The 108971-nt window shown below is 33.3% G+C and overlaps 1 protein-coding gene across 1 annotated transcript; it reads right to left on the bottom strand.

The window, feature by feature from the left end:
* Positions 1-32023: 32023 nt before the first annotated feature.
* On the bottom strand, positions 32024-85739 carry sema3ab (sema domain, immunoglobulin domain (Ig), short basic domain, secreted, (semaphorin) 3Ab). The gene is made up of 17 exons (XM_051135174.1): positions 85051-85739; positions 68289-68449; positions 63149-63211; positions 57103-57222; positions 56793-56886; positions 54784-54903; positions 51243-51385; positions 46983-47097; positions 46832-46901; positions 46533-46677; positions 45312-45531; positions 45130-45221; positions 44876-44917; positions 42421-42578; positions 40075-40142; positions 36707-36852; positions 32024-35248 (listed from the first exon to the last, which is right to left on the bottom strand). The coding sequence occupies exons 1-17, from the start codon at positions 85151-85153 to the stop codon at positions 34778-34780; spliced, it is 2331 nt and encodes a 776-aa protein (XP_050991131.1). The 5' UTR covers positions 85154-85739; the 3' UTR covers positions 32024-34777.
* Between the last annotated feature and the right edge of the window lie 23232 nt (positions 85740-108971).

The raw sequence follows: 108971 nt of genomic DNA, 5'->3' as shown, positions 1-108971 counted from the left end.
GTCGAACTAGTGCAGGATGAGCATTTGTGGTTGAGTATATAATTTATTTTTTTAAGAAAATGACTGATTGTTTCACCAGACAAGACCCTTATTTCTCAGCTGGGATCGTGTTGAGCCCTTTGAAGCTGTACTGAAACTTCAATTTGGGCCTTCAACTCATTGATCCCCATAGAAGTCCACTATATGGTGAAAAATCCTGGAATGTTTTCCTCAAAAACCTTAATTTCTTTCAACTAAAGAAAAAAAGACATGAACATCTTCGATGACATGGGGGTGAGAAAACTGTCAGGAAATTTTTATACTGGAAGTGAAGTAATCCTTTAACACTTTCGCACAAGTCAAAAACCCCAAGCGTGCAAGCTTAAAAACTTTGTGAATTATGTCCAAAATTCAGCATTTCCATTACTTGTTTCTAAAGCAGTACTTCAAAATGTGCATAAAAACAGGGCGATGGAAACATAGCTATAATTGGAAATCAGTGGGCTTCAAAATTTCCACAGAATAAAGTCATACAGCTTTAGGACAACATAAATTCTTTGTCATTCCAAAGCTGAATGACTTTGCTCTATGGAAAAGATGATGTTTTGAATGATGACAGAATTTTTTTTTTTCTTTTTTTTTTTTTCTGAAATATTCCATCTTTTTAAATAAGTTACATCCCCTTTCGGAAAAATAAAAAATGTTAATTGTTTTACCAGAATGAGAGGGATCATACAAAACGCATGTTATTTAGTACTGACCTGAATAAGATATTCCATATTAAATGTTTACATACAGTCTATAAGAGAAAAACATAGTTGAATTTATAAAAATGACCCTATTCAAGTTTACATACGCTTGATTCTTAATACTGTGTCGTTACCGGAATGATCCACAGCTGTTTTTTTGTTTAGTGATACTTGTTCATGAGTCCGTTGTTTGTGGTGAACAGTTAAACTGCCTGCTGTTCTTCAGAGAAATCCTTTAGGTCCCACAAATTTTTTGGTTTTCTGCATTTTTGTGTATTGAACCCTTTCCAACAATGACTGTATGATTTTGAGATCCATCTTTTCACACTGAGGACAACTGAGGGACTCATATGCAACTATTACAGAAGGTTCAAACATTCACTGACGCTCCAGAAGGAAAAATTATGCATTATGAGCCAGGGGGTGAAAACTTTTGAACAGAATGGAGATGGGTAATTTTTTCTTATTTTGCCTAAATATATTTTCTCATTTAGAGCTGCCCTTCAGAGGCTACAGAAAATAGTCACATGTTCCCAAAAGACAAAATAATTTAAATTTACCTGGATCTGCAAATTCAAAAAGTTTTCACCCCCCGGCTCTTAATGCATTGTGTTTCCTTCTGGAGCATCACTGAGTGATTGAACCTTCTGTAATAGTTGCATATGAGTCCCTCAGTTGGAAAGAAGAACAGCAGGCAGTTTAACTGTTCAGGACAAACAAGGGACTCATGAACAACTATCATTAAACAAAAAACACAGCTGTGGATCATTCACGTAACAACACAGTATTAAGAATCAAGCGTATGTAAACTTTTAAACCGGGTCATTTTTATAAATTCCACTATTATTTTCTTGTGGACTACATGTAAACATCTTATTCAGGTCAGTACTATACAACAATAACATGCATTTTGTATGATCCCTCTTATTTTTGGTAAAATTTGGTAATGATTCTGAAGGGGGGATGTGAACTTTTGACCTCAATTGTAATTTAATTGAATAGAACTAAAAATTACTCAAATCAATACAAGTATCTTCTGTTTTTCCTCCAAAGGACCGTTGGGAAAACCCCTCACATACTGATTATATATATATTTTTTGTAAATAAAAATCCTGGATTTCAATAAATAAATTCCTGCTGCTCTATTAAATTTCTTGCCCACAATACACACAAACACAAAGCAGGGGACCCAGTTACTTTCCCTTGAAAACCAAATTCAACAATGCAAAGCAACAGTGCATTTATTTTTTACAGCAGCTGTTCTTCATCAAATGTATCTATAATTTTCCAGTTAAAAAGAAAAAACAAACATGTTCTTTCCTTACAATAAGAATGAGGCTTTACAAGTGATGTAATTAAACCAGCCCATTGCACACAATCCAAATGGTGTTTGGAAAACGTGTTCCAACATTGGGGAAACAAAGATTGCAGCTGTTAGCGAAAAACAATAATGCCACAAATTCTGTTCTGTGTCAGTCCTGAACGAGACAAATTAATGCTGACAAGAAACCTAAAGTGTATTTGATAGATGGGAAAGTGCTGATTGAGCTCACATTTGATATACTGTCTATACACACCTGACAATAGTGCATTTTGATTAAAATTATCTGTAGCCAACATGTTAAGGTGCAATGATATTTAGTATCATTATTCAAAATCTAGTCTTTTAATTAGGAATCTCCACACTAGAGGAAAAAAAGATTTCCATCATCTATTTATAAGTGTAGTGATGAATCCAGAATCTGCTAATTATTTTTTTCACACACTGTTTGTATGAAGATGTCATCTGAAGCAGGCATGATGGTGACAAAAAGATCTTTCTGGAACTTAAATACAGTGCATGATACCACTTCCTCTTACAGTTTACAGTGCATCTTGTTGTCTTTCAACATTACACACATTAGTATGCCAAAAGATGGAATTGAAGGACAGAAGTCAGCACAGATGTGCACTCATTCATGCAAACCACCAGTGACAAATGAGAGGGAGCACTCATGCTCTGATCGTGACCAAACAATCAATTCACTGCGCAGATCTTGAGCTGCGGTGGATTGTGAGCAATCACTTTCATCTGCGCTTGCGGTTGCACAGCCCAACGCTGGATTCATTACAGCAGCTGCGTTCACCAATGGTTATTTTTACGAGCGCCATTAAATTGCACTTAACTTTTCTCTTTCATGCCCCTTTTCTTTGTCATCCTCACATCTACACATCCTTCTTAGTTTGCGAAGTTTGAGTTCCTCCACCCTGTGACTGATGATCAGTCCCTGAGGATCAGACTAGTTACTACAGCACTTGAGCAGCACTTGCATCCATCAAAAATGATTATCAATATCATTCACCTGTCAGCTAGGAAGAAAAGAGGTCGCCCTGTTCCTCCTGATAGCAGCGTTATGCCGTGTTATTTCGTAAACCAATGGCAGCTGATCCTTGTTAAATTCTGAGATGATCTCATTCTACGTTCACATGTGGCATGCTGGTTACGCTTGCTGAAACGGGTGACATCATATTGCTTGGTTATTAGTCTACTGGACCTCTAATTTTTTCCCCCTCATCAAAAAGTTATTAAAAAAACTCCCATTTAAACAATACCACATAGTTAGTTCTCATTAAAAATCAGTTTATTCCCATCTGTGGGAAGGAAGTACTTGGCCACAAAACTCTAAAATAAAATAAAATAAAATAATACTCAAAACGTGTTACTTGTCTTGTTATTCTTATATTATAATAGCAGAACTGGAATACAAATAAAATAAATAAAATAAAAATTTTCTCAAAACTTGTTACTTGTCTTGTTATTCTTATATTAAAATAAAATAAGATAAAAGTTACTCAAACCTTGTTACTTGTCATTCTTATAATACCAAACCTGGAATAAAATACAATAAAATACAATACAATAAAATAAAATAAAATAAAATAAAATAAAATAAAAGTTACTCAAAACATGTTTTTTGTCTTGTTTTTCTTATATTATAATACCAAACCTAAAATAAAATAAAATAAAATAAAAGCTACTTGATACTTGTAGCCTGAATAAAAATAAAAAATAAAAAAAAACTAAAAACCTGTTACTTGTCTTGTTATTCTTACATTACAATAGCAAACCTGGAATAAAATAAAATAAAATAAAATAAAATAAAATAAAATAGTTACTCAAAACTTGTTACTTGACTTGTTATTTTTATATTATAATAGCAAACCTGGAATAAAATGAAATAAAATAATAAAATAAAATAAAATAAAATAAAAGTTACTCAAAACTTGTTATTTGACTTGTTATTTTGAGATTATAATAGCAAACCTGGAATAAAATAAAATAGAATAATAAAAGGTTTCTCAAAACTTGTAACTCAAACTGTACAACTTAATTACTGTGGCTAAATAGACATTTAATTAAATTTTAAAACATATGGAAACAAGATAATGTCAAGTGGAATGTATTAATTTGTTATTTTATTAAACAAATTAAAATTATTTTGTTATTTTTTAAATTGTTATAAAATTATTGTTATTAAAACAAATTGCGATCTCTCTCATAGGTGTTAACATCAACAGTTTCTTAACTTAAAAAAATATGGTCCATGAAAAATATAATTTTTCCTATATTTTTCTATTCTGTAGATTTTCTATAGACCATAAACTTTCTATGTACCATTGAGTGAAAACAGAAAAAGAAATGGCAAGTTACGCATCAAATTACACTAAAAATTAGACCGAAACAATTTTTTAATGTCATCCAAAAATCTGTATCAATATATATGCGTGTGTGTGTGTGCAAAGGCAGTCCCCTCTTGCTTTTCCAAGGGTGACTGTACCAGAATAAAAATGGCAAGACTAGTGGAACAATGACTAATCGGTCCCTTTTAAATAGAATCTGCATAAAACCCCAGCGTGAGCGAGTGTGTCATATGCATAGAATTGCAGTCCGCCGTTTGAACTGCATTGGCTGCGTTTCAGTCTTGTGAATGAGTTGATACATGCCAGTCACCATCTGCCTGCTGCCCATTGCCCTAACCTTTCATTATCCCTTCTTTCACTCTTTCTTTTATAATAACAGCTATCTGACATACTGACAGTCACCCTACAATCTCCAGCTGAATGCGAGACAGAGAGAGAAATAGAGAAATGGAGTGAAGGCTTTTGGCAGCTGCGCCAGTGCAAAGGAAGTCATCAGAAATCACACTGCCGCTGCCAGTATGTTTGACAAACGCATTATACTGACTGGAATGTTTAATGGACTATTCCTTTAAGCAAAAGTTTCCTTTCGTTCTCCATTCAATCTCATTGCTTTCTCGAGCTATTTTAAGACTCTTTAGTATCTGTACCTCATAAACTTGACCTCTTCATCTGTAAAGATCTTCCCCTCTATGTAACCCTGGACTGTTTGTTTCACAGACGCCTTATAACCCCCCTTCCACATCTCCTGTCAGCCCAGACGGCTTGCTGTGTGAAAAAAGACAGTTTAATTCGGTGTTAATATCGGAGATTAGTTTCCCGTTGGCCTTGTCTGGAGCTGCCGCTTTCATGATTCACACAGCAGTGAAAATATTTTCTCTCATGTAAATGCTATGAAAACATCCTCCGCCAGCAGACAGCCATACCACAGGGGTGGGAGGAGCGCGCTGTCAGGGTGAAACACGCACCCCGTGATGAAAACTCGTGGACGAGAAACTGCCAGCTCAATGGGGTGTGAGTCTGCGGCCTGCAACAAAAGCACTGTTCATCTTCAGACTGAAATTTGCACTGCATCTAGTTTACACAGGTGTGCATCACATGTCCGTCTAAGCTGCATGCATTCACAAAATACCACAAAACATCATGCATACATAAATTACATGCATTTTGGGTGCAAAAGAATGATAGGTTTTAGGTAAATTTCACAAAATGTGTCATATTTTTGTCAGTTTGTCAAGAAATGTCATATTTCACCCAAATTAACTAATTTATTATTAATAATAAATTATTATTAAAATGTAAACTAAATTATAACTTTAAATTTAAAGTGAAGCCCACACTGCCCAAAAAATAAAACAAAAACAACAACAACAACAACCACAACCACATTTCATCTCACCAACTTTATATTATGGTGTGAATGTGAAGACAAGAAGCTTTTTTCTTTTTCAATAAATTAACAGAAATTTGATAACTCCTGAAAGTAATGTCACAATGCAAATAATAATAATAATAAGTCTTTTAAATAAATAAATAAATAAAATATATAAATACATACATACATACATACATATAAATAGTAAGTTATGTATTGTGTTTAACTGTTTTAAGTTTGGTATACTTAATTTTCAAAGATGATTATTTAACTGTAAACGTACATACAATTTTAATACAGAATTAAAAACAAAATTACGTGTAAATAATTATTTACATATGGACCTAAAAAGGGACTATTACTATTTTTTTTTTGGCAAACAAAATGCAACCTAGACATTTTCTTGACAGGTTTTGTGAAAATCACCCTATATAATCAATGGACCATTGAAATATTGACAATGTAATGCACACCATAACATGCAGCTCTGACATGAAGCATCTATCGTCAGCTATTCCTAACATTATCAACATGGCAGTCTGCATAAAGAAAACACTGATCAAAGCCAATCCCTCAATGCACGCCTTTGATTCAAGCCCTTTCAAAAGTCCAGAGTGGCGAAAAATCACTTGTTTGAGAGAAGTATGGAAATTCACACAAGGAGAGCCCTAGAGAAATGGATCAGCCATGACCAAGTAGGCCATTCCCTTTAAAGTTTCGAGCGTGTATCCATCACAATGCCATGGTCGAGCAGGCAGAGCGATTTAAGGGCCTCAAGAGAAAGGCCTCTCCGCTACACTTAACACAGAATGAAGTGCAACTTTCCAGCCAGTACCACAACAAAGCCTCAGTCTGTAGCACCGTGGCGGAGCAGAGGATTACCGGCAACAACGTTCTCCATAAAACCCATTTCAGCTGAGGTGATTTCTCAGATGTCAGCAGCTGTAGGTCCATTTTCAATAGAAAGCCTGTTAGTTGCTTCCAACGCAGATGCCTGCAAGATTCAAACAGTTGATCAGGTATCACTGTTTTTAATAGAACCCTCAGCACTTTTTCATTAAGGAGATGTTGTTGTTGTTTTAATATCTGCCCACAGCTCCGTGACAGAGATTAGATGACCATCGCAAGATACAACCTCTCTAAAAAAAGCACTGCCATCTTGCCAACGAGGTCTAAGATGTTGGATCTCTGCCTCTCTGAACTAGAGTGCAATGCAATAAGACAGGATTAAAGTTGTATTAAGGTGAATGCTGGAGCCTGATAACACAATTTAGAAGGTAACAAAGTTAACCGTTCTGTAGTCTCATGCTCTGTAGGTCAATCTCAAGCTGCCTTACGGTATAAGAAAATACACTTACAGCATATATTTGTTTTACTTGCATTGAGTTATTTACCTATCTTCATCAAATACTCACTATTTGATGTACAACACCGGCTAAGCCACGCTCTTATATGAATAGTTCACACAAAAATAGAAATTCTGTCATTATTTACTTTCCATGCTATTCCAAACTCATATGCCTTTATTTTATTTTCTTTGAAACACAAAAGAAGAACTTATGCTTTATGTGTTTTAGTCATTTCAGGGATCCGTGTAAATAGGGATCATTTTGACAACACGGTCGTCTACCCTACGAACTGTCAAGCATAAAACCTGTCAAGAAACCTGGATCATATTTCATCTAAAATCATAATTTAAAAAAAAAGAAAAAGAAAAAAAAGTTTGTATAAGGGTCAAAGACGTTAAGATGTCTACATGAAAAGAAATTTACAAAAGTGATTTTATGTCCATAGAAGACGCATCAAATGTAAGAAAAGTGTTGGTTGTCATTCAGTGTAACACAATATTTATATAATATTTATGTAAAAATTCAAACAACATGGTTATTCTGACTTGTACATATTAAAATATAAAAAAAAAAATACGGGAGCATATTAAAATTGTGTTTTAAATGAGTAAATATTCTTACTGACCTAGGACAGTGGCAAATTTTTAAAAATGTAGAATTACAACTAATTAGCATTTGGGGTGAATGTAATTCGTCTTTTAATGTCATAAATTGATTTTTGATGGAAATCTGCCTGACAAGATTGTTAGACTGAATGACATTTTAGTGGGTGTCTTCTGTAAATTAGGGAAAAATGTATGATATTTATTTTTTGCTCCGAAAAACTAAAAAGGAAACTTTTTTTTTTGGAAAAACAACAACAATTTAAAGCAGCATTACATTTATTGTTTTTATGCTTAAACCCTTTTTCGCCTTTGACCCATTTTATTATTTACCTCAAAATTCTTATTACTATAATAGATCTTGATGTTTTCCTTCTACTATTTCCACTATTTTAGAAGATGATTTTTAGTATCATAATTTAGGGTAAAATAAAACACAATTATTAATTAAATTACAAATATTACAGACAGATTTTATTTTATTTTTTCTGTAAAGCAACATTGTTTTATGTAGGGCTTTAACGATTCTTTTGGTAATCATTCAATTTGGTAATCGAGTAATCAGATTTTTTTTTTTTTCTGTGGTTATACAAATAGACCTTAGCAAACAATAGACACGAAAATGACTTAAAATACATATATAATAGAAATGAGGCAATAATAATTGGTTCAGATTAAATATCTAAAGCAAGTAATCATAAGATTTTATTGAACTAAATGTAATAAAACAACAATCATAACATATGTACATTATGTATTATATCAAAATTCCTACAGAGGGCACCTTATAAATCTGATGAAATGGCGCACGTTGCATTCCCAGATGAACATTATGATAAACCCAAACTCGCAGCGATATGCAGAGATGGAGTTTGAGGCGCTTCACATATGTAAATAACAGTTCGTGTGGAGCTGCATTTACTGTGAATGATGCACGTACGTAACACACACATGTAAATATTAAAAGCGCATATAGGCATATTACACCTTTTTTATACTACAATGCTTTATTATAATTTTTAATTAGGTTTAATATATCATGCAGCCTTTGAAAACGGTCTAATAATGCATTTTATGGATTCTCGTCAGTGGAATGTGCCACTTCCGGTTTTTTGCCGGTTACTCGACACGGGTGAAAATCAATCGAGAATATAATATAGTTATTACAGAAAAATTAAATAAAACTTGTACAGTCATTAAAATACTTATGATTTGCTTGCTATAATCTCTTTGTGAGGAACTGATAAAAATTTAGCCCATTACTCAACTCTTTCTCTTTGGATAAAAGTAAACAATGACATTTTTGGGTGAACTATTTCTTCAGAAGCTCCATTCAAAGCCAAACAAAATAGGTTACTGAGCAGGGACTGTCGTGACAAGACAAGATTTACTTCACTGCCAGACGTTCTTCGAGAAAAGGTTTTTGGGACATCGCATGCCATGCTGGATTTTATAGCTGCATTAGCACACTGTTTCAGCCGTGATTGCTCTCAACTGTCTTAACGCATTACTGTTTTGGCAGACATAATGTCTGCCCGAGTCAGATAAAGCTTTTAGCTTCATAAAGTGAGGTGAGATACGTCTCCTTTCCTGACACAGCTTCAACTCATATCTCAAAGCATTGATAAAAATCTAATCTAAAAAATCCAATATAAATAATATTTTGCCACCAACCCTTGAAATCGAAAGGAATGTTATCTTAAAAGTTTAAAAGCTGGAGATATGACCATGTCTGCAGATAGCTTAAGTGAAACCACATGTCTATTTTCGTCCGTGTGCACACGTAGATGCGCTCACCTAAATAACACCGCGCACTATGGATAGGGTAAGGGTTAAGTAATTCAAAATTAAATTACAAGACAACTCCAGATTTATTTGTCTATGTTCCCAGTGACTAAAAACAGAGGAAGACCTGGATGTCTGTGGTCTGAAAGCTGGTATGATCAGTTCTCTGTCTCTGACGGTGAATCCAGGTGTGTTTTCACTGGCTCACGCATCACTGCACACACAAACATCGGGCTCTATGACCGAGGGAGTTTTTCTCTGGACCCTGAGGGGCTACAAGAATGTCCAACATACAAACACATACACAGAAAGACAGGCTTGTATAAAAGAACCACCTGACCCGTCCAGCGTGTGTCAGAGAGCATCTGGAGAGAAAAGAGGGGAATCTTTCTTAGCATTCTTTAACAATGTTTTGAAAGTATAGTTCAACTTACAACAGCATACATAACGTGACATCTCAATGCTGAAGACCTGCTACTGTTTACAGAAAGACAGTAGTAGATGATTTTCCACCTTTTACTGCTACATAAAAGGTTTAACACAAATGACTTCATATATGTAGGTCTGTAAAATACTAGGGCTGGGTTTTGACAAATTTCATGATTTGATTTGATTTAAATTATTTTGAATATATATCAGATACAGTACAAGCCAAATTTTCTGATTTGTACACAAACACTTAAATCACAGTCAATTAAGTTTTTATATAATAAAGTTACAATTACATAATTACAGCCTATTTCTAGTCCAATTAGTTTTTTGCAATATAATTATTTAAATAGTGGCGGTCATAAAAACTTTCATAAACAATGAAAAACAGTACAAATTATAATGAATATGTTACATGAGGCATATATTTACCAAAATGCTCTACTTTAGAATTAATTTTTCTAACTGACTAACAAGTTTATGGTCACCGAATATGTTTTTCTGAGGTAAATGTGATGTTTACAAGCTGTTATATTGACATCTTTGTACGACTGAAACACTGATTGAGCGATTACATGAGACAAAACCAGATTTCAGCAAGTTGTACTCTTTTTAACATACCTTTAGATGTTCATTGATGTTTATTTCATGTTGAAACTGGTATTAAAGCTGAGGAGATGATCAGCTCACATTTGCCGCTTCAGCTACAGCGATCTGTAACTCCACATTACACGGCGCAAAAACTTCTTTAACTGTTTGAATGCTGTAATAAAATGGACTGAATTTGAAATCTGAGAAGTTGTTTCATATCAAAAGTAACAAAGCACAAAGCTTATTGCGATTGACTTGCTGAGAGATGTGCTGCAATGATCTGTTCATTAACAAATCAGGCTTGACTAATGGATTCTTGGCATTTAAGAATCGACTGTAAAAATGAGAATCAGTATTTTTTTTACCCAACCCTAAAAAAAAAAAACCTAATTTGTTTGTCAAAAGTGGGAGCAGCTGCTGCCATTGTGACAAATTAATGCAGACTAAAATTTACAATCCCTGCGGTTGAAACCACTTGGAATGAAAGCATTGACCACTTCCATGGATGATACCCGCTTTCCCACAGAAACCAAAGCTAAGAAACCGTTCAGGCTGGAGGTTTTATGTTGTCTTGCTACAAAAAGATGACTCATTTGAGTGAGTGGAAGTGGGCAAGAATGCTGCTGCTTGAGATAATTAGATAGGAATTTTAATTTGGCCACTATTGTTTTGTGTAAACTACACTGACGATGACCCCTCTCAATATACTGTATCCTAATGTGACAGAATAATTTTGGATTTTGTCAATGCCGCAACACTAATTTTCTTAACCGTATATTTGTTTTCCAGTAGAAACATCTAAACATTCTTAAGAAAAATGTGCATGGTTGTGCACAATTGATTAAAACCATATCCGCTGAAATTAAAGCTTATCCGACACAGATGCCCATTTTCCACAAGTTGATATGATTCTTTAGGGTCTTAATGAAAACTCTATAATATACTTTGGTTAAAAATTCTCAATGGTAGTGTAAAACAACACCCTTTTTACCTTGCCAAAATCAGCTCTGCAAAAACCATCCCATTCTGGTCGAGGTTGCTTTAAATGCAAATGAGCTCTGCTCGCCCTACCCCTCTCTTCTCTCTGTGGATTGATGAGCCTGTTTACTTTAGCCGCATTTAATGCGTTTAGTTGCTAAACTTGCTAACTAGCACATTATTAGGGAAGGCGATAGTAAAGATTCATAAAAAACCCTTATACTCACTTCTGCTGTAAGTGAAGCTGGATCAAGAATGATTCGAGCAGACATAGACTGATATATGTAGATCGGGAGGTGCATTCCCTTCACAAACAAACTGCATCTTCAGCAGCTCAGATGTCGGGAGTACATGATGACCACTATGTTCATTATTACATCCAGCAACACAACACCTCAATCGCTCAATTCTTGTCTAACTTACATCCCTGCTTCGGCATCAAAACGTGGAGGTTGGACTGTTACAACTGATCTGAGGCAAGACGCTTATGTCAATCAACTATCGTGGGAGCGGCCTCTGTGGGTGTGACGCAACAACGACAGGCATCTGAGAATGGCTCGATTTGAAAAAGGGGATATTATTTTTACAGATTAATTAAAAACCACTGCATGGATTTTTAGCATTCCAGGGTAGATTTATACATACACTGCCAACACACAATGTTCAAACAGCATGTAAAAGTGAACTTAGCGTCCAATGACCCCTTTAAAACTAGCTGTTGCATTGCATTGTTGTAATTCACGAAGGTTTTACCCGCAAACTGGCGACTGACACGGTTACATATACTGGCCAACACCGATTTTTACTCACATTTGGTGCTTGGCGAGTGCTAATTTTAGGCCCTGCATACAAGTCTTAACACCCAGGGCTCCCTTTAAGGGCCATAATTGTCAATTTACAACACAGTTGGTCAAAACCACACTTGATGATAAAAGCAATGTAGATACTTTCAGAATTTCAGCCACTTCCTTCACAACTAATTGATTTTTGGGAAAAGAAATAAAGTACAAGTTTGGTATTGCCTTTATGCGTGTAATGAATTATGTATTTATGTATTTATATAAAAAAAGGATACACTGCCTACATAAGATTATTTTAGCATAATTATATTGTTACAAATAACATGGCATATCATGCATGCCTAATACAAACGTATTACAACTATAACTTGCTGTCTAAAATGAGAATGTCTGCAAGTAGCATTTAAGACTAATATATGGGCAAAAGTACAAGATGAGACATTAATAATTTGGTTTTCCCAAAAGAGAAAGACTATTAATTTTAAATGTGATTAGGCTTACCTGCTAAAAGATAAATGTCAACTTTTAGGAGTACACTAATATATAGTTGTATTCAAAGCTGACACGCACTGACTAAAAGCCACAAAACTACAATTCCGACGTCACAGGGTCTTAAACAAGTCTGTTAATCTGCCACAAATGCAATGGTGAAACAGCAACTAGTGACATTTTGTGCATTAAGAACATATGCTTTTGAAATATGTGAGACGCCGTCTTAACCTGTGCTTATCTGCAATACGGGCTGTTTCGGAAATAAGCTTTGATATTACTTCATCCGGAAAGGAAATGTCCAACGCTTTGGCATGTATTCAAGTCTGTGGGTGTGTCTGAATCAATTTGAGTGTAAAATATATATGAGAAACATGATGACGAGAACAGATGAGGTTTAGCAGATGGCTGGGTGGTTTAGATGGACTTACATGCGTGTATCTGACCATAATATCTCAAGAGTCAAGTACTTGTTATCTGAATGGAAGTTATGTAGACCGTTGAAAAACACTCAGTCCCTAAAGTAATATACAGTTACTTGTCCTGGCTGCCATATTGTGCTGAAAAAAAGAAGTGTATCACAAAACACAAAGACATCTTTAATAAAACTGCCATTTTGTTGTTGTATGAATCTGGAAGTTCTCCAGCTTGCCTCTGAAAGACTCATTAGCAGCATGATTGTGCTGTAATGACTTCTCATTCCACCTGGTTGTCAGTTTGCGTCCTGTTTTTGTTTTAAGACCCTCTTTGAACGATTTCGCACCCTGTCTCTTGAGTATTTCCTCATCGTTTTTCCCATAGCTCCATTATTAGTGCCCATTCTAAAGTTCTTTGCTCACCTGGTTCAAAACCACTTAATTTCCAAAGCATGATGTATTTGTGTGTCATGCTTTGTACAGTATGTCATAGTGCAGAAAAAAAGATCTTACAAGCAGCCCATTGTTCCAATAAACCAAAATTTACAGCGGTTTGCTCCAAACCTTTTCGACAAATCAAAAATGAAAAGCCGCAGACGTGCCAGAGGATGGAAACTGTCGGCCATCAATGTTTCGATGTTTAACCAGACGTGCTTGTATAACTTGTATGCATGTCAAGAAAATCAAAGCCTGGAGCTTTTACCTAATTTTCACTGTATAAAGCCAAAACCAAAGTGGGGCAGCAGTGTTTGAGAACGGCGCTGCACAGTATCTGTAAATTCTAAATGACAGGATCTTACATGTACAAAATGAGTAGCTATAAAGTGCAATGACTTTAAAACCGCTTTACATTTTGCAAAACATTCCATACCATGTAAAAGTCTTAGGCATGTCAGATTCTTCCCCAAAACATTTACACATTTTCAAAAAACAAAATCACTGGATTACTACAATAGTTACAAAAGAAAAGTTTGAAAAATACATCTATTTGCTACTAAAGCAAAAGTGAGGGTGCACAGACAGGCCTGATGCTTCTGATTTCTTGTGAAGAAGTGCAACATTAGAAATTTCATGGAGAAAGCATATGTATCCGAGTGAACCCTAACGTTTGGAGGCCTGTTTCCTCCACTGAATAAAAAAAAAAAAAAAAAAAAAAAAAAAAAGATTTTTTTTTTGTTTAAATCTCACAATTCTGAATTTCTTGCAATTGCAAGTTTACATATCACAATTTTGACTTTTATTCTGAGATATAAACTCACATTTGTGAGTTATAAAGTCATAATTGCAAGATATAAACTTGTAATTCTGAGAAAAAGATGATTGCGAGATATAAACTCAATTCTGACTTCTCAAAGTCAGAACTGCAAACAGGGTTGCCAGGTTTTTTTTACAACAAAACCTGCCAAATTGCTACTCAAAACTAGCCCAATCGCATTTCGAGGAAGGGTCCCCCATTAAAAATCATGTTCCAGGGGATAAAATACACTTTTTTTTGTCAGGGCTCCCCGGTAAATTCGTATTTCAGGGGCTAAATATGATGTTATTGGGGTCGCTTCAACCTGCGGACATAAAAAAAACAACCCGCAGCAAGAGTATTAAAGTGACCCAATTTCACAGGAAAACCACAGACTTGGTAACACTGATTACAAGAAAAACAATTCTGACTTTTTTTTCTTGCAAATGTGAGTTTGTATCTTGCAATTCTGACTTTTATTCTCAGAGATGCAAGATATAAATTCACAATTGGGAGTTATAAAGTAACAATCGCAAGACATAAACTTGCAATTCTGAGAAATAATCTTGATTGTGAGAAATAAAGTTAGAATTGCAAGACATAAACTCGCAATTCTGAGAAAAAGGCACAATTGAGAGTTTCTCACAATTCTGACCTTATAACATGCAATTGAAAAATTGGACAATATAACTTCAATTGCAATCTCCATTCTGAGGGGGAAAAAAAGTCAAGATACAAACTTGCATTTGCAAGAAAAACATCTGACTTTATTGCTCGCAACTGCAAGTTTATATCACCCAATTCTGAGAAAAGAGTCATAATTGCAAGATAAGGCTGCAATTACCTTTTTTAAAACAAATATTTTATTCAGTGGTGGAAATGAGTTTCCATACTAAAGCTCTTGGAAACAACAAGATACAATTAAAAGACAATACAAATCTGCAGAAAGAAAGAGAAAGTGTTTGAGAGGGAGGAAAGGAGAAAAAAAAAAGTGTAACTTGATCCTTCTCAGCTGGCTTGAGGAAACTGAAGAATTAAAGCAGAACCCTCTTGGAGGGTTTCCTTTGTACTGGTATGACTGGTGCTATTTAAGCCAAACTGAATTGCTCTTATTCCATAATCCAACAAGACCACCCTGGATCCACAAACACTAGGGCAAATGTTCAGAGCCCATGTTTTTTACCCTCTGCGTTTTAATCTGCAAGCAAAATTCCTAAAACTAACTAGAACATGCTCAAATTCTGAATAAATGTAACTTCTGTTAAATGTCACTAAAGACTGGGCTTTAACTGTAATTGCATAATAATTAGTCTGCAAAATTATTATTTTTTCAACTGGGATATGCTTTGAAATTGCACAGTGTGTATTCAAGGATGAAGGGAGTGTTTAGAAATACTTATTTGTATTTTCTAATTTAGTTGTCTCTTTACAACATTTAGCTCAAGGACAGAAGATTTTAATGTGGTACAATGTTGTTTTGTTTTTGCTTTTTTGAAGTATTAAATATTTTAAGCCATGGCTGCCTCTGAACAAAATAGATTCATATTCAAGAAAAGATGAAAGAAAACAAAGAATGAAAAACTGAAACATATGAGAACCTTCAGGCATTTAAATTTCTTTTCTGAGAACATTAATCGTCGGGGCTATTTGAAATATGCAAAGTGAATTGAACAGAATCTAATCAAGTTGTACTGAAACAGCGTTCCTACGTTAAAGGGTTAATTCTTCAGAAATACACAATCTATCTTCATTTACTAACACTCATGGTTACAAAACTGAACAGCTTTTGGTCTTTCAAGGAACATGTGTTTGAAGATATCCAAAATGTCTATAAATGTTGGGGCTGATGAATAAATGATGACTAAAATTTACATTTTACATTTTCTACACCAACTGGTTTTGGTTATCCTCCAGTGTTGACTTCTGAATTAATGAGTTAGTTAACTGTCCTGTCCCTGTCAGGCTGCTGTTAGTGTGTTCAGGAAGATCATGTGGTGAAAAGAAAAAACACATTTCCCAGACTTTTCCTGTTCTGTGAAAGAGTATTTTGTGTTTAACAAGAGCCACTGTGATAACCTTTAGTACCCTTCAGCTCTTCAGTGCCTGGTACAAGTATGATGAGCAATAAATGTCGAGATGGTACTGAGCAGCCTCAGATGGAACCTATTACCAATACAGACAACTTTTGTAACATTACTGTAATATTTCATTTGAAGCATCCTTGCTGAATAAAAGTATTTAGGAACGTAAAGATTCACAGTGTTCACTCAACTCATGATGTGCTGTGATTTGTGATTCGATTTTTTTTACCAAATTAATTTGAATACAAATTATAAATTAAAATGTACCCTTGTATTATTTCTTTGTGAAACTGAAATATTTATGTCAAATAAAATATGACTGGTTTTGTGGTCCAGGGTCACAAGTAGGACGGATTTATATTGTAGCAATAGCCAAAAATACATTGTATGGGTCAAAATGATCAATTTTTCTTTTATGCCAAAAATCATTAAGAAATTAAGTAAAGATCATGTTTTATGAAGATATTTTGTAAATGTCTTACTGTTAATATATCAAAACTTAATTTTTGATTAGTAATTGCATCGCTAAGAACTTCATTTGGACAACTTTAAAGACAATTTTCTTAATATTTAGATTTTTTGCACCCTCAGATTCCAGACATTCAGATAGTTGCATCTCAGCCAAATATTGTCATATCCTAACAATAATATTTATTCAGCTTTCAGATGATGTATAAATCTCAATTTCAAAAAATTGACCCTTGAGACTGGCTTTGTGGTCCAGGGTCACAAATGAATAATGCAAATACAAGAAATATCTTCATAAACAAACTGGTCTTTGCCTGTGCTTTTTCTTAGCTTACATTTTTTACTTTGCTTACTTTTTTTTTTTTTTTTTTTTTTTTTTTTTAAGAAATATCAGATCCAGCTACATTTTTCCAGCAGAAAATTCACCTTGTGCCAAAAAAAAAAAAAAAAAAAAAAAGCACTTGGTGGTGACTTTAGCTTTGTGAAATTATGCTACATAAAACTACACAAAACACACACATTTTATATTAGGGGTCAACCGATTATCAGCCTGGACAATTATCAGCACCGACATTAAGCATTTTTATGGTTATCGGTCATTTTCAAAACAGATTTGACAAAATAATTTAAAAGCATTTAAATGAAAGCTTTTGTCAAAGCCCTTCTTATTCTTAATTTTAATATTGATTTTAAATTTCTACACCAGGCGTATATATCGGTTAAAAATATTGGTTACCTGTCTACTTGAGCTGTAATAATCGATATCAGCCCTGAAAAACACACAACAGCCAACCCTTAATATTCACCTATTTTCAATCTCGATGCACGATGCTGGATTTTTGCAGATATGCTGATATTTTTCAACTAATTTTGGTCGATACCGATATATTTCCTTTTGTTTGTAAACAACATCAAGTCTGTCTTGTGTGGAAATTACATTTAGACATTTAGCAGATGCTTTTATCCAAAGCAACTTACAAAAGAAGACAATGGAAGCAATCAAAATCAACAAAAGAGTAATAACATGTAAGTGCTATCACAAGTCTCAATTAGCCTAACGCAGTACACACAGTTTTTTTTTATTATAATAAATAAAAAGAAAACAGATAGAACAGAAAAACAAAAAAGCAAGCTAGTGTTAGAGGCCTTTTTTTTTTTTTTAAGAAAACAAGCAGTAGTTAAATGAATAGAGTAAAAAAGGGCTAAGGACTTTTTTTTTTTTTTTTAGAATAGCAAATTATTTTTAATTTTGGCTAAAGAACTTATTTGTTAGAATTAAACAATAATGAAGTTATTTTATAATAACAGTACACTGAAGCTTATACTCATTGTACACCACACATATACTGTATATCGGTTCAAAATATCTGTTAACGGTCTTGATTTGTAATAATCGGTATCGGCCCTGAAAAACACAACAGTCAACCCCTATTTTTCATCTTTTTTTTTTTTTCCCCAATCGGCTCATGGTGCATCATTACATCCCTAAAAGGATTAATTTTTTTTTTTTTTTTTTAATCTTACCTCAAACTTTCAAATGTCAGTGTATCACATTTTTCACAAAAAAATAAGCACACTAATTAGTTTCTCTTATGGCAAGGTTAAATTTTAGCTTTGGCAAAGAAATAAATTAGATTTTAAAACAGAAAACAGCTCTTTAGACTGTAACAATATTTCACATTTTTGTTTAAATCATTCAGTATTACATACTGCTTGTTTTCATACCATTTTAAAAATAGGTCGACGTAAGCAGTATGCTATTCCATTCCAAACACAGTCTGAGTCACCTCAGAGAGAGAAGGGTGTTCAAGAGTGGATTAAGTCTGCACTCAGCGGTCAGCGTCACTCTCTGACCTGTCATTGCTCCAGGGCTCCACAAAGTCAGAAGAAAGTGTGCTGACATAAGGATTAGCTGATGTCAAGAGGTCAGATAAAAATTGTGTCATGTTATGTTTGAACGACCTTGAGTCGCAGCAGATTTGAGTCATATGTAACACTAACACTGCAACTGTGAACACCATTTCACTAGCATGTGACATGCTTCTGTCAACACTTGAAGAAAGCTTACATTCTTATATAAGAGTCTTAATATGCATAATATGCCGATAACCATGGGGTAAATTTAAAAGCAGTTCAAGAAAATGTAGTGGTATGTTTACAAAAGCAAACTCATAGGCATATCATTTTACTAGGCTAATCGAAAACTTTTTAACTTAATTGAATTACCCTTGAATTCCACTTAGCGTTGTATCTTTCACATCTCATTGGCCTGATTTCTGATAGCCACAGTAAACTCTTTAAGTGGTAGCCAATGGGGATAAAGCTTCAATAATTAGTGCCACATTACTAGACAGGGCACGGTGCCACGAAACAGGACCACAATCCTCTCGTTCACCTCATTCCAGTGAAACAATCCGTCCGTCTTTGTTGGTATTTAAGCTCCGGTGCGTCTGAGGAGGAGAAACACAGAGTTACTGTCTTGAACTTCTGGAAGCTATTATAGATGCCTCCTCCAATATCTCGCTCATGCCAAACTACACACCTAAAGTCTGTCCCATCACCCCCACTGCTTCTACATCACCTTCCTCATCTGTAAATGATGAGGTCCTACAGCAAAAACTGGTGATGTATAGTGAGATCAAGGAAAAGAGAAACAGGTATAGTGTGTTTAAACAACACAGTGCTGAATATTGATTCATGCTAAATTGATAAATAAAATAATTATAATAATAAAAAGCTCACTGGCCAATATTAATCATGCATTTGATCAAGGACAAAAGAAAAACCTGCCCCATTCAATACGACTATACAATAAAAAAAAACTATATAAATAATAATAAATAATAATAATAATAATAATATAGTAGATCAATACAGAAATATTACTATTGTAATAAAACTAAAGTACTGTAAAAAGCATTCAATAACAGTAACAATATTTTAAACAGAAATCAAAAATATATTACTATTTCTACAGTACTGTGTGTATTATTATAAATAATAATAAATTATATTAATCAAATCAATACAGAAATATTACTATTGTAATAAAACTATAGTACCCCATAAAAAGAGCATTTAACAACAATATTTTAGATAAAAATCAATAAAATACATTATTTTAACAGTATTACAGTACTGTAAATATTAGCATTTAATAATAAAATAATAATAAATAAAAATAAATAAATAATATTAAACTAAAATCAACAGAAATATTACTATTGTAATAAAACTATGGGACTGAAAAAAATTTAAAAAAAGTAACAATAATATTTCAAATAAAAATCAATACAATTATTTCAACAGGGCTACAGTATAGTAAAGAGTATTTAATAATAATAATAATAATAATAATAATAAATCAATAGAAATATATTACTGTTGCAATAAATTTCATTTCTACATTTCTTCAAATTTACACAATTCACATGGGTCATATATTTCAATAAAATACTGATATTTGTATATGTACAGGGGGAAAAAAGCTCAACTAATTACCTGAAAATTTCATGTTATTGCCCAAAACAAATAAATGGCCCATACTAAAATTGTGAAAGTTTTTAGTGAATAACTTTAAAAGATTGTCAGACGATGGTTTAGGCTGCACAAGTCATGTAGCTTATTACAGTACTTTTATTGATTAATTTACTTATTTATGAAAAATGAGGGTGAGTAAATAATGAAGTTTCAATTTCGGTGAATTATTACTTTAAGAGTGAGACTCGTTAAGTGAGATTAAAAACAACAACAACAACAATATTAATGCAATGGGTGGTGGTGAAATGTGAAAGTCAGCAAAACCTGATGTGACATGGTGATGGCAGTGCGCTACTAAACAAACACCCTGCAGGCGTTCTGCAGAGAGACGTGCTGGTAAACTGACTCACTGAATAAACAAACACTTAAGTCCTAATGCCAAAGCAAACATTATCGTCCCCCTCTCTCATGAGCCTACAGCCTCCACCTTCATACTAACACCATTTTATTTTAAGAATTATGGTCATGAGTTTGTCGCACAAAACAGAGCCAACCACCACAGCAGGAAAAACTGTGGACTGCATGCGTAGTGTTTTGCGGACTGAATTATTGAAGGTGATTGTAATGGATGCTGTACAAACACACAGGGCCGCTTTGATCCTGCACTGAGGGTTTGGCGCTCGTCCTCAGCCTGCCAAACCCAGAAATCGTGACAGAATAATGCACATACACAGCACTAACCAGTGGCCTGTAGCATGAAGCCGGTTTTGGTTTTTACCCAGTTGAGTTTGCGGTTAGTTTGAAGCAACTGAGTTTTCTGCTCAAGAAGGTGGGCTTGTTTTGAGCAGGTTTCGTTGCCATGGTAACTTGTGCTACACAGCTGGGTTGGAACTTGCAAACCCAAACTAGACCAATCAGCAGTAAGCAAAGTGATGTAAATCTGACGCATCACAGTTAACCATTTGCTGTTCGTAGGAATGGCTTCACCGTTTTTGGAGAACCCCGTGGAAATCGGTGCGCAGATTTTAAGGGCACTTCGATGGGAAATAATTTTTAGGGACAGACAAAATCCAGATGACTGTCTGTACGAAAAGTATCATTTTTCAGCAGATGGTATAGTTTATCTGTGCCGGTTTCTTGAGCTGCAAATTAACAATAATACATGACGAAGCCATGCGCTGACTGTACCACAAATTGTATGCACTGCTCTGCGGTTCTTTGCAAGTGGTACATATTTGCATGAGGTGGGCGTTTACAAAATAGCTGGTGAGATGATTTCAAATGCAGCATACCCATTAAAAACAGTCCTATGATAAAAATCATAAAGTTAAAGGGGTCATCGGATGCAAACTTCACTTTTACATGTTGTTTGAACATTAATGTGTGTTGGCAGTGTATGTACAAATCTACCCTATAATGATAAAATCCATGCAGTGGTTTTTAATTAATCTGTAAAAAATAATATCCCCTTTTTTTCAAATCGAGCCATTCTCATAATTTGAAATAATGAAATAATGCATTAATTTAAAGCCATAACTTCACATACCATCCTCTGGTTTTCCAACTCCTCAATCTGTAGCTTCAGTTTCTTCTTTTTGAGTAGTTTAATTTCATAATCCAGATTTATTTTGTACAGTCTGTTTCCAACTAAAAAAAAAAAAAAAAAAAAACAGACTGGTTACAATTTGTGGCACACAGACGTAACTCCTTTATGAAAATAAAAGTTGCATTACTCTTTTTCTCTGGCCTGGGAGCCTGTGGAATGTGGAGGGTTCGTCATGTGTAGAATGCAGTTCTGAGTAATCCTCTAACACAGTACATAAGTAAAAAAGACATAACAAAAAACAAATAAATATAGACATTTAAGAAAAAAAAAACATCTTCACAGGTGTATATGAGTCCCTCAGTTGTCCTCAGTGTGAAAAGATGGATCTCAAAATCAAAGCTGATAAGCAGCATCATGAGACCGATTAACCCAAATTAACCCAGGTTGGCTTTATCAGGTTTTGTCAACTCACTTACTCTGAAACTCAGAGTTTGTTCATCTGGCTTTGTGCTACAGGCCACTGGAGATAAGCCAATACAAATTCAAAACAAATAGCTGGAGAGCCTCACCTGGGTGGGTTTCGTCATCTCTATATGTACATGCCAGTTTAAACACGGGGAAATAGAAAGATCTGAGCGAAATGTATAAATGAGGCATTATGCTAGAATAACATTTCATTATACACTTACAATGCTTGCAACAACTCTGAAGGGAATGTTACTTCAACCACTAGTCATCAGAGAGCATTGTGGGATTTGTTTGAGTTTCTTGTGGGGTTTGTAACACTCAGTAAAAATTAAATGAAAGTGACTGAAGTATAAAGAACATGCAAACAAAGGTTCATTACATGCTTTTTAGCATTTTGTAAGGACAATAACAGTATTTAAGGAAAAAAAATGTGGCAATTCTTTTAGTTTTTGCAGGTGTCTAGCTTCTGTCACCCATGACACTAAAGCAATCAGTCTTGTTCACATTGGCGTTGAACAGACACACACTCAAACAGCGTCTGGTGTTTCACCGTGGTCCTGGTTCCCCTCTGCTGGCTGTCTATCTGCCTCATTGAACATCTCCACATGTGTGATAAGACCAGAGCAGGAGGGCTTGATCTCTGACCTGTGATCTAAATCTAAGAGAATAAATCACTAAATATAGGTACGTGTGAGCATGTGCATATTTTAGATTTAATTTAGAGCTTTTATTGACAAATAAACCCACACACAAAACCCATTTCTTCTAAAATGTTACATGACCTTGTTTTAATTAAAGCAAATATGTGCTATTTTGTCTAAATCGATTTAATTAGACACATTTAAAACTAAAATCTATTATTTTGAAATGCTACACATAAATTTAGACATTGCAAAATAGCACTGTTCAGAATGAAAAACAGATATTCATTTCGAGATTTGCTAAAGATTACATTTAACATGTTATTCAACTACTGTTGTTTTAAAGATTATCTTAATTGAGCTATAGATGTCGACAAATGTCAAAACAGGGAAAATGTATGAAAGCCTGTTTCCGCCACTGAATAAAAATGTAAATGTAATTTATCTCAATTCAGACTTTTTTCTGTCAGAACTGCATAATACAAACTTGCAAATCTGACTTTTTTTCTCTTAGAATTGAGATATAAACTTTCAGTTCTGACTTTTTTTTGTCAGAAATTCTGAGATATAAATTAAATTCTGAGAAGTCTTTTTTCCCCCAAAAATTGGACTTCATAACACACAAATGTGAGTTTATATCTTCTTTTCAAGAATAAAAGTCAGAATTGTGTTAAAAAAAAAAAAAAAAAAAAAAAAAAAAAAAAAAGGTATAATAAGAGATATAAACTCACAATTGTAGACGTTTTTTCTCAGAACTGCAGTTCATATCTCAAAATTGTTTATACCTTGCAGTTCTGACTTTATAACATACAATTGCGAGTTAAGTCAAAATTGTTAAATATATACACTCGCAATTCTAAGAAAAAAAGTAAAAATTGTGAGATATAAACTCAATTCTGAGAACAATATTTTTTCCCCCAAAATTAGACGTCATAACTCACATTTGCAAGTTTCTTTCTTTTTTCAAGAAAAAAGTCGGAATTACGGGAAAAAAAGTAAAAATTGTGAGATATAAACTCACAATTCACTTTTTCTCAAAATTGCAAGTTTATATTTTACAATTGTAAAATATAAACCTGAAATTCAGAGAAAAGTCATAATTGTGAGATATAAACTCAATTCTGAGAAGTCTTTTTTCCTTTTTTTGTGTCAAAACTGTAGGATAAGGCACAATAACCTCTTAACTTATTAAGTGAAGGAAATTGGCTTCCATAGAAATGAGCATAGCATAACATAACTAAAACATTAAACTTGCAGATGTATATAGATATATATATATATTTTTTTCAATATTTCAAAAAAACAAAAACAAAAAAAAAACAACACAACACAACAACACTGGCTGATAACTAATGGCATCAGTATATTGTGCTTCCCTAATAAATGGCACAAATGAAATCTTATAAAACCACGTATTAATATAACTATATATTATACTTAAACACAGCAAACCAATGCATTTTGGCACAGTAAAACACAAACACATAACTTCTTTGCACAATTGATGACATTTGAGCATGCAACTGTACTTCCAAGAATCCCTCAAGAGAGCAGCATAGAGTAATTAGGCAACACAATATTGCATTCAGTTGAACTCTTGGTAAATAAATGGCCAGAATACCTACAATAACAATAATATCATGACATACAGTAGTATAAAATGCCTTCTTAGCATAAAGGAAATAAATAATAAAAAAAACAGACACTTAACCACCTATCTAAATAGAAAATATATACTTACAGCCAGCATGTGTTAGGAAGGTGACGACGCAGAGGGCATCCAGCTGGTAAACATTTTGGCATCCTGTTTTTCTGAGCTTAATAAAGTTAACCAAATTAATAAGACAGTATTAATAGTTTGTTTTGTTTATAGTGATAGTACAGACAGGTACTTTAGTTCTATACTATAAACCTACTAGGGCTTCTATAATACTACACATCTGTCTAAAGCTGTATGGCCTTCTCGATTAAGTGTCTCACACACACACACACACATTTCACAGTGCACGCAAAACACATGCCTCAACACATCATGGAACACAGGCTCATTTGGTTTGAAGCACTCCCAAAGGTGAAAACTTCAAATGACTGCGCTCTGGGCATATATTCTGCAGTGTCAATGGTCTGCACCATGGAATCCTGCCCAGTTCATTCATCACACGACCACTAATGCACTCGTTCATAGACATGGACATTTACGACGCACATCTGTGCCCACAGAGCAGTCTGTGGGGTAATCAGGACGACCTCTGACCTCTAGACACTATGCATGACCAGCCGTCACCTTAAAGCGTGAGGGAGTTCAAAAGTCCATACGTAAAAACAATAGAAACACTACGTTTTGATAACGTTCATTTTTTTTCCCTCACCTACAAACATGAATCGTATCCTCACATTTCTAACAGCTGAGCTGAGTATAACCAGATTTACAGAATGCTATAAATGTGTTTATAGAGTCATTTAGCTGTGATGGCCTTGTGGTAAATCAACTTCGTGGCAAGCTCTGGATTTTTAAACCTGTAAGTACAGTAACTACCACTAGATGGCAGCCATGTCTTTTGTTTGATTTATAAGAACCAAAACTAGATCCTCACAGTTTGAAAAAATGTGAGTGGTGCTTCACCAGTGTCCAAGCAAAAACCTGATACTAAGCCATAGGGTGTTGCTGCAAGGTTGCCAAAGCATTCTGATTTGTTTTTTAATGCGGTAGCTTAATAGCAAAGGATATCCCCAAGTTTAGTTTATCAGAATGGCCATAAAAGATTTTTTTTTATCCTAATAACTGCTATAGCACACCCTTAGCTATATTAATTGTACTCTGACATGTTTCATAACACACTGATGCTTACAGTCAAGATGGCATAGCTAACCTGTATTCAAGCATGCTTTGGAGCTTCAGCTATACATTACACTTTTTGCTATGGAAGGAAACTGCAAAGGCTGTTGTGTATATATAAAACTGAAGAAAACACTATTTCAGTTATGCATTCCCATCTATCGAATGAAATTTTATTGCAACGTGGTATGACAGAAGCATCTTTTGTCCGGTCAGAATTCCAGGCAGGTGAATACTGCTGTACTTACAGAAATACAATTTACTGTATTCACACTGGATCTCAAATGGAACCGATGTCAAAGCAGATCTTAAACATTCATATCAAAGCAATGTGTTGTGGTAATGGATGAGCCTTAACATCAACTTCCCAAAGATGAAACAAAGTAATCTGCAAACATGAAACAAGTACTTTTATATAATGGGCCATAATTGTGAGATATGAACTTAACTCTCAAGTCTTTTCCCCCCTCAAAATTGGACTTCATAACTTGCAATTGTGAGTTTATATCTTCTTTAAAAAAATAAAAAATAAAAAAGGCAAATTATGCAAAAAAAAGAGAAAAAACTGCAAGATAAAAACTCTCTAAAAATTGCCAGTTTATATCTTACAATTATAACTTTTTCCCAGAATTACAAGTTTATTTCTTTCAATTCTGACTTTATAACAGACAATCAGGAGTTAAGTCAAAATTATTAAATATAAACTTGCAATTTTGAGGAAAAAAAGTCACCGCCCCTCCCCCTTTTCTCCCAAGAAATTAATACTTTTACTCAGCAAGGATGTGTTAAATGGATAAAAAGTGATAGTAGAGATAGATATATATATAGGATAATAAAGGGATGCACCGATATGGAAATTTTGGCCAATATGGTAACTCTTCATATTTGGAAGCTAATAGCCGATATATAGGTGAATAAGAAGAAGTAAATTTAAATTTCTATAATATGAGGGGAAAAAATAATGTACCTGCTGTCCTGGAGATGTTTGGTGCTCTGGTGTTCTTTGTTCTGTGCCATTTATTAGGGAAGCACAATATACTGATGCCATTAGTTATCAGCCAGTGTTGTTGTGTTGTGTTGTTTTTTTTTTTGTTTTTGTTTTTTTGAAATATTGAAAAAAATATATATATATATATCTATATACATCTGCAAGTTTAATGTTTTAGTTATGTTATGCTATGCTCATTTCTATGGAAGCCAATTTCCTTCACTTAATAAGTTAAGAGGTTATTGTGCCTTATCCTACAGTTTTGACACAAAAAAAGGAAAAAAGACTTCTCAGAATTGAGTTTATATCTCACAATTATGACTTTTCTCTTTTTTTTTGTACTAATATTCTTCTGTTTCTTCTTCTATTTTCTGTGGTGTTCAGTTCTATCAAAAATGGATCATTTTTTGTACCCTGACTGGTAGTCGTCGCATCGCTTAGCTGCTTCTTTGCAAATATATTCTTATTATTTTTGTAGTCAACAATCTCATGAGTAGCCGTCTTTGACACCATCCGTCACCCACCGAGCGATGCCTCACTATCGATTCGCACTGTCAGTGCAAGAATTTAAAGCAGCGTCTCGCTATGGTAAGAGTGCTTCAGGTGAAAGACGGGTCAGTGAGCGTGTCACACCACCTGACGCCGTGGGTCATTCCCATAGATATGGTGTGATGGGACAGCACTCACCACCCAACTTTATCCACCGCCATTCAAGACAGCCATCCCGCAGGAAGTTGACTACAAAGGCCAATGCATCACCCAGTGAGGTAGTTCATCAAGCTCTGTGATAAGAGAAGCTGCAATACTAGCATTTTTAGTATTTTTTATTTTCTATATTCATATATATTCTATTGTTCTTTTTTTGTGTTAATTTATATTGTTATTATTGCATATTATCAATATAGTTATTTTCATGTTATATGAATAATATTATTATAATCTATTATTATTAGCTACTCTACATTGTATTATTGGTATTATTTTAAAGATCATCTTAACTATTTTTTTATATATATATTTAATATTATTAATTGTATTATTAATATTATTTTAAATTCATATCCTAATTATTTATCTATATTATTGTTGCTGTGTACTTTAAATTCATTTTTTATAATAAATATCTATTATTGTTATCATTTGCTACTCTATCGCCCGGTTTCACAGACAAGGCATAAGATAAAAATACATGTCTAGGCTGTTTTTAACTGAAAGAACCTTGCACTGGCATTTCTTTAAGTATGTCAGTGCAATTTTTTGTAGTCAACAATCTCGCGAGAAGCTGTCTGATACCATCCGTCACCCACCGAGCGATGCCTCACTATTATTCCGCACTGTCAGCGCAAGAATCTAAAGCAGCGTCTCGCTATGGTAAGAGTGCTTCAGGTGAAAGAGTCAAGACAGCAGTCCCGCAAGAAGTTGACTACAGAGGCCAATCCATCACCCACTGAGGTGCTTCATCAAGCTCTGTGATAAGAGAAGCTGCGATGCGACGACATTGTTGGCCAGTAGGCAATTTATTTTTATTTTTTTTGTAACTAGCTTTTTTATTTTCTATATTCATACATATTCTATCATGGGTTTATTATTATCCTTACTTTGTGTTAATTTATATTGTATTTATTGTATAATATAATAATTATAGTTATTTTCATGCTATTATATATTCTATTATTATTATTATGTTATTTTATATTACATTATTGTTATTTAACGGATCATCTTAACTAATTATTTGATTGTGTATTCCATTGTATTATTTTAAACTCACATCTTAATTATTTTTCTGTTTTGTTATTGTTGCTGTGTTATTTTAAATTAATTCATTTCTAGCGTAAATAATCTATTATTTGCTACTCTGTCCCTAGGATTCACAGACAAGGCATAAAACATAAAAAAGCATGTGTAGGCTGTTTTAACTGAAAGAAACTTGCACTGGCATCTCTTAAAAAATATCAGTGGCATTGTTTGGTATCAAGACGCCCACCAGTAACGTTTTTTCTAAGGCACGTTTATAAAAAATACTTAAACGTCCTATTTGAGGTATGACTTAATCCTGGCTTAACCTTAACCATTACTGCGGCTGTTGTTGTTTCCAGTTTTTCACGTACCACACGACAGGAGCGGTTGGCCTTCTTCCATCTTATCCGCGAATCCGAATCCGTGAGTTGCTGGGCACTCACACTCGGTCGCGGTATCAAACCATATCGCGGCACATCGCTTTCTGTAACGTTACTCATGGTAGCAGCCGCATCGCTTAATCGCTCGTTTGCAGCGAGTCTGGCGTCTTTCTTTCTTGTCTTCTTCACAATCTTCCATTCACAAAACAAGCACGTGAGGTTTGGCGTTTCGCCGCGTTCCCGAAGTTCAAGTTTGGCGAACTCTGACCTTAGGATTCGCATCACGTGAAAATGTGTGACCAACAGCAGGTCGATACGTCACAGCGTGACGTAGCTGAATTAAAAAAAAAAAATAATAAATAAATAAAGGGGCTAATAGCCCCAGTTTTTTTAAAATGCCGCCATAATTTATTTAAAATACATTTATTTCATGTTAAGTTACGATGGCATTGTAGTTAATAAACATCATATTCTTGATATTAAGCTGTTTCCGCGATCCTTAAAATTGACTGTTCCTCATCTCAGTAAGATGATGCGTCAGCTCGGACGGAAATAAATATTAAATATTAATAAATCCCGGTTGACTGGCAACTTCTCCCTGTGCTCTCAAATCCAGGCCATTTGCATGCGCAATACAGACTCTCAAAACATTATAACTTTAATTCTGGAAACATTTCGACTTTGTTCTCGAAATATTTCGACTTTATTCTTGTAATATTCCGATTTTATTCTCGAAATATTTTGACTTTATTCTTGTAATAAATATTTTGGCTTTATTCTCGTAATATTTCGACTTTATTCTCGTAGTATTTCGACTTTATTCTTGTAATATTTCGATTTTATTCTCGAAATATTTTTACTTTATTCTCGAAATATTTCGACTTTATTCTCGTAGTATTTCGACTTTATTTTTGTAATATTTCGATTTTATTCTCGAAATATTTTGACTTTATTCTCGAAATATTTCGACTTTATTCTCGTAATATTTCGACTTTGTTCTTGTAATATTCCGATTTTATTCTCGAAATATTTTGACTTTATTCATGTAATAAATATTTTGACTTTATTCTTGTAATATTTCGACTTTATTCTCGTAATATTTCGACTTTGTTCTTGTAATATTCCGATTTTATTCTCGAAATATTTTGACTTTATTCTTGTAATATTTCGATTTTATTCTCGAAATATTTTGACTTTATTCTTGTAATAAATATTTTGACTTTATTCTCGTAATATTTCGACTTTATTCTCGTAATATTTCGACTTTATTCTTGTAAAATTCCGATTTTATTCTCGAAATATTTTGACTTTATTCTTGAAATATTTAGATTTTATTCTTGTAATATTTTGACTTTATTCTCGTAATATTTCGACTTTATTCTTGTAATATTTAGATTTTATTCTCGAAATATTTCGACTTTATTCTCGTAATATTTCGACTTTATTCTTGTAATAAATATTTTGACTTTATTCTCGTAATATTTCGACTTTATTCTCGTAATATTTCGACTTTATTCTTGTAATATTTCGACTTTATTCTTGTAATAAATATTTTGACTTTATTCTCGTAATATTTTGACTTTATTCTCGTAATATTTCGACTTTATTCTTGTAAAATTTCCGATTTTATTCTTGTAATATTTCGACTTTATTCTTGTAATAAATATTTTGACTTTATTCTTGTAAAATTTCGATTTTATTCTCGAAATATTTTGACTTTATTCTTGTAATATTTAGATTTTATTCTTGTAATATTTTGACTTTATTCTCGTAATATTTCGACTTTATTCTTGTAATATTTAGATTTTATTCTCGAAATATTTCGACTTTATTCTCGTAATATTTCGACTTTATTCTTGTAATATTTCGATTTTATTCTTGAAATATTTTGGCTTTATTCTTGTAATAATTCGACTTTATTCTTGTAATATTTCGATTTTATTCTCGAAGTAGTTTGATTTTATTCTCGTAATATTTCGACTTATTCGCGTAGTATTTCGACTTTATTTTCATAATATTTATTTTCCATAATATTTCGACTTTATTCTCGTAATATTTCTATCTTTATATCTTGTAATATTATGACTTTAATCTCGTACTCTTAAATATTTTTTTGTTAACGTGGCACTAAAACGTCGTCGTCATTTTACGCAGGGATTTGTAAAACATTTTAGGCTGCTCAATACAACAACGCTCGTCAATGTCAAAACGACTGAGGTGGCCAATCAAATCAGAGTAGGCGGGGTTTACCGTTCACAGAGCAACTGCCAGCGGGCAGCCTCAGGTTTAGCGTCGATAAAGAGCGGGGTAAGATAATAGTATCAGAACATTTAATAATAGTTTTACCATACAAATGTTAGTATAATTGTTAATATCCAATATAATATATAGCAAAACAAACTACTGAACTTTTTTACTCAATTTTTGCCGTCGAAAATATGGCATCATGTAACGTTAATTCCTAACTGAATGTGAGGTGACATGAAACGTGTTGCGACATACTTGTGAATGTCTGTATATTTTAAAATATTTACAAACAGTTCAAAACGAGTACTTCCCAGCTAGAATTAGACCTAGAATTTCCTTCAGTTATAGTTCTTTATACTTTATAAAGGGGTAGACAGATAGATAGATGTATGATAGATAGATAGATAAAATCGTTGCTCAGCTTCACCATATATCATTAGATGACACTGTTCTGTTCTACATGAATTAGTGTGTCAGTAATTTCACCCTGAACATTAAGCTTTTGCTTTTCTCAGCAGTATCATGAGTTTCATGCTTGAGAACCCACTGAACTCCAGCACGAGAGGAAAGCCTAATAAGAGAAGACAGGGAGAATTTTTCCCTGGACCCATGCAGCTGCAGCGGCCAGAGGACCTAAAACACGACGGCACTGCCAAGGCAATCAGAAACAAGAACGCAGCCAGCGGTCCAGCCCTCTGAAACAGGTTCTTTAGAAGAGACATTTATTTGAACAGCAGAATGCATGCCAAAAATGAATAATTTACAGCAGCATTTTCATGTCTTTGTCCCTCGTTTCCAGTCCCTGTGAAAAGTCAAAGCAAGGCAGGTGTCCTTTTCTGCCCAAAGTCCATTCCAAGTTCATACTGTTGAGTTTTGCATTCGAAATCCTTTCATTTACAGCGGTTGCCTGTTGGTTATACATTTAGCTACAAAGGGAGAGAATTCATCAGGCAGAAATTATGCCCGTTGATAACACCATCTGTTATTATTAGCAGAATATTTTTAAGCACCACCTGGAATCCAACGCCAGACAAATCACTCATTAACAAGAGCAGCTACTGTAAACGAGTATAGAAATGAGTGGTGCTGTAAATTCACATGCAGTTTGTACACAGTGGCATATATTTTGGACCATTTTTTCATAAATAGTCTATATGTTCACAGCTACATTCAGATATATGTGTGCTGTTGGTGTGAGCGTGTGTGGCCTCAAAAAGATGGGACAAAAATAACATATTCAGACAACTAATTCAACGAGAGGGGTGAAAGTAAGACTTCTCAAGGAGTCTGTAAGTGCAGTCTCAGCTGTGTTCTGTCCCTGATCCTAGCAGTTCCAGTCACAGCTGTCCTTTCCTCAGCCAAGGGACAAGCTTGGTATATTATATAACAGTTGTAAATTTGTCCTCCCTTGCCCTCTCATATTTAAAGTCAACAAAAAATCAATCCCATTTACTTTCTTAATAAGTTTTGGTCTTATTGTGCATGATTCATGATTGAGCATGATCAAGTCTGTTATTTCAAGGAAAAGAAATGTCTTGTTTTCATAAACTCTCATCGAAATTCTCTGAGACACACATATAATGTATATAAATGTGACCCTTAAAAACCGGTCTTAAGAAGCACGGGCATATTTGTAGCAATAACAACAGTACATTGCATGTGTCAAAAGTATCGATTTTTCTTTTGTGCCAAAAATCATATATAAGACCATGTTCCATGAAGATTTTTTGTAAATTTCCTAAATTTTCTCAATATTAATTTCCTCAATTTTCTCAATATTAATATTATAAATTTTCTCAATATTTTGATTTTTTTGCACCCTCACATTCCAGATTTTCAAATAGTTGTATTTCAGCAAAGTATTGTCCAATACTAACAAACCATACATCAGTGTTAAGCATATTTATTGTATAAATATTGTATTATTAAGTATAAATCTAAATTTTAAATCTCTCTCTCTCTCTCTCTCTCTCTCTCTATATATATATGACATTTATGCAGCTTTTGTGACATGGAAATTTTATCTGAGAGATGAAGCCACATTTTGTTATTAAATTTGAGAGAATGAGAGATTATGAAAACAAACATTTTTCTTTCAAATAACTTTTGAAGTACAGAATGAATATTTGATTTTTTTTTTTTTTTTTTCTAGTCTGTGTATTCAGTTTTCAAAATCCAATCAGTTCCTAATGGAATAAAATGTACACAATTATTAATTCTTAGAATTATTAATTATAATCACTTAGAAGTCACTTTATAGTAGCAAAATGGGATCCAAACATTCTATAATTCCATGTTGACTTCAAATATGGGCTTGAATGTTACATAAAAAGTGGGGCTTTTAAAAACCACAAATTAAAATCTAAACTCCTTTTTTAGCAGTTAGATAGCAGGCCATCAATAATAATAATGTTATGCCATAAACATAAGCTGAAAACACTCATATACTCTCCATAGTGGTAGTGTGAATTGGTTTTTCATAAATTCTGTTTTTGTACATGTAGTGAAAGCCAGTATTTCCCCAAGTATGTGTGACAAAATGACAAAAATGAACATATGGCAATAAATGCCACCATATTTCATATACTCAACCACAATGCTTTTATATAAACGTGAATGTGAACGGATGAAATCATGTCAACAAATAACTTAACTGAGGAGGAAAAAGTTAGTGAAGAGGGCTTGTTTACCCTCACGGTGCAGTGGTTTACAATGAGGACAACTAATAATAAAATAAATCTATTATGTAATATTTTAGATATACTCTGGCACAGTACAAAATTAAATATTAATCTAAAAAAAATAGCAGAAAAGTTTTTACTTATTTTTTTCTTGTCAGGAAGAGCTTATTCAGAGGAACAACACAGTTCCATTAATGGATTTGCTGAGGCGCTGCTTTTGCAGCGGATGAAAATAGAAAACACAAAGAGGAAGATAGAACAAGGGGGTAAAGAAAGAAAATAAATCCCTAAACAACAATACCTAATCAATGGATACGTACATAAACAAAAGGGCCTACCATTCTGATACAAAGATATACAGTATATGTTAAGGTCAACACACTCTATACACATAATATTACTGACAAGTTCATTACCCAGAACGCACTGGGATTGTGCTTCAGCTAAATGGAGGATAAACAGTTGTCTTTAAGCATCCATGTTTTGTCCCTCATAAAATGAAACAAGGTTTTTATACAGACTGAAACCTGTCTCACAGTATAATTTTGTATTTATGTCATATTTACAGGTATTTCAGTATCTGTGTGTCCTGTTACGTTCTCTCAGAGTTACGAGTCTCAATACGTGTGAATGAAGATGTGCTCTGGTTCATAAGTAAATCTCTTGCTCTCTTGCACACTACAGGAAGTGCATTTTCCGCTCTTCCCATCTCTAGTCTCAGTAGAAGTCTGTTGGATTTTCTTATCCGTTTGTATTTGGTGTCCATATCACACGCTGCGGGGCGCCCGCTGCATCTCGTGGGTCCTGCGATTGCGTCCTTTCTTGTTTTCCTGTAGCAGCTTCCACTTGCTGGTGTGTGATTGGCTGGAGTGGATGAGCTGGCTGCCGTGCGATTGGCTGGCATGCAGCAGATTGGCTTTCTGTCTACGCTGTTTCCGTTCTCTTTTCCAAACCTGCTCGCAGAGCTGGTCAACGCTGTTTGGGCTCGGCGGGTTGATGAGGGACAGGAAGTCGCGGTACCACATCTTGCCGTTGGCCGGGTCGTTGCTGTCGGGCGTGTCTCGGTGCAGGAGGTCATCCAGGTTTTCGGTGGGAATGATGTTGAGCGTTAGGCGGAGGAGGGTCTGGATGAAGCCGTGTTCGACAGCGTGGCAGTAATAGACACCCGAGTCTTTCTGATGGAGGGTTCTGATCAACAGACCCTGTTCTGTGCCTAATACCCGCTCATCTGACTTTATCTAAAAAACAGGTAGACATGCAGATAAAATCACATGCTATAGTGCTATAAACATCGACAGCATAAATTTCAGCATTTCCATTTTCCAATTTTCAAATTTACACTGCCGTTCAAAAGTTTGAGATTTGTAATGTTTTTTAAAGATGTTAATGTTTTTCTTATGCTCATCAAGGCTGCATTTATTTGATCAAAAATACAGAAAAAAATAATTTTATGAAATATTCTTGCAATTTAAAATAACAGTTTTCTATTTTAATATACTTTAAAATATAATTTATTCCCGTGTAGCAAAGGTGAATTTTCAGCATCATTACTCCAGTATTTAATGTCACAAGATCGAGAAATTATTTTAATATGCTGATTTATAATCAGTGTTGAAACAGTTGTGTTGCCTAATATTTTTTAGGACATGTGATACTTTTTTCAGGATTCTAAGATAAATAATAAGTGTAAAAGATGATTTCTGAACGATCATGTGACACTGAAGACTGGAGTAATGATGCTGAAAATTCAGCGCTGCATCACAGAAATAAATTATATTTTAAAGTATATTTAAATAGGAAACCAATATTAGAAATTGCAATAATATTTCACAATATTACTGTTTTTTTCTGTATTTTTGATCAAATAAATACAGCTTTGATGAGCATAAGAGACTTAGTAAAAATCTTACTGATCCCAACCTTTTGAACGGTAGTGTGTTTTTTAGAGTTTTTTTTTTTTGTGATCCATACCAGACACTGATTTAAAAAGTCAACATTTGTGACAGCATGTTAATCAACAAATTTCATAATTTAATTCAATATCATATTTTACTATTACAACATATGAATCTGGAAAAAACTTCTGGACTTTTTTTCAAAACTTCACAACATTTGACACATAATGTATATTTATGTATATTTAAATAAATTTATTTAGCATGTTTTGTGTGATCCTTTAAATACAATTATGAATTTATATAATGCAATTCATTAATTATTTTATAGTATCAGGGTGAATCAAATAAACCAAAAAATTAATAAAAAATATCTAAATTTAAATAAATGAATGAAAAAAAAATAAATAAATAAATAAATGCCTTAACATTAGTTAGAAAATATTTAAGATACTATTTCTAAGTCAATCAAATAAAAACATAAGTAACACTGGTCATCTGAGCCCCTGTAGGAGGTCAGATGTTTGTTTTTTTTTCACCATTATTTTATTATTTTTTTTTTTAGCACATCAGTGCTTTTTGGATCATTATCGAATCATGCTGGACATCATAATCATCAGATCGGAGCAGCCTGAGGTTCAAGCAACTCAAATCAGTGCTGTCATTTCAGTAAAACAGGGATAAACAAATACAAAAAAATGTAAAATCATGTTATTTTTTCAATTGACTTTTGAACTTTTTACTTGTTCTGCTGATAACCAGTGGTCTTTTGGCCTCCACTGTATACATAACAGAACGTACCTCTTGTTTGCGGTCCTCTCCATGTCTTTGAAACTGCCAATAAGTAAGGGCACGCTGGGATTTAGGACTGCACTCCAGAAAAGAGCTGCTGTTTTCAACCCCGTACACTGTCTTATCCAGCAAACCTCTTTCTCCGTCTGCCTCATCTGCTCAAATAGACAGAGAAACAAAGAAACAAGTGAGAAATCTTGATTCTGATACAGACAGACAGGACATCCAGCAGTGAGAATACAAACTGATAGTTCAGACCATATGCTGTCACACTAGTAAAGTCACACCCAGCATGTCTATATCACAGCTGTGTGTCTCTCAGCATGTTTCAGGCCTATAGGGATCCAAGGCCAAAAGAGACGAAAAAAGAAATCACTTGTTGTGTTAAGCGCCATCTATTTCTCAGTCTTTCATTTTCCTCTGCTGTCCTTTTAAGTCTGAGCTATGAAACGTCAGAGCGTAGTGCTGTGGGTTAGCGGTGCCCCTGTAATGAGGTGTGTCCGACACAGGAAAGCTGTGTGTGGTCCCAATGAATATGATCATATGATGTACACTATCATTTTAAAAGTTTGTGGTCAGTTAGATTTTTTAAATAGATACTTTTCAACATTGATAATAAATATTTAAGCACCAAATCAGAATATTAGAATGATTTCTGAAGGATCATGGGACACTAGAGCCTGGAGTAATTATGCTGAAAATTCAGCTTTGCATCACAGGAATAAATTAAACACTAAAATATATTCAAATAGAAACCAGTTATTTAAAACTGTAATAATATTTTACAATATTACTGTTTTTATGATCAAATAACATGGATGTGGGTAAGTGCGTGTTCTGGAGCCTGTATTTTTGCAACAGCTGTGAAACAGTTTCTCAGCAGTTAAATATGTCATTAACATAGCGGAATGACCTTTTTAGGCTGTGTTTCATTTCAAAAGCTTTAATTTAACACTAACCTGTCATGTACTTTAGTTTCCCCGCACATCCTGAATTTTATTTTATGAAGAGACATTGAGGAAAGTGTGACGCCGTCACTGCTTTCCTGCTAGCGTGTTATCATGAAGTCAAAAAAATTAACAAGTAGTAACAAGAGTCAAGTAGTAAGATCTACAAGTTTGATCAACAACATTCTTGGTCTTGGAGCAACCATTTCTATTAATAAATCAAATTCTCTTTCATTTTTAGTGCTAAGTTAGGTTACAAATTTTAGAATAAAGACTGCTTGATAGAAATGCTCTTCAAAAACCAATAAAATATGTGAAATATATCAACTTAATTTTTGATTAGTAGTATGCATTCCTAAGAGCTTCATTTGGACAACTTTAAAGGCGATTTTCTCAATATTGTGATTTTTTTGCACCCTCAGACTCCAGATTTTCAAATAGTTGCATCTCAGCCAAATATTATCATATCCTAGCAAACCAAAGATCAATGGAAAGCTTATTTATTTTTTTATGATTTATAATTCTTTCAAAAAACTGACCCTTATGACTGGTTTTGTGGTCCATGGTCACATATGTTAGAGAGGTGTTATCAGGGTTTTAGCGGGTCTTAAAAAAGTCTTAAAAAGTCTTAAATTGCTATTCCATGAATTAAATCAGAGCAGCAAGTCTTAAATTCATATGATTATGGCATTCATTTACTTGAGGGATTGTTTCCTCATGTGTTTCATTTTAAAGTGAAGCGGAAGCATAATTTCTGTGCTACGTGGATTAGGCCGCTCAATATTCATCAAACAATATGCAGTAGATGGCGGTATGTGCTGCTTCATCTGTCAGTCACCCAAAGAAAAACTTGTCATTTTGATTTTTTAATAGTAATAAAAATCATTCAGTTCAGTTAGAGAACAGACAATACAATTAAAACTGAATGTGGCTGCTCAATGCAGTGTGCCGAACAACAGTTGCATTACAGATCAGATTTCATTTATCAGGTGAAGTGAGTCGAGCAGACTGACAAGAAGAGAGAGGTGAGAAAGACAAGACTATGGCGGAAGAGATTCAAAATGAAATGCAAAAGCACCTATTTCAAAAATATTTTGGATTTTGAAAAGCCTGTTGACTTCTGCCATTTATCTAAAGTGATAGTGGAAGTTTTATATTTATTTGGTTCCACAGTGTTTGCTGATTTTTATTTATTTAAAATGTTTTTTTTTTTTTTTTTTTTTATATTAGGCATGCAAGGTGTATGCTGTGCTTCAAGCTTTCTTATTCGTTTTGCTAGTAAACATTCTAAGTTTCTTATTTATTTGGTTACATAGTGTTTACTGATTTTCAGTTTTGTATACCTATTTAAACGGTGGAAGTTATTATTTTATATTAGGCATATAACATGGTGTATTATTATTTGTTTTGTTAATAAAAGTTTGTTACGTTAATACCGCTAATTTAAAAGTGGAAGTAAAATGCACAGGACACTTTTACAAGCTACTTAAAACCGAAGGAAAGTGCAGAAAAGAGGGAAAACTAAAAACAAACAACTGCTTGACACCGAATTGCCACTAATTTGAAAGTGAAAGTAAAATGTGCACGGCACTTTTACAGAAGGAAAGCGAGGAAAAGAGGGAAAACTCAAACTAACCAAAAACAAACAAATGCTAGATGCCGAATTGCTGCTAATTTGAAAGTGAAAGTAAAACTCGAACTATACTTGGGGAACATACTGCTGTATTGTTTTCCCTTTGAATTTTTTTTTCCTTAAATTTTCTTTAGTTGGTCTTAAAAAGGTCTTAGAAATGTCTTAAATTTACCCTCATAAAACCTGCAGAAACCATGGTTATGTATCGCTGGCAACCAGAAGTAGGATTGTTCCTGTTATAGGTGTTTTGGCACTTTCGATTAAGACTTTTTGTAAAAATTACTATATAGTTAACTAGTATACTTCAATTCAAAAGTTTGGGATCAGTGCGATTTTTTTCATGTTTTTGAAAGAAGTCTTTTATGCTTACCAAGGCTGCATTTATTGCTGAATTTTCAGCATCACTACTCCAGTCTTGTGTCACGTGATCCTTCAGAAATCATTCTAATATGCTGATTTGCTGCTCAAATAACATTTCCTAATATTATCAAATTAGGAACTGAAACTGAAAACAGTTGTGCAACTTAATATTTTTGTGGAAAACATGATACTTTTTATTTGAAATATTAATCTTTTGTAACATTATAAATGTCTTCACTGTTGCATTTGCTAAATTAAATGCATCCTTGTTGAAAACAATCTCCAAACTTTTGAACGTTAGTATGCATCAGTCCAGTTATCTAGTATAGACCTGGCAGAAAGATATGGACTGTATAGATACAGATTTGTTATCATTAACCCACAGTAACAGTGTGTTTCTGTATATAGTAAATGTTTTTGTGATTGCACGGTATTACCGTGATGCTGTAGATCTGAACATTGAGTCAGAGGGTCTCCGTTCCTTATATCCTGACGCCTCGTTCTCCTGCGAACATACAGCACATATAGCAGAAAATTAGAAAGGGCAGGTGAGCACACTGAACTTCACATATCCACTCCTACACACATCTGTCTCGCAGAAAAGCTCTCACTATATTATGTTTAAAGTAAATCTAACACAGCTCCACATGAGCATATGTGTGTCTGAAATGGAGTCTGTTTCAGCTTTGGGCTGTTTAGTCTTTTACCTTTATGAAAAGACATATCATGCAACATATGTCTTGAGACATCTTGTCCTGAATGTACCTTTGAGGTAACTCCATAATGCTGGCAATATGTGAGGCCTTTTCAGCACCAGTAGCGCACAAAGAACCTCTCTGAGAACCATATTACTTGCTACTGGAACATGACATGGATTGTAAAAGTGAGACCTGTCCTGTTCTTGTTTTTGAAATTGAAGATGAAGTATTAAGTAGGGGTATGTTTGCTTTTGACAGCCCAAAGGAGATGAGTTTAAACAGTGAAAATGATAGTGGTGTTTCTAAGTGCTACAATGGACAGCTGGGAAATCTAATAAGGTTATGATGGACATCTCAGATGAGGTCAAGAACTCAAAAAATGAAACGACAGCATTGTGAAAAGTGCTTTCAAAGTTTTGAATAGTGGTGTATATGACTGTGAAACTGACGTTAAAGGGATAGTTCACCCAAAAATTTCAATCTTTTTCAATCATGCTGTTCCAAAACTGACTTTCTTCCATTTAAGAAGACTTGGACTGTAATGCAGAAGTCATAAAAATATTTTTTTGGTACTTCTTATATACGTTTTTGTATTTTGAGAGTCTTAGGAAACATATTTTTCATTATGTATAGAAAAGAGCAGCTTAGACATCATATTAAAAATCTCTTTTTTTGATCCATGGAAGAATCATACAGGGTTGTAATAATATGTGAGGGAGTAAATGATGAATTTTTTGAGCTTTGTTATTGATAAATAATTAACTAAAACTAACAACAACAACAAAAAAGTTTTTTTTATGTAAATTTAAAGCTGAAATTAAATTAATTAATTAAATTAACTAAAATTATATTTAAAAAATCTCAATTTAAAGCTGAGATCTAATTAAATTAAATAATTATATTAAATGTAAACAAAACTTGCTTACAAAAGAAGATGTAAAAATGTGAACAAAAATTAGAAATGTTGTCTAAAATTAAAACTAGAAGTTAAATATACAAATAAAAATACAAGACAAAATCACATAATTGAATTGAATTGAACAGAATTTAAACTTGCAAAAAATGTAGAAAAAAAATTTAAATGTTGCCTTGGCAGCTAACTGAAATAAAATAAGTTGAAGTACTAAAATTGGAATTGAAAATAAATTAATTAATTAAAGCTAAACTTAAAAATAAAAATCAGACAAAGCAAATTAAATAAAAATAATAGAATTGAAATTAAATTAAATTAATGTAAACAAAACTTGCAAAAAAAGATGTAAAAATGTGAACAAAAATAAGAAATGTTAACTGAAAGTTGAAGCTAAACCTAAAAATAAAAACTAGACAAAAGCACAACAATAAATTAAATTAAATTAAATTAAATTAAATTAAATTAAAACTTACAAAAAAAATGTAAAAGTGTGAACAAAAATTACAAATGTTGTCTTGGAACTGAAATACTAAAATTAAAACTAAAGAATAAATAAATAAATAAATAAATAAATAAATAAATAGAAGCTAAACTTAAAAATAAAAATCAGACAAAAGCACATTAAATTAAATTAAATATTAATTAACTTTTTATTTTATTTGAATTTATTTAAACAAAACTTGCAAAAAAAGATGTAAGAATGTGAACAAAAATTAGAAATGTTGCCTTGGCAACTAACTTCAAATAAGCTGAAGTACTAAAATTAAAACTAAAATAAATTAATAAATTAATCAGACACAAGCACACAAAATTGTTTGTGTCAGTGAAAACTGAACATATAAAAATAAAAACTCATTCAAAATCTTAATAAATATTATAACAGTAAATAATTACTTCTAAAATAACACTGTCAACTACTCATTTAAGGTTACATTAGTGCGCATTAGATGCAGCCTAAAAATTGCAATGCTCTTACAAAGCGCTCATTGAAATTACTATTCCACTGATCCAACTAAAAACTCTAAATCCATCAACTTATCTAGTTCAAGTACAAAAAAATCTGTCAACCCAAAGGAATTCACAAGCCTATTTTGAAAAAAACACATGGAGTTCATGGAGCATCTCCTTCATCTTAGTTCAGCTTTGCAGTGTTTCTGCATTCCTCATCGTACCTCTTAGCAGTTGGAAAGTATCGGGAACATTGTGAGCCGTCCCAGGCGCAGTAAGGATCTCGTGCCAGACAGCACTCAGCGCAGGCCTTCCCGTACACGTCACAGCGATGCAGCGGCATCTGAGAAACCCCAATGGCGGATCCGAGATAGAGCTGTTGCTGTAAAGATAAAGCAGAAAGATTGAGACTTCCTTAAAAACAATGATAGCAAAGTTTTGATGGTGTGATAGCTTAGTTAATGACTGTTTCACTGAGGATACGGGAACTTTCTCAGGGCTTGTATGCAGCTGTTTAATTATATATCCCTTTAGATAACCTCTCAGTGTCTGCTTGATTATTCACACCATCTAACGGAGAGCTCACGCTGCAGTCCTGAGTGTAAAACCAGCTGTTGTGTGTGTGACAGTGTGCGTGTATGTGTGGCCTCTAATGGCAGTACCTCATGTTGCCGTGTTGCGTGAGTGACTGTGACAGCAGCCCCTGATCTGCGTAATGTAGCTTGAGGCCAAGCAACGTGTGTGTGTAACCCAGTCTGAGTGTGAGAACTGTGTTGGGTTTTCTGGTACATGATAAATCTGGCTGGACTATATCACTTCTGTCAACAAAATGCAGTGCGGCATGACAATTTCCCCACAAAATGCCCAGTGCTAACTTGGCTGACCAGTTCACTCTTTTTCACTGTGGAGATGACCTCTTAGACTTACTGGGTGTTATTGAGTGAAAGGTGATTCATTAAGGAAATATCCTGATTTATTAATAAGCTAGCATTTAAATTTAGGATTTCAGGACTTCTGGTTAAAATAATTCAGCTTAAAATATTCTAAAATGCTTTAGCCTTAAAATGTGTTAAGCTAAATTATTGTGTTTAAATTTTATTTATATTAACATTTAAACTTTTTAAAAATACAGTAAAAAAAGCAACATTGTGAAATATTAAAATTGAAAATAGCTGTTTCTATTGTAATATATTTTAAAATGTTATTCATTCTTGTGATGGCAAAGCTGAAACTTTAGCAGGCATTACTTTAGTCTACAGTGTCACATGATCCTTCATTAATCATATTCAATATAAATAATAAATTTTAATATGCTGATTTGATGCTCAAAAATATTTCTTATCATTATCAATGTTGAAAACAGTTATGCTGCTTGATATTTTTGTGGAAACAGTGATGCATTTTTCAAGATTATTTAAAATAAAAAAGTATACATTTTAAATTTCCAAATACTTATCATTTTTAATTATTAATAAATATTTTTTTATTTATTTATTTTATTTTTTTTTTATTATTATTATTATTATTATTTATGTTTTTAATCATTTTAATGTATTCTTGCTGAATATTTAAAAAAACTTTGGGAAAAAAATCTTTGCGACCCCAAAGTTTGAGGTCAAAAGTTTACACCCCCCTTTTAGAATCTGCAAAATGGTAATTATTTTACCAAAATAAGAGGGATCACACAAAATACATGTTAATGTTTATTTAGTACTGACCTGAATAAGATATTTCACATAAAATATGTTTACATATACGGGGGGTGAAAACTTTTTGAATTTGAAGATAAGGGTGAATTTAACTTATTTTGTTTTCTGGAAAACATGTAAGTAGCTTCTGTAGCTTCTGAAGGGCAGTACTACATGAAAAAAATATGATATTTAGGCAAAATAAGAAAAATGTACACATTTTCATTCTGTTCAAAAGTTTTCACCCCCCGCCCCTATTGCATCGTGTTTCCTTCTGAAGCATCAGTGAGCGTTTGAACCTTCTGTAATAGTTCCATATGAGTCCCTCAGTTGTCCTCACTGTAAAAAGATGGACTTCAAAATCATACAGTCATTGTTGGAAAGGGTTTGAATACATAAAAATGTTGAAAAACCAAAGAATTTGTGGGACCTAAACGACTTTTCTGAAGAACAGCAGGCAGTTTAACTGTTCAGAACAAACAAGGGAGTCATGAACAACTATCACTAAACAAAAAAAATACAGCTGTCGATCATTCAGGTAACAACACAGTATTTAAAATCAAAGGGATGTAATCTTTCAAACGGGGTCATTTTTATACATTCAACTATTATTTTCTTTCGTGGACTATATGTAAACATCTTTTATGTGAAATATCTTATTCAGGTCAGTACTCAATAAACAATTACATGCATTTTGTATGATCCCTCTTATTTTGGTAAAATAATTAACATTTTGCAGATTTTGAAAGGGGGGTGTAAACTTTTGACCTCAACTGTATATATATATATACAAGTATTAGAGTGACACCATTGTGATCTATAAAGTATTAGGTCTATTTTGCTCTTTTCCCTGCCCTTCTCCTAACAAACCAATTATGTTCCTCAGACTTGCCTAATGGAATCATGTTCAATGCTGCCACTTATAAAGAGCTGCTTTCACCACCTTTATTGCATTAGGAGATCAGTTTTTTCAAGTTCTAATAATACCAACCTGCTTTGTAGAGAGTTCCATCGCAGTAATAGCTGTTGGTTCCTGTAAAAAAATAAGTGTTTTTAATACTTTATATTACAAAGTATTTCTCAGAATGAAAAAGGGGAAAAATAATAAAACCTAAAAAATATGCCTTTGGGTTTTAGTGGGAAAATGTGCAGTAAATAGAATGTACAGTAAATCGTTTTCTTGTTAACAATCCAAATAATGAACCTATTAGGAATAAATCAGTATAATAAGCTCTATAAACCCACTCTGAACACAGTCATCTCTTCCAACAGGACTTCTTCAAGATCATGCCATGTTCCTCTGGGGATGGAAACTACCTTAAGAACTGTGCCCATGTCTATGGTAGAAAAATAACAGAGTTTTACATTAAGCATAAGCTTAAATATATCATAGAAATCACATTATTTAAAAACTTTATTCTATTCACCGGTGCCGATAAACATGACATCATACTGTCCATCCTCTGCCTCCACCTTGTCCACCACTATCTGAGTGAACTGATAGTCAACATCAGTTTTGATTATGATTGGACGGTTGTTGATAGGGAACACTGGGTTGTACATGGCCGGATGGCTTCTGGCAAATGTGATAACGTCATCAGGAAAGTCCTTTGTTGACTCAAAACCATCAAACGTTTTGCTGGGGCACTGTCAACATTCAGGAGAACATGTTAAAATCCTAGCAAGCAATTGAAAAGTAAAATTTACAAAGGCATCTACACCAGGGCTCTACAGTGTGAACAAAACTACTGCGTGCGACTATGAAAAAATATTTCGGAGCACCAGCACGACTGACCCGATCAGCATATTTGTGTTTGCGCTGAGGAGAGCTTCAAAGGTTTCTACGTGTTTTTGCAGCATTGAGTAATGTATCACAGACATATTTGATGAATCCTTTCATAAACAAAGTGTAGAGTGTAAATAAGAGAGAGCTTCGTTGATTATAATGGAACTTTGTGAGATTGCGATGAACTAAGATGAGTGACAGCTTTTAATGATTTTTGAGGGAGTTTGTAAATGAGATATTGATTTAATACAACAGTTAAGTAAACAAGAAGTTGACTATAACACTATTGCCTGATTTTGGTCTATTTCGTCATCAAAAATAATTTGACACAAGTCACAACTGAGCCGCTGCGCATCTCAATTCAAACACAGCAGTGTTTTGTTTATGAATGAACATGCATTTTTAAACAAATCTAGTGAGTCATTGATTCAATTTCCCGTTCCCACGAATCAGCTGTTTGAACAAATCAAATGAACGATGATTCAGTAATTAAATCAGTAACTTGCCACCACCTACTAGCAGTTTTACTTTAATTTTTAAAGTATCTTTTTAGTTATTTAATATTTCTATATTTAAAATTTTGTATTTAAAACATTAATGTCAACATGAATTTATAATGCACTCATGCCACCTCTGAGCTTCATTAAACATATGAAAATACACCTACAAGCCACTTCTGTCCCCTGTAAATTACTTTAAGAAGTCAAATATCACCTCACAATGGGAAATCAAATTTTTTATCAGATTTTTTGATTATTGATTAGAAGGTGCTCCTAAAATTTTGACTTGAATTTAGGGGCACAAGTGCTTCTAAAAAAGAAAAGTAAGTGTAGAGCCCTGCAACACTGATTGGCCGTCTTACCGTGCCAGGTCTTGGGTACGGCACTCTACCCAAAAATGGTACCCATTGGTAGTTGGGTCCATCTCGGTGGGCATAGGGGCCCAGAAACACCCTCCTGATATCTGCCATACTGTACATGCATACCGCTGAGCCCTTAAAGATGTTACTGCAAACCCGAGAAACAGCAATTATGAGTTTTTTGACAGGTTCACCTTTAGGGACTTGAGACACAATTATCAAGGTCTGAATACAAAAAGACAGAATAAGCATTCAGGCTTGGTGAGAAATGGGAATTTGGTGTAAATTGGATGGTTTAATACCTGGATGTTGTAAATACAGCATAGATAATAGGGTTTTTGGGATCCTTGGAGCTCATGAGAAACACATCCTCTGGAAACCATCAAAAACAATTTTAGTGAATGGTCAAACAGATATACCAAAACAGATATTGTCACAGCGTCGGTAACTTACGTAGTTCATCAAAGTGTGTGTCGATGCCATTCAGGCCAGGAACGGAGCAGATTAAACGGGCCTTAAGGAAGGTGGTCCATTTGTTGACCAAACTCCTGTGGCCTCCAAAATCATTCTGTAAGACACAAATTAAAACATATTTTAATTTAAAAGAATGTAATTTGCACCAAATTTTTACTTTTTCTGAAGAAGACGTGATGCTATAGGCAAGGCTGTGAGCCGTTCAGAATCGAACAAAGACTTTTTTATAAATTCTATTTGAATTGATGTATAAAATAGGAACTAGATTTGAAATTTAAATTTGAATTTAAACTACTTTTTTCTTTTCTAAACGTTTTCAAAGTTTGTATTGGCGAACCTTCTGTTGTTAAAACTTACTGGGTTTATATGAATTTCTTTAAATTTCCTAAGTTAACTTAAATATTTATGGACTAGTGTGGATGAACATTTCATTTCCGAGAATACTATCTGTATGGTATTTTGTGGAATATATCGGTCAAATTTATTTGGACAAAATCCAGTATGTTTCTGTGGGGCATGGCCAATTCAAATTGAATTGAATTGAGAGACAGTTAATTTAAAGTAGGGTACAATGAGGTTAAAGGCGGCTTTGATATTATTTTCCCCTAAACCACTAGATGTCACAAAATGTGGCGTAGCACTTTCTAAAGCGTTCCCTTTTCAAGATGTACGTGCAAATTTGTCTGATCCTTGACGCAATCAGGGGCTGCATCGCAAAGTTGATTCTGTGCTTACTTGATATAATATTTGATGTTTTTTAAAATGTTGTAGATGTAAGTACCAAATGAGAATCGCTAAAATGGATGCATATATATTGAGACAAATGTCTGATTAATGATTTTCAAGATAATTAAAGCAACAGTTTTTTGTATTTTTTTCAGCAGTTTATTTTGTGATTGTATAATTTATCGTCACACAAAATCTGTTGCACCTTAAATGTTCAATACAAATGTCTATATTTTTTCAGCAATGAAACATTTTACACTATAAAAAAATTTGTTGAGTCAACTTAAAATAATTTGTTACCTGTCTGCCTTAAAATTTTAAGTTCAGTTAACTCAAAAAAAGTTTATTCAACTTGAAATGTTAAGTTATACTAAGTGATAACTTAGATATTTGAGTTGATTCAGCTTAAAATTTTAAGGCAGCTGGGTTACTTACCCAGCCTTTAAATTTAACAAACACAAATATCTAAGTTGTTACTTAGTACAACTTAACATTTCAGGTTGACTAAACTTATTTGAGTTGACTGAACTTAAAAATTTAGAGCAGCAGGGTAACAAGTTATTTTAAGCTGACTCAACAAATTGTGGTATTTGTTTTTTATAGTGTAGACGCAGTGAACAGCGCATTTTTTCTTAAGGTGTGCCTTTAGCCCCGTTGTACCCTATTATTCATTACCAGAGCACAAACCAAATCTTCATTCCTATTAAAATGATTGAAGGGGTCATGAATTGAACTTTTTATTTTATAATATAAAGATTTTCACTTAAAAAAACGCATAATTTAGGAACAAAAGGCTACCCTGCCTCTTTTAAGACAGTTTTTAAAACTTTTACAACATTTATACAATTACAGCTGCCAAGATTAACTAATCGTGAAAAGAATCATGAAAAGAATTCGACTGAGAAATTCACATTTCTACTACGTAATAAAGTAAAATAAATCATTTTGGCAGCATGGCTTCAGTAAATAGTTTTTAGACTAACAAGGAAGTTTTGAGTCCGTGTTTTGATAGTACAGAGACCTCTAACATGTCAAAAGAGCTTCATGGAAATCAAGGAAAATTGGATTTCTTTTAAAGTAGATGCACTACAACATGAAAGTCCCAAAAACAATAACTCCAGTGATCCTTAGCACAGACATAATTTATTTATAGAAGTATTATTGATGATTCATTTTAAAGAGGTGTGTGCATGTGTATACACACACACGTGTCTACAATCTTGTTTTACGTAAAAAAACCTAGGAGTGGCCATGCGAGACACATGAGCAATATAAACAGTCTCCTTCACTGTGGATTTATCGGCTCTAATTAGCAGGGCTGGGAAATGCGTTGCATAAACTAAACAAACACTCTTCATAATAAGAAAATTGTCTGCGTCGGTGAAGAGAAGATTCCAGTCATACCAGAATACCGAGCGAGCTGTAATTGAGAACACCTTTCTACCTCTTCAAGCTGTAGACTTGCACTTGTGCTGAGCGAGTCTGCCAAAGTCTCACATTTTCTCCACAGAGAAGCCTTTGTTCTCTCGATTGATGGCTCCTGTGACATTTTAGGCATCTCTTAAATTTCACGGTGGGGGGTGAGAGCAAGGCCACAAAACAGAGGTGAAGCCAAAGGTAAAAACACTTTCCGGGCCATTATGCTACCTGTATCGCCACCATGAGGAGGAGAGGAATATAGTAATGGTGCTTGTATGCATTTCGGTAGACAAGAAACACAAATGAGATGTAGTTGATATCTCAATTGTTTCTTCTAGACGACAAGATTAAATAGAAGCAGCCTGCTGTTTCTTAAAGTATTTTTCTGAGAAAACTCTGTTCAATTTTGCCAAGATATCAACAAAGTCAGTGGTATTGTCAGATTAGAAAAATGTTGTATTGTAGCAACATTTTTGCTAAATTATACTGCATTGTTTCTTACAGGTTTTGCAACACTTTTAAAGTGAAATGTCCAGTGTTGAGTTGCGTGTTTGGTTTTATCCAAAACAGACCGAAGTGGATCTGGCAAGTATTTATTTATTTATTTTTTTACATTGGCTGCTGTACGTATCATGGCAGTTTGTAGGGCCCTATAAAATCTGTTTTATTTTCTCCCAAATTCTGTTTTTTTTTTCTGTTTTAACTCTTCTAGACTGTTTTTAATGAATTAATTAACCAAAATCATTAAACGTACACAATTTAACAGCGATTAATTAAAAATGTAACAAAAATGACATTGTTAAGGTGCTATGAAATCTGTTTTATTGTTTTTCCAAATTCCGTTTTATTTTTTTTTCCCAAATTCCTTTTTTTTCTTTTCATTTTAATTTTTTTAGATTGCGTTTTTTTCCCATTTTGATTTTTATGGACTTTGTTTTTTAATTGGTTAAATTAAAAAAAAATTATCAAAAAGCATGTGTGATTAATTGAAATCATGAAACTTACACAATTTAACAGCAATTTATTAACATTTTTACAAAAATTACATTTACAAAATTTTTGTTTTTTTTTTGTTTTTTTTTTACTAAATTCTGTTTTCCATTAATTTCCTAAATTTCATTTTAATGGTTTCATTAAATTTGAATAATCAAAGGTATGTCTAAAAAATTAAAATCATAAAATGTACACAATTTAACAGCAATTTATTAAAAATTTAACAAAAATTAAATTTTTTCATTAACTTTTAATAATCAAAAGCATGTCTAATTACTTGATTTTATAAATAATTAATTTATTATTATTTTATTTATTTATTTTTTAGAAATACTGTGTTGTGTATTTACATTTTTCTGGTACATAAATTCTAGTAAATAATTTTTCTGGTAAATATTATTTTACAAAATAATGTTTTAATAATGATTTTTATTATTATTAGGAGTAGTAGTAGTAATATCATTACATTAAGTAATATATTTCTGTCACAGTTTCTTCAAGTTAAACTGAACTTTTATTTTGACAGGTTGCTGTGAAGACTTTCAAGTTTCTGTTTGTATATGATATGATGATTTTTCTCAGAAGGAATAGTAGCCTACAGTAGCAAGTAATAGCAAAGGCTAAAAAAACATAGGGCCCTAAGTTTGTAAATGAAATGTCTGATGAGTGGTGCTCAACATTTGAAAAGAATGTACCACCTACACTAAACCTAAACCTAACCAATAGTGTTAACAAAAGCAAATGTGAGATAAAAATGCATTTACTAAAGCAACCATTTCATTTTTTCATTTCCTTTGCTTCTACAAGTCTAATATCTCCATTGTCATGATTTGTGTTTCACAAGCCGAGCGCTTTGCAGCACAAGTGCAATGCTATACCAGGTGTGCTTCCGAGCAAGTTTACTACATCAGAAAGCCTTACACATGGAGCTGGTTTTGTGATGCAAACTTCAAAATATAGACAGAGGCACATTTTTCCAATAATCTTAGGTTGCATCTGGGGCAAAGCTGAAATATAACTGACAGCTCCAGTCTTTGAGCTATAAAATGAGTCATGTATTTGGGTTCCTTCGGTGTATTTATGTGTGAAGAGTAACTATACCTTGCACAGCTGTCCGATTCTGGCGTGTGTGGCTTTGCTGATTTGCTCTCCATCAATAGCATTCTCTCTGAAGAACAAATAGATCTTGTCATCTTCAGGGTTGTCGCTCTCTGGGATGAGATGCACGCTGACGAATCTGGGATCTGGAAGGACAACAAACAACACATTAACACAAAAGAATACAAATACATAACAGCCAAAACTAGTGTGGACCAATAACTTTAATAGCAAGAGCACTGCATCAGGCTACATTGTTCTTTTAGCTGAATGGGTCTGACTCTCAAATTTACATGTGTGTGCGTCCTAGTGACATTTTAAGTGTGTATAGGTGGTGTTGTGGGCCCCAGCCCTTCATAGCCAGTCTTTCATGGTTATTTAGGGTTATTGCTGTATTCTCAGAGGACCAACTCACATTGACCTCACCACATCTAAACACACACACACACAATCGTATGATGCAAGCATGTTCACTGGAGCCAAAGGCATTCATTTACTCTTTAATTGTTACTTTGGTTAACAAAAAAAGAAGTATGAGGAAATTACGCTTTTTGGTGTTTCTATAATCCTAATTCCAGGAGATGTGTACAGATACACATTAGCACACAAGATGTGAGGTAATGACATTTGATAACGTTTCTGATAGAGATTAAAAATCCAGTTCTTCTGGTTGAGTTCTCTGTTTCTCTCTCGCATAAATAACTTCCTGTTTCCACAGAATAAAAAGTAATTAAAGGGGTGATGACATGAGAAACCAAATTACCCTTGATCTTTTGATACAGAAGAGGTCTTTGTATGCTTAATACATCCTGCAAGTTTCATAACTTAAAATGTCCTCATGAATAAAAAAGCATTTATGTATTAACCCTCAGAAAACGGCTCGTTTTGGATCCTACAGAGACAGAGCGACACGCATCGTAATCTGACGATGCAATCGCAATCCGACGCTCTCCATTGACTTTATATTGCGGGAAGCTGCTTCCTTGTCTTTTCTGATTTATAACAAAAAACAGAACAATGTCTAAAGGCTCCTATGTGACAAGGTGTACAGTAAACAAGTTAAAAAACCCAAAACTAAGCTTTAATAAGCTGTCGACCCAAAAAATGAGCGTTTAAGGATAAAAGTTAAGTGCAAACTGTCTTATTACTCTGAGAACTTCATCCATTTAATCGCGACAGGAAACAATCATTATTTTTAACCATGTCAAAGGATTATTTCACCACCCAATGTAAACCTGAGAGGTGAAGATATATTGAAAAACTAAATTTTGTTGGTCTATGTCAGTGCTCCTTTTCATTACCATCCTTTCGCTAGAGAAATGATCCAACTGAATGGCTCAACGTGAAATTCCCTGACATTCACAACTATTTGTGTCCTTAAATGCTTGTTTTTTGGGTCGATTTAAAAAAAATCGGTCAGTTTATAAAAAAAGCAGTTCTGGGTTTTTTAGCTTGTTTATTGTACACATAGTAACATAGCAGCTTTTAGACATTGTTCTGTTTTTTGTTGTAAGTCAGAAATGACAAGGAGGAAGCTTTGCGCAATACAAAGTCAATGGAGAGCGCTGGATTGCCCCTCCCCCATGTGGGCGTGGCCTAATCTACCTATGTCTCTATAGGACAAGATGATTTCAGCTGGGCACAGTCATTTGCATAAACCCCGCCCCCCAGAGCAACATAGGCTGACACTTGTTTACATTAACTGCGAGTGTCGCTTTGCGTCTAAAGCAAATAGAAATTACAATCACTGCCACTTTCTTGTCTACACTGGATACAGTATACAGATGCTCGAGTCTGTTCTCCTCAGTAGGACAGATGGAGTGGTTTTGTTTAAACAGCTCGTTTGCGTCTTTGTACAGATATCAGACGGATCTCAGCGTAAGGAACAAGTGGATAGTTTATTGTTAATGGCATGCCGGATCGTGTCAGAGGATTGTTTGGATTTCGGAGCATGTTGTTTTGTAAACGATAGTTCACAAAGAAACATTTGTTGAAAGATGAAGCAGTACTAAATCTGACTGCAGCTGTAAACCTGGAAATTATTGTTTTATTTTGATTATGCTTTCAAAACACTGAAAACATGCAATAGCGAGGGAGCATCGATACTGTTTCCAATGCACTGCCGTTAGCCAATCATAACAGTGGCTGATTACTGACTGAAGTCTTAAAGGGGTCATCAGATGCAAAACTCACTTTTATGTTTGAACATAAATTTGTGTTGGAAGCGTGTGTATACAACCATCCTATAATGATAAAAATCCACCAAGTGCTATTTTTTTAACCTTTATAAGTAATATCCCCTTTTTCAAATCGAGCCATTCTCAGCTACTTGTCGGTGTGACAAAGGCCACTCCCACGATAGTTGATTGACAAGGCTGTCTTACCTTAGACCCGCCCTGACTGAGCTGTAACAGTCCGACTGCCATTGTGTTGACTCGGGTGTAGAGGTTCGAAATAATCATTTCCCCACATTTTTATTTTATTTTATTTATTTCTTTATTTATTTTGCAAAAAAACTTTATTAACATTATAAGCAAACCTCGAGGAACATATTAAAAAATCCATATCATGACCCCTTTAAAATCAAACTATTAAATTTGAGAATAAGAACTGAAAGTTGGATATAAAACATAACATCATGTTGTGGTATCTTTCGTTTTCAAGTGTGGTCTTATTCTTGGACTGTACTGGACAAACTAAACACATTTTCTTAAAAAAATCTATAAAAATAAATAAATAAATAAAATACAGAAAAATAAAATAAAAAATAAAATGAAATAAAATACAAGAAAATAAAATAATAAAGCACAAAAAAATTAAATAATAAAATATAATACCAAAATAATAAAATAAAATAAAATAAAATAAATAAAACATTTTTGCACCACAGGAGTAAATTACACTGAAATATATTCAAACAAAAAACTTATTGAAACTAATACTGTTGCACAATATTACTGTTTTACTGTATTTTTCAAATAATTGCAGTGATGGTGAATATAGGAAATGTAAAAAATCTTACCAGCACTTTTGAACGGTAGTGTATGTGTAACATATTTATTTGTTTGCATTCATTTAAAGTATGTGACTCAGGACCACAAAACCAGTCTTAAGCAGCACAGGTATATTTGTAGCAATAGACAAAAATACATTGTATGGGTCAAAATGATTGATTTTTCTTTTATGCCAAAAATCATTAGGATATTAAATAAAGATTGTTCCATGTTCCATGAAGATATTTTGTAAATTTCCTACCATAAATATATCAAAACTTAATTTTTGATTAGTAATATGCATTGCTAAGAACTTCATTTGGACAACTTTAATGGTGATTTTCTCCATTAAAATTTTCAGATTTCAGATTTTCAAACAGCAATATCTTGGCCAGATATTGCCTATCCTAACAAACCATGCATCAATGGAATGCTTGTTTTTTTATAAATGTTAATTCAAAAAATGACCCTTATGACTGGGTTTGTGGTCCATTTTCACATGTATATATAAAGTCATGAGTAATGTGTGTAAGTGTGTGTTCGTTTCTCACCATTGAGCCATCTGGAGTCATGCTGCTCCGTTCTGATTGGATGATGTTTGCCTAACGTTCGAAAAATGGCAAAGTCCCGGCCCATGAAGTCAGCTGACGTCCCAGCATAAAGTTCTCCATCTGATGATAAAAAACACTAATTAAATCTCATATTTAGGATGTTTAATGTGAGTTCAATATGGATGGTGAGAATGAAATGTCAGGAGACAGGAGGAACTAGTTCAGTCTGGGTTTTGTAAACTTTAATAACGGCTCAGGTGAGGATTCAAAGAGGTGCGACAGTCAACACTCGCAGGCAATTTCACGCTCAGGTATGGCGTGAGAGAACGGGGCTGTGTGTGTGTGTCATAAGTGACCTTTAATCTGAGATGAGAGATTTAACAGTAGAACGCTCTGCAGGTAGAGCACAAAACCAGAGGAACGGTTTGCACTGGTCATCCTCAAAGAGAGACCATTAATCAAGGGTGTTGAGTTTCCATTCAGAACACATGAACCAGAGCAAAACACACTCCGGATTATGCACTGCCACACACCAAACACACAGACACAGACCTGTATTCGTTTTCACTAACTAACCAAAATTGCTTTATGTTCTGTTTATACTGTAGTTTAATTAATTTATCAGAATGACAAAGCAGCTCAGTGAAGTGGAACAACTGCTATTGAGAAGACAAACATATGCACTCTCTGTGTGTAATTATATTATCAGCACAACAATTTGAGTCAAAAGTTGAAATGAAAATGTGACATGAAAGTCATAGTACTTGATACATGTTTATGTACGTATTTAAATTATATTTTGAATCCTTTAAAGTGTGGTCAATAAAATACAAACAATATTATAATAAAATAAATTCTTAAAAATAAATAAAATGAAGAAATAAATTGAAATAAAATACAACAATAAAATGAAATAAAATAAAAAATGTAATAATCAAATTAAATATAAAAAATATAATGATAAAATAATTAATAAAATTAATGAACATGAAAAAATACATTGAAATAAAATAAAATACAATAAAATGTAAAATACTAAAACAGTGAAATAAAATACAAAAAAATATTAAATACTTAAAACTTACTAATCAATTAAAATAAAATGAAGTAAAATACAAAAATGTAATAATTAAATTAGATACAAAAAATATGATAAAACAATTAATGAAATTAAATACAATAAAAAATAACAAGAAACAAAATACAATAAAATGAAATCAAATGCAAAACATTAAATAATAAAATAAAATGAAAAAACAAAATACAATAAAATAAAATAATATACAAAAAATAAAAAAATAAAATGAAAAATAAAATAAAATACAATGAAATTAAATTAAATTAAATAAAATAAAATACACAAAATAAAATTAAATAATACAGTTAATTAAAATAAAAATACAGTGAAATAAAATAAAATACAAAAAATAAAATTAAATGAAAAGTTTTTAATTTATTACTTTTTTAAAAATGTAAATTATTGTTGTTATTATTATTAGAAAAATGTTGAAAACAAGTAATATTCAATTATAATAAATCTAGAATAAATACATTTATTAACATAAATAATTATATTTTTTAATCAGTCAGATTTAAAAAAAAATTCGACTCATCATAAAATTGATCTCTGATATGTTTATGTCTTCTCTGTGCATTTAATTTGTATTATAGTACCATTGACCTATTACTTATTTTTATAGATTTTGGAGACAAACATCATTCACATACCATTTCACTTGGGCATCTTCTTTAAATACTGTTAATTATTTGCGCGGACTGTTCTTACCATCTGCATCTTAAAGTTGAATCTAATCTAATTCAAATAAAAAATCGAATCAAACTGTCAATATCAATAAATAAAACCCGTGCATTTAATTATTTTGTTTATATAAAATGCATCTACCCGCACAAACTTTTTAAGACCCTTAAAATTTAATTTTGACAGGTAGGAGTAAAATGAACTTAAATATTACCCAGAAAATCAGTCGTTCATATTCAGCATCACTCACCGATCAACATGGAAGCAGTCTGCAGTTTGGGGTCATAGGGACTCTTTCCACGGCCGTTCTCAAAGCTGGACGAACCTATGCGAAAGATGTTGTCCTGAACAGAAACGGGCACAAAATCAATTTCTGTGCAAATGACAATCCACAATGAAACATTTATCAAATTTCAGACACATTGCAAGTGATTTGATTTGATAATTTTGAGGTCTTATATGAGTGACCAGAGCCTCTAAATAATCAAAAGTGACAGTAATGTGATAAAATAGAATCACAGATAAACCGTGAAAGAATAAATGATGTGGGATGGATTTACCTCTGGGCGTTTGCCCACTTCCACAAAAGCACAGACGGGATGGAAAGCTCCTGTTCCACACACATACAAGTGTGTCTGATTAAACGGCTGCAGAACCTTTATGTAGTTCGAGCACTCCTTCTGCACAGAGAGAGAACAGAACAACATCCATTTATAATTAGAAAACAGCATTTATATTGATGCAGCTAATATTTCACCAACAAACTTCCAAAACAACACCGTGAACATGACAGAGAGAAAAGCAAACTAAATCGGTGGTGTATCAGTGTTTCTTGATTCACAGTGGTCACTGCATTCTTAGATAAATAAACACACCCCATCTGTGTCAACAAAAGCTGACAGACACAGCTTATCACCTACACACACACACACACACACACATGCATACATGCAGCCCCAGAAAGTATTTGGATACTTAGGACACTTAATGTGGAATGCATTAAAAAAAAAATTGTAATATAAAATAAAATATTTATTTCTCTATATTTATATTTATATATATATATATATATATATATATATTTAATATATATATATATATATATATTTATTATTAAAATAAGATAAAATATTTTACTTTTATTATTTTACTTTTATAGCAAGGATCCATTAAATTTATTAAACATGATATGTGTGTTTTTTTTTTTTTTTTGTGGTAATTTATGTATTTTTTTAAGAGGTGCAAATCTTATCTGTAAAATAAAATAAAATATTTTTTATATTTATATATATTTACTTTTTTTAAAAATTAAAATAAAAATATTTTACTTTTATTTAGCAAGGGTGCATTAAATGTTTCACTATATTTATGTTTTACTGTATTTATGATCAAATGAAAAATAAAATAAAATACAATAAAATGAAATAAAACAAAAAAAAATTTAAATAAAATAATTTTAGAAAATGAAATAATTTTAATGAAATTAAATACAATTTATGAAATAAAATATAATATAATAAAATACAGTGATTTGAAATAAAATACAACAAATAAAATAATTAAATTAAATGAAATAAAAAAATAAATTAAATACAAAAAACAATTTAAAAAATACAATTTAATAAAATAAAAATGAAATGAAAAAATAAAATACAATAAAATGAAAAAAAAATACAAAAATAAAATAAAATAAAATAATAAATTAAAAAACTAAAGTAAAATAAAATAAAATACAAAAAATAATAAAATAAAATAATACATTTTAATAAAATAAAAATAAATTTTAAAATAAAATGAAATAAAATAAAATACAAAAAATAAAATAATAACATTAAATGAACTAAAAATAAAATGAAATAAAATACAAAAAAGAATTAAATAAAATAATAAAATTACAAAATAAAAATTAAGTTAAATATTAAATACAAATATAACTGACCCTAAACCTTTAAACAGCAGTGGATGGGGTATTTGTTTACTTTCCGGTTTTCAACAGTTAGTGAAACATAGTTGATGCAATGACCTAAACCTGTGATTATGACACCTGTGTGAACTTGAGGGAACTGAATTCATACGTTCACTAATAATTACCTTCACATTATCACCTTCAATATTATAGGGCCTCACTCATGAGTTTATGTTGCATAATGATATGTGTTTTGATGTCGTCAGATTGTTGACTGACCCAATCATTTCTTGCTTTTACTGTGGCAAATGTATTTCTGTGTGCATCAAACTCCTGCAGCAGAATTCCACACGCAGCGGCACAGCTGACCAACACACGCCCAGAAAGTGCTTTATTAAAAGGAAAATATTACAACAGCTGGAGTTGTTTTTCAGCAGGGTGTTTAGTGCATTAACAGGGAAATCCTGTTATGAGCGTCCATAGCTCCCCAGTGGCCTGTACTCTCAGGGTTACTGTGTGTGTCTGTGTGTGTGTTTGTGTTTGTCAGCTCCACTGTACTGGGATTTTGTCTATGGAAATGTGCGAGCGTGTGTTCAGAAGCTACTCAGTTGTGTTAAAGCCACGTGTCTGAGCAAGTCTCGTCTGGAACGGACTAAAGTGACTCATCTGATGTGGAAAAGATTTACAGAAAATTATGACAACCTGTAATATGTGACTCAAAGCTTTGGCTTCTTCTACTCCATCAATATTGACTGACTGACACTTTAGTTTAGATACATTTCTCCAACTTCCTATGCCAGCTTAATATACCTTGATAATTATACGCAACTCATTTGTATGGTGATTTCTCCCAGCAACCAGCAAACATTTGTTAATTGGAAAACTCAAACTTAACTGAAACTGACATGCTTCTACACACACTTTCATCAGGATAAAGACGTATGGTTTTAATTAAAGTTTAAGATCTTGACTCAAAGTGTTGCAGTTTTACCTTCTCAATAGTGGAAATAAAATAAAATAAAATAAAATAAAATAAAATAAAAAAATTTATGCTGAAGTTATTTTGAATTGTGGATGAAATAAATTAATAAACTAAACTAAACTGAACTAAAAATAAATTAAATTGAATTTTAAAATTACATTAAAAACATTTTATTTTTTATTTTATATAGCTATTTATTTCAGAGTCTACAGATGCATTTAAAACACTTGTCTAATTAGATCAAATCTAATTTTTGTGAAGATTTGTGTCAAACGCAATTCATTGTGGATTAAATTAAATATCTAAAATTAAATTAAATTAAACTAAATTAAATATTACATTTTAAATGAAATCAAATAATTGAATTAAATTAAAAACATTTTATTTTTTATTTTAAAATTATTTATTTCAGAGTCTACAGGTGCATTTAAAACGCTTGTCTAACCAAATCTAATTTTTGTAAATACAAATTGCAGATAAAATAAAATAAAATAAAATAAAATAAAATAAAATAAAATAAAATAAAATAAAATAATAAAATAAAATATTTTTATGCTTAAGTTTTTTTGAATTGTGGATGAAATAAAATAAATAAACTAAACTAAACTGAACTAAAAATAAATTAAATTAAATTTTAAAATACATTAAATTAAAAATATTTTATTTTTTTATTTTATATAGTTATTTATTTCAGAGTCTACAGGTGCATTTAAAACTCTTGTCTAATTTGACCAAATCTAATTTTTGTAAATACAAACTATATAAATGAAATTATTTTTTATGCTGAATTATTTTATTTTATTTTATTATTTTTTTTGAATTGTGGATGAAATAAAATAAAAAAACTAAACTAAACTGAACTAAAAATAAATTAAATTAAGTTGTTTATTACAAACTGTGGATCAAATAAAATAAAATATTTAAATTAAATTAAAAACAATTTATCTATTATGTTAAAGTTATTTATTTCTACAGATGCATTTAAAGCACTTAAAAAAAGTCAAATTAAATTAAATTAAATTAAATATTAAATTTAATTAAGTTAAATAGTTAAATTAAATACATTTTCTGTCTATGATGAAGTTATTTATTTCAGAGTCTACAGATGAATTTAAAACACTAAACACTTTGATTTAACACTAATTTGACACTAATCTAATTTTTGTGACGACGCAAAAGCATTGATCTCAAATTGTGAATTATACTAAATTTAATTTAATTTAATTTAATTTTTTTATGTTAAAGTTATTTATTTCAAAGTTTGCAGATACATTTTAATACACTTCTAATCTAATCTAGTCTAATCTGACCTAACATGCAGCACCGCCACCAACATAAATGGATGTTTTTGTGAAGACTTGTGCTTTATAAGCATTGATCTCACTCTGTTTTTGTTTCTTACAAATTGGGGCTGAGATCCTTCAACAGGCCCAGCAGTTTTCTGCCTTCATTGGCCCTCAAAAGGGCCCTAAATTGACATAGTCCCACTTACTTCAAACAAGCTTGAGTCAACCTCTCTTTGAGCAGAACAAGCCTCAGTCAATCTGTCTCTTTTCACCAGCACCCCTCTCTTCACATAAAAGCCATCTTTCAGTGAGCACCCCGCCATTCATCCAAACCATGTTTACATCAAAATGCATGTTATTGCAATTCAAATAAGCGCTATTGAAACCCACCCAACCTTATAGTTTCTTTATGATGCTAACATCGCCGAGGGCCGCTTTCTATGGCTCTATATGTTCAAGGCAGCGCCTCGGGCAGGATCTGCGATGGAATTTATGAGAGCAAATGGCAGACCAGCCTGGAAAGTGTTTACACACCGGCGTCCCACAATTCAGTGATTTGGTTTTGATTCATTCTTCCATTGACATCTGCTGAGCTGATCTTGTGGGGGAAACCTTCAACTATGTTTGCGAAAGCAAAAGACAGATGACAGACAAGCTCAGCTTTACCTCCTCAGAACGAGCGGTTCTTGTCAGACGTCTTGATTTTGGATCCATCTCAAATATTACATTTACTTTCAATAAAAGCCACATATAATGGAAAAAAGTATTTTTATTGCTCTTTTGAAAGCTGACATACTGTGTAAACATTCACTGCTGCTCAACAGTTTAAATAAAATAAAATAAAATAATTTTTATGCTGTTATTTCAAATTCTGGATGAAATAAAATAAATAAACTAAACCGATCTAAAAATAAATTAAATTAAAACCTTCAACTTAAATTAAATTATTTTTTTTTATTTTATATAGTTATTTATTGCAGAGATGCATTTAAAACACTTGTCTAATTAGATCAAATCTAGTTTTTGTGAAGACTTGTGTCTCAAACACATTCATCTCACTCTCTTTTTGTTTATTACAAATTGTGGATGAAATTAAATATCTAAAAAAATTAAATTAAATATTACATTTTAAATTAAATAAAATGATTGAATTAAATTTAATGAAATGAAAAACATTTTTTTTTTTTTTTTTTTAAAAAAGAGCGGTTTGTCAAACGTCTTGATTTTGGATCCATCTCAAATATTACATTTACTTTCAATAAAATTCATATATAATGGAAAAAAGTATTTTTATTGCTCTTTTGAAAGCTGACATACTGTGTAAACATTCACTGCTGCTCAACAGTTAAAATAAAATGAAATGAAATGAAATGAAATGAAATAAAATAATTTTTATGGTGAAGTTATTTCGAATTGTGGATGAAATAAAATAAATAAACTAAACTAAACTGAACTAAAAATAAATTAAATTAAATTTTAAAATAAAATAAATTAAATTAAAAACATTTTATTTTATATAATTATTTATTTCAGAGATGCATTTAAAACACTTGTCTAATTAGATCAAAACCAGTTTTTGTGAAGACTTGTCTCTCAAACGCATTCATCTCACTCTCTTTTTGTTTATTACAAATTGTGGATGAAATTAAATAATTAAAATTAAATTAAATTAAATTAAATAATATTACATTTTAAATTAAATAAAATATTTGAATTAAATTTAATGAAATTAAAAACATTTTATTTTTTATTTTTAAAAAAAAGAGCGGTTTGTCAAACGTCTTGATTTTGGATCCATCTCAAATATTACGTTTACTTTCAATAAAAGCCATATATAATGGAAAAAAGTATTTTTATTGCTCTTTTGAAAGCTGACATACTGTGTAAACATTCACTGCTGCTCAACAGTTTGTGGTCAGTAAGATTTTTTTTACTGTTTTTGTCTCTCATGCCCACCAACACTGCATTTATTTGATTTAAAACACAGTAAAATATTGTAAAATATTATTACAATTTAAAATAACTGTTTTTTATTTTAAATCGTTTTAAAAAGTAATTTATTCCTGTGATGCAAAGCTGAATTTTCAGCATCATTACTCCAGTCTTCAGTGTCACTTGATCCTTCAGAAATCATTTTAATGAGCTAATTCGCTGCTCAAGAAACATTAGGTCAGATAATCGCCCTGTTCACAGCTACAGATTTCTGTGTAATCATTTATGTAGTTTCATCTTGCTGATCTAATTATAAAGATATATAACGCGTATGTGTACTACAAAGCGAGACATATGTGAGATGAAGCAGAGAGAAGTGGAACAGTGCAAAAAAAACAAGCAGTTCAGTGCATCAGTGTCTATCTGACAGATCTCAGGGTTGTGGAGAGGACAGAAGAGAGAGGATGGAAAAAAATTCAAAGTGAAAGAGAAGCACTTACCTGGACGTCCTTCCCGGCCCACTTGCATTCATCTCGTCGAGAAGGTGAAGGAGGCCAGGATATCTATCGGTCAGAGAGAGAGAGAGAAAGTTAAAGGAGAAAGAAAACTGGGAAATATTCTGTTGAAAGCTTCTTGTTGGATTAGTTCACTTCCAGAATAAAAATGTCCTGATAATTTACTCATCCAAAATGTTCAGGTCTTTGTTTCTACAGTCAAAACAAAATTACGTTTTTAGGGGAAAATATAGTGGACTTTTTGATTTTATGAACGTTTTGCAGAATAAGACGCTTATTCTTCAGCTGGGATTGTGTAGGTCCTTTTGAAGCTGCTTTGAAACTGCAATTTGGAACTTCAACCCATTGGCTCCCATTGAAGTCCACTATATGGCAAAAAAAACATGGAATGTTTTCCTCAAAAACCTTCATTTCTTTTTGACTGAAGAAAGAAAGACATCAACATCTTGGATGACATGAGGGTGAGTATGTTCTCAGAATAAGGAAGTGAACTAATCCTTTAAGTTTAACAGGACAATATTACAGTTTTAATCTCCCAGCATGCAATGCACAAACATCACACTCTTAAAAATAAAGGTGCTTCACAATGCCATAGAAGAACCTTTTTTGTCTAAATGGTTCTATAAAGAACCTTTAACATCTGAGGAACCTTTCTGTTTCACACAAGGTTCTTTGTTGTGAAAGAAGGTTCTTCAGATTATAAAAAGGAAAAAAAAAGAGATGGTTCTTCAAAGAACCTTCGACTGAATGGTTTTTTGTGGAACCAAAAATGGTTCTTCTATGGCATCGCTGTGAAGAACCTTTTGAAGCACCTTTATTTTTAAGAGTGCAAGATCACATGCCATTGATGACCATTTTAGATCAAATTTAGCAATCTACAAAAAGTATTTGAGTTGTAATATTATTATATCACATATCATTGATTATATAATTCATTTCACAACCTATTCAAACATGTTTGCTATTAAAACCAAAAATATTGCAAAAATGCAGTTTTTCACAAAAGAGAGTCATTGAGTATAATAACAACAAATATTTCTTATTATTACCAATGTTGAAAACAGTTGCTTAATATTTTTTGGAAATGACTTTTTTTTTTCTTCAGGATGAATAGAAAGTTTAAAAGAATTGAATTTACTTGAAGTAGAAATCTTCTGTAATACTGTAAATATCTTATTGTCACGCCTAAACGATTTAATGTATCTTTGCTGAATTAAAGTATTAATTTAAATTATAAATAAATCATTGAAAATCTAATTAACACAAAATGGTCAGAACAGTTGTGAATGCAAATTTTAGTCTTCTAGCTTGTTAAACCATGTACTTGTACATGTAAAACAAAATGTCACCCCAAAATGGTATGCGTAAACATATTTTTTTATAACCACTGACTTCCTAAAAAGCATGCCTGTCTCAAAGCTCCAACATATACTCCAATCTTTAACACAAATCTGTACACATTAAAATTAGCTCTTGCATTATTGAAATACATTTATTTCATGCTAAGTATACTACAAATGCATTTACATATTTATCTACTTAAAAATACCCTGCAGTTGTATATTTTGAATACTAAACTACTAAACTAAAAGTTGACATTGGATGCAAAATTCATATTTACATCGTGTTTGTAACCACCCTACAATGCTAAAAATCCATTCACTCTTTTGTAATCCCCCCAAAAAACTAAACAGCATCAATTATCAAGACATTTGATTTTCTGAGCAATATGATGTCATACTGCTCAGGCCCCGTCCATGAATGTTTATGAACTGTCCCTTATTAGCAAAACCAATCATAAGGGTCAATTTATTGAAATTAAGATTTATACATTATCTGAAAGCTGATAAATAAGCTTTCCACTGATGTATGGTTTGTTAGGACAGGACAATATTTGGCCGAGATACAACTGTTTGCAAATCTGGAATCTAAGGGTGCAAAAAAAAAAAACTTGCCCTTAAAGTTGTCCAAATGACATATATATGCATATATATTTGATATATTTATGGTAGAAAAATTACAAAATATCTTCATGGAACATACTTAATATCCTAATGATTTTTGACAAAAAAGAAAAATCGATAATTTTGACACATACAGTGTATTTTTGGCTATTGCTACAAATATACCCGCGCTACTTATGACTGGTTTTGTGGTCCAGGGTCACATATATTACTTTTTTCACTAGAGTAGCCAGGGTCTAGACACAACTTTCCAAATGTGTTGTGTAAATCTTTGGAAACGTGCGTAAAGTCTTCAGCGGAAAGAGTAATGGAATTGTATTAGTGGTAAGAACGAGGTTTCTGTGGGACTGCTGTCACAGCGAGTTCGTTCTGCCTGTGTTTGGAGAGAGTTCAGTGTGCTGTAATGGAGCTCCTGTCTGATGGCTGTGAACGTGTGAAACTGCATCCTGATCTGATAAGCGCTGAGTGAAATTGTGTTTCTGTGTTTCCAAGGAAGAGAAAGAGACAGAGTACGAAGTTGGTATGGAGGACGTAAGTTTTCTTTGGTAGCAGTGCAAGTTGCCCTCATTAGACCTCTGTTATAAAAGTGGCATAGTATATACTTTGCTATTCCTGACAATAACTGAATTAGTTGACCCAGTTTTTTTATTTAGAATGGGATGAAATGACCAATGGAAACATCTCTATAAACCTCATGCAGGTATATATAGAGAACATGCTCTGTGTGAATAGTTTCTAACATTATAACCAAGATAGCTGACTAAAGTAAATTCTTCAGGATATATAATGCTGTGTTTCCTCATACGGTAACATTTATGTTACTTTTGTTCTGTGAAGGTTATGTTTCTGAAGTTGTATATAGGCTAAAGTGGGCTGTGGTTTTGCCCGGCGCCGCTTGTCTGTACATTGCTACGTTTATTTTGTTCATTATTTATCCAGGTGAACGGATAGCAGCACTCAGCCAGACTCTATGTGATCAGTATGACAGCTTTGCTCTGAAATATTCATACTCTTTTCGCTGGAAACAGATCCCCCTGTGTGCTGATGTGTTCGTGTTTGTGTGTATAAGACCAAGAGAGAGAACAAGAGAATGGCAGAGAGAAAGAGACCATGTATGTTTAAATAGCAAGTATAGCTATTTTATATAACTTTTATGTACATCCCTGTTTTGCTCCAGTCATTTTGACCCAGAGAGGATTTTTTTTCCCCCACAAAAATACTAGTTAATGTTATTGCATTAGACTAAAACCTACTGACTTTGCATCCCCTTTCAGAATCATTAAAATGTTAATTATTTGACCAAAATAAGATGGATCATACAAAATGCATGCTATTGTTATTTGATTCTTACTTAATTCTTAATACTGTTTTGTTACCTGAATGATCCACAGCTGTGTTTTTTGATTAGTGATGGTTGTTCATGAGTCCCTTGTTTGTCCTGAACAGTCAAACTGCCTGCTGTTCTTCAGAAAAATACTTCAGGTCCCACAAATTCTTTGTTTTTTTCAGCATTTCTGTGTATTTAAACTCTTTCCAACAATGACTGTATGATTTTGAGATCCATCTTTTCACACTGAAGACAACTGAGGGACTCATATGCAACCATTACAGAAGGTTTGAACACTCACTGATGCTTCAGAAGGACAAACGATGCATGAAGACCCGGGGGGTGAAAACTTTTGAATTTGAAGATCAGGGTAAATTTAACTTATTTTGTCTTCTGGGAAACATGTAACTATCTTCTGTAGCCTTTGAAAGACAGTACTAAATGAAAAAAAAAATGTAGGCGAAAAATAAGAAAAATGTACAAATCTCCATTCTGTTCAAAAGTTTTTACCCCCGCCTCTTAATGCATGTTTTTTTTCATCTGGAGCTTCAGTGGGAAGCTAAACAATAACATAACAATTACTAAATAAACAATAACATGCATTTTGTATTATCAGCTCTTATTTTGGTAAAATAATTAACATTTTTAATGATTCTGAAAGGGGGATGCAAACCTTTTGACCTCAACTGTACTTGTGGTATTCCCACAAAAAATTGCTCATAAATTTATCATTATGCTGTGTTATCAAATATTGCATTCAATTTTTTATCTTTCAGTTACGACAGGTTTTGTATCACTTTTTGGAACTGACTGATTGTAGGCCTCATTGATCTGAGAATATACACCTCAAATTGGCAAAAATATCCACAAATAATGCTTTTTTTACTTAAAAGAAACTGATGTGCATAACCTCAGATCAATGAGGCCTAAGATCACTCTCAAAACAAAACACAAAACCTGTGCTAATTGAAAGAAAACAAGCTGACAAAAAGATTGAATTCAAGATTTGGTGATAATATCGCATAATGAGAGATGTACAGGTGATTTTAAAACCATTTTTGACCGGGAAAACCAAATTGGGTAAAGGATTTTAAGCACAGTATATGTGACCCTGTACCACAAAACCAGTGATAAGTAGCATGGGTATATTTGCAGCAATAGCCAAAAATACATTGTATGGGTCAAAATTATTATTTTTTTTTTAAGCCAAAAATTATTAGGATATTAAGTAAAGATATTTTGTAAATTACCTATGGTAAATACATCAAGACTTAATTTTTGATTAGTAATATGCATTACTAAGAACTTCATTTGGACAACTTTAAAGGCGATTTTCTCAATATTTTACCCTTATGGTTTTGTGGTCCAGGGTCACATATTAAGTATTTTAGTTTTCATTTGTTAGCCGTGGTGTTTAAAACTGATGAATGTGACACAACGTCCCTGAGAGGGTTGTTAGCATGCTGACAGTTTAACATGCTAACTGTTAGACTATCAGCAACTTGTGAGAAATTGTGTGAACAATCATGATAGCTATCAAAACATCCTTTCCAAGACAATTACTGTCAGACTTCTTCCGATTCTGTGAGAAACATTCCAGTTCTCTGTTTGTTTAGTGTCTGATAGATTTACCTTAATCTAAACTATGCAGGGATTCCCTAAAACTAAGTAGTCCACTAGTCATTCAGACAACTTACCAAACAGTCAAGTTTGAAATGTATCGCACACCCCTACAACTAGCAACTCTACATCATTTTCATTTGAATGATGTGCGATTCTGGCCATCCAAATTGGTTAATGTTATCCTGATTGGTTTAACAGTTGTTCGTCTTACCAGTTGCATGTCCAGATTGATGTCCACCAAGTTGAAGGAAAGCACATGGTCTTTTGCCCCCACAAAGAGCCGACCTCTCTCTTCGTCCAGTAAAAAGGTGTGATAGGCAGAGCTGTTGGCCAATCCATTGAAAGTGAGCAGGTTGTTGGACTCCAGCATTTCTGAGGGGAAAAAGTGAATAGAGTATACAGGATTTATTAGGCCTCCTACAAACTTCAAAAGCAAAAGCTGACAGAAAAATTAACACCCATATGCTGAGCTTTCAAATATGGTGCATAATACGTAAAACTTGATGTTTTCCAACCTCATCTTCATTTTTTAGAGTTATATGGTTGAGAAGGAGACAGATAGATGGACTTTGGCTCTGACAGCGAACAGCTCAGCAGGGACGGCAGCTCTGCTCTAGTGTGTGTGAGACGTGTGACTGTGGTTTTGGCTAAAAAGCAGCTGGGAAAGCTGGCGGTGCTCATGGATACACAGATATTTGCTAATGGATTTTGCTTTTGTTCCTTATGTAGTTTATTTTCTGTAGAGCAAAGACTGAAGCAAACAAAAGTAGAGATGTAACCACCAAAATCTCACAATACCATAATATCAGGATAAGAAGTCCACTATACGATATTTATTGCAATATTTAAAAAAAAAAAAAAGAAGAATGCTTGAGATTTCTTATTTTATTTGTTTATAGGAATATCTTGACAGTTCTGAATGACAGTTCTGTCTTCATTTACTCACGCTCAGACTCATCTTACAATGTCTAACCGCAAGAAAGCACAAAAAAAGTTTCATGTCCTTAGAAAACACGCAAAGATAATATCTGAGGACTACAGTGTATTTCCAGTGAATAATAACTGACAATTTTGGTTTGTTCCTCAAACAAACCTGTCAAGTTGCCTCAGAAGACTAAGAATAAAGTGCATGAGTTGTATGGAACAAATTTATTGTGCTTTTAAGTCCTTTTGGAAAGAAGGTACAAAACCTGTCATTACACTTTTGTACCTTATTTTCTCCTAAAAAGTGCATTGTCTGATAGTGTACATCTTTTAAGATACATTCCCCACAAGAAAGTAAGTCATATAGGTCTGGAACAACATGAGGTTGGGTAAAAGATGACGGAATTTCTATTTGTGGGTGAACTATTCCTTTAAGACACTAAGACTAAACAATCACTTACACCATGACAATCACAAATCTGAAGATTAATTGCTAAAAACCGCACTGTTCTCTGAAAAAAATACTAAAAATGTCAGAATCAAAGTTTGTTCTGTAAGTTGGTGGGTGGTGTAAAGCTACAAAAACAGAAAATGTGTGACCAGCAAGCTGTAATTACACCATTTGTCCTTAAGGGAAGTAAGATTTTCCCTGCCGTCACACTTAAATTGTTCTCCAGAGGGACATTAATAACAGCTGAGAAGTGTTTGGACAATTATTGTAACCTATGATTGTGTGACTAAGTGCGTGTGTGTGTGTGATGTTGTATTAGTTTAAGTCAGAAAGAGCAGTAGATGAAGTACACGCAGTGTGGAATAGAATAGCCAGCAAAATCGTCCATATCACTTTATGGATCCAAAAATGTTTACTAAGCCTGCAGTTTTACATTTTGTATTTATCATACAAAAATAAATATAAAATATAGCTGCAAGCAGCAATTGCGGGGCCAAGCACAACAGAGGCAGAATGAGGAGCTGAGCACGGCAAGGAGCAACAGACCGACCTCAACAATCAGTAATTAAAGCCATTTTAGGATGATATCAGTTGAAATGGCTGAAAAATCATAAATACAAGCAATAATAATATAATTTAATGGCTTATCACTTTTGCCCAATAGGTGGTGCTGTTTTCAAATTGATGTGATGTGTTCTGTGTGAGATGACAATGACACACACAAAGATTGGTGTCATTATGTCAAATATTTCTGGAGATACAGCCTTAGAGTCATTTTGCCATTATGCCTCAAATGTGTAGTGACGCTGTACGAAAACGGTTTTGTCTATCAACACAAAATCTATAACTTTGACTCAGCACCTTCTGAAGATGATTTGAGCCAAATTTAGTGAAAATTGGACAAGCGGTCTAGAAGGAGTTCGAAAAAGTAGGCTTTGTACATTAATCAAAATGGCAGAAAAGAAAGTTCAGCGAAGTGTGGTATATTTGGTATGCATGTTGTCGGCTTGACCCAAGGAATATTTTGACGCCAGTTTTATTGCAATAGGCTAATGCAATCACAAGTTATTAGCATTTTTGGAAATTTCATTATTAATGTTTAATGAATGGTGTATTACTTCTGACCAATAGGTGGCACTGTTACCAAATTGATGTGGCGTGGTTAGTGTGAGATGACGATGGCACATATAAAATTTGGTGTCAATATGTAAAAGCTTTGCAGAGATACAGCCTCAGGTGTAGTTTGGCATCTTTCCAGCAAATTCGGTGATGCACTAAACGGACACCGTTTTGTATATCGACACAAAATCCATAACTTTTTGTCAGCAAGGTCTGAAGATGATCTGAGTCAAATTTGGTGAAGATTGGACTAACGGTCTAGGAGAAGTTCAAAAAAGTAGGTTTTGTACATTGAACAAAATGGTGCACAGGATGTTTGGCCAATATCGTCATAATGGATATCAATGTTCTCACATTGACCCAAGGAATCTATTGAGATCAAACATTCATTACAATAGGCTAATGTAAGCAGAAGTTATTAGCATTTTTGTACATTTCTTTATAACTTTTGACCACAAGGTGGCGCTGCCCCCAAACTTTTTGAGTACTGTCAGGGCATGGTGCCGAAGACACATACTGAGTTTCGTGATGATACGTCAATGCGTTCATGAAATATAGCATTTTTGGACAAAATTCAATATGGCCGACACCCAAAAAGGCTGACATGGGAAAATTAGGTATGGTTCGACTCAGCATCATACACCGAATCTAAAGAGACCAGTTTCATGATTTTTGGCCAAACTATTCAGAAGTTATAAGCAAAAATAGCCATTTTTCGTATCTCCTGACCACTAGGTGGCACTGCGCCGAAACACTGCAGGTAGCCTCAAGTCATGCTTGTTATTACACTCACCAAGTTTGGCCTCAATACGCCAAACTGTTGCAGAGATATAGCCTTACAACCATTTTTATGTACTTTTCGTAGAATTAATTTGAGCGTTTTTCGAAAACGGTTTGACTGATCAACTTGAATTCCATAACTTTTTGCCAGCATGGTCTGAAGTTGATCTGAGCCAATTTTGGTGAAAATCAGACACACCGCCTAGGACGAGTTCGAAAAAGTACGTTTTACGAACAAAAATTTATAGAAAAAAAACTAAACCTTACGATTTTTTAATTTTGGACTTCATTCGACTCGGCATGAGCCAAGGATTCCGAGAAAAAAAGAATTTTGATTCTGTGCCTTATGGTTCAAAAGTTATTAGCATAAAATTATTGAAATTTTGGACAGGTGGTGGCGCTAGAGAGTTTGAGTTAGAGACTCCAAATTTGCTATGGTCAATGATGGGACTGTCCTCTATCAGTGTGCCAAATTTTACAACTTTCCCGCAAGCGGTTCTATGGGCTGCCATAGACTCGAGCGGAAGAAACGGAAGAAGCAGCAGAATAATAAGAACGGCAACGGATACAATAGGTGCCTTCGCACCTTCGGTGCTTGGCCCCTAAATATAGCTGTAAGCAGCGATTACCGGGGTTCAATCGCTTTAAGGGATTTAAGCACGTATGAAAAAAGAGAAATTTAGCAAGTCTGTAACCACCTAGATCAGTGATTCAAAAAAGCATTTTGACAAATCCAGGTAATTTACCATAAAAATATTATGGATTTTAACGTTTATGGCTGTTATAGCACCAGCTGTAGTCCAATCTCCTTAAAACTTGCTTGCATGCTTGTGTAGAATCACCTGTCGCACTTGCTCACCAAGTTTTGTTAAGTTTTGAGTTTTTCTTTAGGCTTTTTGGGTAAATTTTGACAGGCCCCTTTTCTAAACGACCCTGTTCTAGCTTCCCATATGGTAAATTTCAACATTTTGTTTAAAAAAATTATTGACCTAGAGAGTCTAGACAATTGTACTGCAGTGTTGTTTTTCCAGATTGAGCGAAAAACCTAGGACTAGTTCTCAAAAGTAGTTTTTTTTTTTACATCTTCTCAATCATTTAACAAACTATCTGATTGACAGCAGTGGTTCTAGAGCCAAAGTTGTCCGGAATGAGGAATGCTATCATGTGATACAAATATTGCACATATGTGTGAAAAGCAGTGCAGTATACAATCGTTTACGGCCTTGAAAAATGCAATATCGCCCTCCCAGTGGCTGATTTCTTTCACATTTTTCACAGACCTTTGGGGCCGTGAGTCAAACAGGCCCACTGAGTTTCGTTCCGATCAGCCTCCGTTAACCTTGCCTAATAGGTGCTCAAACATCATCACCAATAGTGGCCATGTTTTTTTTTAGATACACAACTGTCTTTATAGACACTTGTGGCACTTTGGACCAAGACCATGCACCGTGATTTTTATGTTGAGAGGACAAATGGTTACGTAGTTAGCCATTTTAATGTTTTTTCCCTCTTATAGCTCAACCAAGTGGCCAAGCTCTGCAATTTTTTTCTGTGACCTCAGATTGAGCTCTTACATAGGTGTTCTGAGTTTGGCGGAGATATCTTATTTGGTTCAAGAGTTACAGGCATTTTACTAAAAATGGCCCTGCTCCTTTCAAACGTTTTGGTGTGCCTTTGCAAGGGTGAGTCGAAAGTTAAACTTTTTTAAATTATTGATATTTATTCTAGACAATCTTTCTGCACTGGTTTGGTTCCAATCAGGCAAAAAACCTAGAACAATTCGCAAAAGTCCAAAATACCCGAAAATTTCGCCAAGGCTCACGAATGAATCTGAGGCATGCATTTTGTCCCGTGTGAGCCAAGCATTTCAATTACATAACACACTTGAGCCTGGGACTGATGCTTTAGGAGTTAAGAGCGATTCCGTATTTTTGATCGCTGTAGCGCCCCCGTCAGGCCGATTAGGACGAGCCTTGGTGATGATGTAGGGGGTGTGAGTACTACCATCCCTCCAAGTTTCAAGTCTCTACGACTTACGGTTTGGTCTGCACAATCAGTTTTGGGTAAAGATTGCTCATACTTGACCATTTTAACAATTACAATAGGGTTTCAGCGCTATGCGCTTGAACCCCTAATATATGTGCTTAAATTCACTCATATACATACACACATAATGTATTTCTATGTCAGAACGGGTTCAGTGTGACAAGACTTTTTCAAAGGGCTTGAGGGGAAAAAGAGGAGCAACAGAAGAGAGGAAAGAGTGAAAGAGGAAAGTGTGAGAAAGGAAAGACAAAACCTGTGGAGTGCCACAGAGGAGAAGAGAAGACCAGATTGAAGAAAGGTTGAGATGACTTAAAAGAGGTCAGTAAGAGAAGAGGAGAAAGAGAGAACCAGAGTGAATCTCTCACTCGGGTTTAGAGTGGCTGTGGTGTTTCCATTTGGCACCATGACTATAAAACACTCAAAATGCCTTTTACACACTCAGACGCACTCGAAACAGCATGGAATTCATCTCACCATCACTTCAATGTGCACGCTCACACACAAACAGTCATCTTCTAAGACAAAACTGTGTCTGTTTAAATAAAAGAAATGTTCAGAAAGCTATAATCCTTTCATTTCAACCAAAATAATGACTATTTACTGTTGTCTTTCTAGAGCTGCTTTACAGCAAAAGTGAATTTTGTTTGCATCACTAAATTACATTTTTTTGTCTACAACTGTAAAGCTGCTCTAAAACAAAATGTATTATATAAAGCACTATATAAATAAAGGTCACTTGACCTGACTTGACTATTAAAATAGATAGTTTTTAACTATCTCTGTGCTAACTATAGAGGAAAAAATCTGTTGAATTGATTTAAACATGGTTAAATGTGTAAAACAGCAGTAGTATTCAAAGCTAAAAGCTTCAGCAAATTAACAAAACTGTGAAAATAAGTTAAATGTTAAATGCAAGTTTTTGCTTGTTTTTAATCAAATTAATTACGAACTTTGCAAAAATATATGAAAAATATTAAGGCTGTCACATGATTAATCGCATGCAAACTAAGTTTGCGTTTGCCTAATATATGTGTGTGTACTGTGTGTAATTATTATGTATATATAAATACACACAAATTAATTAACGTATATATTTAAGTGAAATATTTGCATTTATATATAATGCAAATTATATAAAAATGTAATAAATACATATACTTATAAATATTTCTTAAATGTGTTTGTATTTATATATACATAATAATCACACACAGTACACACACATATATTAGGCAAACTCAAACTTTTATTTTGGATGTGATTAATTACGATTAATCATTTGACAGCCCTAAAAAATATCTATAATACATATTTACATAAGCCTCACTAGCATAGTTCAAAGCAATGCATTTTGCAATTAAGTTGACAGTGTATAGGACTTTTTGTAGAGTGTTTTATGCGTATTTCACAGGATATTTCTGTTACTGTGAGGAAATGAGTCGTAAAAAGTTCAATGAGCGTTTCCTCCGTGCTTTATGTTAAAGAAACATCTGTTGAATTATGTCACTGTTGCTGTCACAGTCTCTCCTTTCTCTTTTTATGTGCTTTATGCACACTTCTGCTTCTGCTGGTGTAAACTAATGACTGTGCGTTTGGTGGTCTTGCATGAGTGTGTAACATCAACTGACATATGAGTTGTCATGGGTCTGCTTGCGTAATGCACTTGTGCTGGGAAGAGGTCTAATTAAAGTACAGCAATCAAACACTGCAAAATGACTCCACCAAACACTCAGTTTTCAAGAGGGAATTAACTGTTCTTGATTACTGTCAACTTTTGAAAAGCACTGCATTTGAATAGCCTGCGTACAGTATGTACAAATGTTTCTGTGAACATTCTGAAACGTCGCGACTTTGTTATAATTGTGTGTCATCATTAAAACAACAAATCAATCATCAAGTTTTTCTCCATCAAATCGTTGAAAACAAAGCATGAGGTAATGTTTATATTTTTTAACTGTCTGTTGTGATCCAGACAGTTGCCAGGGCATTCCAAACTCATAAATCAGATACCACAGATAGAACATCGTGTCATTAGTACATTATTCCGCTCATTGTGCATGTCTTTGTGAGCACGATCAGATTTAGGTGTGAGAAGTGCATTTAATTGGGCTTGGTAATCAAATACCTTCTGAGAACATTAAGTTTTCATCCTGGAGTGATAAAACCTGATCTTGTGTAAAATGCGAACATCAGATTTATGGTCTAACTGCCTAGTAAAACTGTGAAAAGAGCTTTTACAATCGATAATATCCATTACACAGATGCATAACTCTGATGTAAAGACTCGAAAACTGACTGTTCTTGGCAGGTTTCACTCAGATATAGCGACAGTTGCTGTGTGAATCAATAGCTCATGAGCTGTAATTATCATATAGCCCAGAGTTATTTATCTATTGAAGATTACCTGAGAAAACCCTGAGGAACAGGTTCTCAGAATCAAAGATTTAAGCTGTGAAAGACAAGGACAAGGAACACAAAACGGTTTAAAGTTCAGTCTACAAGGATGTAATCATATTTTTTAGGATTGTGAGGATCAAATGTAAAACTGCAGCAATCAATCATTTAAATCAAATCATCACCCACAAATTAAACATACTGTCATTATTTACCCTCACGTCGTTCCAAACCCGTAAGACCTCTGTTTGCCTTCGGAAAACAAATTAAGATATTTTTGATGACATCCGAAAGCTTTCTGACCCTGCATAGACAGCAATGTAACTACCACATTCAAGGCCCAGAAAGGTAGTGAGGACATTGTTAAAATAGTCCATGTGACATCAGTGGTTCGACCGTAATGTTATGAAGCTACAAGAATACTTTTTGTGCGCAAAGAAAACAAAAATATATATTTGTTTTTCCAACAATTTTGTCTGCTCTGTGTCAGTCTTCAACGCACATTCAGGAGAGTATCACGACTGCTTCGGATTTGATCAAAAATATCTTAAATTTGTGTACTGAAGTTGAACAAAGGTCTTACAGGTTTGGAACGGCATGAGGGTGAGTAATTAATAACCGAATTTTCATTTTTGGGTGAACTATCCTTTTAAGAGAAAACAGCACTTGCTAAATAACAACATGTCAACGACAAAATATTTATACTTTATATTCTCTATCTTTCAAAAGTTCAGGGACATACATTAAGTTTTATTTTTTCCCAAATTCCGTTTTTTCCGTTTTAATTTTTTGGAGTATGTTTTTTTTTTTTCCATTTTAATTTTTCTGGACTCCTTTTTAATGGTTAAATTCAATGTCATTAATCAAAAAGCATGTCTAATTACTTAAAATCATAAAACTTAAACAATTTAACATCAAATTATTAAATGTTTAACATAAATTACATGTTTAGAACCCTATGAAATGTTTTAGTTTTGCCCACCTTATGATTTATTACCAAATTCTGTGTTTTTAGCATGTCTAATTATTTGAATGATAATAGCCTTGTTTATTTATAATGTTTATTTTTCTCAGAAATTCTTTGTTGTGTATTTGCATTTTTCTGATTATAAAATGAAGGCATAAAGCATTAATTTGATTTATCTTTTAATTAATAAAAATTAAACAATTTTTTTTTGGCAAATAAAGGGGATACACTATTACAATTAAAACACTGAAGAAATATATGACGTATTTCTTTAAAATGAGCATTTCTTTCTGGCTACTTTGTATAGGTTTCTATGTAAGTACTGGTACTTCTGATTGGGCTGAGGCTGGAATTTAGCGAGTTTGAAGTAAAAGTATTTGATCACTGAGCATTCACTCAGTATCATTATCTCATTTTTGACCGAGATGGCTTTTAGCTGGTTTTGCAACTGAACTCTTCATATAATTATTCCTTAAAAATAAGGTTTTCATCATTTTAGTAGTAGTAGTAGTAGTATTACGTACATTCTGCTGAACAATAGTAATGTATTCCTGCCACAGTGTCTTAAATGAACTTTTATTTCGACGAGTTGTCTTGAATACCTTTAAGTTTCTGTGTGTATATGATATGACGATAGTTTTACTCAAATGAAACAGTAAAATGCTCATGAAGTGTCTCTCAGAGCAGTTCTGGAGATGTTGTTAATGTATTTATGTCCTCATTTAGTGAGAGGCAGATGCTAATATCACCGCAAGTGTCACGCGCTTCAGTACGAGTAGTAAACAAAACCGCCGTCTGCGCCATTCATTAACACAGACACGCAGAATTCATTTTAAATAGTCATTTTGCAGCTTAATATATATATATTAAGCTATAGTCCATATCGCTATTTAAGTGTAATGACCTACTTTTGATTAATTGTTCTAAACTTTGACAAATTCCATGACATTCCGCTTTAAATAGTAAATTCCTTTTTTATGACTGAATTCCGTGATTCCGTCTGCATTTTCTGCATGGCGGAAATCATAGGACTCTATTTTATTTTGTAAAGTTGCATTAAAAAAGATTAAAAGTGACAATAAAGACACTTAGTATACAACAAAGAATTCAAAGACAAGATATTTTGAGCTTTCCATTCATCAAAAAATCCTAAATAAATACATAAAATACAAAAATACTAAGCAGCACAACTGCACAACATTGATAATAATTCAAATAATACAAATCAGCATATTTGAATGTTTTCTGGAGGATCATGTGACACTGAAGACTAGAGTAATGATGCTGAAAATTCAGCATTGCATCACAGGAATAAAATAGGTATTTAAAATTGTAATAATATTTCACAATATTACTGTTTTTACTTTTTAAATTAAATAAATGCAGCTTTGGTGAGCCTAAGAGACGACGACTTCTTCAAAAAAACACATTTAAAAATCTTACCAACCTCAAACCTCAAACAGTAGTGTATCATGGTTTAGCTGAGTCAGGACAAAAACGGGTCAAGTTCTGTGTCAGATTCCAGAACATACGGTGCCCCTGCCTGGCATTGTGGGTAATCTACAGTAGCAGCACGCAGTCACACAGGAGGACGTGGCTTTAGACACGCTGCTAATCTGAACCTCGCCGGTTTAAAGTGGAGAAGAGCTAGCCTGAGCCTCTTCAGTCTCATTTCCTCCATCTATTGTTGTGGAAAAACATCTGAGAATACAAGCGAGGAGGGGAGGGCAGGTGGAGGCAGAGGAACAGTCCCATCTGAGGCTGATAAAAATAAACTTCCCTACCCTACATACTGCCTGCGCTCTCTGCTCTGCAGGGCACATGTGTATGTGTGTGTTTTCATGTGTTTGTGTGTGGGCAGATGAAACATGAGTGCTATCCATGCACCTTTTTCCATTCATCCCTGCATGCATGTCCGTCTAATCAAATCTGGAGTTGTGATTATTAGCGTACCTGATCGTTTGATCTCTTTCCACATGGTCCAAAGACGATTTTAAAGCAATCAAATACCTAAAATCAAATCTGATTCAATTTCCCTCATGTCTTTTTGATTTCCAAGGGGGGAAAACCTATATTACGGTATAAATATTTTCCATTTCAGAGGAATTTGGCGGAGTATTGTTTTAGGTGTGTGCGCTCTAACGCCGCGGCTTAGTTTCTGAAGAGGATACGGAGAGTTCGCATGCTGCAAATGCAACCCAACACCAGATTCTTGGCGTGTTTGTGGATTAAAAGCTTAATTAAAGTGAAATAAAACTTCACTCATTCCTTCATGAGATTATGGGTGTCTTAAAACATTCATTTTGGAATGAGATAGCTTTACACCAAAAACATTAATCCACCACACAAATCTGCACACACACACACATACAGTACTGAAGTAGCCAATTTCTTGTTTCTTTGTCACTTGTTTGAGACAACATGCAGCCACATCCATTATCCTGTTCTTTATGTCTTTTCACACCAGTTGACATTTATGTAAAGGTGTTTTTGTTAACCTGCCCCGGGAACTTTCGGCTCAGAGGGGACACTGATACCACCCTGTGAGGAACACCAGTGCTCAGTCAGGACTTCCTCACGGGTGGCTTCCTCTCCACACACACACAACTCCATTCTGTGGAAATACGGCTATAGGGACTCTATGCATTTGTACTGGTTTGGTTGTTCATGTGAGGGACACATTTTTAAATGATCCTCACAAATGTAGTGAAACATATCAAAAATAACTTGTGAAGACATTTAAAGTGGTCCTCAGTATTTGAAAGGTTAATTATTTAGCCGAATAATCTTTTGATTCAAATGTGATAATGTCAGCAGGTTTCTGTGAAGGTTAGAGTATAGTAAATATCATTATCATATATGAAAATCATTATCTCTATGGCAGGACCTCTGGGAAATTTTGTCTTCTTGTTAATGGCTCAACTTGTCTGGGTCACTTGTCAGGATATTCTAAAAATGTGTTTCATGTGGTAACATTTAAATCAACTGATAAAATAAAATAAAATAAAATAAAATAAAATAAAATAAATATTTCCAAAAAAAGATTTTCCAAAAAGTCAAAAAAGCATTAAAAATAATAATAATAATAATAATAATAATAATAATAATAATAATAATAATTTATTGTCTGAAATTAATCATATTCTGAGGTAAACATTACAACATAAAAACACAATATTAGACAAATAAACCTGGTTTATAACTATATTAATGCTATATTAAGTTATATTCCCTAAATATTCAACATATATTAAAAATGCTGTGTTTTTTAAAATGTTTTAATTTTTTTATTTGTGTTTCTTTAGGTTTGTTTTAACACTTTCTTTAATCTAACCTATTTTGATTACCAAAAAAAAAAAAAAAACTGGAGAAAACTTACAAGAACTGTAAAAACTATGGAGAAAACAAACTGGAAAAAGATTAAAAAAAAAAAAAAAGTCCAAAATTATTATTATTTTTTTTTAAATAATTATTTATTGTTTCAAATTATTTCAAATGTGTGTTACCATTGAAATGTATGTTTAAGGGTGATATCAGGGTCAAATAAATAAATAAATAAATACATACGCTGGCAACAAGACATTGTTTTTTTACAATATTTTTTCTGCATTAATAATATTCTGCAGTAAATGTTACAACATAAAAACATAAAACATAAAACATAAAAACACAATATTAGACAAATAAACCTGGTTTATAACTATATTAATGCTATATTATGTTATATTCCTTAAATATTCATGTTATGAATATTTAAAATGTAAAATGTAAACATAAAATGTTTTTTAGAGTTTTGTTAAAACACCTTCTTTAATCCAACCAATACTGACCAAAAAATAAATAAAAAACCTTAATTTATCACAAGAACTGGAAAAAGTGGAAAATCCCATCCAGTCCAACACAATAAAAATGGCAAACAAATGGTAATATAAATAGAAATTACTAAAGCCCTGAAATCACCCATTTTACCATTAAATAAAAAAAAGTATTTTATTTTAAAAATTATTTATTTACATGTCAGGGTCAAATAAATAAATAAATAATTTGGCAACACTTTCTAACACACAACTCACAATCTAACCTTAATTGACTACAAAAAAAAAAAAATAAAAAATAAAAAAAAAAAATTCTTGGATTCTCACAAGAACTGTAAAAACTATTAAGAACCCCATCTAGTCCAACACAATAAAAATGGCAAACAAATGGTTTGATTTTGGGTGCAATGATCCATTTGTCTGGCCAAAGGAAGACAGAGTTATAAGGGTCATATATACATATATAAACAAGATAAATAAAACAATATGTTCTAGTGACTAATAAAGAAAACTATCCGGATATGTTTATAGCAAATCATAAATAACAAACAAATACATTCTCTCCATGAGTAATTACTTACATACACCCGCATGCATTTTAATTGATGAGAATGCAGCAAAGGATGAATCAGCCAGACTGTGGTGACAAATGTTCACAGGTGTGTGAGTTTGCCCTGGTGCTGGTGGATATCAGAAACAGTCTTGGCATTTCACCAAGTCGTGTTTGCTTAGATCAGCCTAGACTACACTGCAAACACAAACACACACATACGCACACACATGCTCTCTCTAGGCGCAAAAACGCGAACACATATTCCCTCTCCATCTCTCTTTGTCTCGTTCTTCATTGTTTTCCACACAAACAGTGTGTGTGTGCCTGTAGGTGTCAGTATTTGATACGGTAAACAGCTCCAGACGTGTGTGTGTTGGGGCAGATGAGAGCGCTGGGTACTTAAGAAGCCCCCCGTGTGTTTGTGCGTGCTGGATCGAGCACGTCTGTCGCCTGACAGTCACACACCGCGCTTCATATAGAGCTCAGCTTCCACCAGCCAGCTAATGAGGAGCTGTCAGTGCAATTAGAAAGCTGGCAGAGAGAGAAATGGCTCACTTTTATACAGCCATCTGCCCTGACTGGTAAACCTCTCTCTCTGTGTGTCTCTACCTAATTACAGAGGGATGGTGAAACAGGCTCTCGCATTTAAACCCTCGTACTGTGAATTCGCTCCTGACAGTTCACTTCATCACGAACGCCAATCGGACGGGAAGAGCTGTAATGTTTTAACAAAACCGCACCGTTAAAAACAGCCACCTTGCGTTATACGGTCTGCAATTATCATAACACACTTCCTTAAAACACTGGGAAGCGTATAAACAATTTACTCTTGCTGAGCAACAAAAGTGGAGGAAAGTAAAGTACAATTACATGCAGAGAAGAATATAATAGATTAGCGGTTCTCAAGCAGTGAGCCGTGACCCAATGGATAGGATAAAATCCAACATCATGCATAGTTATTACAGCAAAATAAATAGGCTTTTCCACATTTCGTTTTTATGGTGCAACTTTGGTATAACTTGGCAGACGCTAAGCAAATTAACAGATGCCAACATGGACAGTTTAAATGACTTTCTCATATTCAAAATATGGTGACCCAAGGTGAAAATAATTTACTAATTATTATTACTAAAATAACTGCAAACACTTATTGTGCAAAACCACCGTCATAAATCATTATGATTGACTCAAAAAAGTATATACATTAAATACAGTTTAGTCTATTTTTGGCGTATGAACTGTACATGTAGGTGTTTCAGGGAAACAATGCATGCCAGCGGTTTAAACATTCCCACCTGTGTATCCAGACAGACGCACTTAGCCCACAGGCTCTGTAAACTCTGTAATTCGTAAATCTTAACAACACACGGCAGATTTAATCTGTGCATGAAACTGAACTTATAACCCAATACTGTGCGATACATAATACTGTATTATGTAGAATTAAACCTAAATGCTTCCTTGAACGTAATACTGTGAATTAAACCTCTAAACTCTGCAAAATGAATGCATTTGTTAACCTATAAAAGTGGTAAGAGCTAAAACAACTGGTTTAGATCAAGTCAGATGTGTTTTAATAGTACTGAATCAACCATAACAGGTTACATAAACAAAAGTAATACTTAAAGGTCAGATAAGGTACAAAAACTGCCTTAAATAACGATACAGATCCACTTTTTGAGGTTTAACTGTCACCATATTGCAAATAAATTCTAGTCTAATCATGACAAACTGTACATCGTTGGAAAGGTCTAAGACTCCTAAATAGATATTTTACGACATTTTTGTGTTACAAATTATGTAGGAAAAGTAATAGATAAATATATGTCAAGAGTGTAATTTAAAAAAATCTACATCATAACATGAGTTCTGATCTTTGTTACAAAAGATCTTCTTTGTTGCCTTTTTCCCTAATACAATTTAGAAATCATAAGAAATTATATATCAGTTCAAAACTTAAAATCTCAAAATTCATCCTTTGCAAGGCATTTTAAAATCAGACATTGCATTACCATGAAAAATGTACATTAAAATCATATTACAAAATGTTTTCATTCAGTAATTATACAAATTTAAGTCTGGATAGTGCATTTTTATGTCTGTGTTTAAAAATGGGAGTGACAGTTAAAGGGTTAAATGTTAAAAATTAAGAAAAAATAAATAAAAACTAAGATTACTTAACACTTAAAAAAAAAAGAAGAAGAAAAGATTACTGGAGTGTTTTACAAGAAAAAAAAAATTCTGCTTTATACTTTAAAATTTCACATTCAATTCAGAGTTACTTTGTAATTACCTGTGAAATTTACTTGCAATTTCTGAGTGAAAGTTGTTAAATCCTACACCAAATTTTGCTATTTGTATGAAAACTCAAATCCTACAACAAATTTTGCAATTTCGGTGTAAAAATTGTTACATCTTACAACTAATTTCGCTCTTTCCGTGTAAAAATTGTTAAATCCTACACTAAATTTTACCATTTCCTTGTAAAAATGGCTAAATTCTACACCAAATTTTGCCATTTGTGTGAACACTCAAATCCTACAACAAATTTTGTTACATCGTACAACTAATTTTACCATTTCCATGTAAAAATGAATAATCCTACACCAAATTTTGCCATTTGCGTGAAAACTCAAATCCTACAACAAATTTTGCAGTTTCTGTGTAAAAATTGTTAAATCTTAAAACTAATTTTGCCTGTAAAAATAAAATTTTTAAAACTAAAAAAATTAAATCCTACATCAAATTTAGCAATTTCTGTGTTAAAATGGTTAAATCCTACAACAAATTATGTCATTTCTGCGCAAAAATTCTTATATCCTACAACAAGTTTTGGCAATTTCTGTGTAAAAATGGTAAATCCTACATTAAATTTGGCAATTTCTTTGTGAAAATTCTTAAATCCTACAACAAATTTAGCAATTTCTGTGTAGAAATGGTTAAATCCTACAGCAAATGTAGCAATTCCTGTGTGAAAATTGTTAAATCCTACACTAAATGTTGCCATTTCTGTGTAAAAATTGTTAAATTCTACACCAAATTTTGCCATTTCTGCATGAAAATTCTTAAATCCGACAACAAATTTTGGCAATTTCTGTGTGAAAATTGTTAAATCCTAAACCAAATTTTTGCATCATGATTTGAAAGCTGAATAAATAAGGACAATCTTTGGCCGAGATACAACTATTTGAAAATCTGGAATCTGAAGGTGCAAAAAATCAAAACACTAAAAAAAAAAAAAATGCCTTTAAAGTTGTCCAAAAGTTAAAATTCTTAGCAATGCATATTACTAATCAAAAATTAGGTTTTTTACATATTTACGGTAGGAAATTGACAAAATATCTTAATGGAACATGAACTTTACTTAATATCCTAATGATTTTTGGCATAAAAGAAAAAAATCGATAATTTTGACCCATACGGTGTTTTTTTGGCTTTTGCTACAAATATACCCGTGCTACTTATGACTGGTTTTGTGGTCCAGCGTCTCAATTATTAAATCATGTATCACATTTTGCGATTTCTGTGTGAAAATAGTTAAATGCTACACCAAATATTTTCAGTGTGGTTGCGCTACTAATAAAAATCAAATTTTTGATCTAAAGAGAAAAAAATCACTTTCAGTAACACCACTGTAATATTTTACTTATGAATAACGCACACAAATATCTATATGTATCCATGACTTTCACTAATGAAGTCCAGCTCTTTTCAATAATATCTTTCAAAATCACCAACCATGGATAATTAAACCATGTGAATCATATCAACGAAATCTCCCTGAGAAGCACACGGACCCGTATGGCAACTTCAGACAAGAAAGCATCAAGAAACTTCAACATCTGCTCTTCTAAAATTCCTCAATCACTCTGAATTCTGATCTGGCAGAATCACCATAAGCAGCAGAATCAGAAGGTGACTGACCTTTATATGAGAGTTTGAGTCGGGGTACGTTGTTCTTGCTCCTCTGCGCGTCGGTTCCTCTGAGCGCCCACAGCAGCAGTACAATCCCCCACAGGTAGTCCATGTTCACCCCTTGGCTGCGTGCAGTCCACCGGCCTCTGGTAAACACTGTTTCGTTCAGCAATCCAGTCCTTCGGAACGCCACCTGAGGATGGAGCAGGTGTGTCTGTGTGTTAAACAAGTCGCGCAACGATCACATCTCTCCTGGTGAAGCAATCACAGGAGCCTCAGGAGAGGACCATGAGTGTCCACACCACTCACTGCCTCACTTTAAAGTGTGTTTCTGTGGTTGTTTATCTCCTAGATGTTGTGCGCTCTTCCTCTCCGACTGTTTTAAATAGTAACACGGTTGAGACTAAACTCAAGCAAAGCTCGGTGGAGCCCTAGGCGCTTCTCTCTCTCAGCGCACACACGGTCACAGCGCAAGACTGAGAGAGAGCGGAGCCAGCTGAGAAAGACTGTGAGTGAGAGAGAGAGCGAGCGAGAGGAAAGGGGAGGGCTGTGCTTCCAGCAGAGGATCCTCTAGGTAGACTTTTTTCTTACTTCCACATCCCACACGCACTGTCAAAGTTGCACTCAGTCTACAAGAATCATTCTGACATTGGAGGGCATGTGCGGTGTGGTGTGGTGGATATTTCCTAACCTCAGCGTCCTGGTTGCTCAATGTTTATTTTGTTCTATATCTAATGCAAGAACAGACTTTATGTCCTGCTCAGGATATTAGGAAGTTGTGCTTTCCTGTCCGTGTCTCGCACCGTTCTCTGCCGCCCAGGAGTCTGAAAACACTCGTCAAACTCCACCCTCACACCAGACGTTTATTTTTAGCACGTCTCCCCGTGTGAGGTGAAGGCGTGTGGCAGGAAGGATGATATTCCATGTTTAAAGAAAGGCTGGTCAGGGCACTTATAAAGTTAAAGGGATAGTTCATCATTTAGTCACTTTCATATTTCACATATTGGTCATTTATACAGTCAAGCTGCAAAAGAACTGCATAAAAGTATCAAAAGTGAAGAACGGACTGAATTTTAAGATGTTATTTGATGATAATCTTCTCTTGTGATGGAGCTCAGAAATTATATTTATATAAATATAAATATTAAGTTTTCAGTATTGATAATAATAAGAATTATTTCTGAAGGATCATGTGACAATGAAGAATGGAGTAATGATGCTGAAAATTCTGCTGTTGTCACAGAAATAAATTACATTTTAAAATTTATTAAATTAGAAAACAGTTATTTTAAATTGTAAAAAATATTTCACAATATTATTGTTTTTATAAAGTATTTTTGATCAAATAAATGCTGCATAATGAGCATAAGAAACTTGTGAACTGTAAAAGATAAAAATATATATAATTATAATTTCACATGTTTATTTGTGTAAAAGAGTAGTTTAGACATTCATTCTCCCATCTTTTTTCATATAAATATAAAAAAATAAACATAAATATAAATATAAATAGTTTAAGGTCAGCAGGATTTTTTTTTTTTTAGAAAAAAAAAAAAACTTTTATTCATTAAATTGCATTAAAAGGATAAAGAGTGACAGTAAATAAATATTTATAATGTTGCAAAAGATTTATATGATAAATAAATGCTGTTCTTCCGAACTTTCTATTCATCAAAGAATCCTAGATTTTTTTTTTAATTAAAATCAGCAAATAATAAGAATTGTTTTTTTAATAATAAGAATGATTTCCAAAGGATCATGTGATAATGAAGAATGGAGTAATAGATGATGAAAATTCAGCTGTCGTCCAAAGAATAAATTACATTTTTTTACAATATTATTGTATTAATAAAAGTTGAATTTTTTGACTAAATAAATGCTGCCTTGGCAAGCAAAAGAAACTTTTTAACTGTAATTTAAATATATAAAAATAAAAAATATACATATATAAATTCACATTGTTACTGTGGCTTGGACATTCCTTCTACCATCTTTTTTCATATTTCACAGAATAAATAAAATAACTTGGAGAGGATGACATGAGGCGTGAGCAAATAATGACAGAATTTTAATTTGTCCCTTTATATATAACTAGTTTGACAATATATTCAGTAAAAAGAGAGCTAAATCAGTTGAGTTAAGATTTAGCTAAACAAAAAGCTGGGTTAAGAACAACTCAACAGTTGGTGAAATATGGACAAACTCAGCGATTACGTTGGTTTGACCCGGCGGCTGGGTTAAATATTTAACGCAACCTTCTGGGTAGTTTTATTTAACTTAACAATTGCTTAAAAATTACTATATTCCTGGCTTAAAATGAACCTAAAATAGGTTGTTAATTAACATTTATTAATATGTTCAATAAATTAACATTTATTAATAAGTTAAATAAATAATAATTAAATACTAAACATTTTTTAAATGCTTATTAATAAATGTTCCCTTTTTGCTTGACACCTCAAGTTATCATGTGTGTGATCACAACCTATTTTGGGTTTTGTTATGTGTCACATAGTAATTTTTAAACAATAGCTGAGTTAAATACAACTACCCAGAAGCTTGGATTAAACATTTAACCCAACAAACCAGTCATTGGGTTTGTCCATATTTCACCCAGCATTTTTTTAGAGTGTGTGTGTGTAGGCGCATATTTGATTGACACCAGTTTCTGTGACCCCGCCCACTCCACCCCAAATCCATTGACCTCATTATCTCTGACCCCTCCCCCACAGAACATACCAACATTTCTAGAAGACAATGGAGCAGTCCATCAGCAATTCCAGCGCTTTCAATCTGAGCTCTTTTTAATATGCCAAAGCCGTGATGCTGCCTATTGTAACATGATAATGTTGAACTACAGGCCACCAGACTTCTCTTCATATTTCTGTTTGGCACAAACCACACAGAGCATGAATACTTCAGTAATTGGGATTTAATAGGTTTTGACAAACGAGCTCGCGACTGACAGGACTGTCCAAGCTCTCAGCAACAGACGCCATTTGAGAGGAAAAAACAGACAGGATACTGGGAATATTTCACATGATATGATATTATTACTTTCTCAGCAAAGTATACAATACAGAAGTAAAAGGCTGGGCATATTACAACAGTTGCATTTATTTGATCAAAAATACAGTAATACCAGCAATATTGTGAAATAGTATTACAATTTAAAATAACTCTTTGCTATTTGAATATATTTTAAAATGTCATTAGTTCAAAGTTGGATTTTCAGGGTCACATGATCCTTCAGAAATCATTCCAACACCCTGATCTGCTGCTCAAGAAAAAAAAAGTTTATGCTGATTAACATTTTTGTGGAAACTGTGATATACTAACATTTGAATGTATGAAAATATAGACAGAAAACTATTATTTTAAATGGTACAATTGTACAAAATGACTTTTTACTGTATTTTGATCAAATAAATACAGTCAGGTGAACATAAGAAACTTCTTTTCAATAATGTCAAACTTTGACGAGTGATGGTGCTGAAAGTATTAAACGTAGAGCACTGTTGTCAGTGTAGGTCACTATGAAATCTGGTAAAAAAAAAAAAATGCTAAATTTTTTCCAAAAATTTCCAGTTAAATTTTTCTGGATTCCATTCCATTTTAATTCTTGTTCAAACAGCATGTCTAATTAACTGAAATCCTGAAACTTACAGCAATTTATTGTTATTTTTAGGGTATATGAAATATATATATATATATATATATTTTTTTTTTTTACCAAATTTTGTTTTTTCCATTAATTTTAGGTATTCCATTTTATTGTTTTCGTTACATTTTAATAATCAAAAGCAATCTCTAATTAATTGATTTAATTAAAAAAATATTATTATTATTGATTTTATTTATTTATTTATTTTTTAGAAGCACTGTGTTTTGACATTTTTCTGGTAAATAAATTCTGGTAAAAGTTTTCTTCTGGTAAATATTTCAGTAAAAATTGTATTAGTAGTAGTACTATCATTACATTTAGTAATATTTTTCCTGTCACAATTTATTCAAGTTAAACCTAACTTTTATTTTGAATGGTTGCTGTGAAGACCTTTAAGTTACTGTTTGCATATGATATGACGGTAGTTTTTCCCAAAAGAAATGGTAAAATGCTCATTAAGTGACTCTCAGAGTAGTTTATGTGTTCATGTACTCATATACTGAGGCAGCAGAGGCTGAAAGCAACGCGAGCGTCACGCATGCTTCAATATGTGTGTAGTAAACGAAACTGTGCGTCTGCGCCATTCATTCACACAGAGACACACAGAACATGCACGAACATGCATTTAAGTAGTATTTTTGCAGCTTAATATTCACAAACACTAGTCCATATCGCATTTTGATTTAAGTGTACTGACCTACTTCTGATTTATTCATTTAAAATTTGGCAAATTCCATGATATTCCATATTATATAGCGAATTCCATTTCATGACTGGATTCCATGATTCCGTCTGCGTTTTCAGAGACACTCAAATTTTGTAGACATTAACAAAAAAAAATTAGCGCTAATGTAAAATCTTGTCAGGAGTTAGTCCTAACTTATAGACAACGCAGTTTTTGCTTACTGTGTGAATTTAAGCATCCATTTGTCACAATGAGAAATGCCAGCTGTACGATTAGGCTGAGAAGGCTAAACTCTGTTTATTCAAATTGATGTGGAGTCATGATAAAGTAGCAAGTGTTTGCCTGCTATATAAAGGTTTGGACAGAGAGCCTGCTAATGGGTAAATAATGAGGCCGGCACGCAGAGCAAGAGCGGCAGTCTGCCAAGTTAGTTCAAGTGGCGTTCAATTTTCATTAAAGTTGCCTCCTACTACAGTGAGCTCCCCACTGATTCCCCATCTAATTGATGTCTGCTTCCAGCAAGAAACACAAACTTCATTGAACTTCACACCTAAATTAACACATCAGATTTGACTACTGAACCCGATGAAGGGATGTCTAAAATGTCTAAAAAATAGTGGAAAAGTACATTAAATTGGCCAAAATACCATCCATGTATGTATTCTATTCTTTTCTGTCCCATTTTAGTTCTTCTCTGCCTCATTCATCTATCCCATGAGCCTCACTGAAGCATATTCCTACATGACTCCAGGGTCCAACTATTACACAACTCAATTCAATGCCACTCACTCACACAAGGCCAGTGTGGCGTCATTCAGCGTTCCGGTCTTTTCTAGCAAATCTCACATTGGAATCAGATGACCAAGGGCCTGAGGTACATAATTTTAATATCAGATCGGAAGAGCGAGCGTCTGCGGAAAGCAAACATCCATGCATGCAATTCAAGACAAACAAGGGACTTTCATGGAACATTTCCACCTTTCATGTCCAAAAAACGCTGCTCCGGTGTAAAAAAGGCATCATTTTTACAAATAAAAGTCAAGTCAGTGCATCTCAAATCTTATTTTGCAACAGACACCTTATTTTTTAATATTATTAGTCCTATAAACTGCATAGGCTCAACAAAAAGCAAAATATTTGACACAGCATAGACTGAATAGGAAAGTTTATGTGCTATTTCTCAAGAATCTGTGCTAGCAGGCAGAAATAAATAAAGCCCTTTGGAGCAGCGTGGAAGATCCAGAACTAATTCTCTTTCAAACACACTCAATGATATGAAAACTGAAGCTCCTGAGAGTTTGTATATTCAGGCTGGAAGAAAAATCTTCATCTGGAAGATCGTTTGGCTATTGCTTATTGTCTTTGTGGAGTAACCCAGCCTGATTCTGTAAACCCTCCCAAATCACGTGTCAAGCTTTTCAAGGTCCACATCATTGTATAAAAACTAATATAATCATTTATTCCTAATTTATTCTTACTTTCATAAAAGAGAGAGATACTAAATACTAAAAATTTTAGTACATTGTTACAAATTTTTCTTTTTAAATATACTGTGTTCTTTTGAACATTCTATTGTATTATTTTCCACAAAAATATTAAGTTACATAACTGTTTTCCACACTGATCAGCATATCAGAATGATTTCTGAAGGATCATGTGACACTGAAGACTGGAGTAAATATGCTGAAAATTCAGCTTTGCATCACAGGAATAAATTATTCACTATTTATTTTTTATTTTAAAATTAATTTTAAAATATATTCAAATATTTATTATAAAATTATTATATTATAATATATTATATTATATATTTTAATAATTTAAATGATTAAATTTAAAATATATTTAAAATACTATTTAAGTATTATATATACTCTGCCGCTCAAAAGTTTGGGATTAGAAAGACTTGGTTTTTTAAAGAAGCCTCTTATGCTCATCAAAATAATTTATTTGATCACAAAATTCATAAAAAAAAACAGTAATATTGCAAAATGTTATTACAATATGAAATAATGGTTTTTATTTTAATATACTTTAAAATATAATTTATTCCTTTGATGCAAAGCTGAATTTTTATCATCTGTTACTCCAGTCTTAAGTGTCACATGATCTTTCAGAAATCTAATATGCTGATTTATTATTAGAATGATCAATGTTGGAAACAGTTGTGCTGCCAAATATTTTTTGGAACCTGTGATTGTTTTTTTTTTTCAGGATTCTTTGATGAATAACAAGTTAAAAAGAACAGCATTTATTCAAAATATAAATAATTTCTAACAATGTAAATCTATGCTATGACTTTTTATTAATTTAACACATCCTTGGTGAATACAAGTATTTATTTCTTTCAAAAAAAAGAAAGAATAAACATTTACTGACCCCAAACTTTTGAACAGTAGTGTATATTTTTAGAAAATATTTATATTTTAAATAAATTCTGTTCTTTTTAACCTTTTATTGATCAAAAAATATCTGAGCTTTCCCTTAATACTTAATTTAACATAATTTTAAAGCTGAAAATCAGCATAACAAACACATTTGCACTGAATACATATCAACAGGTTATAAAGAATGCTAATACAATTACTATAATCATTTGGGACTAACAAGAATCTGCTAAAATCCAACTGGATAAATTGAAAAAAGCATTTCCAGTTCATCCAGCAGGATCTTATTTGATTCTTAGTGGATTTGTTGATGATCATCTTTGGATTGGCTTCAAATTATGATAAAAGTTCCATTAGAATTTCTTAAAGATTTCTGACTAAAAATGATGAACTACTTAAACATTTTCTGAATCATTCAGACCAGTTCTTTAGTTAACAAGCTTGAAACTAACTGTTCAACAAACACTTATCTCATAGGGTGAGTTTAGTCATTTAGTTCAAATAAAAAGATACAAAATTAAAAATTCTTCTTGCACTTTTAATGATCTATTAACAGTGAATCCACAGGAAACATGAAGGTCCCACTCAGAACTCATTAATACAATACAAACCCTCCTATCAGCCCACACAGAACACCCTCATCCATACAGGCCCAAAGACAAAAAGACATGCCCACACCTTTTCCATACCCCCATCACCCTCTTTAAAACCTTTCAGGCTCCATCCACCCTTCCTGGCCCCCTCTCGACCTCCACCCACTACTGACCGCTTGGGTGGAGCGCTCGAGTCCTCATCTGTTCAAACACTCTGGGAAAGTAATCTCATAAATGAGGCTGTTTAGCTCAGCCATTTGTCCAAGAGCCCACGCAGAGTCTGTCCCGGGACTGTGGGACCGTGTGACAGGTGTGAGAAGATGCTTTGGAAGGCAGTGTGAGTTGTGATGAAAGAAAAAGTGAGGAATGATGGTTTACCTGTTATGATAACGCAAGACGACACAATGAGCTTCCACAAACACTGCTTTATCAGACTCTCAATAAAAATCAAACAGCGGCTGAGGAAAGTGATTCAGTCTCATGGGGTTTTGTGGTAAATGTGATATCACTTACAAAACAATACTATGGTACTACTATGGTGTTTTGGACATGGTACTATGGTAAATGTAACATCATTTACAAAAAGTAGCATTGCACTACAGTAAATGTGATACCACTTACAAATTACCATGGTGCTAATACCATTTTTTGACACTGTATTATGGTTAATGTCAGATCACTTACAAAAAGTACCATGGTACTATGGTAAAAGTGACATCACTTACAAAAAGTAACATGATGCTACTATGTTTTTTTGGACATGGTACTGTGGTAAATTTGACATCACTTACAAAAAGTAACATGGTGCTACTATGGTTTTTTGGACATGGTACTATGGTAAATGTCAGAACCCTTACAAAAACTACTATTGTATTTTGGACATGGTACTACAGTAAATGTGACATCACTTATAAAAAATTATTGTACTATGGTAAATATGATACTGCTTATAGAATACCATGGTGCTATTATGGTTTTTGGAGATGGTACTATGGTAAATGTCAGAACACTTACAAAAAGTACTATGGTAAATGTGATATCGCTTACAAAAGTACTATGGTACTACAATGGTATTTTAAACATGATACTGTGGTAAATGTGACATCATTTACAAAAAGTACCATTGTACAATGGTAAATGTGATATCACTTACAAAAGTACTTTGAAAATACTACTGTTGTAATTTGGAAACAGTGCTATGGTAAATATAATGTCTCTTACATAAAAGTACCATTGTACTACAGTAAAACTGATACCACTTACATACCATGGTCTATGTTTTTTTGAGCTGGTACTATGGTAAATGCCAGACCACTTAAAAAAGTACCATGGTGCTACTATGGCTTTTTTGGACAGAGTACTATGGTAAACCTGGTATCACTTACTAAAAATCATAGTTCTAATTTAGTATTTTTGTCCTGGTACTATGGTAAAGTACTATGGTACATCACTTACAAAACATACCATGATAATACGGTTTTTGGACATGAAGCTTATGGTAAATGTCAGAACCCTTACAAAAAGTACCATGGTACTATGGTAAATCACTTATAAAAAGTATCATGGTCCTAAGTGTTATTTTGGTCCTGGTACTATGCTAAATGTGATGCCACTTACAAAAACTACTATGGTATATTAGACAAGATACTATAGTAAATATGAAACTTTAATTAACATAAAAATTTACATTGTACTATGGTAAATGGGATAACCACTTACATAAAGCGTGGTGCTACTATGTAGGGCTGGGAATCAATTCCAAAAAGAATCGATTCCTCGATTCCAAGGCGTTGGGAATCGAGAGTCGATTCCAAAGATTGGAATAGGGCCTGGTACTGCGTTAAATGCCATATCACTTACAAAAAGTACCATGGTATAATTGTGGTATTTTGGACATGTTACAATACTGAATGCCATATAATTTACAAAAAGTACTGTAGCACTAGTATATTGTCTACTATAATATTTCAAAGTCCAATATCTCCATCTGATACACCATATCTGGTACCATATCTAAACCTTACTACTACTGAACCATACTTATCTACTATTAATCTGAAATTATCTACTATCATAGACTATATTTTCATTTCTACTGTACACAGTAGTAGTTAGGAGAGAGATACAGCAGAAAGTGGGGTAGAGGGGAGTGGCCTAATTTTCCATCGTGCCCCATCGTGATCCAAACACAGACTGTCGCCTTCTGGGTGTCGACAACTTGCCCTAACCAGGAGCAATTATTTACTCTATAAACATTTCATGGTAGAATCCTGGCTGAGACCGGCATGCAGTATTAATGGACAAGAACACCACGCCGTGTGAGTCAGTGTCTCTCTCTCAATAAAAAATGGATGGCAAAATAACGTGAAAAACCACAAAGCCATGAATAAATTACTCCGCGCAATGCGCTCGCCTTCCCACCGTGCGGAGGTTGACCCGCCTTTCCCTTAAGTGCCATCGGGCACATGGTGAAACAGGGACCCCACAGTACTGACCTTTAACACAGCTGTTAAGTTGCACAGAAGCCGCACATGTGGTTCGAATCAGATAACATTTGCTTCGGCCATTTTGCGACATTTTACACATAAACACACATGCATACTTGTAGTGCGTTAGTATGCATGTGTGCCAACTATTACACTTTTTTTTTTTTTTTTTCAAAGCTTGGGGTTGGTAAGATTGTAAAATAAAATGTAACTTTCTTACAATTTGAAATGACTGTTTTCTTTATGAATATATGTGACCCTGGACCACAAAAACAGTCATAAGGGTACATTTTTTGAAATTGGCGTTTTTTATTTGGCCGAGATACAATTATTTGAATATCAGGAATCTGAGGGTGCAAAAAAATCTAAATATTGAGAAATCGCCTTTAAAGTTGTCCAAATTAAGTTCTTAATAATGCATATTACTAATCAAAAATTAAGTTTTGATATATTTACAGTAGGAATTTTACAAAATATCTTCATGGAACATGATCTTTATTTAATTTCCTAATGATTTTTGGCATAAAAGAAAAATCAATAATTTTGACCCATACAATGTATTTTTGGGTATTACCACAAATATACCCGACTTATGATTATGGTTTATTACTATGGTTTTGTAGTCCAGGGTCACATATTTTAAAATATAATTTATCAACATCATTACTCCAGTCTGTAGTGTCACATGATCCTTTAGAAAAATCATTGTAGAGTACAGCTTAGTATTTTTGTGCAAACCGTGATTTTTTAGTGTTTTTTTTGTTTTTTTTTTTATGTGGTTTTGACTCTCTCAAACAGAGATTTCATAGCCATTAAACGCAGTGGCTCATCTCTACATTATGTAGCATCCCTCAGCATTCAAGCTACCTGCTGAAGAGGTGCATTCTGGGACATGCGTCACTGCCTACATAAATTTATTATCACTAATACATTTTTCAGGCCCATTCTACTTAGAATTAGAATAGAACTACCTAGAACTGTCATGTGCAAACATAAGCTAGACTTCATCTGAAACCCTCTCTCTAAAATCTAAATATGAAATTAAATCCACATTGCTGTAATTAACCTCATTTACGAAAGCTAAACCCAATTACGATGCAAATTCCCAGAGACTGAGAAACTCCTACCTGTAGCTTAAGGCAGCCACGGCCTCGAAGAAGATTTTACCCAACAGCCTCAGGTCCGCTTAGCGGGATTAAAGCAATTCATTCAAGTCTTTCAGCTGTAGACAAAAGCAGGTCTTTAAAGCACTACTCTTGACTCTAATCACTTTCCTAACACACATACGCGCTGGCCCGAGCCAACGTTAAGAACAGAGAGGGAACTACGGCGACAGGCAGATGGAAAACGGGATGTGAAGGAGTTGAAGGGATGAAGGGATCTGAACAGTGTCTATGTTTTAAACTATGCAAAGCTCAACTGAAAAGCTGTGGAGCTGAAAGCGACGTCACTATTTTACTCATCTGAGACAGAATTGACTCCACGTTGCCTTTAGAAGCATATGTGAGTGGTTTTATATACAACAATGGAAGGCCAAATTAGTGACAAGCCACATCAAGATAATGTTGTCTACGTTTTGCACCAATAAGAAGAGTTTTTCTAGACAAAAATACAAATATGCTACAGTATAGTCTATTATTGCATTGGTAAAGGACCAATATAAGCTCTTGCCGAAGGGTTTTGGAACAGTCGTGCTACTTTGGCATTTCTCCCATTTCCTTCGCCGACACTTGGTCTTGGTATGGGGAGGAGAAATGCCAGCAATTTTCCAGTTTGTACTTATATAAACTGGATACATAAGCACTTTCAGTTTTCTGTCCATATGCAACCACCAGCCCCTGAAAACCATCCATCATCCAGTCAACATATGCAGGGCCACCTTGATGTCGAAACCCAGAATAGTCATGAATACTTGGCAATTCGGAGAAGCTGTTCTTGAATTAGTTCACAAGAGCGTTTTGCATGCATTTGTGGATTTCATCATAGCTATAAACAACAACAACCCAACAAAAATAATTAAATAAATAAAAATATTAATATAATTCTGATTAAAAAATGTATAAGGTTCTATACTTTAACATTAGTTAATTCAGTAGCTAACATGAAATAATATATAATTTTTTAACATTTATTAATCTAATTAAATTACCAAATTTGATTTTAAATACAATGCATTTAGATTTTTTTTTCTGTTTTTTACAATTCAATATAAATAATCATCTTGTTCCAAACCTGTTTGTAATTATTGTGGTGTATTTATTTATTTATTTATTTATATTTAATTTTGAGATTTTGAAGACCATTGGGGTCCAATTTATCAAAAAATAAAATAAATAATATTAATTTTGTAAGTGGATCACAAAGATTTTTTAAGGGCATTGGGGTCCAATATTTGTTTGTATGCATGTTTTTGGTAAATTGGACCCCAGTGCTCTTAAAAATCTTCCACTTCCACAAAAAGTGATCCACTTACAAAATAATGCATACAGGTTAATGAATTGAACCTTACTATAATTACCCTAACTCCAAGAAGAATATGTGAACCTGGACCACATAACTAGTCATAAGGGTCAATTTTTTTTTAAATTGGGATTTATACATCATCTGAAAGCTGACTAAATAAGCTTTCCATTGATGTATGGTTTGGACAATATTTGACCGAGATACAACTGTTTGAAAATCTAGAATCTGAGGTTGCAAAAAATCAGAATATTGAGAAAATCCCATTCAAAGTTGTCCAAATGAAGTTCTTAGCAATGCATATTACTAATCAAAATGTAAGTTTTGATGTATTTACAGCAGGAAATTTACAAAATATCTTCATGGAGCATGATCTTTACTTAACATCCTAATGATTTTTGATCATTTTGACCCATACAATGTATTGTTGGCTATTACTACGAATATAACCGTTCTACTTACGACTGGTTTTGTGGTCCAGGGTCACATATGACAAAAAATGTTGAATAGGTAACTGAATGTATTAATAACAGTAATCACCATTAATAATTTTTCTGTCAATTAACAAAATCTTATATTAAATAAACTCCATTGAATATGTTGGTATTCTGTAATCATGAGACCACAGAGTGACAAATTGGCATCCAGATTTGTGGATACCCTGACACCACTGTCTTAAGCCTTACCTTGGAAAAGACTCCAGAAAGGCTTGTCAAGGCTAGCTGAGCTCATTTAACAAAATACAGGGAGAATGCCTAAAACGGAGGAGAAAGGGGGTGGACAGAAAGTGAGTGGCCTGCATGTAAGGTTACACCTTCACAGAGTAGTCATAACAAAAAACTTCACCAAATCCATAAAGCCTGTACCTCTGGATTCCGTTTTCCCCTATAACTGCGCCTACACTCTTGACATGTGTCACAGAAACCTCCAAGAGTCATTTACTGAAGAGTTCAAAACAGAGTTCAGTCTAACACTTCTGTACAAGACATTGTAGAACATCATGTTCCATCGGAAATTCATCCTGATCACATTCGTATTTGTATTTAACTTTTACACTTTTTTTCACAAATTCTGTGGTTTTTCAGCATTTTTGTATGTTTGTACACTTTCCAACAATGACTGTATGATTTTGAGATCCATCTTTTGACACTGAGGACAACTGAGGGACTCATATGCAACTATTACAGAAGGTTCAAACGCTCACTGATGCTTCAGAAGGAAACACGATGCATTAAGAGCCAGGGCTGAAAATTTTTTTAATTTAATAATCAGGGTAAATTTCACTTATTTTGTCTTCTGGGAAACGTAACTATCTTCTGTAGATATTTTTTGTGATATTTAAGCAAAATAAGAAAAATGTCTACATCTTCATTCTGTTTAAAAGTTTTCACCCCTGGCTTTTAATGCATTGTGTTTCTTTCTGAAGCATCAATGAGTGTTTGAACCTTCTGTAATAGTTGCATATGAGTCCAGTTGTCCTCAGTGTGAAAAGATGGATCTCAAAATCATGCAGCCATTGTTGAAAAGGGTTCAAAATACACAAAAATGCTAAAAGACAAAGAATTAGTGGGTCCTTAAGGATTTTTCTGAAGAACAGCAGGCAGTTTAACTGTTCAGGACAAACAACAGACTCATGAACAACTATCACTAAACAAAAAAAACACAGCTGTGGATCATTCAGGTAACAACACAGTATTAAGAATCAAGGTATGCAAACTTTTAAACGGGGTCTTTTTTATAAATTCAACTAACATGTTCCCTTGTGGACAATATGTAAATGTATTTTATGTAAATACCTTCTTCAGGTCATTACTAAATAAATTGTCAATTCAGTACAATTTTAAATTGTAATAATATTTCACAATATTACTGTTCTTACTGTATTTTCAAATTAATAACTGCAGGGATTTTCAAAAAAACGTTTAAAACTTAAAAAAAAAATTACTGTTGAACAGTAGTGTATTTTTAAGCGAAGTGATGAAATCCTTTGAACCAAAAAAAAAAAAAAATCAAATTAAGCAAATGCATTAAATGTGATGCCATTTAACATATTTATTAAATCTCATTGATTAAATACAATAAAACCAACCGATAAAATTTAATATTCAATAAACTTTTTAAAGATGAAAGATTTTTAAACATTAGTGTGTTTCTAAAATTGCTAATGCATAAAATACTTACATTTTAAATACTCTAAATAGGTTCATAATGTATGTTTCAGTGTTTATGCAAACATATAAAAATGTATGCAAACTAAAACATAAGTTTTGACAATCACAAGAAGGCAAAGTCGCTAATGGGAATTTCCAACTTACTTACTTACTTTCATGTTTTGTCAATCAGCAGTGGATTTGGAACATCACTGTTGGATTTTACAGTCAGTTCCAATCAACAAAACAACGTACTGTTGTTTGATGAACCTCTCCGGCAACGGTTCACAAGAGATGGTTTAATGCATTTACTGTACTAAGCATCCAGTCTTTCAACTGCCACTCAACTGCACCATGCAAAGGTGGTAAAACACTTAAAATGAGAAAAAAAGAAACTTCAAAAGGAACATGTTCATTTAATCCTGCTGATCAGAACCCAAAGAATATAAATGTCTGGTTACCTCACTGCTGCAACAATTCCTCCGGCAACCCTCCACCCACACACCACCTCTACTATTTTCCTATATCGTTAATTAAGTCTGGGAAGGAGAACTTACAGCTCAAATTGAGCCTATTTTTCACTACTTCAATGGTGGACAATAGTTCTCAGAAACTCGGTGACCTCATGAAGATATTGTACGATTATGGAGCTCAACAGTGGTGACAACAACCATCTGAAAGTCAATTTCAGAATTTATGCATCTCCAAGTGGGCAGCAGCAGAAGGTATGGATGCATTAAAACCTCATTAAGATTGAATGGAGGGAAGCCCTACAGGTATCTTTGATCAGCAGTGAGCAGCTCAATGCTTGCAGACATATGCCACACGGCATTAGGTGTGAATGCCCTTTTCATAAACCCAGAAGAACGGCGGACTGTAAACACTAACTGTGAAGAAGTGTGACTGAAAGAGGTTGTGCGGGTTCAGCCCGGTGAGAGCGCTTCCGCTGGACTCTCTCCTTACAGTAGATTGATTTCACCTGTGCGCGCTTTCTCTTTGCGTCATAAATCACCGAACGCTGTCAATGCGGCCGTATTGTTCCAAAGCAATTATTTCCTAATGAGTCATTTGAGTAAAAGCCGCAGCGACAGAGATTGATATTGTTGTAAAATGTCTGAATGTGCTTTTTTTGTGACCCATGGTGAAACTAAAAGTCAGATAGTGCTCAACGCTCAATGTATTTGGGAGAATTTCTCTCCTGTGGCAAAATTGACTGAATTCCACACCTTTAACTGCTCCGTAGGCAGAGTTGAGGTTGCAGTGAATGAAAGCCATTGCTAGTGTAGTGCATTGTCCACAAAAGGATCGATGGAGGAGAAAAAAAACATGTCCAGTGGTGTAACATTAAGGAGATGAATAGCAGGTTGAGCAGTAGATGATCAGCCATTTTATCAGGGACCCAACAGGAGGACAGTAGTAATGACCCTGAGACAAAGTCACCTAGTGCAACTAGAGCCTAGTAAAGAGTGCCGCCATTTTGCAATTAAGTCACAAATAAATAAGAAAAAATAAATAAATAAATAAATAAGTATTGTGCATTCCAGATATAATTACTGTACATTCCCTTCTGAAAAAAAAACAGCTTGGACCAGTCTGGACTAGACAGACTGGTTTTAGATTACCAGTGCTGGTCTATTACCAGCACAAATTGGTTAATATTTTTTGTTGCAGGTGAAATCCAACCACCTAAAATGCCAAATGTGCTCAAAAACATACAATCTGTTTAAATATTTACAGTTAGTATGATATTTTTAATGTGTTTGACAAAAGTCTCACCAAGGCTGCTTTTATTCAATTGAAAATACAGTAAAAACATATATATTGTGAATTATTATTACAATTTAAAATAGTTGTTTTATATTTAAATGTATTTTAACATTTAATTTATTTCTGTAATGCAAAACTGAATTTTCAGCATCATTACTTTAATCTTCAGTGTCACATGATCATTCAGAAATGTACTGTCATCAATTTTAAAAATGGTTGTTCATTATTTTTGTGGAAACCAAGTTTCATATCTTTGATGAATAGAAACAGCATTTATTTGAAACAAATTTGTCTAGTGTTTTTGTTTAATTTAATGCATACATGCTTGGTGTTTTAGTGCCACGTTAAAAAATAAAATCTAAAATTGCGAGATTAAAGTTGAAATATTTTGACAATAATGTGAAAATTATGAGAATAAAGTCTAAATTATGAGAATAAAGTTGAAATATTTCAAGAATAAAGTCGAAATTAGAAAAATAAAGTCAAAATGTTGGAAGAATAAAGTCAAAATTTTAAGAATAAAGTTTAAATGTTTTAAGAATAAAGTCGACATTATGAGAATAAAGTCAAGATGTTTTGAGAACTAAAGTTATTAAATTAAAGTTATGATTGGGAGCACTGTGAGAAGTTGCCAAAATGGAATTAATTTTAATATATGTGGGATTATTAGCAGAAATCATACCATGTGTCATACTTGTGAGGACAGTATGCTTGGAAATAATATTTCATGTCTGCAATTACATTCGTTATTTGTAGCGTGCCAGTCCCCCAATAATAGCAATAAGCTTTGTGCTTTTGGTACTTCTAATATAAAACAAAGTCTCAGCTTTCAAATTTGGTCAGTTTTATGATGAAATACAAATTATAAATGTGTTTTTCTTCTTTATTTCAAGTTCATAGCAAGATATAAAAATGAAGGAACATCAGAAGGCATGAAAAAAAAAACAGTATTGCCTAATTTAATGAAACGAATGTCTTATTATTGAATGTCTTATACTGAAGCAAATACTCTCAAAATATTATAGCTTTAATCTCGCAATTGCTTTGAATTAATTCTCGTAATTTTGACTTTAATCTCAAAATATTTTGACATTATTCTTGAAACATTTTAACTTTATTCTCGAAACATTCTCAAAACATTGCTCATAATTTCGACTTTATTCTTAAAAATATTCAGACTTTATTCTCGAAATATTGCGACTCGTAGTATTTAGACTTTTTTCTAAAAACATTTTGACTTTATTCTCATAGTATTTTGACGTGGCACTAAAATGCCGTCATAATATACTGACCCCACATTTTTGAACAGTAGTTTACTATTGCTGAATAAGATGACTTCTTATGTTGGTCATGGTCACCAATTGAACCAGGTAAGCTAGTTTAGGTTGGTTATATCAGCAAGGAAAGTTCTTTGAATTAGAGTACAATTTCTACTATTATTATTTAAAAATTTGGTAACACTTTACAATAAGGTGTCATTGGTTAACATAAGTTAATGTATTAATTAACATGTACTAACAATGAACAATACATTTATTACACTATTTATCAATCTTTGTTAATGTTAGTTAAAAATACATTCATTTATTGTTTGTTAGTGTTAGTTCACAGTGCGTTAACTAATATTAACAAACTCAACTTAGTAAACGCTGAAATTAACATTAACTAAGATTGTAAGATTGATGCTGTAGAAGCATCATCCATTCTTAGTTCATGTTAACTAATGCAGTTAATTAATGTTAACTAATGAACCTTCTTGTAAAGTGTTAACAACATTTTTTAATAAAATGTTTGAGGCTATTAACAAAATAGTTTGTGACAATGTAATATGACGATGCACCCTTCTACAAGTCTTCTTTGCTGTTTGTTGGGCTACAGTTCATGTTTCTGTCCAGTCAATGGCATGATAACATCTTTATACGGTCCAGGTGACATTGATGAGTTGTTGTATTGATCAGAGCCATGTTCTACACTGTCTGTGATGAGTGTGAGGCCGAGGTCACAGTAAATGCAATCCAGAATTCACGTTTCCTCTTTCAGGAGATCCTGGACAATAATGCAGTCCAGTAATCACCTCTGAGCTTTGTGCTGCCGGCCCACACAAATGACAGAGAAAATGAGAGAAAGAGATGATGGAAGACAGTAGCTGACTGTGGACTCAAATAGAGGAAATAGCGGACAGAAGGAGGGATAAACTCTTAAAAACTCTTAAACAAATCTGAAATTTTGATAGGAACATATAGTTCATCTCTGATACCACACATTGTCAACTACCAACGTATAGGAGAAATGAGAAAGACAGAGAAGGGTCTTGCTACATGATGCTGTTTTGTGTTTTCTTTCTCGTTTTCTTGCCTTTCTAGAATGAAAACAGTCAGGGAACATTGCACAGCTTTTACAGCTCAACGCATGACAGATGCTTTCCATTCATGGAGCTGACCAGAGTGCACAGTGTTTTACCATGTGAGCTTTCACACACATGCACTAAATGCATTAAAACCATCAGACCACGTGCATGAGCGAAATTACAGCCCTTAGAAACAAAACTAACCACCTAATGTGTTTGAAACTGAATTTATATCTACACAAGCATAATTTTGTTAACAACATTTCATAAAGGCCTAACTTAAATAAACATATTACATTTAATAGCATTATATGCTGAATTATTAACTAAATAAATGACAATGAATCTAAATAGATATTACAAAGAGTGGCTTTAGAGGTCAATATATTGTTTGTATTATTTCCATATCACTAAACATAAAGCAGGACACATGGTTAAATGTTCATTTTGTAACATGTTAATTTTTTAAAAACTTAATTTCACTAAATGTTAAGTTGACAGAATGGTAGATTATGACATATTATGTAAATATAAACATTCATGTAAACAGTAATGAAAAAGATTAAACATATAATAAAGTTAATGTGATAGTATCAAGTATTCGCTCGCTCATGTAATGACATGTCAATCTCTCCCTGTACCCTTGGGCAGACTGACTAAACAGACGCCGCCAATTTACTGCTAATTAGACTGGAGGAAATTGCACCTCGTTTTAATTTACTGCTCGACAGCAGCCGATATTTGACACAACACACCCACGCTACACGTCCATCCAGGTGTTGAAGGAGAAAGAGAGAGAGGGAGAGAAAAAGACAGACAAACAGCCACACAGACAGACAGACGGACAGAGAGAGAGAGAAAGAAAGAGAGAGAGAGCTTAATTACAAACAAGTCCAGACAGTGATGACATGCACATGCCCACTTTCTAGGATTGCAGTGCAAACAGGTGCATTGCAACACTTTTCGTTCTGTATACACACAAAACCAAACATACTAAAAAATGGACACACAGACATTTTTATACAAACGTTTTTTCAACGTACCGGCATTCATCTTAAACTTTTATTGGATTCAATTTTTTTTTAAATCAGTCCATATTTTTTAATCACCCTCATGACTATGCAATTTTTTTCCTGTGAAACAGAAGATATTTTTAAGAATGGTTTAGTTTGTCTTTTTCCATACACTCTAAAAAATGCTAGGTGAAATATGGACAAACCCAGCGACTGGGTTGTTTTGATCCAGCGGTTAGGTTAAATGTTTAACCCAACGTTCTGGATAGTTTTATTTAACTCAACTAATTTATTTATTTAACTTTTTTATTTAACTCAACTAAAATTACTATATGACTGGCTTAAAATGAACCCAAAATAGGTTGCACATTAAAAACCAAACACATAATTATTAGAAGCATCAGCACTAATCAAAAGGTGAACATTTATTAATAAGCAATTAAAATGTTTGTTTAATTATTTAACTTAACACATTAATACATGTTAATTTGCAACATATTTTGGGTTCATTTTAAAGAAATATAGTACTATTTAAGCAATAGCTGAGTTAAATAAAACAATTTAACCCAATCGCTGGGTCAAAACAACCCAGTCAGTTGTTTTTAACCCAACATTTTTAGAGTGTACAATAAAGACATTACAATGGACATAAAAGTACCAACTAGTTAATAAAACTATGTGTAAGACACAAACCAAAACTGATTCTGTTTATTCTCATTTCCATATCTGCACTCTAGAAAATGCTGGGTTATTTTTTTAACCCAAATGCTGGGTTCAACTTGGGTCATTTTATTGGGTTATTTTTAATATTTTTTACCTAGGTGCTGGGTAGTTATTCTGTAACTAAGTTGCTGGGTCATTTTTAATGCTGTGTTATTTTTTTCTGCCCAACCGCTGGGTTGAGCCTGTCTTTGACGAAACAACCCAGCTGCTGAGTTACAGTCAGTTAGAGCGTGAGCTTTTTGGGTCCTCTATGGTTCTCAGTGCCGCTAATTTGCACTTCTTCAGCAGAATAAAGATGTGTATACATTTTATTTCATTTATAAAGTATTTACTGTGCTGTAAATTGTATTATTTTATGCAACCCAACCCGATGGTCAGCTGCGTCAGTCAGATTTTATTCGTTATTGTACTGAGTTTAATCTTAAAATAGGTTCTCTAATGTCAGTACTGTCTGTTTATTGGCGGTTTTTGGAGTCAGTCATGGCATCTTTCAGCTACGAGTGAAATGCGAGGCCGTGGTCTGAAGTTCGCAGTTAACCTGTCAAACAGCAGCATAAGAATTAGCACTATTTTGGTAAAAAGCGATTACAGAGAACATTTGAATACACTAAAATTAAAATTCTACTTTTAAATGTTACATTTTTATGTATAAAATGCTTGTTAAACGAGTTTAAGTGTATGTAATATTGTAAACCGTGCTGTATTCAACCAAATAAATTCAATTTGTCTTATATTTTGTCCATGTGTTCAAACCGTTACTGAAGTCCATATATAAGTTAACCAAGATTGTAATAGGAAAAACAATAAAAAGCCAGCAAAGGCATACAATAATTTATGCTTTCGCCATCTTATAAGTAGTCATGAGAATGTGCAGGATATGAGACACACAAAAACCAATGTTGTTTGGCATCTCTCAAGCAAAACCTGGCACATCACATCTTTATGTGTCAAGTTTGTTTATCCATGCGGAAGTGCAAAAGTATAAAGTATAACAGTTACACTAAAAGGAAAGATTTCCAGACAGTAAGAACTTAAAGGGATAGTTCACCCCAAAATGAAAATTCTATCAATTACTCACCCTCATGTCATCTTCTACACAAATTAAGACATTTCTGATGAAATCAGAGAGCTTTCTGATCCTGGATAAACAGAAATGCAACTGACACATTCAAGGCCCAGAAAAGTAGTAAGGACATCAGTAAAATAGTCCATATGAAATCAGTGGTTCAATTAACAAAGAATCTTACGGGTTTGGAATGACATGAGAGTAATTAATGACAGAATTTTCATTTTTGGCTGAACTATCCTTTTAAATTTAAAAAATATTCTTCAAAACATGTCATTTTTGTTCCACTGAAGAAGGAAAAGTCATACAAAAGTGTAAATGATGACAGTTTTCTAATTGTATTTTTTGGGTGAGCTTTCCCTTTAAATGTAACTTCATCTTGAATTGGTTTCTAAGCACAGCTACTTAATACGCTCCAAAATCTAAGTAGAATTTGAGCGTTTCCAGGTAATCTTGAGCTCATGCTCATGGAAACCGTATCTGCCAAGCCACTTAACCCCAGTAAGCCTCGATCCCTGAACCCACTTGCACAATGTTATTCTTACCAGCAAACCCTCAACCGCTGCAACACACAGGTATAAGCGTTGGAATTTGGCCTGGAAGGAAACAATAACATGCAAGTATAAAGAAGGAATCATCGAGCAATACATCCTGACCCATACCTGACTGCAAAAGACCCTGTTACCCAGAGGAAAAAGAGTGTAAACACACACACACAGCCCAGATATCCGATTACAGCCCTGATAAGCAGAAACACTTTCCCCTGGCAGATCAACTGATGTGTGTAATACGGTGAGAGACGGTTTCCACAACCTCCTGTCATCAGGACCCCGAACATATTGAGCCGTCCCTTTAATGCCCAACCAGAAACTCACAGCACATTAGTAGTCTACGGCAAGCCAAGTGTCCCAGTGCCAGCCTGAGAAAGGCCTCATTCATGAGGAGAAAGGGAAAGATAATGTTAAAGAAAAGGAAAGAGAAAGAAAGCGGAAGCTTCGATCTTCTCTGCCCATCTACTCTACATATGGCTGTGTTGTAATCGCGTGACAGCCAAGCTGATTTACCATTCAAAGAAGGGGCCCCTTGGTTCAGTAACCTGTTTACCGCAATTACAAACGACCCCTTCCCCCCAAACACACATGCACATATCGCATTCTGCGTGTCTCCCGCATTCCCACACCCTCTTCACAGGACGTCTGCTGGGATGTCATACGATTGCTGGTTGCAAGAGCTGTCGGCCCAAATTCGTGGCCAGTGGACAGCTGAAAAATATGTTGCTAAATGCAAATAATGAAATAATAATAAATAAATAAATGCTTAAATAAATAAATATATATGTATGTATGTATGTATGTATGTATATATATATATATATATATATATATATATACACATATATGTGTGTGTGTGTGTGTGTGTGTGTTTTGGCATTTTGCATGGCAGCGGGCTTTGTCTTGAACACACTTCATTCCAAGAAACGTTTATTCATAATCCTTGTTTATTTGATAAATAATTTACCAACAAAAAATATATTAAAATTAAGATACAAATTATACTAAACATACTTTTTTCAGGATTCTTTGATGAATAGAAAGATCCAAAGATCGGCATTTATCTGAGCTTTTATAACATTATACACTATATCATTTAAAAGTTTGGAGTCAGTATAATTTTTATTTTATTTTATTTTATTTTATTTTTTATTTTTGAGGGAGAGGAGAATTATAGAAATTAATACTTTTATTTAGCAAGGATGCTTTAAATTGATCAAAAGTGATGATAAAGACATTTATAATGTTACAAAAGATTTCTATTTCAGATAAATGCTGTTCCTCTGAACTTTCTATTCATCAGCTGTTTTCAATATAATAATAAAAATAAATGTTTTTTGAGCAGCAAATCAGAATATTAGAATGATTTCTGAAAGATCATGTGATGAGTAATGATGCTAAAAATTTAGCTTTAAAATAAATTACATTTTAAAATATATTCAAATAGAAAACAGTTATTATAAATAGTAAAAATATTTCAAAATGTTACTGTTTTTGCTGTACTTTGGATCAAATAAATGCAGGCTTGGTGCGCAGAAGAGACTTCTTTAAAAACATTAAAAATCTTACTGTCCAAAAACTTTTGACTGGTAGTGTACATACAATATATACAGTACGAATGAATAAATTAACGAATGAATAAATAAATAAAAGACTGACTTTGCAGCTATTTTTGGAATGGCATTTGATCCCAAGTTTATCTGTCACTTGGTGTGGCTAATGCAATATGGCTAGTGCTAATTAGAGAAGAACTGAATGGAACTTGACACTGCGCCTTAAAAACATTGACACAGTACTGAAATCATTGAAACCATTTACATTTACTTTAATACAGTAAACTATTTTGGCACCATATTGGGTTGCTACTTGATGTCCACTACAAAATCTGTGTCTTGAAGCAAAACCAGCTGAGAACCGCTGCTGTATACCAAAATGTGTGAGTGTTTGTGCACTGAAGGAGCTCTCTGAGAGGGGGTGAGCCATACAAAACCCTGCACCCCCAAAAACAAAAGCACTCTTGACCCCTCGAAACTCTGAA

The sequence above is a fragment of the Labeo rohita genome, chromosome 18, assembly GCF_022985175.1.
Source record: "Labeo rohita strain BAU-BD-2019 chromosome 18, IGBB_LRoh.1.0, whole genome shotgun sequence".
NCBI lineage: Eukaryota > Metazoa > Chordata > Actinopteri > Cypriniformes > Cyprinidae > Labeo > Labeo rohita.
Note: the sequence above shows the minus strand (reverse complement) of the source record. Positions and strands in the feature narration are given on the sequence as shown.

Coding starts and splice junctions, on each gene's coding strand:
- sema3ab (XM_051135174.1), bottom strand. CDS start 85,153: ATGGACTACCTGTGGGGGATTGTACTGCTGCTGTGGGCGCTCAGAGGA. Junction 63,212..68,288: donor TCAATCTGGACATGCAACTG/GTAAGACGAACA, acceptor TCTGACCGATAG/ATATCCTGGCCTCCTTCACC. Junction 45,222..45,311: donor TGTCATGTTTATCGGCACCG/GTGAATAGAATA, acceptor TTTCTACCATAG/ACATGGGCACAGTTCTTAAG.